The 143,734-nt window shown below is 48.0% G+C and overlaps 2 protein-coding genes across 2 annotated transcripts in view; one reads left to right on the plus strand and one right to left on the minus strand.

The window, feature by feature from the left end:
- The first annotated feature begins 3,681 nt into the window (after positions 1 to 3,681).
- ANKRD33B (ankyrin repeat domain 33B) lies at positions 3,682 to 73,346 on the plus strand. The gene is made up of 4 exons (XM_045566308.1): positions 3,682 to 4,265; positions 47,143 to 47,272; positions 63,503 to 63,643; positions 72,472 to 73,346. The coding sequence occupies exons 1-4, from the start codon at positions 3,912 to 3,914 to the stop codon at positions 73,305 to 73,307; spliced, it is 1,461 nt and encodes a 486-aa protein (XP_045422264.1). The 5' UTR covers positions 3,682 to 3,911; the 3' UTR covers positions 73,308 to 73,346.
- An 18,303-nt stretch (positions 73,347 to 91,649) lies between these two features.
- Positions 91,650 to 143,734, minus strand: part of LOC123648477 (death associated protein) — a 63,925-nt gene continuing 11,840 nt past the window's right edge. Inside the window, exons 3-4 of the mRNA XM_045566309.1 lie at positions 95,014 to 95,056; positions 91,650 to 93,582 (exon numbers count right to left, since the gene is read on the minus strand). Coding sequence (XP_045422265.1) covers positions 93,469 to 93,582; positions 95,014 to 95,056 — 157 coding nt within the window. The 3' untranslated portion in view covers positions 91,650 to 93,468. The remainder of the gene's footprint in view (positions 93,583 to 95,013; positions 95,057 to 143,734) is intronic.

Here is a 143,734-nt window from a genome sequence, read left to right on the forward strand (position 1 = left end):
GACCCAGGCTAGAGTGCAGTGGCAAGCTCATAGCCCACTGCAGCCTCGAACTCCTGGGCTCAAGTCATCCTGCTGTTTCAGCCATCCAAAGAGCTGGGATTACAGGTGTGAGCCACCAAGCCCAGCTCCGGAAAGTTGTAATCAATGACAACAAAAACAACAGCAAAGGAATTTATTAGATGGATATTATCACATGAGATCTGCTTCAGATTAGTTTTGTCATGTTCTTCCCAAGAATTTCCACTGGAATTTGGTTACGTCATTTCTACTATAGAACAGTATGAGACATGTAGGATCTTCACAGCCCTGAGTCTTCCCAACTGAGATCAAGGTGTAGATCAAAGAATAGATCGAACTTTCCCTGAGAACAGTTTTTACACATTTAAGTTTCTTTCTCGATATTCTAGGCTTTGGGTTACCATTTTGAATATAGCAATGAACAAAATATTAGAATTTAAGAAGTTCAAGCCTCTTGAAGTGACATGTTCTCTAAGGGAATACCCGGACAAGGGTGCATTTGTGTACACTACGGAAAATGCTGGAAATGCCCTAAACATCTAGAGTAGGAGACTGGTCAAATAAATATTGGCATACCCACAGTAAAAGAATAAAAACCACTTTGCATTCACTTCATGTGGGCTAGTTCTCTTGGCAAATAAGGTAACAAATTTGGAGAAGCAGCTCCTACAGAGCAATTTATATCAAGGCAAATGGATACTTTAATTTTAATACTAATGAAAGTTGATGCTTACTGTATGCTAAACTCCAGACGCTATGCAAAGGTTTAAAACTACTCTTGCATTCAATCCTCCATCTAGCTCTGGGAGGTGGTCACCAGTTATTTTACGAACCCTGGGATGGACTTGGGTTTGCTCTGCCATTAGCTTCTCCTCTCCCCCACACTCCTTCCAAACAAAGGTGGGGAGGGCACCGCAGGTTTTCTACATCTTTAAAAATAAATACACTGCTTGTAATTTTGAAAGGCCTGATACAGAAATATAACTGAGCTAGTGCTGAGTTTTTTTAGTGGTCCAAAGACAAATTATTCAATTAAATGAACAAATTGTGTAATTGTGCTGTATATATATCTTTTAAAACCATAAATTAAAATAATTCACTGAAACTTAACAGTCAGATAAAATATGATTTCCCAAAATGTTAATTCAAAAGTTATACTGAGTGAGTTGGCAGATTTGATAAGCTACTTTGTCCTTCCTACGTAGATTTTGTAAACATAATATAAATGGTGGCTTTACTAAAAACACGTGTGCCCTCATTTTGTGTTTCTTTTAGCCTGTATTCCAGAAACATTGAGAATCCATTGTTTTTGTGGTAAAAGGGGTGTATTTTAATTTTATTTATTTATTTTTTCTTCTTAGAGGAATATTTTTTAAAAATAGGAAAATGGGGCCGGGCTCAGTGGCTCACGCCTGTAATCCCAGCACTTTGGGAAGTCAAGGCAGGAGGATCACTTGAGGCCAGGAGTTCCAGACCCAGCCTGAGCAACATAGAAAGACTGTCTCTCTAAAAGGAACAAAAAACAAAACAACAATCAGCTTGCAACTGGGGTCTAACGGCTCCTAAAGGGTAGTTCTTTGGAATAGACTCATTTTATTCTAGTTTATCTTTAAAGAGAAAACCATTCAAGTACTATTTGGACTCAAATTTCTAAGAAAGGAAAGAAGGAAGTGGTAAACTCTGAAGATACAGCCTTAATTTCCTTAGTGATGTGGGCGATGAGTACAAACTGGCTGCAAGACACCAGAAAAGGGTTTGTGTTCTCCTGCAGAGGACCTGGCCCTGTCTACCTGGGACCTGTCACCTGCGGATGGAGTTCTTACTTTAAAATGACACAGTGCTCTGCCTGGCTGGCTGGACAGTGGGGTTAGCAAAACCAACCCACACTCAGGGGGCACTTGAACTCGCAAATCCCCTGAGTTCATTAACAGGCCTTTTGGAAACAACTGTCAACCTTGAAAGGGGAAATTCCAAGTGGGAATTTATGCAACTGTGGTCAGTTACCAAAAAAAGGTAGAAAGTAAACCATGATCTGGGGTACTTTTGGTTTCAGAAAGAAAACCCTGAGTACAGAAGGAAGCCAGGGAGCCTAAGTTCACTGCTAGCTCAGGGCGTGCTCAGAAGCGTCTTCACCAGAAAGCAGGACTCCCGGGCCCATCACCCTCCAGGCCCTGCGGATGCCATTCCTGCTCCTCCTGGCGACACTGGAAGACCAGGTGACCACGACAGTGGGTCCCGCCCAGGCAGTGTAACATCAGGGGCTCAAGAGGCCTCGAAGTTCAAACCTTGCTCCAGCCCACACCTCCCACAACAGTATTTTTGATACAGTTCCCCACTGTGCCCCTCGGGTTGCCCGGCCCTGCCCGAGGTCCTCAAGGCTTGTCCCCAGTGGCTGCATCCGCCCAGTTTCCTTCACCTTTGGGCCACGAGGGCCTCCCACCGGCTGGCATCTGGTGGACACACTGTCAAGATCAATGGAAAGAAAGGAAGGGAAGGAGGCTGGAGGGACAGAGAGAGGTGGTGGTCTTCGCATCCTTTGACCGTGACGCGTCCTGTCGCTGACGCAGCACGGCAGACAGAGGCTCAGCGCGCTCACCACCGCACCTCCAGGCACAGTCGTCTTTCCCACCAGTATTTGGTTCAGACGCATCCTCCTCCCGGAAATCAGAGGCTCCCCAAGGCAAATTTTCACCGCCCCCCCACTAGGACAGACGGGGGAGGCCAAGGCTGGGCCAGGCGGCGCTGGGCTTGGACCGCAGCGGTCGCCTGCATCCTGCTCTCCTCTCTTTTTGGCAGCCAGCCGCGAGGTCAGCGCCCTGTCGCGACCTTCCCAGGCTAATCCGCCACGACTTTGCAGATCCCAGCACGTGACATTGGCTAGGGGTGGGGGCGGGAGCTCCTGACCGCTGGGGCCCGGTGTCCTCCCTTCCCACCCAGACGTACCACCCCCCTCCCCGAAGTTTTCGAACACCTCCACACAACCCAGGGTCGGACCAACCTGCAAGCCACAGCTGGCCCGGGGTCCGCGTGACCTGGGGACTCTGAGGGTTCCCCTTTCCCTCCGGGTTTGGGACTCCCCCACGGGAGTCCCCAGTTCAGAGGGCACGGCCCGCAGCGCTCCCCCGGCCCCAGGCCCCTCTGGTGGACAGCTCCTCTGCCGCATCCCCTGGTCTCCGCAGCCCCGCGCGCCAGGGATCCCTGGGTCTTGGACCGGCGGTGGCGGGGTGGGGTCGGCCCCGCAGCCCAGGATCCCCGGGAGGTGAGAAAATGCGCTCGATGCCTCCAGAGCGGCGGGAGGAACTGCCCGCACCCCGGCCCCGGGGCCTGACGCCCTCCGCTGGGGCGGCCTCGCGGGCTTCGACGTTCCCGAGCTGGAAGCAGGCTCAGCCCGCGGCGTCCCCCGACCCCACCTCCGCCTCGGTCCCCACGGGCCGGAGACGGAGGGGCGGGGCCGCCTGCGACGCGGATTTCGGCGGCTTCAGTGAGCGCTTTGGGCTCTCCCGCGCGAGCTTCTCCCAGCACCGGGCCAAGCCGCAAGGCGCACGGTCCCCGCGGTCCAGAGAGGCCCCTGCCTCGCTCTGAACTCCAGCCAAGAACCAGCGGTCCAGCAGGGGACCCGGGGACGGGCGAGTCCCCAGGCGCGGCCGCCCCGCCCCCCGCCGAGCTCTGTCCCCGCCCGCGGCGCACTCGGAAAGCCCCCGCGGCTCCTCCCACCCCCTGGGGGCTTTGCTCCCGTCTCCGGTGACTTTTCTCATTGAGCGCAGCCGCCTGGCGCTCGTTTCCGCCGGGCTGGGCGCGTGGGCCACTGCTTTTCTGGGGACGTAGGGGGCGAGGAGCGGTGACCTCGGTGATCGCCCGGGTCCAGGTATCCCGGCCCGCGCCCGGCCGCCGGCATGGTGCTGCTGGCCGGGCCCGGGCCGGAGGGCGGCGGGGCAGGCTGCGTGAGCCCGCAGCCGCCGTCCCCACCCCAGGGCGCGCAGGTCGAGGAAGACCCCGATGAGTACGAGGAGTACGAGGACTTCTCGAGTCTGCCAGACACCCGCAGCATCGCTTCGGACGACTCTTTCTACCCTTTCGGAGGCGAAGAGGAGCACGGCGCCCAGAGCGCGGAGAGCGCCCCGGAGGGCGTCCCGGAGGCGGCGACCCTCCTGCGCGCCGCCTTCGCCAACGACGTGGGGCTGCTGCGGACGCTGGTGCAGCGGGGGCCGCGCGTTGAGGAGGTGCAGGAGACCGATCGCAACGGCCGGGTAAGCAGGCGTCCCCACAGGGTTTGGGTCCCCTTGGCACATCCCCACCCCCATACCCTCGCCAGCCAGATCCCGGCTCTGGACCGGTCCCTCAGTCACTCTGCCGCCCAGAGCGCCTTTTCCTCGCTGTTGGGGCGAGCGGCGCGTGGGGAGCCCCCTGCCCATCGCAGGCTGGGGGAGTGGGCTAGGGGTGGGGGCGCAGCTTGCTCTGCCCGAGGTGGCAGCGCGAGCTGGAGACGCCTCCAGTTCCGCGTCCCTACCCCATCCCCTTCTAGTTTACGGTCCCGGGTCCTCCTATCTCTGAATTCGCCCTGGGGGCACGTGCTGGAATTCAGGGTTGACGACTTTTGCGGAGTCTCTCCAGCCTGCGCCCCCATTCCGACCATTACCTTCCTTTCCCCAGGCCCCTGGCAGGCGACCATTCCTTCTCTCCTGCAGGGACAACCCCTCCTGTCCAGCGCCCTGTTTGTCCCCTCGGTCCCTCGCGCTGCCCTTGCCCTAACTTGCCTGGGCGTGAATCGGCTCCTCCAGGCTGCCAGTATTTGGAAGCGACTGTTCTCTCCCTCGCCCGAACTGCTTGGTCCCCACACCCCACAACCCCCGCTGAGCCTTGTGGCCCGCGGGGCCACTGGCCAGCACGATCTCCGACCTGTGAGTCTGCACGGTCACCGCCGCGAGCCGGCGCCAGCGGGGCCCCCCAGAGGCAGGGCCTGGGAGGACAGCCGAGCGGCAAGCAACCACCGGGTAGCGCAGGCCGGTGGAGGGAGGCGGCACTGGCTGTCCTTTAGCGATGTCAAGATTCAGAGAAAGCAAGAAACGTTTAGAAAAGGAAAGAAAAAGTTGGCTTGAGAAGACTCGAGAAGGACTGGCTCGTGGAACACAGCCCACCAAGCTCTTTGAGGAAAAAAACTGCAGATTGACCACCGTGGCGAGGTCCACATTAATCTGTGCTCTGTGGACCAATGGCCGAATTCTTACCTGAGTTTTATATTCCTCAGGGTCCCAGCACAAATCAGGAACGCAAGTGCTTTTTTGCTCCGGAGCCTGCAGATGACAGAAAATATGTGTTTTCACTTGGGGACCCTGGTGACCCTGTGCCTTGGTTTATCTTGGGGGTGGGAGACAAAGTGATTTGACCCTGACTGTGATCTGGGCTGGGCTTAGGCATTTAGGAAGCTGGCAAGTGTCACTTTCTGCTTGTACTAACTTGACACAGCATTTGAACTTGGAGGAAGGGGGTGTGCCTGAACTGTGGCAGGCAGTGAGAACTAAGGTGGGGTCTCCGTGGACAGCATGACCTGGATCCCTGCAGTTCCTGTAGCTGCTCCCCATGGCAGTGCCCATGTCCCCAGCCTAGGTGGCAGGTGCTCCAGCTGGCAGGCGAGGGAGGGCTGGGAGTCCCTCCTGAGGCCCAAGGGGCTGTTGGTGGAGCTCTACTTTCAGTTTAAGTGCAAGACTTCAGGCCCAGACATTTGGATTAGAAACCTTTCCTTCCTGAAGCAGGTATCGGGCCTGCTTTAAAGGAACCCCCTGAAAGCTTGGACGGGCACACTCGGGGTAGGTCTCTCCCTGGGGCCTGGGAAGCTGGGGGTCTCCAGTGGGCTGCAGCAGGGCCTGGCTCGCTTGGTGCCCACTCTGAGGTGATGCTAGGCTTAGCTTTTCCTTTAGGGGCAAAAAACCAAATGTTTGGCCAGTTGCGGTGGCTCACACCTATAATCCTAGCACTCTGGGAGGAGGAGGTGGGAGGATTGCTTGAGGCCAGGACTTCGAGACCAGTCTGAGCAACATGGTGAGACCCTGTCTCTACAAAAAATAGAAAAATTGGCTGAGCATTGTGGTATGCACCCATAAGGCTGAGGCAGGAGGATGGCTTGAGCCCAGGAGTTTGAGATTGCAGTGAGCTATGATGACACCACTGCACTCTAGCCCAGGTGACAGATTGAGATTCTGTCAATCAATCAATCAGTAATATATATATATATATCTATTTGAAAACAGCTGCATGGAGAAAACTGGCAACAGGTAAGCCATCCCCAGGGGGTTTGAGCTTGACAGACAGAGTGCCCAGCTGCTCTTGAAAGCCCATCCCTCAGATAGGCATGGGTGGCTAGCTGCAGCCTCCCAGCAGCTCTCTGCCTCAGTTTCCTTGTTTGTCAAATAGGATAATGACAGCTCATATCTGCTGGGGTTGTGCGTGTGAAGTGCGGCAGTGAGGGGCTGCCCTGGGGGCCTGGCTCACCCTCTTGTCCTGTGGCTCCTTCCAGTTTCTTTTGTTTTCTTCTGCCAGGCAAGGCTTTTCCTCTGTCCCGATTACAGTAGAGACAGAGACAGAGACTCGTCGTCCTTTGTGTCTCTGCTTTGAGTCAAACAGTGGTGGTGGTGGGGGGGGGGCTTGGCAGCTGGCCTGCAAACCGCAAGACCCCTGAGCTCTTCTGTCCGTGGATCGGAAGGAGCAGGGCCTGTGTTCTGTGCTTTGAGGTGTGGGTGGGGGGAGGCGGGAGCCTCCATTCTTCCCATTAGGTTCTTGAAACTGTTGATCAAACAGCTCCATAGTCCTGAAAAATGGCTGAAAGAATAAAGTGTGGCAGAGCCGCAGTGCACCTCTCCGTGGCCAATGGGGTGTGAGTCGTTGCGTAGTGTTTATTGCAGGCCCACTGTGCCCTGGCTAGGCACGTTAGGACACTTGAGGATGAGTCCAGCAGTCCCTGCCTTTGAGAGTCTCAGCCTGGTAGTGAGGAAAAGAACTTAGAGAGGAAAAGTAGCTGGTTAAGAAATAGGAAACTGGGGCTGTGAACATGCTAGTGTCCAATGTGTGCCTCCCAGGAGGTAACACGGCTCGCTCCCCCACTGCTTGCAGGTGCCTGTTTTAAGGGCACCTTCTCTGGGAGGCCTTTCTGCCTACCCCTGTCCCAGCCAGCAGCACTAGGAGCTGGGCAAGGGCAATGAAGGTGTTCAGGCACTGAGGGCTGAAATTGCAAATACGATGGGCATTTGAGAGAGCAGGTTGAGCAGTGTGGTAAAAAAGGTGTCTGGGGGAAAGAGAATTTAGGTAGAGGGAACACCAAGTGCAAAGGCCCTGGGGCAGGAACCTTGCTGGAGCCCGGTCTACAAGCTTATCATGATTAGTGACAGTGAAAAACCTCAAGAGGGCCCAAGAGCTTCGGTGAAGTCAGGGGTAATTAATGACAGAATGACAGCTCACAGGTGCCACCCACAGCCAGCTTTCTAAGAGGAAAATGTCTCTAAAGGCTTTCCAACTTTTCCAGGGTGTGTTTGTGGAGCTGTTCATCTCTGGTCGGTTGAGAAGGGAGCTCCCCGGGAGCTGGCAGGCATTCCAGTTGCTTTGGGTAACTCAGGATCAGATGTGTTTTGTTTAAGAAAACCTGTTTTTTCCTGCCTCCTGAGATCAGTAGAATATTGGATGTGGCTCAGCACACCATTTTCCTTCTCAAATATTTATTGCTCTAAAAGAACCTCGTGATTTAATGTGCAACATGTAAATATTTGTCAAATAATTCTCCAGTACCACTCAAAGTGTGCTCTCGACGTCTTCTGAATTTATGGTAGTTTTGTTCCCTCTGACTCAGGGATAGTGAAAGCTGCCATAATTCTTTTTCCTAATTCTTCTCTTCCACTTATCACCTGAGGTTCACCTTTACAGCCTTGGCGGCTCTGGAGACAGCCGTGAAAACAAAGGAAGTGTTTGTGCCGTTTGAATTGTTGAGGAAGAGGGGGTTGAATGTCAGAACAGAATAAGGCCCAAATATGCTAAATTTTATAAACTGCCCTGCTTTCGTGATGGAATTGTACTCCTGCATAGTTAAATTCCAGGCCTCTTGGTGAAATTTTCCAAAGGCCTCTCCACCCATTTGTTTTGTTAGTTCAGCAAAGCCCACACCACACCCGGTGTGGAGTGTCTCCCTTCATTCCTGAAGTGCTTGCATTTAAATTTTATAGATGTATTTATAACTGCGATTAGGACTGTATCTCGAACTAGAGAAAAATTTTTTGTTTTTGTTTGTTTTCTGAATGCTACATAAAGCTTTATAAACTCTAGAATCACCTTTCCCTAAAATGAGAATCGAGTTATTGGAACTAGTACCCATCCCTCTGCCTTACCGGGCCCTGGCATCATGGCCTGCGTGTGCCAGGAAGGGGGCTGATGTGTATAGAGAGTGAATTCCCTGGACCTTGCAAGTTACTCTAGGAAGTGAATTCTGGCCTCACGACTCCCCACCCTTGCTGAGGGCCAGCTAGCACAAGGAAGAAGTTGGCTCTGCTGATTGGGAATGTATGTTAGTGTTTTTAGTTGCATCTCCAACTTCTGAACTTTGGGAAAGGAAGTGAGAAGGGCAGATTGAGCAGAAGGGACCAGGAGCCCAAGGGGCTGGGACAGAAGGAGTCCACTGAAGTGGGCTTGGAAAACCTGGGCTGGTGGCAGGCAGGTGACAGATGTCTGCCTCTTCCTCTTCTACTGACCATGGCGGGGGCTGCTTTGGGCCCCGCAGCCTTAGAGAGGCCCATGTGTTTTTGATATAAGTGTATCAGTTATCAGTGGCCATGATAATGCTGCATGACAAACAACTATAAAGCCTCACACTTCACAGGTGTATACAACTGAAAGCATTTTGCTGAGGGTGGCCCAGCTCAGCTGCACGAGGCTAGATTTGCTGCCTCGTCAGCACTCAGCTGGTGGTCAGCTGCCAGTGGCCGGACCAGGACGGTCTTAGCTGGGATGACTCATCTCTGCTTCATGTGGTCTCTCATCCTCCTGCAGGCTGGCCTGGGCTTGCTCTCCACAGCAGGGGCAGGGTTCCAGGAGAGCAAGGTCTCTTGAGGCTTCACCTTGGCGGAGGTTCAATGTCACTTTTGCTAAAGCAAGTCACAAGGCCAAGCCTAGATTCAAGGGGTAGGAAAATAGATCCCGTCCCCTCAGTGGAGGAGCTGCAAAGTCACCTAACAAGGGGCATGGATAGAAGGGGAAGACTTGGGGCCACTTTTGGAATCAGTCGGCCAGAATAAGGAGGAGGCTTTGCTAGGGCTACCCAGATGAGCACTCTCCATGGGGTACCTCAGACTAAACACGTGGCCTGCAGTGTGCTTTTAGCCATTGAGCTCGGGGAGGGGTGTTTATTGGAGCCCCTGGAGAGGAGTTTGACGTCTGAAGAAGTCGGGTAGGTTTGCAGGAGCTTTCTGGTGATTCAGTGTGCCTGCTGCATCAGACATTGCTCCCTTATTCTTTTTAATGAGATGCTTTTAAAACATAAAGTCACACTCCCCTTTTGTCACTAAGGATTGCTATTAAGGAAGAGAAAATAAGCATTGAGTTTAAAAAAAATCCTTTGGCATAAAATGTGTTTGTGTTTATATTATTATTATTAAGGGTCATGATAACAAATAGAATAGGTGAAATAACCTGATTCGAACCTGGACTTGCAGTGTTGGTTCCGCCACAGTGGGGTTGCCTCTGATCTTTGGTCTGATGAAGGGGTCTGCTGCGTTTGGCTTCCCTGTGCATTCATTCAAGCCAACTGGTGGCCACACCCGGGACTTCCGCATGGACCCTGGAGTGTGCTTGTGTTTTCCCATCCAGATCTCCGTCCCTGACTTTTTAAAGATTGAGGAAATATCCATTGTCCCAAGGAGTTAATAGCTTCCTGAAATGATTTAAAAAACAAAGTTTGGATAAATTTAAATAGGAACAAACTTTTAGGAAAGGTAAGTCCAGATTTTTGAGGCATTTTGCAACAACCAGGTAGTCTCCCAGAGTTGGTTCCCAACTTTGGCTGCACATGAGAATCATCTGGAATGTTCCATAAAAATCCTGGTGTCCAGGCCACATCCCAGACCAATTAAATGAGAATCTGGGGTGGGACAAGACATCAGAGAGTAATTCCCTGTGCAGCCGACATCGAGAACCACTGGTGTAGAACCTTGAACCTCAAAGTGGGGTCCTCAGACTGGGAGCAGGGGACTCCCCAGTGGGGAGCTTGATAGGAATGCCAAATGGTCTGCTCTTCAGTGAGAGTCCCAGGGGCTTCTGGGCTTCTGGAGCCTTAGCACAGAGCATCTCATCTGCCCCGGGAGCCCGTGATGTGGGTGCGGTTGTCTCTGTTAGGGGATGAGGTATTAGGCTCAGGGAGGTGCGGCAGAGTTGCTCCCCTGGCTGAGCCAGGAAGGAGATCCCAGGTGGTCTGAGTCTGAAACTCACTATCCCCCCGCCACCATGGGCACCACCGTCCACGCCGCCTGTTCTCCATAGTGGACACTGGAGTATGACAAAGCCCGGGTGAGTCGGTGTCCCTGTGAAGGGAACAAGAGTGGCCTGCAAGTCCCCTGACATTCAGTGGAAGTGACTCTGGAGAGCTGTTACCGTGTCTGGGACCCGCGGGAAGATCTCTCACTTAAATATGGGATTACTGCTTTGCCACGTTTCACTTGGCCCTGAAGGACAAGAAGTCGGTTCCATTTTCCAGGCCCTACTTACTTACTTATTCATAAAGGTCAGGCCTGACTCTTCAATGGTGGCATAGAATTAGACCCAAGGTGAACAAGCAAGAAATCCAACAAAACTCTTAAGGGAGAACCGGCTTTTGTTTGTAAAGGATGTGACACACTAACCCAGAGCATTGATATATTTATTTTAACTGTATTTTTACTGCGAGAGGTTTCGACAGGAACCGAAGCAGAGGGGATAGTGTGGAAAACCTGCACATCCTCGTGGTCCAGTGTCAACAAGCACCAGCTCCCAGGGCCTGACGTGGCTTTGACGGGAAGGGTTATGTGTAACGGCCCCCGCGTGTGTTTGTGCGGGAGAAGGTTTCAGAAATGTGGACGGACTGTCGTCCCAGGATTAGAGGTGGAAGGGATTGGGGAAGTGGGGGAGCCCCATGGTTTTGTGGTTGAAGAAAGTGGAGCTCGGAGAAGAGAGGACATGGGTGCGGCAGGAGAGCTGGGCTTTGGCCTTGACTCCCAGGCTGGCATGACGCTCCTCCTGACCCCCACGGGGCCTCTGGGCCTCCCGCCGTTACCTCCCGGCCAGACTGAGAAGCAGGATCCACTAGATGTGTGGTGATTGTGAACATCCTGTACTTGTGAGGGAAGACAAAGGGGGAAGCTTATAAAAATCTGAAACAATAATAGGGCATATGATCTGCTTTGGATTATCATTTACTGGTCTAACACTCCTGTCAATGTGATATGTAAGCTAGTTTTCACACCCTCCTATTATGCCTCTAGGTCTGTCATTCTCTTTTTGTTTTTATACATTTTTTTTTTTTTAGAGATGGGGGGGGTCTCACTATGTTGCCCAGGCTGGTCTCTAACTCCTGGGCTCAAGTGATCCTCCTGCCTCAGCTGTTGCACTTGGCAAACCTGGGAGTAATTTAGAATTGTGCTTACCATTTTTAAAAAATATTTTTAAGCTTTATTTAGAAAAAATATTTTTAAACTAATTCAGAGAACATGATCTGTAAGATACCACTTTTTTGAAATTGCTTGAGGTTGGCTTGATAGCCTTCTGGGCCAGTAATTCTAAATCATGGCCATGGAACATTCTAAGATTTCTCCAAATTAAGTCCAGACAACCCCATATGTAAAACGATATGTAATTCCTTTTAATTAAAAGATATAAGAAGGATGTAGAGAGGTTGTTATAATATGTGAACAAAGAAAATATGTTTCATTCATGGAGATTGGAAAGGAACTTTTAAAAATAGCAAGGTGGAATGAGGACGCATGCGTGCGTGTGCATATGTGTGTGAAGAGCATCCAAGCGAGGAAGGATTGGCAGAAGCCACACAGACCTGAACGGTGGGAAGGACAGGATGCCACTTTGAGCTGCGATGGAGAGTGTGGGAGGACGATGGTGGCACCTATTTGTGGATCATATGAGGTCGTATTTTGAGATGAAGTAGAATGTCAGGAATCCTTGATGTCATTACGTGTGTGTGTACATAAAAGAGTTGGGAAGAGACTATTTTTAAATGGTGTTCCCGAATTTAAAGGACAGTTCGTTGAAGGTAGATTTTACTTATTTCTACTGAGTCAGAGATATGGAAATTAAGGCAGAAGTGAAATCCCGTGTGACAGTTGGCTCGGTGGCAAAATTGTATTGGGACGGTGGGATTTGAGAGCAGTTTCAAAGGGACAGAGAAACAACGTATGTTTCCAAAGGCATCTTCATGTCAGGTCTGAACAAGCGCAGATGAAAAGTGAGCGTCCGATGGGGTGGGGAGTCACACATTTTGTCTGGCCTCTGTTTCTGGGATGCTTCAGGGGCTCTTGAATTAGAGCCCGCACCTCCGGCGAGGGACATTCCAGCTGGGAGAGGCACCACGGTGTGAGGGGAAGCCCCACAAAGAGGCAGGAGGGACCATGTCGCCTGTGCTCGTGACAGGTGCCCAGACAAGGGTTTTAAATACATTTAGAGTAGCGCTTTCTCTGAGACAAGGAAAGGCAAATGAAGCTGGTTCAAAAATAAAGGCAGGCCAGGGAATTATGCTGAGTGAAAAAAGCCAATCTCAAAAGCTTATATGCTGTGTGATTCCATTTATGTAACAGTCTTGAAATAATGCAGTTGTAGAGATGGAGAAGTGATGGAGGTTGCCGGGGTTCGGGTGGGAGGGGAAGCAGTGTCACTGTAAGGGTGTAGCTGGAGGCGGCCTCTCAGGGCTGGAACAGTTCTGTACCTTGATTGTGGTGGTTCCAGGAAGCTACACGTGAGTTAAAATTGCACAGACAGGTGCACGCGCACACGCATGCTGTATGCATAGCAGGGTGCAGTCTGAGCAAGCTCTGGGGATTGCAGCAATGCCAAGTTCAAGGCTTTATTATAGTACTAGGATTGTGCCAAGTGCTAACTTTGGGGGGTGAAGGGTACAACTGCCTGTGGGTCTGTAACTATTTCAAAATAAAAAGTTTAGTCAAAGTGAAGGATGGCATGCATGACCTTTTATCTGTAGCCTTACCATCATGAATAGATCTAATTTTGGAAACACAAGCAGGGCCAGACCTAGTTAATATGTGGGAGGGAGACCAGCTGGGAATATTGGGCATCAGAACCCTTGCTGCCTAAAGTGTGGCTCATGGACCAGCAACACTGGCATCACCTGGAGCTTTTCCCAAATGCAGGATCTCAGGCCCCTCCCCAGACCTACTGAGTTAGAACCTGCAATTTAAGACAGTCTTGAGATTATTTGCTGGCACATTTAAATTTGAGGAGCTCTAGAACTCTTCCTGGAGTGGAAATCCAGTTTGGTGGTCAAGGATGTGGGCTTAGGTTGGTTACATGATGCTGGACAAGTCACATGATCCTTTGATCCTCAGTTTCTTTTAGGTCCCCATCTGGACAATGAAGATAATAACACCTCCTACAAGTTCTAGGCAGAATAAATTAGTAACGTATAGAAGTGCTTGCCCCATCATAGACAGTCAGTAAACGGAGCTATTGCTTGTATGGGCAAGTTAACCTCAAGGTAGTTTTCCAGTAGCTGCTAGCTCAATCTTAGCCAAGGGAAAAGGTGGAAGCAAAGCAAACTTTTAGCCAACAAGGGGTAATTAAGAAAATGGCACATCCACATGGCAAGGATTCTTGCAACTGTTAAAGTGGCAGCAGGTGATTTGGGGGAGAAGAGAAGGGAGCTGGTGCATCTTGGGGAAACCTTGGATTACAGAAGGGTGGACAGGAGGACGCTGCCCCAGGAAACAGAAGAGAAGCAGACTGTCGCTTGCAAGGGCCCAGACTCAAGGAAGCTGAGTAAGGAGAGTGTTTCAAGGAGGGGAAAGATGGTCCTTGTGCCAGGGGTGGTCACAAGCCTTTCTCTTTCTTCAGCATTTTCCTTGAGTACAGGTTAGTGCAGAGAGCCCTGGAGCCGGGGCCCTGGCCCAGCCCGGGTCTTGCAGGGACTGATTCTGTCCCCGGGGTGCTGCACTGTGAACAAACAGCTGCGGTGGATTCCCGGGTTCTGGCCCCTTGTGCGTCTCTTTGGCATGTCAGGCAGGCGTCCAGAGGGCCTGGCCCTCCGCACTGGCCTGTCTGTGGGAGGGCCTGTCTATATCTTTTCCTTCTAGACCTTTTGTATTGTAACACTCCAGGGACAATAGTCATCTGCTAAAAATAGCAGTGACATAGCTCCTCAGTCCGTTTTGCTAGCACTGGGAGTTAGGCTTTTTTCTCTGCTGTTAGATAATGAGCAGATTTCTAGGAAATGAATTCCACGTCCAGCAGAGCCAGGCTAAGTTGGCCGCAGTGGAGACCTTGCACCCAGCTTGCTGCCCTGTGGGGTCCTTTTGTGACCAGAGCTGCATCTCCCTACTGACTTTCTCCCTGTGGAGGGAGTAGGTCTTTGAGGTACCTGTTCAAAGGCCCTAGGGAGAGAAGAGGCACGTTTCGGAAAGCTGGCACGGCCTGTGATGGGTGCTGAGGAGCAGGAGAAGGAGCGGCATCTCGTCACCTGTTATGTCCTCTGCTCAAGGGTGGGCTGCAACAGCCGTTACTGAGGTCACTCTCCACGCGCTGTGATGGGGGGGAGGCCACTTTCAGCCGCAAGTACTGGCTCTACAGGGGGATAAACTCACCCTGATTTGCCTGGGACTTTGCTTTTTTTAGCACTGAAAGTCCTACATCCTAGGAAAACCCCTGTCCCCGGCAAACTGGGATGGTTGGTCTCCCTGCCTATGACAAAGGCCACTCCTGAAATGTAGCTGCACATGAAGTGTTACCCAAGAGAAGCTGAAGGACCCATCAACCGCAGAATTTCTGGAACCCCACTTTGGAGGAAAGCTGTCGTGTTAAGTTATATTATCTGGCCCCTGAGAAGGAAGCACTGGCCTAAACTTAGTCCCTTGGACTGGCTTCTTATATCACACGAGAGAGCTGTCACTCAGGTAGGGGCAGGGCCCGAGGAAGGACACAGGGACAGGTATATCTTTTGGGGGGCCTTTTGGGAGGCAGGAGAGCCCTTGATCAGGGAGGGCCCGTTGGGTGGCTGGGGAAGAGGGGAGGATAGAGCTGGGCATTAAGCCTCAACTGTTTGTGAAAAGTAGATTGAATACATTTCTCTAAAACATTCAGTTACTTAACACCTACTAGGGAAGCTATGGTGAATTTCTTTTTAATAGAAATAATCATTTTTAAATTTTCTCAAGTATAAACAAATCTGAATCCATTGGGTCTGTTTACAATGAGGCACAAGTGTACGGAGTTAATTAAAAGAAAACAAAACCTCTGTCATTTGTGGAGGCAGTGACTTACAGTGACTCCACTAATATTAATAATTTTTTTGGGTCCAAAAAATACTTAAAATACTCTTATTTTTTATTTCCCAATTTTAATTCAGGGGAGGGATCTTTGAAAATAATTAAAAACTCATATCAACCTTTCATTTGCATCTAGTAGTTTCCACCTTCCAGTTGCACATGGATTGGTTTTGGTAGGTGAGTGCTAACATACGTGAAGGCTTGTGTTTCCTATAAATAGCACGGAAAAAGTCTGCTAAGTAATGACTGTTTTCCAAAGGAATAGATATTCTTGAACTTTATTAAAACACAGTATCAGATACTGCAGGGCTAATTAAAAAATATGTATTTTGATATATCTTTCTGCTTGCAGAAGAGGGATGCTGTTTTTAAAATAATTTGAGTAGAACTACATGTGCTTGACTTTGGAAAAGTCATTTTCACTCAAAAAAATCTCATGGTCTCTACCTGGAAAATTGATGGGTTCACACACAAAAGATTTCCAGGTCTTAAAATATGGAATTCTCTGTGGCTTATACCTGTAATCCCAGCTACTGGGGAGGCCAAGGCAGGAGGATCATTTGAGGCCAGGAGTTCAAGACCAATCTGGGCAACATAGTGAGACCCTGTCTCTAAAAAAAAAAAAAAGTGTATGTTTTATATATATACATATATGTATATATATATATATATACACACACACATATATATGGAATTCTGATACTCTGTGATTTAAAAAATTTGAATAAGTAAAATTAAATGATTAAAATCAAATAGTCATAGAATGCCTAGGAACAGAAAAAAAATTTTTTTTTAAAGAAAGCTAATTAAAATTCCAAGTAATGGGAAATCCCCCAAAGCAGAATAGATAGGAGTAATTTGAAAGGGAAAGTGAAGAAAAAGGAATCTATTTTAAAAACAGCTGCGTTGATACAGAATTTACATACCACATAGTTCACCTGTTTAATGTCTGCAGATCAATGGTTTTCGGTACATTCACAGATACGTGCACCTGTCGCCACGGTCCCAGCCCATTTTCATCACTTCACAGAGAACGTCTTTAGATTCTCTCCTCTGTCCCCGCCCCCACCAGCCCTGAGCAGCTGCTGGTCTACTTTCTGTACCTACTTACATTTGTTATGGGAGGATTCTTTTTCATTAAGCCCCTTCCATTCTAGGATATGGGAGGATTTTTATGAAAGAAAAACTGTATCCCTGTAACTTTATGTCAGCATATCTTGAACAGGAGAGTACAGCATTCAGCCCACCACCAGCAGCGCCTGCCACACAAAAGCCATGTTGGTTCTACTTGCAGGTACCCACTGTAAATTGCCTGTACATTGCAGGGTACGGTCAGGAGCTAAGAGTGTGCAAAGCCTGAAGTTTGACCTACTCCACATGAAAGCGGGGCTGTGCTGTCTGCTCATTGCCCTCTGGTGGGTTTGCTGACCTGTGGCCGCTGAGGTCCTTAGGGTGTGGTCCCCGTGCAGCGTCACCTGGGACCTCACCCCAGGCCACTTGAATCCCACACTCTGGGCGGGTCAGCACTCTGCCGTCCACAAACCCTCCAGAGATTGTGATGCCCGCCCGCTTTTGAGAGCCACGGATGGATTGCTCTTAGGATGTCTGGTTTGATGTTCTTTCTGCTCATCTGGACAGGTTTTCTCTCCCTGCCTGGGCAGTCCTGGCTTTCTTTTCTAAAGAGAAGATTGAGGTCGGTTTCCCTCCAAATTACCCGGTCCCTCCCTCTCTTTTCTTGCCCCCACCGCCTGGGACAGCTCTGCTGAGAGCAGAGCCAGCTGGTTTTGCCCAAGGACAGTGGGCTTGGGAAGTGCTCGGTAAACATCTGCAGAGCCAGTGAGATGTCCTGCTGAGGGGGTATCTGGCCAGGGAGTTGTTTTGGTAGCCAGTGACTCGCCCTGTGACCCGCCCTGGACCGGGTGTTGTCGATGACCTGGGCTCCCTGCGCTCCCAGCTGTCCCTCTCTGCCAGAGCTTTCCCCTTTTCACAAACACATTTGGGTCCCTCCTATCATTAAAAAACAAAACAAAACAAAACCCAACCTCGTTTGCCAGTGGGTTGGGCTGTGTTCCCAAGGTCTGCCCTTGCCAGCCCTGGCTTCCACCCTCTCTGGCCGCTTCTCCGCGGCGTGCCTTGGCTTCATCAGCAGGCGTGGGGATTTTTATTAACTAATATCCTTTAAACAAACACTTTCTATGTTGCATTTCTCCCTTTAAAAAGAAATACACAAAACATAGTTTGCATTAGATACACTTCTTGATTCTGCATGAAGATGCCTTCCTTTCAGTTTAATGTATTCGTTGGTTTAGCAAATATTTACCGAATGTTTGTACCTGTGCTAGGTGCCATTCCAGGGGACATAGTACTGAACAGCAATGGAGATTGCTGCTCCACTGGAACTGACGTGCTACTGGGGGAGAGAAACAATATGAGGTGACTAAGCAAAGTGCAAAGTGTGTGTAACCCATGGCATGAGAGGGAGTGGTCAGTGCTCAGGAGATGAGATCAGGCGGCCCTTTTGCAGTGCTGGGCTGATGCTGAAATTTCCCCTTGGCGCTGAGAAAGGAACCTTTGAGTAAAGACCTGGAAGGAAGTGAAAGTCTTACTGTTCGGAAGCCTTGGAAAGAGTCTTCCAGGCTGACAGAGCAGGTGGGAGAGCCTGGAATGTTCTAGAACAGCCAGGAGGCCAAGGGGTTAGCGCAGAACACAGCAGGGAATGGGCAGGAGATGAGGTCAGAAGAGACGAGGGATTCACTGACAAACAGAAGGATGGACTTGGGTGAGGATAGTTAGAGGGGAAGACAAAAGACCCAACGCCACTCATAAGAAAAAGCTTTCATAGTGTCTTGTTGAAATTTGATGCTCTTTCAAGTGGACGGACAGACTGCTCCAGGCTGGACGTTCACAGGGACTTGCTGTGGTGAGCTTGTCTCTTACATTATGCTTGATTAGGTTAATGCCTTTTCAGTCTTCCTTTAACTGAATCAGCGAGTATTTCATGGGTGCATATAGAGCTGGAAACTAAGTCCCCCAAACATTGCCCTTCGTGTCTGAAAGTGTATTTGGGCTGCTGGTCTGTAGCCCTTTACACTTTGGCTTTTTAAGTCTGACAGCAAGTCTGAGTGGTCGTTTCCATTTAACTCAGGAAGCTGGAGAATGTAATTATGCGAGTCTGTGTCTGTGGAGCATGAGGCTTCGCTCATTTTGGTGAAGGGAGAACCCCCACTGAGAACCCCCTAGAATCAGAAAGCACTTTCTGGGTTCTTGTGGCTTCTTTCGTCAGCCACTGAGGTTCTGCCCACAGGCCGGTCTGGCTGATGGGTGTGCTGGGGGTTTCTGGGTTGCTGCCTTGCTGGGCGGCCCCATGGAAGAGGCCCGGGGCTGTGGTGTTTGATGGGTCACCGTGCTGGGTGAGGGCACCCTGCCAGCAGGCCATGCAGAAAGCAGAGCCCTAGAGTCAGATAGACGGACTCACTGTACGGCCCCTCCTGTCCAGCCTCACCTGAAGCAGATTCCTCCATCAAGCCTCCGCCCATCCAGATCTTTGCTGACGTTCTCCATGCCAGGCTCTCTGCAGGAGACTGGAGACGGAGAGATGGACAAGCCGTGGGGCTCTGTCCTCTAGGACCCAACAGATGGCCATGTGGGCCACGGTGAAGATCTTGGATTCTATGTTAACGTGGCCTTGAAAGTTTCTCTGCGTCTATGCTCATTGCCAGTTACGTAGTATTTCTTCCATCATGCAACCTGAGAAATAGTCATCCTTCGGTATCTGGGAGGGGGATTGGTTCCAGGACCCCCCCAAACCCGTGCATACTGAAGTCCACAGTCAGCCCTGCAGAACCCGCGATTAGGAAAAGTCAGGTCTCCATATACACAAGTCTCATAGCCTGTGATTCGGTTGAAAAAAATCCGCCTGTAAGTGGACCCTTGCAGTTCAAACCAGCGTGGTTCAAGGGTTAATTGTAATGCAGCCCTATACGAATATGAATGGAAGGGCTGGTGTTAGTGCCACAGCCAACAGCCCTTTACCTGGTTGGAAACCGTCGTTTGGGTCTGAGGCGCTGTGAGAATACGACGTGCGTTGCGTTTCTGTAACTGTGTGTGTGTGTGTCTGTGTGCTGCTTTCTTCTCCTTATTGTCCATACATTTTATAAGATGACGTTTGGACCAACAAACAGTTCTCATCTTCATTCTTTTAGTGCTGAACTAGTTTTTCTGTGCGGCATCTTAATGCATAATTTAGGAAGTTGCCGTTGGTCTCCTGTCGTCAGAGACAGATACAATTGGTAAAAGATCTTTCCAGTAAAAATATGGTCCTTTTCCAATACATTTCCGTGTCCCAGGGCATTACTCATTTGTTTCCTGGCTTTTAACTTAACAGCAGTGCAAAGATGGGCCTTTTCCAATACATTTACATGTACCAGGACATTATTCATGTGTTTCCTGGCTTTAAATTCAACAGCAGTGTGTGCTTGGCTAAGAAGTTGGGAGAATGTTTCGCTTGCTGAATTTCGAAAAGCAATGAAGTTTGCATCATGGGAGAATATTTCTGATTTTAGTGATTTTAAAGATCTTTCTGAGTGGGGTTACTTTATTTTTCCTGTGAATGATCACACCCACACTGTGATCCCTACTCTTTTACTATGACAACATTAAACAGTAATATTTATTAGATATTTTATTCTGCACCCAATAGAAATATTTATTGTGGAAAAATGGGAAAGAGAGAGAGAAAGAGAAGTGCAAAGAAAACAAGAACAAGTTACCTGTATTACCGGTACCTGGAGATAATGCTAGTTAACATTGTGAAAGACGTATGAACTGCCTGTCTGTTTATCTGTCTATACAGTTATCTATAAATACAGTTTTGGATCCTGCTCTTGTCACTTATAAGCAAACTCTGAGGTTATTTCTATGTATTTAGAAATACATTAGAATCTTGATTTTAAAAATCCATGTTCTACATATATCCTAGTTTATTTATTAATTTTTGGACATTTTGGTTGTTTCTGAAGTTTTGCTATATAAATAATGCTCTGATGTATGAGTGTCTTTTATTGGCTCTCTAAGCACTTTTTTTTTTTTTTTTCATAGAGACAGGGTCTCACTATGTTGCCCAGGCTGGTCTCTAACTACTGGGCTCAAGTGATCCTCCCACCTCAGCCTCTCAAAATGCTAGGATTACAGGCATGGGCCACCATGCCTGGTCTGAGCATCTCTTTTTAGATCAATTATTAGAAAGTATATTATCATTATTCCAATTTCTCCTACCAGCAGGGTATGAAATTGTCTATTTTGCTGTATCCTCATTACACCGAATGTTAATTATTAAAGAGATTGAAATGGCTTTGTTGGTCTTTGAAACATTAAAAGTCATGCATGCTTATTGTAAAAAATTAAGATAACAAAGAAAGATAAAATGCCAAAGATGAAAAAAAAAATCACTGCTAATTCATGATGTAGACATAATTACACATTTTCGGTGTAACTTTAGAGACATTTAATATAACATGATACATTTAACCTTTTTTCCTTAGTAACTTATTAAGGGCTCAACTTTCTTTGTCAGCAAATACACATCATTATTTTTAATGACTGCAGTGTATTGTTTTCTGGATATTTTCATTTGTTTAGCCTGTGACTTCCTGGTGGACATGGAAGTCATTTCTTTCTTTCTTTCTTTTTTTTTTTTTTTTAACACGAAGCTCAGGGTTGGGTTGAACGATGGAAGTCATTTCTACTGTGTAATTTAGTAACAGCAATTTGCATGTATCTTTGTACATGAAGCTACTTATTTTCTTAGGAAATTGTTAGATCTGGAATTTGGGACTGTGTGATAGGTCCTCTAATTTTTACAAGTAATTCTGCCCCTCCCTGGGTCAGGATGAGACTTCCCTCCCTGTTACATCACACTTGGCCATGTCACTTGCTCTGGCCAATTCAGTGAGAAGTGGCTTGTATAATTTTGGCTAGAAGTTTTAAAGCCCAGCATGTGGGGGATTTGCCATGTCCTCTTTCAGGAGACCCACAACTTTGTAGGTACAGTCTCCACCAGCCTGAGTCCTGCGAGGGAAAACAATGTAGAAAAGAGAGGTAGCCAATCTGCAGTGGACAGGTAGTGTGAGCAAGAAGTAGACATTTGTCATAAGCCATGGGGACTTGGGGATTGCTTGTTACTGCTGCACAACCTAGCTTATCCTGACCAACATAATGCATATTAACAAACTGTCCGCTAGAAAGAGTGAACTTACTTGCTGTCATAACTGTCATTTGTGATAATACTGTGTCAGCATCCATCTTGTTGTTCTTTCCCCAGCTGGTCACCGTTCATCAACATATTTTGAGGAAGTGTCCACTCAGTTTTCGTTTTCATGTTCTAGATAGATAAGGCCCCTTACTCTGAGCTGCTTGACCACATTACTCATGCTTGAACATGATAACGTAACCCCCTAGTTCTTGTGCTTAGCCTCAAGGTCCCTTCAAGTTAATTAATGCAGCCCTGTCTGAGGAAGCCCCCCCTGGGCAACACCCTAGACCCCAGTAAAGGCCCCAACCCACAGGTCCCTCTGTTGTCTCTTGTGCCTCGCCTACTGGTTAAGGTACATGTCCCGGTGGCTTCTCCTTCCTCTTTGGTCCTGTGATGGTCTGAGTAATCAACTTAATCATTTCATCATTCCAGTCTGCGTGTCCCTGGCTATGCTGCACCCGACAGCACCAAACTTAACTCCAATACCTCATTTAGCAAATCACAACCCTTATGCTCACTAGCAAGATAAGAGAGTACATTTCCTTCCACACTTTTGCCAACACCAATTATTTTGACTCTTTTTCATCTTTTCCAACTCATGGTCAAAAATGATACCTCACTTTAATTTGTGTGTTTTTGATGATAGGTGAGGTTGAGGCATGTTTCATATAACATGTTTCTTAGCTCTTAAAAGTTTGTTTTTTTATTAATCTGCTAGCCCTTTGTATTTCTTCCTTCTTTGCATTACTTCTTCATATCTTTTGCCAATTTTTTGATGAGTCTGTCTTTTCTTCGTGAGGTCTAAGGATTCTTTTTTTACATATGCTAAAGATATTAATTCTTTGTCTAGCATATGTTCCACATTTTTAAAAAATTTGTCATTTATGTTTTAATCCTGTTTGGGGTTTGTAGAATTTCCTGAATTTGTGGCTTTTTGACAGTTTTGAAAAATTCTCTGCCATTATCTTGTCAATTATTGTTTTGTCTCATTCTCTTCTTCTTCCCATTCTGTGACACCAAATTTGCATACATTAAACCTTTACCATCATGCTACATGTGTATTTCATGCTTTTTCCCCCTCTCTCTCTATTTTTAATCCTTTTTATCTGTCTAGGCATTTTTAGTTAACCCATCTTTCAGTTCACTAGTTCTCTCTTTAGCCTAATCTACTATTTAATTGCTTTTTACATTCATAATTTAGTTATATTTTATTTCTAAAATTTTTATCTGATTTTTTATTAATTCTGGTTCTCAATAAAATTCTCAGTTTGTCATTCTTTTCTTTTATATATTAAAAGACATTATTTTAAAGTCTGATAATTATAATATATGGATCTTCTGGAGATGTTTTCTATTATCTATTTTTCTCTTGGTCCTGTCTCCTGATACATCTGGCAATGTTTTTTTTTTTTTTGAATACTAGACATTGTATATGAAAATTAAAGCAGCTCTGGGTGGTGTTATGTTTCTCCAGAGAGTATTTAATTTGCTTCTGACAGACAGAATAGGGCAGGAGGTTGCAGACTAGGTTGCAGTCTTTGTAAGGTCTGGTCTCTTTCTGCCTTACCTATAGGGGACAGCCCTCGGTGCTTACTGGAAATAGGGCATGTTTAACAGACCTGCCATCCTTGGCAGACCATGAACTCCAGTTTTGTCTCCTTAACCCTGGAGACAGTGATAGACTCTGCTTAACTCCTCTGATGCTACTGCTTTCTGCTTGGTGTCTGGGCACCCAGCCTTAGGAATCAGCAAATGCCATGAGGGAAAAAGTGAGGAGAATGGAAGCTCGGCTCAGTACTTTTACCTTCTTTCTGGAATATAGTCAGGCCCGCAAGCCCTGGTTTTCTTAGAAGTCTGATGCCTCCAAATAGATATTTTTTATTCAGTTTTACTGGTTGTTCTCAGTGGAAGAATGGGTCTGATTGAAGCTAGTTTCTCATAGCTGAAGGTGGAAGTCCCTGTCATTTGTCTTTTTACTTTGTTTACACTGTTGTTTTGCTGAGAAGGTTTAAATTTTTGTACAGTCAGATTTATCTATCTTTTTCTTTATGGTTTCTGGCTTTGCCATCATGCTTTAAAATGCTTTTTCTAAGCCAAGTTTATAGAAATAGTCATCTAAATTGTCTTTCAGTGTTTTTATGGTTGTATATTTCATGGTTCATTTTGGCATAAATCATGAGGTAAAGATCTAACCTTATTCTTTCCCCATGTGACTAGGGCGTTTGTCCAGCACCATTAATTAAGTAATCCATCTTCTGTGAAGATCTGAAATATAATCTTTATTGTTAAGTACATGGTGTCTCATTAATATTTTAATTTATATTGTTTTGCTTACTAGAGAGGTTCTATATATTTCACATGCATTTATTGGCTCTTTGGTTTTTCTATTCTTTACCCATTTGAAAAATTGTAACTGTTGGTGTACTTATGCTGATATTTAATATAATATTTCTGTCAATATTTAAATAATCCTGTTTGTGTCATTAATTTTGGTTGGTGTTTTTCATTTTCTTTTTAATTTTACTTATGATTTTTGACATAAAGGAATTTTTTTATGTAGTTAAGTACATTTATATGTTTATTGTTATTTTATTCTTTTTTTATGGTTTCGAAGCCTTTCCTTATCTCATGATTATTAAACTATTTTAGGAAATAAGTATAATGTATGTCTTCCTAAATTTATTTTTGCCCTTTTTTTTAGTGCTTTTGTATTGTATTTTGATTTATGTATGGTGTGTGTGCTTGTGTTCTTACTGCTGATGATCAACTTTTCCAACAATGTTAGTTAAATAATATCCGCTGTCCAGATTATTCTTTTAACACATAATCACCTTTAGAGACAGGGTCTTACTGATTGCTTTATTTTTTCCCATTAATTTGGTTTTAATCTTTGTTAATATTCTACTCTTTCTTTCTCTTGTTTTTGTTAAATGCCACACATGTGCGGTAGAAAACAGAGTCCTGCAGACGGGCTTGCCATGGGAGCGGCAGTTACTCACTGGGTCTTGCCACCTGTCTGCTGCTTAGAGCAGCCACTTCCCACCACTCCTGCTTTCATTCTGCCCTCAGCCGCCTCCCTGCTGACTGCAGCCTGCCCATCACGACTGGCCATGATTTATCCATTTGGGACAACACTAATGACTCTGCAGTGGCAGATGGGTTTTGCTTCCCTACCCCACTTTTTCCCTTCCCTCTGATCAGACCCACCCATCCATAATTTTTCATATGTATTCTTCTAGTTCTTCATATAACATGTTTTATTTCAACTTCAATTTCTTTTCCATCAATCTAGTCAGTATTTCTCCACTGATCCTCTGTTGGGTAAAGACATTCCTAACCTTTTCCCACTTCCTCTCCCACATCCAGCCCTCATGTAGGTCTCACTCTGTTTCCACTGAGATTAATAACATTTTCTTGAATCTTTAATTATGCTAATTATCTCAACTTTATCTATAGTTTGATCCCAAAAGTTGGAAACAAATAACATTTATATTTTTATAACACTGTAACAAGAGTCAACCAGTGTGCTAGGACTACTTCCTTTTTTACGCAATAATACATTTTAAACTATGATAGCGTATAATATATTTTACTTTGTGTTTACTTTTATTTTTTTGTGTAAAGCTTTAGTTCATTATACTTTTTTAAGAAAAAACAAAATAAAACAAAACTGCTTTTACCTTTTATAGGTAAAAGCTCCACTGTTGAAATTGGAATTTAGCATTGGCCTGACTTTGCTCAGGACATTTTTCTCAAATATTAAAACTCTGCATGTGGATGTTTGTTTGGCACATTTGATCAATTTACATGCTTCTGATTATACAATGACCAAGAGGCACTTGTTACTCTAATAAAACCGAAGCCAGAAGGCATCAGAGGCAGCAATAGATTAGTGACGGCTGTGTGTCAGGGAGTTGCAGGCTAGGAAGTACCATGGTGCTGTGTTCTTGTGAGTAAATGATTCTTGTGAATGTGGAATTCTCTTTAATAGGGAATTAGGAAGTTGGAACAGATGAGTGGCCTGCTCAGATCTCACATTTCAGAGAATTGTAAGCTTAGTTGAGTGATGGTTCTCCCTGATACAGATGTGGGATCTCTTTAACAATGTTAGGTGCTCAGTTTCTTTCTTTTACCTTTGCGTTTAGTCATTTCAAAGGAGCAATATTTATATTGCAGGGCTTTATTTGCAGTCTTTTTCTGTTAATTTCCCTAATCAGCCATGTTTTCCTGCGTATTAAAAGTTGAGGCTACCAGTGGCTATAGGAATAAAAGCTAAGCAAATTACTAGGTATTTTGAGTGTTTGAGTGCAAGGCACAGTCGGATCTTATTTTTGCAAATGCACAAAACAAGTACCTGCTCTCACAATGGGTGCCATTGACAAGGTGCCCGCTGAGGCTGGGGACAGAATTAATCCCAAAACGGGCATTTCAAAGCACCATGTGAAGTAAACTGACAAGACTCCAGTCCGGTGGGGCAGTGACCTGGGAAGCATCTTCTTTTGTGTACACGTGAGTAAATCGCTGCCTTTGTTTCTCCTTTTGCTTCTTTTTGGTTTATTTTTCTTTAAATATAATTGCTATCTTTTTATATTTTTGAGCAGATCAATTTATGTGCATTTGAGCTTAATATATTTATTACCTATCTAAATAATGGTTTTGAATAAGAAATAACGTAGAGTAGTTTCGTTACTAATCTTATAGAAACCTATGTAAAAATTGCCAGTGGTCCAAAGTACTTTCTCACATAAGTTCTCTTAAGGTATGGACTATGAGTAGTTATCGTGGCAAAACATTCAAGGGTATTACAAATTTAGAAAAAAGAAAAATAAAAGTAATGTACTTTAAGTTGCAGCCGCTTTAGTGCAATAATATGAAATGAATGATACCTATCTGTTGTCTTGTACAGAGAGGGTGAAAGTCTAAATTAATTACTCCCTGATAATTTTAACAGGATGATATTCGATATAGTCAGACGGACAGCTAAATCACTTTTAAAAAGCATATGTAAAGCTGGTCGTGGTGGTGTGCACCTGTAGTCCCAGATACTCTGGAGGCTGAGCTGGGAGGATCGCTTAAGGCCAGGAGTTTGAGTCCAGATGAGGGAACGTAGTGAGAGCCTTGTCTCTTAAAAAAGAAAAAAAAATATGTATCCAGACTGTACAAAATAATTAACATTATTGACAGAATTATGTTTACAGACACAATTTCCATATGCTACTTTGGGGAATGTATGTACACACATATATATTAATATATAGGGATATAGTCTCAATTATATTATGTAAGTAGATGGTGAAGTTTTGTATATACATTTATTTCTACAGTCAATTTTTTTTTTTTAGCTGGCCAGCCACTACCCTCTGCCCCGCCAAAGGCGGCACAGAGAGCCTACAGTCAATTTTTAATATTGTATTTTGTTCATGAAATTCTACCTATCTGTATATGTTTTACAAAATTAAATTATTTGTATCATAAATAAAATACATATTCTATATATCATATTTTTCTCACTTATATGTTTCCACAAAATAATTTTTGCTGCAATCATATTACCTGCCACAACGTGGGTGGGATTGGGCATCAGGGAGCCTTGTTGGGGGGTTTGGGGCAAATTGGATGTGGCTGCAGATGGGGGGTGGGAAGGTGCCCTGCAGGTACAGGGGGCAGAGCTGGTCAGTGGAGGACAGGAAGAACCACAGCTGGGGTTGGAGGAGCTGGGCTGGGGAGACGGAATTTCACTCCGTGGGGAATCGGGGCAGGAGGTACAGCATGGGAGGGTCCCGGGCAGGAGCACGCTCTGGGCCACCTGCCTCCCTTTATGCAGACCTTGGTGACAGCCCTCCTGGGCCTGAAGAATCTGTAGAGAGGGAGGTGTCTGGGCTGTGCTTGCCTGGGGAGGGGACAGTCTCCCCACTGTCACCAAGCAGATCTGTGCCCACTGGGGACATGGGAGCAGCAGCAGAGGTCTCGTGCTGGCAGGCAGAGCAGCCATAGGACCAGCATCGGGGCCCTGGGGGTGCTGCTGCTGTCACACTGTGTCCCTGCGGAGCCTGGCTGTGAAGGAGGACGGGGGTCTCCCAGGCAGCAGGAGGGCAGGAAGGGCTCCCCTTAGGAGAGGAACCCAACCGAATCTCCAGAGGCCAGTCACTGCTTGCGATGCCGTCCTTATGGATGCAGTACTCATCGCAGTGCCCGACCTCGGGCACGCTCTCCGGTCCTTTCCGGCTGCCGCCCCCTGGGTGGTTCTGCCTCTGGGAATCCCAGCCCATCGTCCATCATTTGCCCCCTCCTCGAGGGAGCAGGTGTGATGGTCTGAAACCGCAGGGCGAGGGGGTCGAGTGCACCAGGGCAGGAGAAGCACTTCCTGGAATTATGTTATTCAGGACAAAAGTGAAACTGCCTTTGCTGACTCATGGAAGAGTTTGCAAAGATCATGTCTCACATGCGCCTGGCGGACCTTTTGTTTGTGACGTAAGCCGGACAGACTGTTCCAGGCCAGAAAAAAACAAACCAAACCAAAACAACAAAATGACTTAATCATGTACTGGCACCCTTTTAAAATTAATTATACTTTCTAATATGAACCTTTAGTTCAAGTTGAATATTTCTTGTATGTACGCATGATTTTTCTTTTAGTTGGTTTTGGATTTCTGGACCTTGATATGTTCACCAAGAGCCCTGGATTTTCTTGCTGTGCCCCTTTTCTTGGCACGTGACTTTGATGTCTTCGTAGGGGCCCGAATCGCCTCTACTTTCTCCTCCCGTGTCCCCCTGTCCCCATCCAGGTGTCTGTTCTGCACCTTCATGCTTCTGGCTTTGCTTTCCTGTCAGCTGCCAGATGCTGTCACCCCAATCAGTGGCGATAGCTCTACCTGGTGACTCCTAGGAGCCTTCCTGTTGGTTTCCCACTTCTAGCTCTGCCCTTCCCAGCACTATCAATGTTTTGTTGCTTTTAAACCATATTTTATGTTAATAGTACTTCATCGAGGTGTAGTTTATACATGGTAAAGTGCACAAATTATAAATGAACAGCTGGAGGATTTTTGACAAATATATGCGCCTATGCAGTCATCCCCCACTCAAGATACAGAGCATTGCCGTCACCACAGTGGCTCCCTCTTACCCCTCTCTGTTCAGTCCCTGCCATCAGAGGCAACCATGTTTTGTTTTTATTTTTTAGAGATGGGGTCTTTCTATGTTGCCCAGGCCAGTCTTGAACTCTTGGCCTTAAGCAATACTTCCACCTCAGCCTCTGAGTAGCTGGGATTACAGGCGTGAGCCACCACGTCCAGCTTCACCACTCAGATTCCTATTACCATGGATTAGTTTAGCCAGTGCTGGACCTTCAGTGGAATCACACAGCGTGTGCTCTGGTGCCTGGCTTCTTTCATTCAGCATGACGGTTTGAGATTTAGTCATGTTGTGTGTACCACTAAGTTGCTTTATTCCCTCCATTTACAATAGATTTATAGAGATATAATTTGCATACCATATAATTCACCCATTTAAAGCATACAATTTAATAGGTTTTGGCATATTCCTTTTTTTTGAGACAGGGTCTTGCTCTGTCTCCTGGGATAGAGTGCAGTGGCGTCATCATAGCTTACTGTAACCTCACACTGCTAGGCTCAAGCAGTCCTCCTGCCTCAGCCTCACAAGTAGCTAGGACTACAGGTGTGTGTCACTGTGCCCAGCTAATTTTTTTCTGTGTTTTGTAAAGATGAGGTCTTGCTCTTGCTGAGGCTGGTCTCAAACTCCTGACCTCAAGGGATCCTCCCACCTTGGCCTCCCAAAGTGCTAGGATTACAGGTGTGAGCCATAGCAACTGGCCCGATTATTAATTTTTTAAAAGAAATTATGGTAAAATATATATAACATAAAATTGGCCATTTAAACCATTGTAACCAGTGTACAATTCAGTGGCATTAACTACATTCACATTAATTACATTGTACAATCATCACCACTATTTCCAAAACTTTATCATCCCAAACAGAAACCCATAACCATTAAACAATAAGTAACTCCTCCTTCCCTCCTCCCCAGTGCCTGATAACCTTTAATCTACTTTCTGTCTTTATGAATTTACCCAGTCTAGATATTTCACATAAAATAGAATCATACAACATTTATATTTTTGTGTCTGGCTTGTATCACTTAGCATAATGTTTTCAAGGTTCATCTATGTTGTAGCATGTGTCAGAATTTCCTTCCTTTTTAAGGCTGAATAATATTTCATCATATTATATACCACATTTTGCTTACCCATTCACGTGTTGATGGATGCAATGCTGCTATGAACATGGGAGTACAAATATCTGTTTGAGTTCTTGCTTTAAACTCTTTTGGGCATATACCTAGAAGTGGGATTGTTGGATCATATGGCAATTCTATGTTTAGCTTTTTGAGAAACCACCAAACTTCTTTCCACAGTGGCTGCACCATATTAGATTCTTACCAGCAATGCACAAGGGTTTCAATTTCTCCACATCCTTGCCAATACTTGATAGTTTCTATGTGTGCATGTTTTAAATTATAGCCATCCTAATAGGTGTGAAGTGGTATCTCATTGTGGTTTAGTTTGTTTTGTTTTCTTTGAGGCAGAGTCCTGCTCTGTCACCCTGGCTAGAGTGCCGTGGCGTCAGCCCAGCTCGCAGCAACTTCAAACTCCTGGGCTCAAGCAATCCTTCTGCCTCAGCCTCCCAAGTAGCTAGGACTATAGGCACGTGTCACCATGCCCGGCTAATTTTTTCTGTATATATTTTTAGTTGTCCAGCTAATTTCTTTCTATTTTTCAGTAGAGATGGGGTCTTGCTCTTGCTCAGGCTGGTTTCCAACTCCTGAGCTCAAACGATCCACCTGCCTCGGCCTCCCAGAGTGTTAAGATTACAGGCGTGAGCCACCATGCCTGGCCCTCATTGTGGTTTGGATTTGCATTTCCCTAATGACTAATGAAGTTGAACATCTTTTCAAGTGCCTTTTGGCCATTTGTATATCTTCACAGGCTGCTTTTTATGCTATCATTAATTCATTGAGATGTCACTTTTTAAATACAGTAAAATGCACAAAATGCAAATGGCTAGAGGAATTTTCACAAATGAGTATGGCCATGTAAATATCACCCAGCTCAAGATATGATGATTGCATTACCCCAGAAGTTCTCTCATAACATTTTCCAATAATCCCGTTCAGTATTTTTATCACCATGTTCGATATTAGTCTTGCTTGTGCTTGGATTTCATTAAATAGAATCAAACAGTGCACACTTTTTGGTGTCTGGCCTATTTTGTTCTGTGTAATGTGCTTGAGATGCATCGATATTGTTGCATGCGTCAGGATTTTGTTCTTTTGTTGCTGAGCAGTATTCCTAAGTTTGAGTACCGAGAGTTTGCTTATCCAGTCTTTTTGTGATGAATATTTGGGTTGTTTGCAATTTTGGGCTGTTATGAATAAAGCTGCCCTAAACATTTTTGTGGATATAGACTTTCATTTCTCTTGAGAGCGTATCTGTGAATGGAATTGTTGGATTATAAGGTAGGCATGTGTTAAACTTTAATAGAAACTGCTAGTTTTTCAATGTGGTTCTTCCATTTTACACTCCCACCTGCTGGGAACATGAGAGTTCCACACCCTCACCAACATTTGGTATTGTCAGTCTTTTTAATTTTAGCCATTCTAGTGGGTGTATGGTGGTATCTCATTTTGGGTTTAATTTGCATTTCCCTGATGACTAATGATACCGAGCCCCTTCACATTTGGAAAAGGTTATAATTTAAGTTTTGAACACTAAAAAAAAAATCAAATTAGAAGACATTAATGAGCACCTGCAGGACAGACACCCCGAAGCCCAGAATGTCGTGTTGAAGCCACCCGCCCTGGCAGCTATGAGTCAGACAGACAGATGTCAGTTTCAGTTACATCTTAAATCACAAATGAGTTGCCAACTCAGTGAAAAAAAAAAGGAGGATGGGGGGACATGTGTTTAAAGCATATTTTGAAAATAGATTAAAATGGCAAAGTTCCCCTCCCATCCCTGTTCCCACCCAAAAACCATGATTTTAGAGGGAAAATCTGAGGACAACACATCCTGTTAAGACCCTGCAGTGGTTCTCCACTAGCTTCCGATACGATTCAGGCTCCTTAGCTGTTCAAGTAGACCTGTCCTGACCACGGAATTCCCCGTGCGTTTTCAGCTCTAACCCTTGCACAGGCTTGTCTGTTGCTTGGAACATGGTCCCCATCCTTCCTGGCACCACTGGGCCTCATGTCGTTGCTTGGCTAACAGGGCTTAGCCTGGGTCGATGCTGTCCCTTCCCCAGCCTGGACCAGTTTCCAGTCATCTGTGCTCCCACAGTCCCCTGGGCCAAGCCCAGTGTCATCCTGGTTTACTTCTGTGTCTCCTCCCCCAGACTGGATTTCCTGAGGGGAGCGCCTCTCTCATCTCAGCCTTCTTTGTGTTTGCAACACTCAGCCAGGTACCAGTAGGCAGCCAGCATCTGTCAGATGGTGAACAGATGCTCACGGGTTGGTGAAGAGAGCATGCTGCAGGCAGCGTGACCCTCCTCCTTGCGGGACATGCTTTCTGTAGATTTGTTCACTTAGGCACACACATTTTAAGTCATGCTGCCGTTTGCCCCCACGGGACTGGGTGACTCTCAGGTGGAGGACCAAGGAGCTGGTGGCAAGACCAGTTAGGTGGCATTCGAGGGGGTGCTGTATGTAGGCACCTAAGCCAGGCTAGGTAAGGATTTATTTGGATATACGTAGGACAGAGATTGGGCATGACCAGAAAGTGGGTATACTTCCCCATTAAAAGAAAGCCAGTCAAAATAAAAATCCACAAGAGCAGCGAGTGGAGCTGTGTGTCTGGCATCCTGGCAGGGGCGCCCAGGTGCAGAGCTGGACATCCTCACTGTCCCTCTGAGAGCCTCGCGGGTGCACCAGCCCTGCATCCTCACACGTTAGGTGCTGCCGACCACCTGGGGGCTTGTTCAAGTAAGCGTAGGCTCTGGTTCAGGAGCCCCGGGCCGGGGCCGGAGAGTCTGCATTTCTAACGTGCTCCCAGGTGAGGCTGGTGCTCCTGCTCCAGGGACCCCACTTGGAGTGGCCGGAGCCAAACCTGAACCCAACAGAAAACAGTAAATAGATTGTTTAGGAGAATAATTAGCTAGGTTATTCATCTCCAATCACTGGGTTGGGTTTTATTAAATTATGCCACATTTTATGTGATATAAACCAGTATTTGTGCATTACAGGCCCAATATTTGTGAAAACATTGATTGGGAAAAAGTTCCAGAGTTTTCTTTATCACGAGTAGAACGTGCTGTAGTCTGAGCGCCGGCAGTGGACCAGCTGGGTGGGAGCTCCCGGAGTGCGAAGCGCTTGGCAGACGAGGCTGAATATCCAAAAAGGGGCTCCATTCTTTGAGTTCATGTTAGTGGACGATTCAGAATCCTTTCTTGAAATTTTTGTGGAGCATTTTTGCAAGAAATTCATAAAGCCAGTCATAACCAGTAGACCCTGAAAGGTCCACCTCATTTCCACATATCGATTGGTTGCTTGTAAATCTATTGATAGATAGCCTCCCAATGCTCTCCAGATAGGGACGGACGAGAAGTGGCTTTCTCTTTTCTGAACTGGTTTCTCACAGCCTGTGAACTCTGGGAAGCTTTATCAGAATTTTTTCTTCCTTATAAATTTGGTATTTTCTGATTATTAAATAAAAATAAGTGTTCATTTATTTTGAGACTTTTTACTATAGAAAAGTATAAAGAACAGGAAATCAATGTCTATAACCTCATCATCCAGAATCAACTACTACTAAAATCCTGGTGTTTTTCTTTCTTGTTTTTTTAGTGTATTGTTGGTAGATAATTTTATAGAATTGTTATAAATATATATTTATTTTCATTTTATATGGTAATATAAGCCTTTTTTCATGACTAAAATTCTTCATATATCTCACTTTTACTAATGTTTGATAACACATAAGATTATACCACAGAAAAAAATGTTCTTAAAATTTTTTTGGTAACTTCAAAGGAACATTTTTGAAAAAAAAAAAGAGGAAAAAATAGCATTGTCCTCATGTCTTCTAGGAAGATAGTGAGTCCTGGTTGAAGCCCACAGGGGAAATTTTCTTAGCTGATGTGTGGCATTAATTATATCCAGCTAGACCAAGCATAACATCTAGTAGATATCAGTGTTTATTAATAAAATACTAATACATTTTATTTAATTAGGTATTTTCTTACATAAACTTACATTCAACCTTAATGCAATGATCCAGTTCTCAAGACAGAAACATAAAATGTTCTGTTAATACGTACAGGGTTTAGAATATCGCAAATGGATTTTGTCATTAGTGTATGATGATTTGTGGATGTTTGTATTATCTAATGCTGCATAACATCACCTCAAAACATAGTGGCTTAAAGGAACAATGATCATTATTTTCTCTCGCAGTGTCTGTGGCTCAGGAACTCGGGAGTAGCGAGGCTAGGCAGTGTTTGGGGGTTTGCTGTGAGTTACAGGAGGATGTTGGCTGTGGCTCTGATTGTCTGAAGCCTGGCTCCCTCCCATGGCTGGCAGGCTAGAGTTGGCAGTTGGCTGGGACCTCACTTCCTCTCCCTGGGATCTCTCTGCAGGGCCGCTTGAGTGTCCACAGGGCTTGGGGACTGGCTTCCACCAGAGCCAGCAATCCAAGAGACCAAAGTGAAAGCCGCAAGACGTTTTAGGACCTGGCCTTGGAAGGCATATGCCATTACTCCTGCCATAGTCTGTTGGTCACGTGGTGCCAGCCCTGGTTCAGCATGGGAGGTGGTTACCAAGGGTGTGAATTCCAGGAGGCACAGGTCACTGGGGCCATCTCGGCCACCACGATTGTCATTGTGAATATTAGAAGTATGTGGTGTGGAATAAATAAGACAGGTATATTCATGTCAGACGTACATGGTAAGAGGACAGAATCCAAACTCCTTGCGGTTGTAATTCATCCCCTGCATGAGCTCTTTCTCATTGAGTAGGCTGGTTTCCATTCCATCCAGTTTTCTACAATTGGCTCTTCTAGCCATTCTATTTCCTTGAAGTTCTCTGTTGAACTTTGTACATCCATTGTAAAAATTCCAAGCTTAATTTCAAAATGAGTGAGTGCATAAATGGTCAGAAGAACATGTAATTGTTATTGGCAGTCACTGCCTTCAGCTCAACTGTTAGTTAACGGGTGTGGCTTTCTGTCATCGCTGAATGCTTGTAAGGTAACGGTGAACACCACTCCCAGTGCTGGGGAAATCAGACAAGCCTCTGAGATAGAAATCGATTTCCTGTGTGTGTGTGTGTGTGTGTGTGTGTGTGTGTGTGTGTGTGTGTGTGTCTGTATATGTGTGTGGCTGATCTTGTAAAGAGAATACGGTGTAACAAAACAGTAGTTTCATAAATTACTAGTAATCTAAAATTGTAAACCCAAACAAGAATTTTGCAGTGATAATAAAATTTACATTTTATGAAAAATTTATTCTAAAGGGAAGTTGTTTGAATTGCTGACAACCTTGAATTTATCAAATCCTAATTCCAGGGCTACCAGGTGAGTACTCCCTCAGAAAGAATTCTCTTGATATATTTTACACATTTATTTATTTTTAGTCATGTTTATCTGATTTCTTTATTTAACATGGTTTATCAGGCAACTCTTTATTTGAAACAGAAAAGCATGAATAAAAATACAAATGTCACCTATAGCACTGCTGCCAGTATAATTTTACATAACTAAAAAAATGTGTACACCTACAAAGTACATTGAAACAGATTCAAAATATATACTAAAATCCCAAAAGGCTCCTGTATCACAGGATGTGCCTTGAAGGTGGCCAGTTAAATTTTTTCCATCTCCTTTCAGAAAAATAAAAGATCTTTTATGAACATGCAAGAACCATGCACACATTTTAGAAATGCACACAAGAAGAGATCACACCACATCCATTCTTCTAACCTGTGGTTGTTACCATTTTTTCACTTAATGCATACCATAAGATCTTCCCACATCAGCACCTGCGTTGTGACCTCATTCCTGCCTCGGGTAACACGTTGCCCCATAGCATAGGCTTAATTAGCCACCAGTCAATTCTTGATGTATATTTGGGTTGTTTTAGGCTTTTTTAATTACAGGTCTTTATGCAGATGTCGTGACACACTTTTGATGTCTCTAAAGTGAATCCTCAGCGCGCAGTTCCTGGCCACTTTCGTTTTCTCTGAGTCTGGCTCCTACTTTCACATCTTTATTATTCGTTTCCAGATCTGGGGGCACCAGCCGGGGTGATACTTACCACGTAGTCTTTTCTGAGGTTTCTTGGAACCTCAAGTCATTTCCTTTCCTGGCTGTGGAAGACAGATAAAAAGCCCGCGTCACCGTGTGTCAGCCCTCGGTTGACGGTCAGTTGGGTACTGTGCGAGGCAGGAGGTGCGCACACGTTCCGGGGCGTGCGCGTTCATTCGAGCGCTTCTCGAGGGTCTTACAGGTCCCAGGCCTTCGGAAACAAAGTTAAAAACACAAGATCCTTCCGCACTTGGAGCTCGGTGCCCAGTGAGGACCGATGCGTGCGAGGCAGCCCATGAGAGCATCAGGAAATGAGCGTAAAGGGCCGGGACTCGCAGGAGGCTCGGACACGCGGCCGACTGGGAGGTGGGGCCGCGCGGGCAGGAAGGGCGCTGCGAGCGGAGGCCTGAAAAGTGCAGCCTGGTACTAGGGAGAACGCAAACCACGGGGACCTGGCGTGGCCATGGGGGAGTTCAGAAGCCGTGGGCGCGGCACGCTCGGGCACTGAGTGGTACTGCATAGAATGTAGATCCCAGGCTGCCGGATTCACCATGTGTAAAATGTTTTGGGGATGTGTGACATGACATACTTGCCAGATTTTCATTTTGCAAGCTAAGAAAGAAATTAAAAAGTCATAAACTCCTAACCCCATCATTTTATAATTGTAAGTACATTTTATGCCCAATCAAGTAGCAAAGATACAACCTTACAATAAAGGACAGATCTTCCCAAGGGAAAAAATAGTAGGTAACCATTGACACACTGACACATCTATAAATGTATACTACTGTAATATGTACATGTATGTATTCCGCATGGGCTATGTCTACTGTGATAACAAATAACCCCACATCTCAGTGGCTTAAAATAACAAGATTTTTGCTTCTTGCTCATTCATGTGCACCGGCTGGAGGTGGGGGTGGGGCTCTGCACCTCCTGCCCCGACCCAGGGCCGAGGTCTGAGCGCCACTCCATCTCTGAGCCTCGAGGACAGTCAAGGCAGAGAGAAGGGAAAGGGTAGAAAGTGTACCTCCTACACTGCCTCTTAAAACGTCCACCTGGAAGGGACACACGCCATTTCACTTACATTTCAGCACCTAAAGCACATCAGACAGTCAAGTCAGAATTCAAAAAGGGTAGGGAAATGCAATTTTACAGAGAGGCAGGAAGAACTAGATAATGTGGGAATGGCTCTGGTGACTACCACAATTCAATTATCTTGTTTTTGTTTTTGCTTTTGTTTTATACTTTTGGTTGTCTACCTTGGCCAGTTCCTCATGGCCATGGACCATCCTTGGGTGAGCATGTATCCTACAGGTGCTAACATATGGCATAAGTGAAGAGAATGGACAAGGTTGATAGGGATATTTTTGAGGAATACTGAGGGCGAGTTGGCACAGTGAAACACACTGCAGGGTGAGCTTCCAACTACTTGTTTTCCTGCTAGACACTCTGTGAGTTCATCTTATTATTTATAGCTCCACGTTACTGAGTCAACCACTCTCAACAGCAGTTTCCTTTGTCCCTCTCTAGGAGGTGCAGGAAATGCCTGTTTCTGATAGCTTGAGCCTGTCTTCTTAGGGCGTCCTCTCATGACCTGTGGTCTGGTGTTTTGCACAGTTTTCTTTTTCTGCCCCTTCCAGTAGTGTTGATAACTGAATTTGATTTTTTAAATGATGCTTGGTAATCAAGCATAGTCAAGGCAATTTTGGAGGGGAGGAACAAGGAGTTTTTCTTCCCTACAAACACAAGACCACAGCATTAAATCAGTATTGTCCTGGGGCCAAGGTGGATTGCTAGACTAATGGAACCCCAAAATGCTTCATGCCTAAACTGGAATATGCCTGAGCATGATGTTGCTACTTAAACAGTCAATGGAAAAAGATGGAATTTATCCACACATCATGCTAGGGAAGCTGACTCGTCATACAGAAAAAAGCAAAATTAGATTTCTACACTATATCATCAATGGAAGTAAAGACCATGGTGGATTAAAGACCTAACTATGAAAAAATAAACTTTGAAACTTTTGGAATTAAATATAGAGGAAAATCTTTATGGGCTTTGAATAGGAAGTATTTCTTAAACAAATTATGAAAAGCATTACCATAAAGAAAACGATTAATAATTCAATTGCATCGAAATGTAAAATTCGATGGTGAGTTCAAAAGCAAATAGCAGACGTAGAGAAAGCAATCTCAACACCCTTGACAGAGCTCTAGGGTCTGGGAGCAACGTTCACAGAGGCACCAGCTCTCCGTGGGGCCTGAGAGGGACAGCCTCTTCACACTTTGTGCCCCAGGTGTTCCTTCGCCACATTCTAGTGCCAGCCGTGGGGAGGTTCAGTGTCTAGGGTTGAGCTGCCCAGTGGTGTAGCCGTTAGCCCCAAGTGGCTGTTGAGCCCAGCGCAAATGAAATGTGCTGTATGTGTAAACTACACACTAGAACAGTAAAAAAAAAAAAAAAAATTAAACTGTCTCATTAATTTTTTTTTATTGCTTACATGCTGAAATGGTAGTATTTTGGATATGCTGGGTTAAATGAAACACATTGTTAGAATTCATTTCTTTTTGCTTTTATTAATGTGGCCACTAGAAAACTAAAATTACATTTGTGGCTGCCATTATGTTTCTATTGGGCAGTGCTGACCTCGAGGATGTAAAGAGCTCAGACTAATCAATAAGGAGAAGACCAAGAAGCCTTAGGAAATGGGCAAAGGCCATAAATAAGCCATTCCCTGAAGAGGAAATTGAGGCAGCCAGTAGGTGTGCTGAAAGATGTTCCATCTTACTGGCCATCAGGGGAATGAACGTTAAAACACAGTAACAATTTATACAGATCAGATTGGTAAACATTAAAGGGTATTGGATATTGGTGAGAATGAAGAGAATTTATAACTTTCATCCTCCGATGGTGGAGTTAAAGTTGCTGCAAGCACTTTGGAGAGCATTTTGGCTCACTCACAGCAATGGTTTTCTCCTGGGGCAGTTTTGCTCCCCAGGGGACATTTGGCAAGATCTGGAGACATTCTTGGTTGTCATAAACGAGGTAGAGGATGCCATGGCATCTAGAGGGGAGAGGCCAGGGATGCATCTAAACATCCCACAATGCAGGGGACAGCCCTCCAGAATAAAGAGTTATCCGCCCCAATGTCAACAGTGCCCTGGCCGAGGAACCGACACAGATGCGGTTTCTTAGTAATTTCCAGCTCGGGTGCCTCGGGGGTCCAGATCAGGGCTTTCATTTCAGTGCTCTGTATTTGCAATTGTGGAGCTTTGGAAACACTTAGTGCCTGTCAGTTTGGGGAAATGGATGAAAATGCAGAGACACTTAGTAGTCACAAGCAGTGGCCAGTTATTTGGATAGATCCCAGGTCCAGCTGAGTGAATACACCAAGTTTCAGGCCCACATGTACACAGAAATAGCATTTTGTGTAAATATTTGCAATACACAATAATGTTCTATGTTGAATGTATTGTTTATGGATACGTATGTAATATGCATATGTAATAAAAATTCAGATGCAAAATCAGGGAGAATACACATCCGCACCTAACAGTGGTTGCCTCTGGAGAGGGAGGGAGGGAGGGAGGAAGAGGAAGGTACAGAAAGAGATTTCAACTCCTTTGGCAATGTTGATTTCTTCAGAAAGTTTGAAGCAACTATGACAAAATATTTGCTTTTGTTACTGTAATCAATGAAGACATGGGTGTTTGTTATATTACTTACTTTTTTACTTTTCTCTATATTTGAAATTTTTTTCCATAATAAACACTCACACACACATACCGAAGAGCACTTGGGAACAGGGGCTGCCTGAGTGAGAGCAGTTCATCAGTAGGGTTTTCCTTGTTTCTGTGTAGTTCACCTGCCCTTCCCCAGCACCGACCCTTCGTAAGTGTTTTTTGCATGGAATGTTCCGTGTGGCCTTGGTTACTGTGAGCTGGCTTTGGACAGGCAGGGTGCCGAGGGGGCTGTGTCTGACCTGCGGTGGTGCTGGGGCCACACCCTGCAGTGGGTGGCACTTGGGACCTGCCTCCTGGCCAGGTGGGCCCCTCCCCCTGCCCCCTGACACTGCTCTGCATCAGACCTGGATGTGACCTTCACTGCCAAAGTTCTAACAACACATCCCAGAAAGTAACCTGGCTCGAGATACTACAAATCACACTGAGGGAGTGTATTGAAAGGAAAATATTAATAGATGTCATATCATATGAATTGCATGCAAATTTGAATTTCTGGGGAGACCCTGCAGAGAGGAAGTTTGCTACCTGGGCTTGGAGGTTGAGTTCATTCGACACCCCTGAGACTTGATTGGGAAGGGTTTGCCTTGCACGACCCAATGCACAGCTTAATGCAGGATTTAAGACAAGCAGTGGTGGTTGATACGCATGCCTTGTCTTCGCTGGAAGCTGCACATGTTGAAGATTCCCTGCCTTACACGGGGCTCTCTCATGCTCTTTCATTCCAGGTTAGGCCCATGGAAAGGGTTCCTGTCTGTGGAGAGCTGGCTTATAGCTGCAGTTCTCACCATGTTTCCATAATGTGTTTAAGTAATGAGCGAGTGTTACGGGCTCTTAGAATTTTTAAGACTTTTATAAAATATCCTTTTCTTTGGAATCTCATTTGAGGAACAGCTTAATTAGATAGTGTCTTAGTCCATTCCAGCTGCCATAACAAAATACAATAAACTGGGTGCCTTATAAACAACAGAAATTTATTTCTCACAGTTCTGGAGACTGGGAAGTCCAAGATCTAGGGCCTGCTTTCTGGTTCATAGATAGCAGCTTCTCACTGTGTCCTCACATGTTGGAAGAGACAAGGCAGCTCTTCTGGCCTCTTTTATAAGGACACTAATCCCATTCATGAGGGCTCCGCCCTCGTGACTTAATCACCCCAAAGGCCCCAACTCCTACCATCACTTTGCGGGTTAGGATTTCAGCGTATGAATTTCGAGGGATCAGAGAAGCATTCAGTCCACTGCAGATGATAAGGATGTGTCTCTGGAAGATATCTGGAATGGAGAATTTGAGTGGGTCTTTCTACACGTTGTCTGTGTGTACCTGCATCCTCCTTGTGAGCTGAACTGGGAAGTCGGTCCCTCAGGGAGTTCATCTCTCTTTTGCCATTGCATTTGCTGTGATTGAATGGTATAATTTATTTTTATCCCCGATGCCCACCCCCATCTCCAGTGCAATATTTTCTTAGAACCCCTAATGATTTTTTTTTTTTTTTTGAGACAGGGTGTTGCTCTGTTGCCAGGGATAGAATGAAGTGGCATCATCATAGCTCACTGCAACCTCACACTCCTGGGCTGAAGTGATCCTCCTGCCTCAGCCTCCAGAGTAGCTGGGACTACAGGCTCATGCCACCACCATGCCCAGCTAATTTTTCTATCTTTTGTAGAGACGGGGGTCTCTCTCTTCCTCAGGCTGGTCTCGAATGCCGGGCCCCAAGCAGTGGGCCCCCCAGAGTGCTAGGAGTGCTAGGGTTACAGGTGTGAGCCACCAGGCCCGGCCCCCGATGATTTTAATTCACATTAAAACATCCTGAGATTTTCGAAACTACTCCTAAAACACTTTACCCAACAAATTACACACACTCTAGCCATAACGCATGGCTGCCTTTTAGAAATATAGTATTTTATATCTTTAGAGGATCAAGAATTCTTAAACTCTTTCATAAAGCCACATAAACATTCCCCCCCTCCTGTCAATGGTATTATTATAGTGTTTAACAGAAATGGATTTTCAAGGACCTGAAATTTACTCTCTTGGTTCTAAATTTAAAAAAAATTATATTACAGATAATGGAATTTTTTCTCACATTGGAACATGGATAAGGTCCTTTTCCTTCTGGATGATCAGGAGAATGGCGCTATCTGTCATTTGCCACACGTGCCATGTGGCTGTGGGGCTCGTCTGTGTGTTTTTGTGGGTTTGTCTCCTCCCCTGGCTGTGTCAGCTCTTTCCCCTCCTGCCGACAGCCGGGCCCAATGCGGCATCTGCCCCTCCTCCTCTCTTCACAGACAGTTCTTTCTGTCAGCTGTTTGCAATGGTTATTGTAAAACTGTTTCCTAATGAGAACGTTATTAATGTAAACATTGTGCTTGTTTACTTTTTTCCACTGTTAATTAAAATGATATGAGTTTCTCACACATACAGCTTTGTTTTAAAGAGTTCTAACTGTAAGAAACATCTAGGGCAAAAAGTGAAAGTAAGCTGGATGTTGTGGTGTGTGGTCCCAGCTCCAAGGCGGGATGCAGCAGGAGGATCGCTTGAGCCACGAGTTCAAGGCTGCCATGAGCTATGATCGAGCCACTGCACTCCAGCCTGGGTGACAGAGTGACACCCTGTCTCTAAAAAAAAAAAATTAAAGAAAAAAGTGAAAGTACTTCTTCCAAAGTGTTTCTTCTCCACCCACTCTGTGTTAGTCAAGAGATCTCCAGAGAAATAGGTGTGGGTGTGTGTGTACCTACTTAGAGAGATTTGCCTTGAGGAATTAGCTCACATTATTGTGGGGGCTGGTGAGTCCACAATCTGGAGACCCGGGAGAGAATTGCAGTTTGAGTTTCGAAGTCAAATTCCTTCTTCTGGGATGGAGGGAGGGTCAGCCTGTTTTTCTCTGAAGATCTTCAGTGGAATAGATGAGGCCCACCCACACTGTGGAGAGTAACCTGCTTCACTCAAAGTCCACTGATTTAAATGTCAGTCTCTTCTAAATTCATACCTTCACAGAAACTTCTAGAATAGTGGTATCTGGGTATTGTGGCCTAGGCAAGTTGACACATGAAATTAATCATCACGCACCTCCTAGCCTCCTTCCTTCTATTCTTAACATTTTGCTGTGATCCTTCTAGATGTTTTCTATGCAATTTCCAATTGCGTGTGTGTGTGTGTGTGTGTGTGTGTGTGTGTGTTGAGAGCTTTAACCCACTTAAATGATTATCTCTCTCTCCTGCCTTTAATTTGTTAACATAATAATGATGTTATTAGATTCCAGAGTGTTAAATCATCCTTTCTTCCTGCAGGGAATTGGGTTCTGGTTTGTTTGTTTTTGTTTTTTGATGTAGAACCCTTACAATTTTTAAGTAGAAATATCTCAACTTATTTTTTTCATTGTTCCAACTGTTCTACTGTGTGTAGGCTTTGAAAATTAGGATTGTGTTTTGAGGGCCTGGAATTTCTAGCTGACATCCAAATGGCTTCCACTCATAGGTAGCTTACTTTTTTCTTAACGATGTTATTATTTTAGTCTCATAAATGCTCTGTTTTTAATATAAAAAGTAACTTATTGGGGGCTTCAGGGAGCCACCTGCAAGTGGGTGTCTGTCGATGGAGCAAGTGGACGGTCTTTACCTGTGCTTCACGCTTTAGTGACAGTCGTCTCAGCAGACGGTGGTCAGGTGTCGCCAAAGATTGTCCCTCCCCTTCCACTCTCTTTGGGGACACCAAAGAGTCTTCAGCTGAAAAGAGAATGTAAACTACTGTTAAATACCAATTTTAAACTTGGAAATGTCAGTCTTTTGGAACAGAGCCCAGGAGGTAGAGGACAAAGGTGAAGCTTTTCAATAGTAATGTGAGTCAGTGTGAGGACTAGAGTCACTGCTCATGTGTCTGGTGCCTTTTTATCCAGAACCCTCAAGTTTAGTTGTCTATTTCTTTTTCTTGGTAATCATCATTTCTGACCAAAGAATATGCTGAAAATGTCCGAGGCTGCTCTCAGCAGAGGCTGCTGCACATTTTGGGCAGCCTTAGCTTAGGGGGCTGGAGGAGCATGAGAGAGGAGGAGAGGAAGGGGCTGTGTTTCCAGAACAGATGCCCTCCCTGGTCGGGGGAAGAGGACGTGGAGGTGAGGTTGGTCCTGAAAGGCCTAATTTAAGAACCAGGTACTTCCGGAGCCCTGGAGAGCCCCCCTCTCTTACGCCCCGACCAAGAGTCCTCCTTCTCACCCGAGTCCTCGAGTAAAGGTTGGATGTTGAGGTTGGCAGTGGCAGAAGCCACTTGAGACCTTTCCTACAGGGCAGGTTTGCAGTATATGTTAAAAGGTATCAAAATATCTATTTCCTTTAATCCAGAAATACTGCTAAGAATGTCTCCCGAGAAAACAAGGAATGATATGCACAAAGCCTTAGCTCTAGAGATTTTTATTGCAGGGTTTACTTATAAAAGAGAAAAATGAGAAACAGATAATCTAACTGTCCAAAAGTAGGCATTTGTTAAATGACTATGATTCTCCCACATGTAGAATATAATTCTTTATATCTATTAGAAATTTTGACACAGGTATTTTTATTGATGTGAAAAGATGTTGCTGATATATTCCTGACTGAAACTAAAATAATATGATTTTAGTTTAAATAAAAAGTGTGCGTGTGTGTGAGAGATAGTGTGTCTAGCCTATAATTTTTTTTCTTTATGATTTTTGGATTTTTTTTCTGCAATAAATATGAGCTACTTGTATAGTTATATGAAAAGAAAGAGGTTACATTGTGCTCACTATGCCTTATTTATAAGTGAAGAAAGTGTGGAATACTAGAGACCTACTTTAATCCAAAGAATTTTGGCATGATTTTTCGGTGCTCGCTGGGTGGAATTGCGAGTTTTCTGCCTCATTCCTGCAACGGCGAGCTGACAAGTTAGGTGGGAGAATGAAGGCGTTGGTGTCAGTGAACTCTTGAGTTGTCAGAAAAACTGAAAACCTCAGCAGCTTCGAAGTGGAGTCTGTTTGCAGCTCCCTCCGTGCTCTTTTCTCTTTAAAATTAAATCATTGTGAAACATTTCACTCTCCAGATGGAATGACTGTTTCAAAGAAGGCTTGAGCTAGCTCGAGTATATCAAATAGCCTTCGCTGTAGTCACAAAATGATTGACTTGACTATGCTGCAGTATGGATGTCAGGGTTAAAAAAAAAAATCAGTGCTTTCTTTGGAACTTTAAAAACGTTAATATTTATGAGTGAATATTCTTTTTGGAAGGGCAGCTCGGACCCATATTGAGATAAGCTGGCAGCTGCTCCTGCCTTCTCCTTGTTCCATGAAAAATTACATTCTTATTAAAAATCTCGTAAAAACAGGGCTGGACCACTATGGGGTCCAGACTGGGTCTTGCTGTGTCACCCAGGCTGGAGGGCAGTGGAGTCGTCATAGCTCACTGCAACCTCAGACTCCGGGGCTCAAGCCATCCTCCTGCCTCAGCCTCCTGAGTAGCTGGGACTACAGGCACCAGCCACCATGCCTGGCTAACTGGCTTGAATTTTAATATCTCAATGTGTCCACGTGTATAGGGGGAGAACCTGAGTCTTAGGCTGTTTCCTTTGTTACATGGCATCTTAGTCAGCTTGGGCTGCTGTGACAAAACATCAGAGACTGGTGGCTAATAAACAACAGAGGTCTATTTCTCACACTTCTGGAGGCTGGACGTCCAGGGTGCCTGCATGGTCGGGTCCGGCTGGACCCTCTTCTGGATTGCAGACTGTCAACTTATTGTGTTGTCACAAGATGGACAGGGGGGCAAGAGCGCTCTCTGAGGTCCCTTTCATAAGGGTACATGGGGGCTCCACCCTCATGACCTCGTCACCTCACAAAAGCCCCACCTCCTAGTACCGTCGCCTTGGGGGTTAGGATTTTAGCATTTGGTAAATATTTAATTAATAGATCTTCAAAATTATGATCAACTTGTTTATCTCTTCAGCTTGGACCTCTCTCTCTGCAACTCCATGCTGAGGTCCACCTGTCTGCCCAACGTCTTGCCCTGGCTGTCCCATGACCGTCTCGGACGCAGCGCTGAAGTCCCCGTGCCCTTTCCCGCCCTGCTCTGCCTGTGTCTTCCCCACCTCATTTGAGGGCAACTGTGTTCACCCTGTTGCTGCAGCTAAAACTCTGGGGGCTCCCTGGACCCTTCTCTTTCTCTCAACACTCACCTCCATTCCAACAGCAAATCTACCTTCCCGAGATTCCAGAACCCAAACTCATCTCCCACCCACTGCCCGTCCCCTGATGTCCTCGCCTGCCTGGCCCTGCAGTGGCCTCCTGACTGGTGGCCCTGCTCCCACCTTGGCCTCCTGGAGCCTCTTTTCCACCTAGCAGCAGAGTGGCTGCAGGTGATTGACAGCAACTGCTCAGGACACTCCGCGCACTCAGAGTGAACCCCAGGGTCCTGGCCATGGCCTCCCAGCTCTCTCTGGCTTCTTGGACCCCTGTCCTCCCTGCCCCCGCTCACTCTGCTCTGAGCCTGCTGGTGCTGGCTGCTCCCTGGATGGTCCCGGACCCATCATGACTCGGGGCCTTTGCTTGAGCTGTTTGCTCTGCTGGGGGCGTTTCCCCCTCTTCACGGTCCCTCGCCATCGCCTCACCTATTGCACACTGGGCCCCCACTCACCTCCTGAGCCCACCTGGACCACCAGGTCCTGCCCTGCCCTCACGGCCTCCCTTGCCCCCTCTGCTGTCTACATACTCTGATATTTATTTAATGTGTGAGCTCCAGCTGGGCGAGGTGGCTCACAGCTGTAATCCCAGCACTTTGGGAGGCTGAGGCGGGAGGAGCGCTTGAGCCCAAAAGGTTGAGACCATCCTGGGCAACATAGCAAGACTTCATCTCTACAAAAATGAAAATAAAAATAATTAGCCGGGCATGGTGGCCTGTGCCTGTGGTCCCAGCCACTCGGGAGGCTGAGGCAGGAGGATTGCTTGAGCCCAGGAGTGCAAGGCTGCAGAGGGCTATGATTGCACCATTGCACTCCAGCCTGGGTGGCGGAGCGAGATCGTGTCTCTAAAAGGAAATCTCTGTATGTGAGCTCTGTGGTTACGTTTCCCTCCCTTAGGGAGGCTCACCCATGGGGGCCCCGGCTGTTCAGTTCCCTGTGCCTTGGGCCCCGGTCAATGCTCAGTGGACATCTGAGAGTGCACAAGTGGCCTGCTCTAAATTGTGGTGAGACCCAGGACTCGGGGTCCTTACCACTGCTTATCCGGCTACCTGGGACGCAGTGGGTGCCCTTCGGGGTGATGCCGGTGATGCCCCAGGTTTGCCCCTCTGACCCACTTCCCCTCTTTGTTTCTAGACTGGCCTCATTGTCGCCTGCTACCACGGCTTTGTGGATACTGTAGTGGCCTTAGCAGAGTGCCCCCACGTTGACGTCAACTGGCAGGACAGCGAGGGGAACACGGCCCTCATCACAGCTGCACAGGCAGGTAAGAGCTGGCCTCCCCCACCTCCCGGTGCTGCGATTGCTCCATTGCACTCGTGGCGCCGCGGCCAGAGCTGCGGGCAGCTCACGGTGTGATGCCGCAAGGGTGGGAATGACCCGAAACCACGTCCTGCTCCTGAGGGGGCCAGGGAAGGGCCGATCATGTGAGCGCACATTCTCCTTGTGCACTCAGGACGGAGCCTGCCCACTCGTGCAGAATTTGGTGCGGGGCAGCCCGAGCTCTGATACTGGCCAAAGCCCTTGAGTATGAAGCTGCCCCAGAAACCCACCGTACAGGATCATGTCTTAGTCAACTGTGAAAGCAGACACATTTAGAAGGTGACCTTGCACTTCACCTGTAGACTTGTCTTTTCTTTTTAATCCCTACTGCAATAGTGTGCCTGTAGGTTTAAAGCAACACCAGGAACTACTTCCTGAGAGCTGTTCGGTGTCAGTGTAACAGGTGAGACTGAATCAGCGACAGCGTCTGTAACCGTGTGTCCAAGTGCGTGGCCTCAGCCCTTCCTGGCCATCTTGGGAGGCCGGCAATGGTGTGCACACCGCCAAGTGCACTGGGGCTCCCCTCTGTCACAGCTGCATTCAGACAGTTCTTGAGACAAACATGAAAGCGTCGCTTGTCTCTTCATAATCACACTTTATTTGCAACTGTGGTTTTGACCGGGTTTACAACTGACCCCTTTCAAAATTCTTGGCCTCTAAGGATTCTATCTGTTTCATCAGTCAGGTTCTCAGTTGCAAGCAAGGAAATTGCCTCTGGCTGAGCCAGGAAGGGCAGGTTTGCCAGTGAAGGGAGGCGAGGCAGCCCCAGGCTGTCAGGAGTTGCTGAGAATCCCACTCAGGGCCGGTGCTGGAGGAAATCCCCAAACCACACGGAGTGTTGGTTCTGGGAGGGAAATGTCTGCTGCTGCTGCCACAGAGAGGCCTCAGGGTCCCTTTGAGCTTTACTAGCTCCTGTGTCAAAGCCAGCCTGGGTGGATCTGATGGGGGCAGGGGCAGGGAGGCTGGAGAAGCCAAGTGTCTGGCGATTTCACCCCCATAGCAGGAGGTGGTCTGTGCATCCCACTTTTCAATCAAGATGCACACAGCAGAGAGCCCCCCAAACTTAGAAGGGGCCAGGGGCTGTGTTAACATGCATTCCCCTCATCAGGGTTCGGCCCCGAAGCTTTGCGCAGTTGAGGGTCCAGGCTTTGAAAGCCCAGGCCACCCCTCCTGTGCAGCAAGAGTGTGAAAGGATGTTGTGAAGCATTTGGTGATCATGGGCTTGTCCTTTGTTTCCCCATGGGCCTGGACCATGTCAGGGACCGGGGCTGCAGAAGCGAAGGGCAGTTCTGTCCGTGAGTGATTCTGCAGCTTCTGGGACAGAGGAATATACATGAAGCCCCATGCTGTCTGCTCCGATGGAGGGCTGTGCCCAGGGCCATGGGACGAGAGCACTCCATCTAGCCTGGTACTTCAGGAAGCTCGGAAGAGGGAAGTCCGAGGCAGGCTACTTTAGCCAATGCATCGAAAGCCCTAGGGCCAAGAGGGAGATGGGCAGGTCTAAGGAATGGTGTATCTTAGGGACGGCACAGGCCGGCGTGGCTGTAGGATGCACGTATCTTGGAGAAATGAGAGGAGGGCAGGGGCCAGATCATTAGGGGTGTAGACACAGTGCCGGGGAATGCATGTCAGAGGCATGAAGCTGCCTGTGTGGTGACAGGGGCGGGAGGAGGGTTCAGAGCGCAGGGAAGGGCCAGGAGCTTGCTGTTGGGCAGGAAGCACAGTGGTGGTGGTGGTGACGTGGGCCATGGAGGAGAGGTGGGGTCTAGGATGGCTTTCGGGCTTCAGGACAGGGAATAAAACCAACCTCGAAGGGCGTGTAAGTAAAAGAATCGGGAGTAGGAGAAACGTGGGGTTGGTTTTTGGTCAGCATGACTGTGAAATGCTGAGAGACACCTAAGCAAAGAGGTCTCCATGGCAGGTGGAGAGAACGGAAACTCCAAATCCCGGTCCCTGCCGGAAGCGCAGAGGGGGTTATCAGGAGCTGTTGGATTATCATGCTGACGCTGATTACCATGCGTGAGAGCCAGGACATGGTTTAGATCCTGAACAGTATGAGAATGAACAGTTAAAAGAGATTTCTTTTCTTACTGATTTGCGAGAGCTCTTTGTGTGTCCGGGATGTTAGCTGCGGTTCAATACCCGTGATGTACTTTGCGAATTCTTGCCTATTTGAAAGTGGTTTTATTCTGTGTTCACACATGAATAACAACTCGTCTGGGTATAATGATATTGGGCACCGTATTTCGGCCTCCCCTCTCCTCCCCTTTTCTGGAATAGTCTGAGTCCAGCCTGCTTTTCTGCATCTTGTTGATTGTTGAGATTATCTCCCGCCCTTGCCCTTAACATCGGAAGAAAACAAAAAAAATCTCACTATGATATATCCCCATTCCTTTTGTTTGTGTTTGTTTTGACTTATATTAGGTATATATCTTTACTTTAGGCATCATTTTTCTGTTGTCACTGAGTGCTGTGCCTGCCTTGCTCACTCTCCTTCTGGTGTTTATCTCCCTACAGACGAGGTCACCTCGTCCTGTCACTTTTTTCCTCTGTCCTTTTACTCCGAGACCTGGGAAAACCCTCATATGTAACCTTATGAATTTGTTTCTATGCCATTGCTCAGGACTTTGCTTAGAGATTCTAAGTTGGCAAGTGAATTTTCCCCTAAAACATTATTTTGAGAAATTTAGAAAAGTTGAAAGAAAAGTGTAAGGAACCCTGCATGAAGTTCAACGGTAGTTAGTTTTGCCAGTTTGCTCTCTCTCTGCTAACCAACTTGGAAGTAAGTTGTGGATGCCCACCCCTAAATATATCAGCACGTATCTCCTAAAAACAAGGATATTCTCTTATGTAGCACAGTATCATTACCATACCCAAGAAATTTAACACTGTTGCAATAAAATTTACTCTAGAGCCTATATTCATATTTCCCCCAATATCCTTTATAGTGTTTGCTGTTGCTTAAATAGGGGATAACGTCAAGTATCAGGTATTTCATTTCGTTGTCATGACCCTTTCATCCTCGGACCTGAACGGAGCCATGCCCTTTTTGTCCACGTGAACAGGGCGGATTTCACGGGCCATGATCTGTGCACACACACAGACCCTGCGCTTATGTGGCCCTGGGTGTCGTGTGGTGCCTCCTTTGCTGTCTTGAAATCCTAATAATTTCTGAAGAAGGAGGCTTGTGTTTTCATCTTGCCCTTGGGTCCGGTCAGGAAATGGACATTTTTGAAGAGCCGAGGCAAGTTCATTCGTAGAACATCCCACAGTCTGGATTTGTCTGATTGTTTCTTCAGAGCTAGACTCGGGTTTCACACTGTCAGTAAGAAGATGGCCTTGGCCATGATGTGTCCACAGTGTTTTCCTTCAGGAGCACACACTGCCAGTCTGTCCCAGTGTCGGTGATAAATTTGATTAATTGGTCACAGTGATATCCATCATATCTCTCCATATTAAAGCTAGATATTTCTCCCTTGTAATTAACAAGTAATCTGCAAGGTGATGCTTGGGGACTGTGTGAACATCCTGCTTCCCCACCAACTTCACCACCTTTTCCCTAATGGTTTGCATTGCTAACCTTGCCCGTGTCATTTATTGTATGAGTGGCTGCAAAACAGTGATTTTTCTAAATCTTTATTTCCTCTATGTTTATTATCTGGTATTTTTCCATAAATAAGAGCTTGTCTTTAACCCTGTCCCTTTTTTGATTATCTTTAAATACTGATTTTAAAAAATTCAGCATGTTCTACTTCAGTAATGCCATTATTCTTTCAGTACTTAACTTATCCCAAACCTGGCCAGTGGGAAACCCCTAAGTCAGTCCCAGTGTCCTTTCGACACATTCCCGTCAGTGTTTGAGTGCGTTCTTGATTTACGGCGTATCAAAGTAGTCCAGACTCTCCCTGGCCTTTCCCAGAGAAACGCATTTCAGAGGCATGAAGCTGCGTGTGTGGTGACAGGGGCGAGAGGATCTGGGGACCCAGAGGAGGGTTCAGAGCACAGAGAAGAGCCAGGATCCATTTGGCAGGAAGCACGGGGTGGGGTGGGGGCACCACATCTGCAACCAGCCATTTCTTCAAGGAACACTGGTTCTTTTTAGTGGGGAGTGGTATTTAGAAACCGAATTCTGGGCTCTGGATGTGCTCATTGGTACTAGATGTTCCTGCTTTCAGGCCTTGCAATGAGTAGAGTTAGAAAAAATATACTGACCAAAGGGGGGTCCCTCCAGTTCAGCACCGTGGCGTCCCCTCCCCTTTCCCTGTGCTTATCCTCGTTCTTCCTCTGTGGGAAGCCCAGTTCCCAATCATCTCCACATACTCACTCTTCTCTGTCCTACAAGAAATATGCACAAAGCAGTGATACTAATGGATAATTTTCAAAAGCTTAAAAAGTGATTCTTATGCAAATATAAAGTGAACACTCGTTGACTAATGAAGGACCAGTAAGATGTAAAGTCCAGGTCAAAGGATATTTGAAGAACAGACGCTTAGAGGCAGTCACAAATGCGGAAATACGTTCGTTTGCTAATAGATGCAAAACCGGTATCCTGTAAGGCAGTAAAATATAGTGTTGGAGGCTATCCTTTCTATAACATGATGTTACGGATCCCTAACCCCCACGGTGGTGGCATTAGGAGGTGGGGCTTTGGGGAGCTAATTCGGTTTAGATGAGGTCCTGAAGGTACTGCCTCCTTGATGGGGTTGATGTCCTTGTAAAAAGAGGAAGAGAAGAGAGCCTCCTCTCTCTCCATCCTGTGAGGACACAGTGGAAAAAGCAATCTATTTCAGATGAAAACATTGCCCTGATCCTATAGCCTGGACCCCTTCTTTTTGAACCTCACTGTCTTTATGTGGATCTGGGTTTTTTTTTTTTTCCGGCTTGCTCATCTTTACATAGGGACTGTGCTTGCCCTGCACTGGTTTAAGTCAGAGATGATGCAGGTCCTCTTGGAAATTGGAGGGGGACTGGCAGAGGGAGGAAGGGACGCTCCAGTCACTTCCCCGGCTCAGGGCCCAGCAGCCTGGGGTGTGGCGGGAAGAATCCAGGGCTGGGTGCAGCACCAGCACCCCGGGCTGCATAGTTTCACTTCCAGGTTGAGTTCAGTAGGGCAGCCTGTGATTGCCAGGGTTGAGCCCCAACCCTTGAGTGTGTCACCTCTGGGAGAAAGTGGCCTCGTGGGCTTACTGCCCTGCCTGGCCTCATTGCCTGGGGTGTTGAAAATTGGCATCAGGAGGCCTTAGTGCATCCCGATAGACCACCTCTCCTCATCCTTGCCCTTCTCATGTGCGGGGTGTTGCTGGGCTTTTGCCAAGGTGCAATACCCTGCCCTCTCCCTCGGCGTGGGCCTGTCTCTGCTGTCCTACTTAAGGAACAGAAGAAATTCCTTACGTGTCTGGCAAGTGGATGGCGTCCCTTCATGGTTTCTAGCCACACTACTGGCTTCTCCCTATTCCTTTGGTCACAGAAAGTGTCCTAGTTTGTTCAGGCTGCTGAAACAAAATACCATAAACTGGGTGGCTTATAAACAGCAGACTTTTATTTCTCCCAGTTCTGTAGGCGGGGAAGTCCGTGGACTGATGCTTCTCACTGCATCCTCCTGGGGCAGCAGGGGGGTGGAGCTCTCCGGGGCCTCCTTCATGAGGGCACTAATCCTACTCACCAGGGCTCCATCCTCATGACCTAATCGCCCCCCAAAGGCCCCACCTCCCATACCATTGCCTTGTGGGTAGGATTTCAACACATGAGTTTTGGGGGACACGAACATTGAGACTGCAGTGGGTGGGAAGTTGGGACAGGAGACCGCAGCCCTGTGTTCTGGCCCCCGGGGAGAGCCGCCCTTCCAGATGGAGTGCGGGTCTGTGTCAGGCAGCGGGACGGGGTGACGGGTGTGTTGAAGGATCTGGGCTGTCTTGGGGGAGGTGTCAGGGCTGTGCCCCTGCCTGGGTCCAGCAGGAGGAGGCCAGCAATCGCCATGGCTGTATTCTGCTTCCTTCTGGCCCTGCTGATGTCTTGGAGGCCAATTTTAACACATAATGCACAATGTTTAGGGGAAGAAGCACCCAAATAAGCAATTAAAGTTGAGAGTGAAGGTCTCTTCCCCCTCAGTCCAAGCGCCCTCCAGTTCTGCTCTGTAGGGGCAACCATTGCTAACGGTGTGATGCCTGCATGGGTTTTCTTCTTTTTTAAAAAAAGACATTATTATAATTTATGTTTTCTTCTCTTCTTGATTGTAAGTTTTTTCACTTTCACTGGCTTCCATTATCCCTCCCCTGATACTGGTTTGCTCGAGCTCCATGTGCAGCTGTCCCTGTCCCTGCCCCCTCTGGGCTGCACCTGGCCCTGAGCCCCGGACACCCACCCCGGCCCTGCCTGCCTGGCCTATGGGGGCTTTGGGACTGGATTGTTGACGATGCTGTAGGAAGGGGGGAGAGGAGGGATTTTAAATTACCCAGAAATAAAAACAAACATGGATTCAAAAGCGTTTCCTTGTTTGTCTTAATTGCCACAATGTGAGGAAGAGATTTTCCCCTAATTTGTTTCTGAACCTCCAGGGGCTGCCCTTTCCCCAGGGGCTTGGTTACCTTAGAGCCTGGCTCTCTACCTCGAGCCGATCAGCCTCACCTGCTGGTTAACCTGGGCTTCAACACACACCTGGCTGAAACACAGACTGCCGGGCCCTGTCCCTGGAGCTTTTCTTTGAACGCCCCTGGGGCAGGGCCCCCAGTGTGCAGGTTGAAGGTTCCGGTAGCTCTGCCGCTGGTCCGGGAAGCCCGTTTGGAAGACTGAGGCCTTTGGGGCTCTCATACCTGATGACAGCCGAGGATGCCCGTAGTGGACATTAAGGGCCTGCAGAGGCACAGACCCCAAGTGAGATGTTGTCAGCGGGACACAAAGTCATCATGGAATTAAAGGGAAAATAAGGGACAGCATCTGAGATCTGTCCGTGACTTTCCTGTGCTGTTTCACCAAAGACAGGCTCTTTGGGCTCCATCAGTGATGTCCCATTTGAGCCCATAACCAGTTTTATTTATTCGGTGAGTTTTTAATTCCAAAAGTTGTCTGGTAATATATGCTGACACTGACAAACCACTACAGAAGTATTATTAGAAAGAGAGACAGAGGGGTCCCGTCTCATGCTTGTGATCACTCCCACATCAACACTCAGTGGTCCCCAGCGGTGACCACAGCCCTAACAGGCCTTGCTCAGCGCTTCCCAACATGCACGTTTTAGTTACACGACTAGGAGAATTCTGTAGAGATTGCAATTTTAATTTTTTTTCATTTAACATGTCTAGGAGCTCTTTCCGTGTGGATATCCACGAGCCCTGCCTGATTCTCGCAGCCCTGCCCCTGCGTGTGACATGCAGCTCCTGCCTCTGCGTGTGACATGCAGCTCCTGCCTGTTGCCTGGACTCTGAGTGGGGGGTGGGATCATGGGCACTTTGCTCTTTGTGGTTGACTCTGCTCTTAGCCCAGCCCTTGGACATGAAGTACTTGCTTAATAAATCTTTGTTGGAAAGAGGATTTTTTTTTTTTTAAAGAGATAGGGTTCCCTCTGTCACCCAGGCTGGAGTGCAATGGCACAATCAGCTCACTCTAGCCTTGAACTCCTGGGCTCAAGCAGTCCTCCCACCTCAGCCTCCCGAGTAGCTGGGACTACAGGCATGCACCACCACATCTGGCTAATTTTTCTATTTCCTGTAGAGATGGGGGTCTCCCTCTGTCGCCCAGGCTGGAGTGCAGTGGAGCAGTCATAGCTCACTGTAGCCTCAAACTCCTGGCCTCAAGCAATCCTCCTACCTTGGCCTCCCAAAGTGCTGGGATTGCAGGCATGAGCCACAGGGCCCGGCTGAAAAGAGGATATTGTATAGAATAGATGAACCACAGTTTGCTTAACTGTCCCAGTTGTTGGACAGGTGGGTTTTTGAATTAACCTGTTACACACAAGGCTGTGGTGAAGTCCTCTGTGTCTGGGCTGCACTTCTGAGGACAGTATTAGTGAGGGCCCTGGCAGGAAACAAGTTGAGCAGCAGGTGTGCTCGGAGGGCTAAAGGGAGGAATTGATGAGGGACCATCAATTAAAGGGGTGGGGGGCAGAGTTAAGGGAACCCACATTTAAAGAGTTAAAGGGAAAGCCGGGCAGGATGGCTTATACCTATAGCCCCAGCTACTTGGGAAACTGAGGCAGGAAGATCACTTGAGCCCAGAAGTTCGAGGCTGCAGTGAGCTGTGATGGTGCCACTGCACTCCAGCCTGGACGACAGAGCGAGGCCCTGTCTTTCTTAAAAAAGAAAAAAAGCAAAGAAAAAAGTTAAGGGGAGGAGCCTGAACCCCAGCCAGGAGCGGGTGGGAGGTGGGGTGGGAGGCAGGGCTGAATCCTCCCTCTCTCTCCTTCCACCTGGCCCCCTGCTGAGCCAAACCAGAAACTTCAGGGGTAGGAAACCAGGCAGGTGCAGTTGGCGCAGCTCAGCCTCTGGGGCCAAAAGCAGGGCAAGGGAAAGAGAAGAAATGCGCAGATGCAGTCGGTGAACAGAATTGCTTCATCAGAGGGCGTGCACATGTTAAATACACAGCTGCCAAGTGGCCTTTAGAAAGAGCCGCGCCAAGTGTCCAAGAGCCTTCTTGCCAACTCTGGCTAGGATCAGTCCTTTCAGTGTTTGCCAGCGCAGAATGGACGTTTCTTGTTTTCAGCTGTATTTCCCTAATTCTCACTGGAGCCCAGTACCTGCGACAATGCATTTGGCTCGGCAGTGAGGACGCTGCCTTCTCTTGCAACACAACACCTCTGAAGGCGACAGCTGGAGGGTCGCTTCTCCGAGTGAAGTCAGGACCTGGGGCCGCTTCTCAGAAATTCTCTTGCCTTTTCCCTCCTGGTCCCAAGGTGGCCCCAGCAGCTCTAAGCACCCTGGCTTTATGTTGTTCCACTCAGGGGCTTCAGAGAAGAGGTGCAAATCCTGTGTCCCTTTTTAAAAGACAGGAAAACATTCCCAGAAGCCTCCAGCCGTGTTTTGTTGACATCTCACCAGCCAGGGTTGTGTCTCAAGCCGATACCAAAACAATGTCCAGGATTGACTTGGTCTAATGAACAACCCTGGGCAGAATTAGTGTTGTGAAGCAAAATTTTTAAGCAACCGTATGTTTATAGTATTTGCTGTGGCAACTGGCTTGGCCGTCTGAGCCCGGGGAGTTCTGGCTTCCTCCAGGACTCGGCATGTGTGAGTATAAATTAGGATGCAAATGCCTTGATCTGCCTTTTGCGTGTTCTCTAAAAAGTCTAATCTCCTTGGATATTTAATGCATAATAAAAATGCAACCAAATGTATTAGGCCTTTACAATGGAGTCAATGTATGAAAATAAATCCTCATGTAATCCCTAAATTTCGCTTAGCCAGTAATTTCAACTCCCACTACCTCTCCCCTAACAAAAATAAAATGAGATAACCAAAGAAATGAGTAAGAAGTTCCACGGATGGAGTTTTGGGTTTATTTTCTCTGTTTCTTTGTTCCCTTTTAACAGAACATAATGAATGTGGTGAGGTGACAAACTGCCAGGGGTCTCTTTGAACTGGCAGTAGATAACATTAGAGTCAGTGGGGCCTGTTTTGGGTATAAGTAACCTCTGATGTGTCCTTGCAACTTGTTATTCCCTGAACTGATTTTTAAAATTCTGAAGAAGATGTGCTGAGAGCCAGCCTGGCATTATTCATGCTGCCCAGGGACAGAGTGGCGGTGAGACTCCGAGGGGTGGCCGTGGGCCCAGGCTGCGGGGGGAGGCTGGCTCCCGAGCTGGACTGGGGAGATACCAGTGCAGAGGAGAATTTAAGACTTGGTCGGGACCCAGAAATAAATGCCTCTTCATTTTATTTATCTTATTTTATTATCACTACACAAAGCCGTAATCTTAATCTGACCGCATTTTGATTCCTTTATGCTTCCTTGAAGTGCTTTCTTTTTTTCTCGGTTTCTACTGTTTCCAATAAGAGGTTAGAAGTTGGCAAGTCTCTGGTTTCCTCGCATGCCGTGCCTTTTCCTGCGAGCTCCGGTGTTCCGAGCTGTGCTGAGCTGCTCTGACCGGCCCCGGCAGGCGGGAGGGCGCCTGGGCCAGCTCAAGGTCCTCCCTCAGACACCTGCCTGCCACGCAGAGCAAGGACCGTGACACTGCCCTCCCCCGGCTAACCCTGTGCTCCGTCTGCATCTTCCCCCTTTCCGGGTAAGAATTCCTCTGCTGTGTGGCCGGTGTGATGCCATACTTGATATTTCCAAAGTCGACAGCTCCCTCTGCTGGCCTGACTCGGGAACCACATTTTGATACCTGGAGTTAAACCAGTTAAGTTTTTAGGCAACCCGGTTCTGCGACATTTTCCCATCTTCAGAGCAGCTTCCATTTATCACCTGTTTCCTTCACTTGGATAACGGAATATGCATTTCACTTGTTCCCGTGTTTCAGTGACAGAAACATATTTAGCCCATAACTGGCACTCAAGAAACCTCCGAACAAGAAGTTTCGGGCTTGTGAGCCGGCTAACGAGGGAGGGCTGTGGCGGCTGTGGAAATCCACGTGGAGACGCCACAGGTCGGGGGGACCGGGGACGAGCTTGCACCGGAAGGGTCAGCCCGTCAGGTGGCCAGGCGAGAAGGGGAGGCAGAATATTCCAGGTAGGGGGAGTCCATGAGCAGAGCCACCAGATGAGAGACAACGTGGCTCGTGGGTGACTTACGTGGACGGCAGTGTGACCACACCGTGGAGTAGGAGCGCGTTGGTGGCGAGAGCTGAGGCTGCAAAGGTAAGAAGCTTGTTAAACAGCGGAGACTTCGTCTAAAGAGCGGCAGCCACGACGGGTTTGAAGCAGGCGGTGGCGATGGTCAGAGAGCTCCTCCTTGGCGTTATCCTGTTGCTGTGCGGGGGCTGGATGGGGACGGGGTGGGACCGAGGAGGCCACTTGGGAGCAGAGCTGTAGCCCAGTGGGATGTGGTGGCCGGATCAGAGATGGAGAAACGTGGACGGGCTTGGGAGGTATTTCAGAGGTGGGGTTGGCAGGCTCGGTGACAGACTGGGTGGGGGAGGAGGCGGGAGGGTCTGAGACCAAGCCCAGCTGTCTGGCTTGGGCCGCTGGGAGACTGGTGGTGTTTCACTGGTGGTGAAATACCCAGTAGACAGATAATACGCTTAGGCAAAAAAACTCGAGACAAGAGACAACTAGAGAGAGTTGATCTGGAGTTTTAGAGCTGATGACGGGCTCCAGGGGAGCGTGTGGGACGAGGAGGGGGCTTGCAGGCGTCCGAGGGACAGGGCATTGCAGGAAGGGGAGAGCAAGGAGCTCATGAAGACAGGTGAGACGGAGCAGAATCGGAAGGTGAGCGTCCATGGAGAGAGAGTGTTTCAAAAAGGATGGAAGAGAAATGGTGGATGCTGTGGAGACGTCACATGACGTGAGAACTGATGAGAAACCGTTGGATTTCGCTACAAGACGGTCACTGGGGGCTGTTGGGAGGCGGCTGCAGCGGAATCAGAGAGTGTCCATAGCAAGAGTGAGAGTAGATGTCTCCAGAAGTCAGACGAGGAGTCTATGATGGCTGGAGGGTGGCTGGCATATGAAGACAGGGATTATCGTGGGTCCTATAGTTTTCTAAGATGTGAGCATCCGTGGATGGGCCGGGATCGGGGGAGCCAGGCTGCTGGAGACGGCCGAGATCCACGCAGGAGCGAGGGGCTCTGAGTGGGAACATTTCAGGCCTGCAGACACCCACTGGGCCAGAGTTCCTCCATAATGAAGGACGGGACGGGGAGGGGGGACCCCACGTGTGAGCGGGGCCCCTCCCTGTGCGTTGGGCAGGAGAGGGAGGGGAGATGCCTGTGAGTGTGGGGAAGTGTGTGGGGTGAGGGGGAACGTTGAGGGGGTTCCCTTCTTGTGGTTTCTGTGAAGTAGGAGGTGACTCATCTGGGAGAGGGCTTTGCTGTGAGGTTGTGACTTGAAAGTGTAAAAAGTTAAAAATTTTCCACATGGGGCTTGGGGGAGTGGCAAGCGGGAAACAGGCCCGTGGCTGGGCTGGGCAGGGCTGAGCATCAGGTGAGGCCGGGACGCCACGTACTTCTGCCTGCGTGTGCTGTCTGGAGGACACGCTGCTGCCATCCGCAGGGAGACAGAAGCCTGGGGCGGTGGTGCCGGCCGTCAGCGTGGGCCTTCCTCTTCCTGTGCACCCCGGCCCATCGTTCTCCTCTGTAGGAGCCTCTGAACCAGCCACTCCGCCCCGCTGGGGGTCGGCGGGCACCACCTTGTGTGCATTGGCTGCCACCGGCTGCCACCGGCTGTCCCCTGGTGAGTTGCCGCCACTGGCACAGCTGGGGCACAGTGTGCAGATGACCCCCACCAGGCATCGTCCCTGCCTTGCGCTCTCTGAATGGCTCTATGCTAGATTCCCTCTTTTAAAAAATAAACTTTAGGTTTTAGAATAGATTAGGCTTAAAGCAAAACCGCAAAGCTTATAGTAATACACAGAATTCCCATGTAGCTCTCACCCTGTTGTTAAGATCTTACGTTAGTGTGATGCGTTTGATGTGTATTGATGCGTTATTATTACTAACTAAAGTCTGTTCTGTATTCAGATTACCTCAGTGTTTCCCTAATGTCCTTTTTCTGTCCCAGGATCCCACGTTGCATTTAGTCATCGTGTCTATTTAGTCTCCTGTTGCTTTAACAGTTTCTCAGACTGTTCTTGTTTCTGGCAACCTTGGCAGTTTTGAGGGGGACGGCTTTGGTGTATCATAGAATGTCCCTCAGTTCAGGTGTGCTTGATGCTGTCCCGTGGTCGGACTGCAGTCAGGAGCTCTTCGGAGGGGACCACAGAGTGAAGGGCCGTTCTCATCACGCCTCATCAAGGGTCTGTGCTGCCAACGTGACTCATTGCTGCTGCTGGTGGCCTTGGTGGCTCGGCCGAGGTTGTGTTAGTCAGGTTTCCACTGAGAAGTTCCTCCCTCCCCTGCCTTTCCCTGCTGACTCTCTGGGGGGAAGTCACTGTGCACAGCCACAGGCTAAGGAGTGGGGAGTTATGTTCTACCTCCTGGAGAGCCGAGTGCCTGCGTGGATTATTTGCAATTTTTCTTCCAGGTTTGTCTAGTCTGCTGGGCACCTTTTACACACATTATCTCCTATAACTTTCACAGTTGTGAGGCTGGTATCATCTCTCACTTTACAGATGTGGAAACGTTGACTCACCTTCCCAAGGTCACCCGGATTTGGAGTGGCAGGCCTGGGACTTGAACCTGAGTGTCCTGCGAGCCAGCTCTCTTCAGTGCCACACTGTCCCACTGGAGCGACTTCATCCTAATCCACTTACTCCCTGGGCCGTCTGTGCCCTGCTCTTAGGCAGCGTACGGCTCTCTGGGGGAGGTGGGGTGTTCTTGGGGTCTCTGTGGTGAGCCCACCCTCTAAAAGGGCTTCCCTGGGGACTTCAGGAGCTAAGTCTGTTGCACAGTATGTCTAGGTTGGACTGGGTTCCAGCTGGGTTTCGGGATGCTGTGGGCTTGTGTTCCCTCGTGCGAGAAAGATTTGTGTCTCTCGTATGTGTCTGTATATAATATATAGGAAAATATACACATAAATACACACACATGCTAAAGAAAAGGGAAGCTCCCTGCGGTTACTTGTCATGGTGTTTAAGAAGAATGGTTAGTATTTATACATATTTAGACGCATTGAGTCCGCCTTGATTTCTATCAGACGAGGTCCTCTTCATGATCAGAGGTATCATTCTGCCATCCTGGAACACCACTGGGAAGCAGGGTGTGATTTCTGCAGACGTCGAAGTTGGCTGCATGTTGGTTTTCTAAACGCAACATAATATGCAGAACAGATCTGTATATTGGGCAGTTTGCTTTGTGGATTTCCAGTTCCCCTCCCCACCTGTTTAAAGTATTTAGGATATATCAGTGCAAGGGACATCTAGCTGAGGATTGTGACCAGGACATGGGATTTCACAGTTTTAAAGAAATGGCTCTAAATAAATCGCAATTTGTTTCACTATGACTCTGGCTAAGTCTAATGACAGGTGCTGCCAAGCGTTTAACTGGAGTATAAACCAAACTGAGCTCAAAGGGTCCCCCTTCCCTCGCCAGTGGAGAGCCATTCAGCAGCCTTGGGTACCTGACAGTAGCCTTGTCCCCTCCCCACACCCAGTAAATGGCAGCGGAGGGCAACGCGGTGTAGTGAGTCGAGTCAGCATCAGGTGCCGGCTGCAGCCCGTGCACACGTGGGGACCACACCCCTTTGTTCATCCTGCTTGTTACCATCCTAACACTATTGCATTCATCAGGGCTTCTCCCTCAGAAAGATCCGTGGCTCACCTTCTAGTATTTGTGCTGAGCCAGGAGACGGGCTGCAGTCCACAGTGAGCTGCAGCCGTGCTTTGTGCTCTAATTTTTGTTGCTTGTTGTTCTTGCCTTAGGAGTTGGCGGAAAAGCTAATCCACAGGGTTTAATATTGGTGGCAGCCGCCTGGAGTGGCCATGTGTCCCTCAAAAGAGGACCCTGTGTTCCACCCTGGACAGCTGTGTCCCTCTGAGTGTGGTGGGAGACAGAAGCCGCTCCATGCATCGGGAGGGTTTCAGGTTGGGTTTGCAGGACACTGAGGCTGCTGCAGGGTCTGAGGGCAAAGCGGATGAGTCTAGGGAAGCACCTCAGGTCTCATGGCTGCCCGAAGGCCTCAAGAGAATAATGGCCTCGCCGCCTCTCCTGTGTCCCAAACCTCATGCAGTGCCACCTGTTGGAAATCTCCGCCCTGAAATCAGCCGGCCATGGGCATTCTGCCCCACAGGTCCCGGCTTCTCCACGGGGCAGAGGCTCCTGGGGGGAGGGTGATGCTGAGTTAGGGAGAGTGCATGGAAACGTCCCAGGGCCCCAACATGGGGGTCGAGGAACATGCATGGGCTGGGATGAGTGGGGTATTTCCAGGAGCTGGGTCGTAGCATGTAAGGATGGGGACTGGGCACCTGGCACCTCCACCGGGGCTAGAAGAGGGACGTCTGCAGATGTTTCACATCCCCAAGGGTGCCTTAGCCATCAGCTGCAGGGGCCAGGATGGGGGTGGCAGCCAGGGGACGGGAGGGTTGGTCAGGAAAGTGAAGTCCGAGCCTCTAGGACAGCGGTTTTCAGTTGGGGTGATTTTGCACCCCCAGTGGTGATTTGGCGGTGTCTGCACACATTTTTGGTTGTCACAACCTGGGCAGGAGTTGGGGGTGGTTGCTGGCTCCTGGTGGGTGGGGACCAGAGACGCTGCTAACCATCCCGCGGTGCACAGGCAACCCCACGACAGAGCTGTGCGGCCCCAAATGCCAGCAGTGCTGAGGGTGGGACCCGGCTCTAGGGGCTGAAGTGGAGGAGGGTGGGGTGTAGGACGGGCTAGCTGGCCTTGGGTGGCATGGACAACTGACCCGAGAGCCGCTTTCTGTGGCCGAGGTAGTTCCATTTGAGGACACTCTCCCTCTCGGGTTTGGTTTTCTGCGGGTGAATCCTGGAAATACTGCTTTTTATACCATATTCTCCTTACCTCTAACTGAGAGCTCCTCGGGCTTTTTGGGAACCCCTGTGGGATCCTTTCTGGAGACGCCAGGTGAGAAAGGAGAGAGATTCGTATTCTCAAGCGAACACTCGTACCTGCGTGGGTTTGTGGCTGGGGTCTGGGCTGCAGCACTCCCTGAGACTCGCGCTTCCGCGTGGTGACAGAGGGTGCCAGCGTGAATTGGCAGCATCCGATTGCTGTGAGGATGACTTTTTCCTCCCCGAAGCTCAGAGCACTTGGAAATGGTTGCGAAGCTCATTTGAAGCTCATTTGCAGCTTCGCGTCAGTTTGCTCTGGCGGCTCCTGCTGGGAGCTGTGCATCCGGCCCGCGTCTGCCCAGGCCACTTCCCTCCTCGCCTGTGAGGGACAGCTCGGCCCCCAGGGCTGCCGAAGGGACGGGAGAGACCCCAAACAGCACCGCAGTGGCCGGGGCAGGTCCCCCGCCTTCCTCCACTTCCCGGGCTCCCGGAGCTTCTGTCCTGGGGTGAGAGGAGGACTCAGGGCAGACCCGGCCCAGGCATGACTCGGCGCTTCCGTCTCTCTCCAGGAAGGCCTCGCTGGACTAGGCACTCTTTGCGGGAGCTCGAATCTACACACGTGTACAATTCTCTCCACAGGGCACGCCACCATCACCAACTACTTGTTGAACTATTTCCCTGGCCTTGACCTTGAAAGGAGGAACGTGTTCGGGTTCACAGCTCTGATGAAGGCCGCCATGCAGGGCCGCACCGACTGCATCCGGGCCCTGATGCTAGCAGGTAGGTCCCACCATCCTGTGCAGCCCCTTAAAGAGGATGTTTTGGGAGGAATCGCTCCGGTAGAAACAAAGCCAAGTAGCTGCAACAAAGAATAGTTTCTTTGTGGAGGCGTATGGCTGTCATCTCAGTTTAAAAAAAAAAGCCAAAAGGAAATGCCTTCAGGGTCTCCGAGGGAAAACACAGCACTGGGCCACACCTTGCCCCCTGCTGAGCTGGGGCGGGGCTGGCATCTTCCCCCACTCGTTAGCTTCCTCCTGCCCACCGTCCTGCTTCCCCAGCCCTGTCCCTGTCTGTCCCCTTCAGAAATGGGTGTCCCCGTGTTGGCTCTGCACAGCCAGACTGTCCTATTGAAGGTGGGCGCAGGAGGGACAGCCCGGGCCATCCCAGCTCCCTGCGTGCTGGTGGTTGGCGTTGCTGGTGACGTGGTGTGTGGCAGTTTACTTTTCCCATGGTGTGTTATAGACTGGAAAGTTCTCAGCCCGGATCTTCAGATAAACTGGGCAAACCCCTTTGGCTTTTTTGACTTCCTGGGGCAAGCACTTCCCTGTCCCCATCTGTGAAATGGGAGTAATGACCGCTTTCTCTCCCATCTCCCCAAGGATAAATTATGATAATTTGTAAACTCTCAAAGGCTATACAAATTTAATGAACTACTGAGCTAAATTCCACACAACTAATCTCTCTAATCCCTTTCCTCACTCTAAAATGGAATCCACAATCATCTTTAGCCCAACCTCCTGGGGTTATTTTGAGAATCCAGTGAGGAAGCGTGTGTCAAGCTGGTGTTGGAAACAGGGGGCAGCTGACATCTCAGTCAGTGCCTGATGCTGCTGTCATTATTTAATTTTGTCATTTTAATTTCTCTGTATTTTTGTTCTTGGCACTTGGTTCAGCTAATCCCACTTGGCACTGTGAGTTCCTGAAGGGGTAGCATTTCCCCTGTGTCTTTATTGTTCCTGCTGCTATAACAAAATACCTAAGACTGGGTAGTTTATAAACTATAGAAAGTTGTTGCTCACAGCTGGGAGGCTGGGAAGCCAAGCTCGAGGTGCTGGCTGATTGGATGTCTGGTGAGGGCTCGTTCACAGTTGCTGTGTCCTCTCACGGCCGAACGGGCAAAGAGGGTCCTGTGAGCCTCTTTTTAGGGCACCAATCCCACTCGTGAGGACAGAGCCCTCATCCCTAATCACCTTTCAATACCATCCCAGTGGGTGTGAATTTTGGGGGCAACACCAACATAGTGTCCCCCTATCTCGGTCATCCCAAGGACAGCATCAGAGCTCTCCTAGGCATGAATTCTTCCATCAGTGTCCCTTTTCTGTTCCAGGACTGCAGCCAGGCTCCCCCACTTAGCTGTCACCTGTCCCCAGTGCCCTCTGGTCTGAGAAGTGTCTCGGTCTTAACCTGCTGTCCCTGCTGCGACAGTCGTGATACTGGCCAGTGTACAACCTGAGCCTGTCTGTTGTTTTTCTCGTAATTAGTCTGGGGTCATAGGGTTCACAATTGGTCTTGGATTTTTTTCCCCCTACTGCTTTAACCTGAGTGTCTTAGGGGACGCTATTAGAAAAATAATTCAGTGAATGAAGATAGAGGCTTTGAAGATAGAAACCTTCTTGGAAATAAAAAACAATCACAATTCAAATGAATCCATTGATTGTGCTTTTGATTCAGTGACAGTTTCATTTCTTTAAAAATGAGAGATCAGTTTCAACAGTTAGGCCTGTATCAACGAGAGGCGGTTCCTGCTAATGAAGTGATGATTATGTGATGCTTATGTGTTTGGCGGAAGCTTCTTCTGATTTTACTACTTCTGGATCTAGTCATAATTGAGTGTAGATCTTCAGTAATTTACTTTTCAACTGAAAAGTTATAGTGTCAGTCACATCAGTGCATTTTTCCTGGTAAATTAGAGCTACAAACTCTTTTTTTTTTTTTTTTTTAGGTCATTTGCCCTCTAGTCACTGCGGACAATGTGTGGGGCTGTGTTTTGCTGTTGTGCTTTCTTCTCTGGGTCTCTTAGAGGTTCCAGACCCTTGCCCAGCATTTGCAGGACTCTAGCAACACCTTCCACATCACTCGGAGTGATGGGCCTGCTGGAGGGCAGTGGGTTCGGTGTTCACATTGTGTGTCCCCCCCAATCCCCTGACCAGCTGAATTTGATGCTTGCTTTTCTATAGTTTCCCTTGCCTGTTCCCCACTTCGTGAGCCCCTCCCCCATTGAAGTTTAGAACAATCCGCATGAGTGATGGCCCTTGTGTGCTGTATCCTCTAGTGCATCCCCCCCCTGTACCGTGCGTGGTGTGGTGCAGAGAGGTCAATGCCAGCAATCCCAAGGCCAGAACAGCTGGACCCTGGTCTCACCTCCAGCTCCTCCACTTACCATGTCTACACCCGCACCAGTCACTAAACTCTCTGGGCCTCAGTTTCCTCTCCTATAAAAACGGAGGCTAATGACAGGCAGGCAGGCATGATGGGATTGAGAGAGTTCACACAGGGACAGCCTCAGACGCGTGCCTGGCACGGACAAAGCCTGCAGTAAATGTTGGTTATGATTACTGTTATTGTTTTCACGGTTGGTGAGTTCATGTGCTCAATAGTTATTCGTGAAATGAATTAAAAAATATGGTATATCTTACTCCTTTGAAAAATATCGTTGTGATGAGATACTTAAACTTTCTTATTGAGAGTAGTAAGCATGTAACTCAGAGGTTTTTTATTCTCGGAACTACTGACATCGGGGGCCAGAGAATTCTTTGTTGGGGGGAGGGCTGTCCTTCAAATTGTAGGACTTTAGCAGCATTCCTGGCCTCCACCCCCTAGCTGACTGTACCACCTCCCCAGCTGTGACAATCAAAAATGTCCCCAGACATTGCCAAATGTCCCCAGAGGGGAAAATTGGTTTCCGTAGAGAACCACTGATGTAACTAATTTAAGTAGGAAAAGATGGCCAGTGAGAAGAGACTCTTTCTCCTCTTGCCTGTCTTCTCCCTTTCCAGCTCGTTCTGTATTCCTGCCTACAGTCAAAACACGGCATCCTTTTCAGGGAGATTTTGAGCTGCCCTCTTAGGCTTTGGTTGTAGTGTCTAACTTCTATTAATAGAATAGTTTTGCTTTCTACTGTTACTACTAAGTTAGCTTATGGTTCTTTTCCCCAGAATAGTGGGTTCCATTTTCCTTTTAGAGTAGATGTGTGAATATGTTTTAAAAGAAGCAAGTATGTGTTGAGTGGCTTCCCTGGGTTTGGTAGACAGAAATAAGGATGCTTGTTGATAGATTTTAAAAATTTGTGCAAATATTTTTGTCTTGTTTCCATTTATTATAAATATTTGGAGATTAAGAAAACTCAAAGCATTTAAAGACACTAATTGCTTGAGCATTTTTATTAGATTGACACTTTAACATAAAGTGTGTTTATGTATAGCTGAGGAAGGTAGCTCCATAGCTATTTGCAGAATGGTCATCCTGTGGTAATTTTAAAAGCAAAAAACATAAGCATAACTACATATTAATGGTAAAAAATATATATATCTAATTGTAATTTTTTCAGGTGCAGCATATTTCTGAACCTGAGTGTTTTTCTGCACCTGAGTTGCAATTTCATTATATTCAGTAGGAACCATTTCCTTTCAGAAATGATGAATTGTTGAATTCAACACACCCCTAAACTGTTCAGATTTGCCTGTAGTTCATAACATATAAGCACAGATCAGCTCTTATCTGCCTTGTCAGGTAGAAGAAAATAATGTTAGAATTATGGAAACTTTGGATTTTAATAAAAAATATAACCAGGTTCTGAAAAGCTGACTGATTGGATCTTCGGCTTTTGGCTTCCTAAGGAATAGTGTTGGCTCTGCTCATAAGCAGAATCTTGTTAATGCCGTGAAATATTAATGCCCCAGAGTGACAGGTCTGTTTAAATACCCGGCTCTGAGAAGCAGAGCGAGGATGATTTTTCTTCTAAAGAGGGGCAGAACTGGTGGAGGTTGGTGGGTTCCAGACTTGCTTAAGAGAGCTCAGGCTTCTACCTGACTGTGGTGTGATTGCCGCCGCCTTCGGGAAGCAAAAACAAGCAAACAAAACGCGTGACTATTCCTGTGATTCCAGGGAACAGAAACCTGGAATCTTCCTGTGATTCTAGATATTGAGGAAGGTGAGGAACAGCAGGGATACTCCCGTTGTAAGCCCTGTGGTCATTCTTGGCTTAAGCAAGCCCTGTGCTTCTGGGAGTTCAGAGGATTTATATCAAGACACAGGTTTCTTTCTGTTTATAAGGAAAATATGAATTTCCTGCGAACTTGTCCCGTGGAATTGTTTCACGTTATTAGCCAGAGGAAGGACTAAAAGTCAAGCATTCCATATGTCCCCCAAAGCAAACCTCGAGACAGGGACTTGGGGGCAGGTAGTTTTCTGGAAGGTGACTCCAGGAGGTGGAGTGAGGGGGAGGGAGTGAGATGGGAACAGGATGGAAGATAATAACTGTGCACAAATGAGCGGGTTATCTTGTGCACAGCCGGGACTCAGGCCTCCTGGACTCTCTAACACGAGTAAATTACATCACAGAGATGCCCCACTGAGGGTGGCTGGGGACTTGACCCCCAACTCTGGTGCCTGGTTGCCACTTGCCATGCCTTAGAGGTGGCCTGTCATCACTGCTGGGCTGGAGCATGAGCTCTTTCCTGTTACCCTGCATCCAGATTGGGTGTATAGTGCCCAAGATATAGGCCAGATGTGTCCCAGAAGGAGACTGTCAAGGCTGCTCCACAGTGGTCCCCTGTGACCAGGAAAGGCCCCTGAGCTGGGCTTTGTAGGGTGGATAACGCAGGGTTGGGGACTGGAGGAGAAACAGGAAAGAAAGTGGCACATTTGGGCTTCACGCAGCATCTACCTCCTGCTGGTGCCATGGGCCTGGCCGTGACTCCCGGTAAAAGCGTTCCTGAGAATGAGTGGTGGAAAGTAGATTTTCCTCCCTTTAGCACCTTTTTGCTGCAAGTAACAGAAATCCTGACTAGACAGTGGCTTAAAGAAAACAGGCGTCTATATTTCTCACCTCTCTGGACATCCTGAGGTTGGCAGTCACCGTCCAGAGCTGGCCTGGGACTCCCTGAAGACACCACGGACCCAGGTTCTTTTCTCCTGGCCATCTGGCTCCCCTTAGCTTACTGACTTGTCACCTCCCGATTTCCTGAGAGTCCCCAGCCCCCCAGGGCTCAGAGCTGTGTTTAGACAGGAAGCGGCAGCCTCAGCCACACTGACCCCTCTGTCGGGAAGCGAACCCCTCTCTAGGGCTCAGTGACCAGCCCTGGGTTGCTTGGCCACTTTTAACTGTCAGGGAGGCTGGAGAAATGGGGAATAGGATTGCAGTCAGTAAGTTAGATGTGACTCTCAACTGGAGGTGATGTTGCCCCCGGGACATTTGCCCACATCTGGAGATATTTTCGGTTGTCACAACTGATGGGTGCTACTGGCATCGAGAGGGTAGAGAACAGGGATGCTGCTAAAAGTCCTACACTGCACAAACCAGGCCCCACAACAAATAGTTACCTGGCCCAAAATGTCAACAGTGCCAAGGTTCAGAAACCCTGGGTGAGACTGATCATGATGCATTGTCTAGAAATGAGCATGTTGCTGCCTGAATAAAATACAGGATTTTGCATAGACAACTCGCAGCACGCAACAAGGCAGCAGATGGACCCATTGGCAGGAGCCCAACTCTTGTCTGCATGTTTGCAGCCCTGGGCGAAACAACACTGGGTGGGAGGTGAGGAGGCTGGTGGTCTACAGGGGAGAAGATGGAAACAGGCATTCGCAAGTCCTCTATATTCTCTGAAAAGTATTCATATAAAATGTTAATCATCAGTACTTGTCTTTCGTAATTTACTTACTGTGTTCAGGCCATTAATATTACCTTTAATAGTAATTTCCTAAGAAAGAGGATCCCTAATTTATAGCATGACATGGATTCCAGGGCTGTTTCTGCCTTTGTTCCTTAGAGTGTTTGTATTTCCTGAGATCATTTTGAAAAGGGAGGAGAACAACAGGAAGAAGAGTGCAAAGCTTGGGACAGCTCTGTCTCTGGCTTTCCACTAGCATTTGAAAAATGTCTCTTTCAAGCAGTGTTCATTAAGATTTTAATTTTGCAGTTTGTTCTTTTTTTAAGTGACATGCAATTAATTAAGGTTTAATGTGTCATCTATTTTTTGCAATGACATTTTTACTGCCCCCTTTTCATTTCAGTCAGTTTATAAATTGTGCTCTAGCTAATGAGTTCCATCCCAATTTCCAGTTCCAAATAATTGCCACTCATCTAATACGGCTATTCTTTAATGTGTCATAGAATTAAGACCATTACCGGGCGAACTCAGGTGAGTGGGGTCCGCCTGGGCCGCGAGGCCACCGTGGGCTGGCCGGGCAGGGAAGCGCTGGGCCCGCCGCCCTCAGTTCAGCACATATTGCTCAGCCGCCCCCTGTCAGACACCTGGGTCTGCGTGGGATATAAATGAAGAAGCCGCTGCCGGCTGGGTCCCCGAGGAGCTCACAGACTAGATAATTGCCCTACTTCTCCACGTTGCCTTGCCAGCAGAGTCATGACTAATGGGACTTGAAATCCTGAATGATTTTTAACTGTATGTGGGGCTGAGAGTGCACCGAGATTAATAGAACAGCAATTCCATATTAATGTCTATACCACCCAGTTAAAATCTGTGCAGATTTCGTCACGTTGAGTTGAAGTTCGACTTTGTGATATTTGGGGGCAATGGGCGGTCTGGGGATATTCATTAAGGAAACGACTGGTGTAAGGGAGACTGCGGGATGTTTCAGTCAAAGTTCTCCCAAGAAACAGAACCAATAGGATGTAAAAAGGAAGAGATTTATTTTAAAGAATCGGCTCACATGATTACGGGGGTTGCTAAGTCTAAACAAAGGCTGGAAACTCAGGCAGGTGTTGACGCTGCAGTCTTAAGGCAGAGTTTCTGCTCCAGGAACTCAGGCTTTGCTTTGAAGGCCTTCAACTAACTGGATGAGGCCCACCCACATGAGGAAGGGTAATCTCCTTAATTAAGGCTGATTAGGGTCAACTGATTAAGGCTGAGCACAATGGTGCACACCTGTAATCCCAGCACTTTGGGAGGCCAAGGTGGGAAGATTGCTTGAGGCAGGAGTTTGAAACCAGCCTGGGCAACACAACCAGACCCCATCTCTATTAAAAAAAAAAATTAGGGCCGGGCGCGGTGGCTCACGCCTGTAATCCTAGCTCTGGGAGGCCGAGGCGGGTGGATCGCTCGAGGTCAGGAGTTCGAGACCAGCCTGAGCAAGAGTGAGACCCCGTCTCTACTAAAAATAGAAAGAAATTATCTGGCCAACTAAAAATATATATACAAAAAAAATTAGCCGGGCATGGTGGCTCATGCCTGTAGTCCCAGCTACTCGGGAGGCTGAGGCAGTAGGATCGCTTAAGCCCAGGAGTCTGAGGTTGCTGTGAGCTAGGCTGATGCCACGGCACTCACTCTAGCCCAGGCAACAAAGTGAGACTCTGTCTCAAAAAAAAAAAATAAAAATAAAAAAAAAAAAATAAAAAAAAAAAATAAAAAAAAAAATTAGATGGGAGTGGTGGCAGATGCCTGTAGTCCTAGCTGCTCAGGGGCTGAGCCAGGAGGATGGCTGGAGCCTGGGAGTTGGAAGTGCAGTGAGCTATGATCACTGGGTGACAGGGAGAGGCCCTATTTCTCTCTCTTTCTCTCAATTTCTCTTTCTCTCTCACACACACATAAACTCAACTGATTACAGATGTTAACCACTGCTACAAAATACCTCCAAGGCAACACCTAGATTAATGTTTGATTAAATCACTGGGTACTTTAGCCTAGCCAAATTGACACAGAAAACTAAAACTAAAACTCACCATCACACCTGCCCTGCTGGACGGTAGGAAGTGCACTGGGCTCTCCGGTCAGGAGACCCAAGTCTGAGAACCTCTCTCTGTGACCAGCTTTGTGCCTCAGGCAGGTCCCTCAGCCACTGTGACTGCCATTCATTGTGTAACAAACCTTTGTTAAATGGGTGCCTCCTACCCACCAGGCCTAGGTGTGTTGAGGAAATAAAAATAAGTAAGACTTGGCCTCTGTCCTGAAGAAGCCCCCCATCTGGTAAAGGTGACAGACCGATGGCCAGCTAAGCACCCAGTGGGAGAAGTGAAGGACCACCCATCTCCCACAGTAAGGACCCACAGCAATCCTCAAAGTGAGATGACATTAGCCGGGCGTGGTGGCACGTGCCTGTAGTCCCAGCTAGCTACTCCGGAGGCTGAGGCAGGAGGATCACTTGATGACGCCACTATACTCTATCCTGGGTGACAGAGCGAGACCCTGTCTCAAAACAGAAAACAAAAACAAAAGTGAGACCACAGATGCAGCTCCGAGTGCTTTTCAAGTTACTGTTAGTATTTTTAGAACATTCTAGTTGGATCATTCAAGTGTTCACAAGGCACCTTTATTGTCTAGTCACATCTCTCCATTGACGGAAAGCCACGGAATCTGATTTCTTTAAAACATTCTGTGATTTAGGTGCTGAATCCAGGCTTTTGTTTTGTTTTGGTTTTTGTTTTTAAGGAAAGATAAACTGTCAGATGGAGCACATCCGAGGTGGGTTGTGGTATTAATGTAACAGTAAACACAGGTGTTGGCCAGATGCCGGCGTTAGCTTCATCTGAGCCACAGTTCTGGGGTGGAGTCTGTTACTAGGTTTGGGCATTTTGCCTTTGCTCGGTTCTCTGCCTTGGGAGGGAGAAGTTCTTGTTGCAGCCCCCCACTCCTGTTCGTGTTTTTTCCCAGGGGCAGATGTCCACGCGAGGGATCCCCGCCGCGGGATGTCGTCCCAGGAGTGGGCCACGTACACGGGCCGGGTGGAGGCCGTCCGCCTCATGCAGAGGCTGCTGGAGCGGCCCTGCCCGGAGCAGTTCGGGGAGAAGTACAAGCCGGAGCTGCCGCTGCCCCCCGAGATGGCTGTGAAGCCCGCGGGCTCCAAAAACTGCTTGCAGAGGCTCACGGAGTTCGTGCGGTCCGCGCTGACCTCCCGCTCCAGCCAGGGCCTGGAGGATGGCGGTGTCCTTGACCACATGGTCCGCGTGACCACGAGCCTCTACAGCCCCGCCGTGGCCATCGTCTGCCAGACCGTGTGCCCCGAGAGCCCCCCCTGCGTGGGGAAAAGGCGACTGGCGGTGCAGGAAATCCTGGCGGCTCGCGGGCAGCAGGACACCCACGCCCGGGAGAGGGACAAGGCGGAGGGCACCGAGCAGGAGTTCCGGACCTCGCAGGGAGTGGCGGCCCCCGGCGCGGGGGTCCCGAGAGCCAGCCTGCCCGGGGCCCGGGGGGCCGCCCCCGCCTCGCGGAAGGCCAGCCTCCTGCCCCTGCAGCTGCTGAGGCGGAGCAGCGTGCGGCCGGGCGTCGTGGTCCCCAGGGTCCGCATCACCAAGGCGCCCGCGCCCACCTTCCAGCCCGAGCGGCCGGCCCGGAAGGCCAGCACCAAGGACAGCGCCCACCTGCAGATCCCCAAGTGGCGGTACAAGGAGGCCAAGGAGGAGAAGAGGAAGGCGGAGGAGGCGGAGAAGAAGCGCCTGGCCGAGGCGCAGAAGGAAAGGCGCGCTCCGCCCTGGAGGAAGAGGACGTGAGGGTCCGGCGGGCGGGGACGAGCAGCTGGGGGCGCAGAGCCCGGGCGGCGCGGGGCGGGCGGGGATGGCGGGGATGGCGGGGGCGCGGCCCGCGCGGGCTCGGTGGGGAGGGGGGCGCCACCGCCTACCGTGGGCCGCGCTGTGACAGTCCCCTGCCGCTGTGACAGTCCCCTGCCGCGAGCCACACCGCGGCCCGGGTCTCCGTGTTGTCTGTTCAGGCTGTCCCCATGCGGGGACTGGGCATGGCGCAAATCCGTTGGCCTAAGACCAGCTCAGTTCTAGCAATCAGTACACCCAGAGGGCAACTGGCCTAAAAGTCTCCCTTCAGAGAATCAATTAAGAATTGTTTTTAAACCAATTTATCAAAGGGCGTTTTCTGCATAATTTTGAATTTCTAATCATTATCAAATTTGCAGCATTTTACGAGTGATGAGTCTCTTTGTATTTAAGGCAGTTTTAATTCATTTGTCTGAGACCCTTTGTTTAAAATACTGTTTCTAGCAATAAGTATTTGTGATATCTGTATGAGTTCACACAGAAATAGGGGGATTTCCCTCTTTTTTGCTGTTTTGGTCTTTCCTTTTCTTACTGTGGGTACATGTGTGCCCCGAATGTTCTTATTAACTAGATAAAGTGATGACAGATTCTTGTATTTGATGGAGGCGTTGACCTGCACAGCAAAATGATCTGATTTCATTGTCTCTTTTTTTTTTTTTTTTTTATTTCAGCTCATCATGGGATTACATAAGTTCAGGTTATATACATTGTCCATGTCCTGCCCATCCCCCTGAGTCAGAGCCTCAAGCGTGTCCATTCTCCAGACAGTGCGCCTGGCACTCACCATGTAGTCATACCTCCATCCCCTCCCCCCACCCCCACCTCCCCAAGTCAGCACGTCTCTTGTTTTTTAAACTCTCTTTTCCATACAGTAAAATATAATGAAGAAAAACTTACATTGTGAAATTACAACACAGTGCAGAGACAAACATGTAGTTATTGCTGGAACTAAACTCATTTTAAGCAAAGGGTTTTAGATAAACTGGATATAATATCTTAAACATATTAAAAATAGATATGACAAAAAACTATCACTTAATAAAATGGGGGCAAATTTAATAAATAATTACCAGAATTACAAAATTAAGTCATATGTGCTCTTAAATCAAATTCAGATATCCTTAAAATGTAAAAAAGAGGCAAAAAGAATAAGGAACCCAGAATAATGCACACTCCTGACATGGGGCTGAGGGTGGTTTTCAGAACAGGTAACTAGGCTGGAATTTCAAGCAAACTTGTTTCAGCCAGATTCTCCTGGAGCCGACAGGGCAGCCCTCTCCTCCAGACTCAGGTGCAAAGAGTTCCTTGTGTGGACGTTACTTTATTTTCCTGTGATGACCGCCCTGATGTTTAGTTCATCCTCATGCCGACTTCATAGTGTTTCCAAGATGTGATTTGCCTGTCCTGCACCCCAAGCTCTCAGTGAGGGTTTTCTGTCCATACTTTTATCTCCAAAGCACTTTGAAATTCTGATTCTCATGAGTCTCTGGCCACATAGGTTGTAGAGTGGCTGTGGTGTGTGCACTTTATTTAAATATTTAATTTAAATACCCGGGAGCCATAGATTTAGAATATTATGGACTGGTCCCTCTCTCCAGACTGGAGTCGTAGCCGTGGCCTGCCTGCAGGCAGCCCTGCCCTTGCTCTCATGAAGTGGAGTCCAGCAGCTTCTGCAGTGCTGCTTGCCACCAGCTGGCCTATCACATCTCCCTTTTGCCATGTGGAAGTAGATTTGCTACTAGAGGAAATTTCCTAGTCCAGGAGAGTGTGGCCAAGTCTCTTCCTTGCTCTGCAGGGAGGCTTTTGCTCTTGTTCTCTTTGGAGTGGGCGGCAGGGGGGCAGGGAGGGAAATCCAGATGCTTCTCCCCGGGGCAGCATTGGGAGTTCTTCCTCCCTGGGGCTGAGGGCTCTGCAGGAGCACGTGGACAGATGGACAGAGGTCCCCACAGGGACAGAGGTTTGTGCAAGCTGGACCCTTCTGCCCATGTATTTACTCACTGAGGGGTCACCGTCCTGTACCCCCATGTCATCCATGCAGGAAGGGGACTGGTGGGCACTGACCCCCTTTCCCCTTTCCTATTGGGCCACCACAGTGTCCCCTCTGGCTTTGTCACCACATTCATTCCCTGCCACCCCCTTTGTGTCCTCTCTTCTTCCTCATTTACCTTTTCTTCCTTTGCCTGTTTTCTTCTCCCAGTTTGGCTAATTTTCCTGGTCATCCTGGTGCCACCTCCCCCGAGGTCTCCCAAGGGCAGAACGGGGAGGGGCTCATGTGAGGCAATACGGCGTCCCTGCCAGGTCGTCCAGTAGCCTCCAAATCTCCCAGAGTGACGAGCGGCAGCCCTCGCTGGCTTCTGTGCTGGTGGTTTGGAATTTTGCACAGCTGTCCACCCACTTTTTGTTGGGAAGGGAAACCTGGTTTGCTCTCCTGACATGCGACAGCGCAGTCCCTGCCGTACAGAGGGAGGAGGCTCCGGGGTTTATTAACTGTAAATAGTGAATTTCAAGTTGACAGGTACCTTCTCAGGGATTTATATATAAATATAGTTAGAGGAAAAGTTGAAGTATGTTTTAATACTTTTTAGTGTTTGAGTAAATTATGCTTAAACTGGACAGAAGAAATGTTTCTGAGACAATGTTGATGCTGCTGATTATGCGTGAGATGCCCAGGACCCCCGTTCCGGTGACATTTCCTTGGTTTTTGGAGATCAGGGACTCTGGCAGCTGGAATGGCTTTGGGGTGGATGGGAAGTCACTCACAGTGCCTCTGAGCTGCCCCCTGTGGTTGTGACCTTGTATTAACAACGAAATCCACCTCCAAGTGAGTGGAGACGGCTGTTGGAGAAGACAGATGGGCTGTCCCTCCAGAGCTGTCTCCGCACGCGCCCCTGTCTGATACGGAGCATGTGGAGTAAGAATGACAGTGTTTTCTACTTCTGTGAATTAAGTGTCCCAGAGTCAGCCCTGTGCTAAACTCACCAGGAAGGAGGCGGGAACGGCGTGGAACAGTTCGTCTGGAACTACCTGGGTGTGCAGAGGCCGTCCCTGCACTAGAAAATGGACCTTTTATTTCTTCTCAAGCTGTTCCCGACAGGCTCGTGGCCACACTGAGGCTACCTCAGGAATGCGAAGATCAGAACTGCAGCGCCTTCCTCAGCTCAGCCGTGGGCCCTTCTGGGCAGGAGGACAGAGGGGTTCGTGATGGGACTGTGGACACGGAAGGGCAGAGTCAGGTGGCCTGGCGGCCTCTGCCCTCCCTGCAGTCAGGGTGGCCGGGTCCCTGGAGTAGAGATGAGGCGGTTGTCGGTGAAGCAAGCCCATGGGGAGAGCAAAGCCCACTGTCCCCAGGCTACCAGGAAGAACTGTGGGCACCAAGCTATTATGAAGGAACAGTTCTCAGAGAGCAAATAAATAAGCCCAAACTAGGACTGTCCCTGGTGACCTGCTGGCAAGAGCACTGTAATCCCCGCTGTCCACACTACGTACAGTGACAAGACCCAGTTTTCATAATCTGCCTTGGCACCTGAGTTTGCTGTGTGTGGGGGGGGTGACGACAGCCCTGCTGTGGGCGCGCTGTGCTGCCCCAGCTGCGCCCGGAGCTTCTCGCCTGCCGGTGTGCCACCCCGACACTATCGGCCGCCCCCTGGGCGGGCAGTTAACGTGCCGGTGGAAATTCCTAGCCTCAACTGGTCTTTTAAGTGATAAAGTACAAGCACTTTCTCTTTTTACAATATTTAGGGAAATTCTAATATGTTCCCTGAGCGTTTGCTCAGGACCCAGGCCCTCCCACCGTGGGTAACTGTTTGGATCTGCACCCGGGTGGGTGCCCCTCAGAGCTGCCCGTGGCCCTGTTCCTGAGCGCCTGGCCTTGGTTTCCGCCCCAGCCGGGCAACTGTCTGGAGGGCCATGGGCTTCTGGGGAGGGACAGGTGGAACCCTGATCACAGTAGGTCCCTACAAAACAAAGTCACGTTGATGACGGCCACTGCGATTGGGTGTAGACCCATTGCAGCGGGCATGCTGTTCACCACTGAGAACTCCAGCAAAACTGCTCTTCCCCAGTGCCGATTGCCGTCCTCGGTTTCACACCTCTCGATGCATTTAGAACTCGTTTTATGCGTCTGTGTAACTCTTGAGTCAGCTGCTCATTTCTGTGCCCTTGAATTCACATGTTTCTTCATTAACATTTTAAGTAAGTGGCTAAAAAAACTTCTCTGGAGGTTGTTTTTGAAAGAAAGGGAAAAAAGAAAAACACTACCTGGATTGATGTGACTAATTTTCGAGTGACTCAGTTGAATGCCGGTCGGTGCCGCATACACAGTTTCCTCTGTGACCCAGCCTGAGATGTGACTTGATAAAAGGCCCAGCCCTGCTGGGCTCGACAGCCCTCAGCAGCAGGCTCTGCCAACGCGCACCGTGTGTGACAAGGTGTGGGTCTGGGTCATCTCTGCCGCTGACACGCATCGGCTGCACAGAGGGGCCCAGACCCCAGAGGATTCTCTCCTGGAAGAGCCACACCAGGCATCGGCCTGTGGCCGCAGGGTGGGGGCTGAGTCCCTCAACATTTGGCACCAGGGTAACCGTAGAGGCAACATCTTACCATGAGGACGCTCTGGGATTTCCCCAAGTCTGCCTAAGTATTAGGTGCTCTAAGCACGGCTAACGCAATTTGTTTTTTGAGAAAAATAGTTTCATCGTAATACTACATCCTTCTGTTTTTAAAGAAACTCTAAGAGGAAAACAAATATGAAGCTGGCTATCCCAGGCAGGGCAGTGTTCTGTGTGGACCTGAGGCTTTGTGAAGTTTTGGGACATTGTCATTGAGGTACCTTTACACCGGTTTTTGAGCAAAAGTTCTAGAAGTTGGTTTAGAGTAACTGGAGAGCTGTGGATACGCTGGATGGAAACTGTAACAGGCTGCTACAGACCCCGACAGGAAACCAGCAACCCTGGGAGTGGGCCTGGGGGCATTCTAAGGAATTTGAATATTACACCTCATTCAACTGAATAGGAAAAGCTAATCTCACTGCGATTTCTTTGTGCAAATGGTTGTTCTGCCTGGTATTTACTGGGTGTCCGAGGACCTGTGTGTTTAACAACAAGGACTTTATGATGGTGCAGAGTTGAACAGACGCCTGCACAGGTTTCAAGCAACGTCATCTTGGCATAAGCTCTGTTTTACGAATGTGACCTATTTTCACTGTCATTTCTAAGAGTCCAGTAGGGCTCTGGGTATTGTAAAAATGTTGAATATAGACATAATTATGTATATTTCGTAGTGTTTTCTTTTGAGGTGAGAGTTTTGTTACAGTTTATAAAAGATATTTTCCTATTCAGACCTCAGGGCTATTTTGGGACCCCCAGCAGCTTCAATTTTTGATATTCAAAAGATTAATAATCTTTAAGTTAAATATAATATGATATTCAGCGGAAAGAATGTGCTTTTCCCTTTTAACTTTTTACAAAATCTGTATCTAATGTTTAAAAAGTATAAAAAGAAGATATGGTAGTGTAAAAACATGGGGAAATTGTAGCTAAAGAATTAACAATCACTTGCAAAATAAACATGGTACAAAAGTGTGACATTTGAATAAACTTAATTTGTATAGAGAATGATACAATGAAATATATCAGTGTTTTCCATGTCACTGCCTTGTTTTAATTGAAATAGATGTGTACTTGCTTATTTACACACACTTGGACTTTATTTTTCAAAGGTAAAATTTTTAAATTTGAGAGTTATCCAGGAATAGTTTCATGTGTTAAAACGATCTCCCTACAATCCTCCTCTTCTCAGAAGTTCCCACTGGCAGGCAGGCGTCTTGCCGGGTTCAAAGGCTCTGCTCTGAGCCACCAGCAGGGGGCGAGAGAGCCCTTTCCCACCTGCAGGACCACGTGCTATTTCTCAGACTTGCCTGTTTGTCTAATGGTTAAAAAGTCGCATCCCCTTGTTTAAATTTTCATTTTCCCAATTAATGGTGAGACTGAGCATCTTTTCATGTGTTTTCCAACCATTTTAATTTCCCATTTTTATAAATTTCTTCTTTTTTTAAATTTCACTTTTTGGTGTCATTTTTGCTGATTTGTAGGAGTTTGCTACGTATTTGGGATCATACTTCTTTCGCACATTGTGTGCATTTTCTCTTGTTTTATTGCTTATTCCTAAGATATCTCGTATAAAATATTTAAATTATGATTTAGTCAAACTTGTCAGACTTTGTTTTTTTAGTATTTGAATTTTGTGTTTCTTTAAGAAGGCCTTTCCTACCCCAAATGGACAATTCTTTTTCTTCTGTTTTCTTCTAATGATTTATAGGTACTTTGTTTTTTCTTTTTAGCTCAAAAACATTTACACTGGTACACAATTCATCATTTATATTACTGTGGGACTGAAAACAACTACCTCCTATTTGGAAGTTCTGTTTTGAACTTTAGAAATCTGAAGTCTAATTCATTAACAATCCTAGTTGTACATGACTATTAAGGAAGGACCTTAATAGGGAATAAAATTTTAAATAAAACTTTGTTCTAGGACAAGATCGTTATTGGAGGTTATTTGTACTCATTTGTGAAAGAGCAAATGGTGTGTGTATGTTTTGGGTAGAAATGCTATGAAATAGCAAGTGAGCCCACCATGGTTGGTCCCCATTAAAAAGCCTGAGCACTGGGACATGAAAAGCACAGTTGGGAGGTGGGGGTGGGGAGGGTGGTCTCATCTCCTTCGTCTTCCCGCCTGGAAATACCTGGGGCACAGCGAGCACCAGCGTGGCCTCCCGCAGGAGGCAGGAGCCCTGCAGGGAGTCACCCAGCCCCGTGGCCTCAGGGGCAGTGTCTGTCCACCCCGGGCTGAAGTGGTGGTCAAGAAGGTTTGCACATAGACACTGGTGCCCCTTGGTCACCAGGGTCCTTCGCATGGTCAGCGGCTCCCAGCAGGTCCCACCTGCCATTTTCCTTGACGATGACCCGGCTGGTTTCCAGCCGGGGACGTGAAAGGTGGCCTGGAGCCTCCAGTGTGCTGACAGCTTTGAAGTGCAGGTTGCTGGCCGGCAGCAGCTTCCTAGTCCTGGGTGGGGGGATCACTCAGGGTCCCTCAGTCCCTGGGCAGGTGTGGAGAGGGGGGAGGGGCAGCCACCACTGCCACCCATCCCACCTCACGCTTCCCAGCTTTACCTCTTCCCTTAAAAAAAAAACAACAAAAACGGAGCAAACTGTTAATACGTCCTCCTGGCAAAAAATAATTAAAATATATAAATCCAACTCAAATCGACCTTGATATTCCAAAAGCCTTATTTAAAAAACAAGGAAATGCAGAAACTGGTGAGATACAAGGAGCTGATGTCACCTTTTTGTTAGCTTTTGTTTACAAAAGAAGCCTTTGCTGGCAGCCCCGGTGAGAAGCTGATCAGGGACGCCCCTCTCTGGGCCGAGGGAGGTAGGAGGGTTCAGGGACTGGGCTGCAGGGGGAGTCGGTGCAACATGCCCTCACTCCCTGGGCAAAGGAGGGCCCTGCGGAAGCTGCCCTGCAGCCTGGGCTCAGGACGGCCGGTCGGCGTCCTACAAAGGGGGCCTGCCCTGGAGGCAGCCCGGGTACCCTGCTGCCCCTTCACCCCGGCCCTGGGCCCCAAGCTACACCCCAAGCTATGCCCAGTCCCGTGTGACCACGCAGAGGAGCCGGGGAGCAGTCCTGCCTCCCCAGGCCCATCTGGACAGGCCTCCCAGGCACACAGCCTCTTCTCCCCTGACTTCAGGTGCTGAGCCCTAGCCCCGGGCTGTTTCTCTAACTCCTCACACTTGTCCTAGTCTGGACTCAGGGCCAGGTGGCCCTTGAGACATTGGGCAACTCTTCTGTTCTCCCTGATTAGGTAACTCCAGGTACCTAAACCAGCGGTTCTCAGTGGGGGGTCCCCAGCCCAGTAACATCAGCACCACCTGGAAAATGGTCAGAAATGTGTTTTTGGCCCCACCTGTATTAGTTTCTTCGAGGAGCGTTAGCAAATCACACAAGCTTGCATGGCTCAAAGCTCACAGCTCTGGAGGCCAGAAGTTCAAACTCGCGGCGTTGGCAGGGTCAGGCTCCCTCTGAAGGCTCTAGGGGAGAAGTCTCCCGTGCTTCTCCCAGCCCCTGATGCCTGCTGGCAGTCCTCGGCATTCCTTGGCTTGTGGCACAGCACTCCAATGTCTGTCTCTGTCACCACACGACCATCTTCTCTCTGTGTGTGACTGTGTCCAAATGTTCCTCTCCGTATAGGGCCACCCTGATCCAGTATGGCCTCATCTTAACTCGATTACATGTGCAAAGATCCTATTCCAAGTAAAGTCACATTCACAGGTACATACGTGGGGTTAGAACTTGGATGTATCTTTTTGGGGACACAATTCAATCCACACTCTCACCCCAGACTGCCGATCAGGGGCGCGAGGGGCCTGGGAGGGGCCTGGGCCACCACGCCCACCGGCTGCAGGTCTGACTGCCTCCTCTCCACCCAACACCCGACACTGGGCAGATGACCTCCATGGCAGGCCATTAATGGCACATGCAGCCTGGGGAGGGGGACAGTGCTTGCCACACGGGGCCACCTGGGGACACAGTGAGCAAGCAGAGCCTGTGAGAGGCAGGCCTCGTGGTGTCGAGAGGGTACGTGCGCCCTGGTTTGCACAAGAGGGTGTGGCTGGCTTGTTGGAAAGACCGCAGGGCTGGCGGGAAACTTGCTGTCACTCACGGGTAGCAGCTGTGCCTGGTCCTATGATAGGGAGGGCAGTTTGGCCAGCCGGCCTTATCCCCGCGAGCAGAGTGGGGGGAGGAGCCTGTGGTTAGACCGTTCAGTTCCCCCTGGTGTTACCGAGTGTCAGGGCAGCACCAAATACTGAATTTTAACTTCAGTCAGGCCTTGCACTGTGTTTATTTATAAAGTATTCATTGAATCTTTTATCGATTCTCTGCTACCAGCCTGGTCTGAGCTACCATCACACTCATCTGGCCTCGGCCTCATTCCACTCCCGCTCCTCTCTGATCCGTTCTCCCCATGTGCGGAAGGATCTGTTGAAGTGTGATGAGTCCTGCCAGTCTCCTGCTCAAACCCTTCCTGCAGTCTGCCGCTGCACCTAGGAAAAAATACCTCCTCCCATGGCCCTGGGGGCCCGCGGGGTCTGGCCCCAGCCTACTCTCCTCATGTCCGTGATGCCCATGGGTGAGATGAGCTCGTTCTCGCCTTGCTTTTCCTCTGCCTGCCGCGCTCAGACCACTCCAAAGTCTCCTCTCCTCTCAGCCCTCAGCCCAGAGTGGCCCCTCGGGTCCTGCCTGGCACCCCAGCTAAAGCTCCACTCGGGTCTTTCTGCACCACGTTCCCCTCTCTTGTCTCCTTTGAAGCATTTCCCATGTTGTGGGGGTGCCTGGCGCCCACCGAGCACAGAGGCCTGACCTTTGTCTCCCCAGCATTTGGAACAGGGCTCGGCCCACAGGTGTGGCTCCCCGAGTACCTGTGGGCTTTCTGCCGTGGGCCTTCCCGCTGAGGGAGGCCGAGAAGCACCTGGCTCCTGGCCCCAGGTGGCTGCCAGCCCACGGATCACGACAGAGTGAGGGGGGCATGGGCTGTGGGTCAGCTCTGTCCCCACTGGCTGTGGGCCCAGGCATGTTGTTTAACCTGGATGCTCAGCATCTATCTATCTATCTATCTATCTATCTATCTATCTATCTATCTATCTATCTATCTAGAGACAGAGCCTCGACTTGTCTCCACAGGTAGAGTGCAGTGGCGTCATCGTAGCTCACTGCCGCCTCCAACTCCTGGGCTCAACCCATCCTCCTGCCTCAGCCTCCTGAGAGGCTGGGACTACAGGTGTGCACCACCACACCCAGGTACTTTTTCTATTTTTTCAGTAGAGATGGAGGCTGGTCAGGGAGGTCTCAAACTACTGAGCTCAAGTGACCCTCCCGCCTCGGCCTCCCCGAGTGCTAGGACTACAGGCCTGGGCCGCTGCACCCAGCCCACATCCTCATTTTTAAAACGGGGCTGTTCCTAGTTGGTAGCATTTTCATAAAGATTTAATTAAGTGACATAGAAATTGTGCTAAGATCTTTAACAAGGCTAACACAGAGTTGGCAGCCACTAGAAACCTGTTCCCTACCTTCCTCTGCCATGGTGCAGACTCAATAATAGGCCACTCTAAAGCCCGGGGCTGCCTCCTGAGTGTAGGCCAGCGAGGTTCCAGGCGAGGGTGCACCGCCGTCTCCCACACCCCCTCACCCGCTCACCTCCACCAGCTCTGAAAGCTCCTCACCTGGACAGCGGCCGCATGTGTGGCCGCCTGGGGCATTTTGTTCCTGAGACTAAAGGAGGGACCACAGCTGGTGTCCGCACCCAACCCACTCAGCGTCACCCCACAAAAGCCCCCTGAGCCCCGCAGAGGGGCAGGAGCAAGGAGAGAGGGCCTCAGGTCACTCTGTGCTCTAGGGCCCCAGGGCCACCTCGGGGGCCAGGCCAGGGGTGTGTGGCCGCCTCCCGTCTGGACGGCACAGTTTCTGAGCTGGGGGGGGTGCGAGGCTCTAGCTGCGTCATTCTTAGGGCTGGAGACACGGGCAGAGGCTCGAGTGAGGGAGCTGGAAGCCAGGCTCAGGGCAGCTGTCAACCTCCTCGTCTCATCTGCCAGGGGTCAGGAAAATGACCTGCTCCCAGCTGCCACCGACTGGTGTGGGGGGGTGGCTGTCCTGCCAGTGCCCCTCAGGACAGTGCGATCAGGCCACGCCGACATGGGCGTTGTTTGACTGGGAGGGTATTAAACGACAACAGGAACCAGCGAAATGAGCGCGGAAGACGACAGCAGTGTGGGAAAGCACCTGCTTTGTTAGGCTCAGCCTGGCCCTTCTCCCAGAAAAGCACACCGGGAGAAGGGCTGGGCCTGCTTGACGGAACCGAACGACAGTGCGCGCATGGTAAGCGGAGTGAGGAAAGGTCTCTGGGGCAGACGGACAGGGCCATCCCGGCTGCACCCTTTCTTTGTGAGCCCAGAAGGGTTCATCGTATCCTCAGAGAAGGGCAAATCCTGGACGAACACGGCACACCCTGCCCGTGCGGTCCTGGGCAGAGCTGCTGGGGGCGCATGGAGCTCGACTCTGTGCCCATTACCGCGACGACAGTCCTCAGGGCTTCTCCCTCTCTTCCCCGCCCCCACGGTCTCCAGGTGATCTGGACAGATCTCAAGACCCCCAGGTGATTCCTGATGGAGGGTTGGTCCCATAACACGGCCTGCAGTGAGGTGAGGAGAGCCGTGTTTTAGGGGCACTCTGAGTTCTGACGTGCTCCGTTAGAAGGTCTCCCCCAGGGAGAACCGGGCCACAGCTGTTTGGGCCCAGGTCCCGTGTGATCCGCGGTTCTGGTGAGCCGCCTTGGACCGTGCACGGTCATCCTTGGCACCTTGCCCTAGGGCCATGCTGCAGTACTCGAGGTCTAGAGGCTCCATGATTGGCGCACAGTGCGTCTGCTGCAGCACTTCAGGGTCCCTGTTGCCCCTTTGAAAGTGGCCTCTGATCTTCTGACCTCATGGTTTCACAGAAAAGCTGGTGAAAGGGATTACTGAGGAGTATGTCTCATCCTTCATTCAAGAGAGAAAACCCACTTCTGCTCGGCCATTGTGAGCCTACGTACCAGGGTAGGTTTAACCACTCATAACAGAAAACTCCATAATGAGCATTGTCACCATCATCATCATCATCATCATCATCACAGCTTATACTTATGAAGCACCTGCTATGCATACTACGTGCCAGGCACGTAACAACACTGTAACATGGGGATCGTTATTATTCTCATTTTACAGACAGGGAAACTGAGGTACAGAGAGGCCAAGTAACTATCCAAGGTCTTGGTGCCAGTGAGCGAAGGGGCTGAGATATAACGCAGGGTGCTCAGCTCCAAAGTCTGTGCTCCGAACTTTTCTGTTACTTAAATACTTAAGAGTGTGTATCTCTCTTAGCAAAGTCCAGAGAGGCGGACTGGGGCCATCATGGTGGTAACACTGTCACCAGGGACCCAGGCTCCTCCTCTCCTTCTGCTCTGTCAGCCTGGGAAGGGGCTGCCATTCCCTTAGTTGCCTCATGATCCAAACTGGCTGCTAGAGGGCAAGCCATCACACCTGTTTTCCAGGCAGGAGGAAGGAGCGAGGGGAAGAAACATGCAGGTCTTCTGGGTGAGTCGGCTCTCTTTCAGACACCATCCGCTGGTATAGCCCACTCACCGGAACTCAGCCATGCGGCCACCTTAACTGTCAGATTGGAAAATGAAGTTGTAGAACTGAGCCAATTGCCTGCCTGTATATGATGGGGCTCCATTCCAAAGAAGGGGAGAATGGATGCTGGGAAGCCACTGGCATCCCTGCAGCCAAGTGAAGAAAGTCAGTGTCTTAATTGCGTTTTCTGCCCTCTAACATCTCCTGAAGGGCAAGAGCGAGAGCACCCTCTTCTGCGTCAGACTTTCGGAGACCTTCGCCATTGTGACCTGCTCGGCCCACAGGGCCTTCCCTGACAGCTCCCTGCTCCGGCCCCACTGAAGGTGAGCACCTGCTACGTGTGCATGGGGGGTCCTCTTTGGTGCTGACCGAGACAGGGTCTACGGCTCCAAGCTGGATTTCCACACAGCGAATGCAGGACGTTAGTCTTCAGAGATTTCCTCCTTCTCGTGCTCTGGCCCACTGAGGACCTCCAAGAGGAACAGTTTCACACTTCTCCTAGGGCTGCCCATCCTGGGAACAAGACCTAAGGCTCCAGTTGGTGATCTAGCTGTTTGACAACTGGAGGACCTAGCTGTTGTAATTTTGAGGCCCTACTTGCTTCCACCTGGAATGACTTCTGCCGGTTGACGTGAGCCCTGGGGACAGAGGAACATCTAAGCTCTTCTGTGGGGCAAGAGAGGACACCAGAGATGGCCTGGGTGGTCAGAGGCTGCGTATAGAAATGAGACCAGTGGGGTATCACGTGTGAAAATGACTGTGTAGTGCCCTGCTCTTTAAAGATTGGCAGTGGAAAGCAAAGAACATAGCAACAGATCAATCTTAGCCACCTACTGGGTATGTGAATTAAGTTATTTTACCACACTAAGCCTTAGTTTCCTCATCTGAAAAATAGCAATAATGACAACACCTACCAGGTAAGATTGCTGGCAGTGCCTGGCACATAGTACACGTTCAGTAAATGGTGGTGGTGATGGTGATGGTGGTGGTGATTTAGAACCAGAACACATGTCCCTCCAGTGGGACATCTGTCTACTTTGATACCTTTGTGATTAATGAAAGATAGTATAACTCTGGCTAACTTTATATGGTTTAAACAAGGTTTTAATTAATACATACCCATTTATCATTGTCTTATTATGCTCAGGTTATCTAATTGTCCTTGAAGAAAATACTTGTTTATTGAACTAATGCCAGTTCTCTTTCTTAGCCACTGTGCCTGCAAAGTAATAATCTTTTGGTTTTGTTGTTGTTTCCTAGGATCACTTTTTTGGGGATTCTTTTGATTTGCTAAGAACATATATGAGGATAGTTAAATAACTTATTAAGTTGAAAAAATTAGTATTAAGGCAGGAAAAATACTTTAGCTATGAAACCAGACAAATACATAAGGGATGTCATCAGTTGTCTTAACTGGCTAGATTGGCTTAGCGCCATCCTGGGGCTGTTGGACATGTACAATGTGACGTAACAAAGTAATTTCAGGTGATTGCCTTAGTATGCATTAGGGAAATGTAATTTTTGGTTACCCCTCAATTTTTTTTAGGGTTTGTCTTTATTTATTAATTTATGGCTATGGTTTTTGTTTGTTTTTTGAGACAGAGTTTTTGCTCTGTTGCCCCGGATAGAGTGCCATGGCATCATCATAGCTCACTGCAACCTCAAACTCCTAGGCTCAAATGATCCTCCTGCCTCAGCCTCCTGAGTAGCTGGGACTGCAGGTGCGCACCACGATGCCCTGCTAATTTGTCTATTTTTAGTAGAGACAGGGTCTCGGTTTTGCTCAGGCTGGTCTCGAACTCCTGAGCTCAAGCAGTACTCCCCCCTCGGCCTCCCAGAGTGCTAGGATTACAGGCGTGAGCCACCACGCCCGGCCTCTGTGGTTGTTTGTGTTTAGAGATCCTCTCTACCCCTCAAGCCTGTCTTCTTAGGCATGGTTTACACTTGTCCGTCCAGAGCCACGTCTCAGGATATGGGTTTCTCGCATTGGCCACTGGTCCTATTAGGTCAGGATGGAGGCTGCGTTGGTACAGAAGGTAGAGGGTTGTGATAAAACAATGACCTTTGCAAAGTTTTGTTTTGTCTAATGCTCTGAAATTTGTTATTTATGTACTGTATGAAGTAATCTAGTTGCACACGTTGCCGCTAACAGTGGAACCGACTAACTGAACATCTTCAGAGTCTGAGGGATATGTCGATGCCAGTATTCCGAGTCACCGCCCAGTGGTTTGGAGGTACGAGGAAGTGCCAGGGGTAAGAAATGACCACTTTCCCCAAGAGCTCACACCCAGTCTTCACTCCTTCTGTGACAGAGCAAGGGTCTGCTGAGGGGCTCCGACAGGTGAGCACTGTGCTAGGAGACAGGGCCAAGTCAAAGTCACAGCCCTGAAGGAGACTGTTACCTACCCGAGGTTCTGTGCAAGCCGCTTGTTCAGGGAGGCGCTCGTTCTCCTCCGTAGCTCTGCACCCCTTTGCCGTGTGTGCTGATAACTCTCAGGCTAATCAGCTCGAGGCACACACGGTCCATTTTGGAAAACAGGCTGCAATTGTTTGGCAAGAGGTTTCTAGACCTCTCTTTGAGCATATTTAAACAGCTGAGCCAAAAGCCAGTGTGACTGTCCTTCCCGCCCTAGGTGAGTGTGCGGGGAAGCCACCAAGGACATTATCTTGGCTCTTCTTTGTATCAGTGACTGAGAAAACAACCATAATGCTGTAGAGCCAACGCACGCTCTCCCCGAAGGAGATTTGCTTTATCTAAAATTGTCCGTTGCGTCCAGGAGCAAATCTGCATCATAGCAATTCACCATTTCCTGCTCCGGGGACTGGAAAACATGCACAAGCTTGAGCCACTTTAGCTGCTTCCACTAAATGTGCCGTCATCTCCAAAACAAATGTATTCCCCCCCTCCCAAGATTCCAGGTAGAGGGAAATTTGCTTTTGATTGTTTAATTGCATTATTATAGATTTTTAGTAGATCCCAGGCTTCTTCCTCTAGATGTCACCCACAAGCACCCTCCAACTCCCCAGTGTGGAAACCAAAAATGTCTCCAGACATTGCCAAATGTTCCCTGGGGGACAACATCATCCCTGGGTGAAAACCCTTGCCCTAGAGATAGCGAAGCTCATTACTAGTTCTCTAAGCACATTCCACATCCTCAATCCATCCCTACTTAAAGAATAACACAAGTGGGTTTCTGGTAATTTGCACAGGAAACTGAGCCCTTATGCTACGAAAGGCTGGACTCTCTCTTTTACGCGACCCTCTGTAGTGCGGAATGGCTGTGTTGAAATGTAATCAAAAAGCTCGTCCAGGGCTTCTGGGTAGAGTCCCAAATCCTTTAGATTATATTAGTTCATTATCTCAGACCATGTTGGGTCTTTTCCAGTTGATAAATTGGATTTTTTTTGGAAAGCATGGCAGTTGGGTTTATAATAATATTTAGGATTAAAGGGGAGGATGAGGGAAAATAATTTTCTCCTGTCATGAATGCCCTTCATTGAATTTTAGAAACTCAGTTTGGAAGAGCAAGGTGGGTGTTAGACAGAATGCTGTGAAGACAGGCAGACACGTCTGTAGGGTCAGAGTGAAAACAGATCCAAGATGCTTTGAGGACTCAGAGACGAATGAGCTGCGATGAGCTGTTATGTTGGTTAATTTTATGCATTAACTTGGCTGGGTCACAGTGCCTAGATATTTGGGCACCATGACATAATCGTGGATGTTTCTTGTGAGGGTGTTTTTGCATGAGATTTATATTTAAATCAGTGGACTCTGAGCAAAGCAGGTGCCCTGCATAATGCGGGTGGACCTCGTCCAATCAGTTGAAGGCCTGAATGGAACAAAGACTGACCTCCCCTGAGCAAGAGGGAACTGGGCCGGCCAGACGGCCTTCGGACTTAACTGCAATGTCAGCTCTCCCTGGGCCTCCCGCCTGCCGGCCACCCTGCACATGTTGGACTTGCCAGTCCCCATAATCTTGTAGCCAATTCCTTAAAATAAGTCTCTGTGTGTGTGTGTGTACACATATATACATATACATGCACACACACACACACACACACACACACAGCCGTCGGTTCTGTTTCTCTGGAGCTCTCTGGCTAATGCAACTTTTATGAGGCTATTTCAAGCGCGGAGAGTTCCACGGTCCCCCATCGCCACCTACTCTCGCTCTCTGTTCCTGAAGAGCATATGGCTGCAGATACCTCCCGGGAGGGTTACAAAACGCCTGTTTTTTTGTTTTGTTTTAGTTTTTATACCGCAGAGGCCAGCAGGATGCCAAGTCTTAGGGAAAAAAAGTTTACTTTTGGGTTTGTAAAAAGAAGCACTTCACTAGCACAGCAGCTGCGAAGACAGGAAAAGCTGCAGAACAGCAGAACACTGCGGACTGCCGAGGCGGGAGACAGATGCTTTCAAAATAATTAATGAATTACCAACCTGCTGGGCCTGGCCATACCCGGCCTGTCCTCTCCAAGTCCCTGCCCTTTCTTAGGGTGCCTGAGCTTGGGCTCATCCGGGCTGGCTGTGCCCTCCCCTTGGCTGGTGGTCACTCCATGGTCTCCTTGCCCAGGTCTCGTCCAAACCACTGGCACGTCACACCCTGTGGCCTCGATCCCTGGTGCACACAGGAGGGCTCACCCCGAACCTAGCAGGTGGAACGTGGACCCGAGACCCGCCCTGAGCTTCTGGGCCTGCTGTCCACGGCATGGGGGCTGGTTCTGGTTTGAAGAACAGAGCCGAGGAGCTTCTCTGAGATGGGTGGGCGTGAACCCAGCAGAAGCCCAGAAAGCATTTTAGTATGGCCCCTGTTCTCGCCGTGGATCCAAGGAGATGTCACAGGACTTTTCACCCCTCCAGGAGGGACCGGCCGAGGGAGGGGGCAGTCCCAGGGATCTGGCCTCCCAGTCAGGGCAGGGCAGCAGGGGCGTCCCAGGGGCACACTGGGCCTTGGGGAGGGGCTGCCAGGCTCTCGGGCGGTCCCAGGGGAGAGCAGAGGACCCTTGTTCCTGGGAGCGGCCGCTGGATGAGACAGAGGCACAGGAGACGACAGATGGCAGAGTCAAAGACTGCATTTATGCTGCCACAAGCCCGAAACACCGAGATTGCCAGCCACCTCCGGAAGCTGGGAGAGGCCAGGACGGGTCCTCCCCTAGAGGCTTCAGAGGGAGTGTGGCCCTGCTGACACATTGATTTCAAGCTTCTAGAGCCCAGAACTGTGAGAAAATACGTTTCTGTCGCTTTAAGCCACTCAGTTTGTGGTACTGCACTGTGGACACTGACACAGTTGACAGTGATGTTTATTAATGATGCAGCAAGCCCTTGGGGGTGGTCCTGTTCCATCTTTGCTGTGTGCTTGGCGTTTCTGCCCACCACCATCTATTCCCTGAGGACAGACTCTGCCAGTGAGACAAAACGAGTCAGATCCTGGTGCGTGTCCTCAGTTTAGCCCGAGAGGCAGGAGGCACGAGTACAAGTAGCAGCGTCAGAGGCAACAGGCAGAGCAAGGCCAGGGCTGCTGGAGGTGCGGATTCTGGCCAGGACTGCCACAGCCGGGGGGGCTGAGTGTGGCCCCTGGTCCTTCCTGACAAATGTGCTCAGGGAGAAAATCTCCGGGCCCCTCCCAGGTCACATTCCATCATCTGATTCTGGCTCTCTAGGTTGAATAGTTGTGATTACTTTCTCATCTTACTCGGAAGGGTTACAGGAGACCTTCTGATTAAAGCAAATGTCTTGTACATCAAAGCTGCTCACCATTACCCCTGGGCTTCCTATTAATCATCATCTCTTAAATCTGTTCCCAAAGAGCCTCCCTAGCACAGGGCCAGCTGCCGGGCCCACGCGATACGTTTTAATCAACTGTATTAAGCTTTTCCATTTTATGACATTTTAAGTAGATGATTAGACTCCAGTCGCCAGGTGTCCAATAGTTTGACTTTGTGACTGGGAAATCATTTTTGAAAATATCCATCATGTACACATGTTTGTATTTCTACTGAAACCATCTGGCAACTCTGGTAAAATGCAAAAAGGAATCTCTGAAATAGAGGAAAAAAAAACAAACCATGAGAAGAAATGCAGAAGCTTTATTATAATCATTATTATTCTTGACGTTAACAATTAATAAACTCATTTAGGAAAGCATTTCATATTCAATGATGTAGAGCCCACAGACGCATGCCAGGCCTAGGCACAAGCACATGAAAACTGCACCTCTGGGAATAACGGCCCCTCCAGCTGCAGACTGGAAAGCACTAAGGACGCCTCTGAGTGTCTGGGGCAGAGGGCGCGACGGTCTCACGCCCGGCCTGGCGCTCCGGGCCCCTCCCAGGCGCCGGCTGCAGCAGGTACACGGGTGGAGGCTGCTTGCTCAGTGTTTCATGGCAGGGCTGCCGGGCTTCCTGGGTCTCCACAAGCCGCCTTCAGTTTATACCAACTGAAGCGACTAAGAAATTCAAGATGTGACCACACCGTGCCTTGAGGGTTACACACTGGTGTCCTGCAGGTCACATGGATGGGAAACCAGACACTGCCTTTAAACGTGAGGCCGAGCCGTGCCTCTCCCTCTGGGTCTGGCCGCGTCTGCTGCTGCTCTACCAGCTGGCCGACGCGGGCTGCAGAGTGGCATCCGCAAGGCTGGCGCCACGGACGCTGCTCACGGCACACGCCGACCTGCAGCCAGCCCACTGCGGGCGGGCGGGACAGTGGGGCTGGGAGACTTGCACACCTGGCTGAACGAGCCCTTTGGCTTTTCGGAAAAGCCGGGCACCCTCTAGCCGTGAGCCCCGGAGCAGTCAGTCTAGGACAGCTCCGGGCAGGAGACCCTCAGCAATCAGAGGACAGTCTGATGCGCCCGAGTGAGGATGGGCCCAGGCAGACACGTCCAGGGCTCCTGGACAGTTACACTGGTCAACAGGCTTTTCCAGCTCAAATGGAATGTGGTGTTTGCGTCCCTAGGTTTTTTTTTTTTATCTGGTCCTTCCTTGCTTTCAACTCTCTTGCTCAGGTGTTCCTGAATTAGCTGAGTCTATTCCTCCACTCTGGTCACTTCCAGAACTCAAAAGCAGCTCTAGAGGTGATTACCAAAAAACAGGTAATCACTAGGCTTGCCTCAATTTCCCCAGAGGAGCCTGTCTGGCTTGAGGCCATGCCGTTCTTGCCATGCTGAGATCTCACTGCAGAGGAACGGCCTCTGAGCAAAGCGCCTGCATCCTCATTTTCTGGCACATTGACTCCTGGAATAAAAGAGCCATTTCAAAAAATACCTGTTTTGTTTTGTTTTTCCTGTGAGCGCTTGGTCACCCCGTACAGCGATCCCTCGGTGCACAGTGGGAGGGACGTTCAACCCCGCTGCTGCCTGTTTCTAGGGCTTTCCCGTTCTGCCTCCCTGAAACCCGCATCTTAGTTGACTCCCTTATTTCTTACTCTCCCGTAGGTGTGAAGACTTCATCGTCCTATTACTAAAAGGCATGTAATGATTGAGCTTTCCCCTAATCTTAATCTAATCCTCCCAAATTTGCACCCTCTTGTTTTTAAGACCACAGATAGGGACTTCAGGCAACTGCTGGAACAGAACTAAAGCTAAAGTTCAAATGACTTCATTTTACTCATATCTTGGGAAATTCTACTAATGGCACTTCTAGGGGGACAAAATGATCCTCAAATGACATCCAACCAGAGATCCCTGTGAAGAAAGTTTGGGGTGTGAGCCATTCCTAGTCTCAAGTATGGAAATCTAAGGCAAAGGAAGGAGCACTTTGCTTTGTCTTAGATTTCCCAGCGGACAGTGTTTGGAAGAAAGTGCCAGTTCTCTCTGTCGGGGGAACAGCAACGCAGGACAGCCGGGGCGCTGCTGCTGGTGACGGGGCCGGGGTCTGGGCGCCGCTCACTTGCGAGGCTGCTGGATGTGCTGGGTCCTTGGGGAAGGATGCTTGTCCATGGAGGCGTGGGGCTTCTGGTGAGCCACCTGCGCGGCTGCCGGGGGGAAGTCCTTGTCACCCTGTCAGGAGACACAGAATGCAGGGGCTGATCAACAGTAAACACCCCGGTCAGTGTATAAGGACCCCCCACCCCCCACGAGGCCCAGTGTGTCTACCCAGCGTCCCTGCGGGGTGAGTACAGGAACGGTGAACGTGTCAGCAGGTAGCAGCCTGTCTCCTGTGGCTGGCGGGGGTCCTGAGGCTCTTGGGGGGGCCCAGGCCATCAGACCCAGGCAGGGGAGGTGGCGCGGAGGCCACACACCATTAGGATGGTGACAACGCTTGCTGGCTCTGCCCGTGCTGAGAGATATAGGAACCACACAACTCACTTGGCTCTGAGTTGGGTGTTGGTGGCTTTCTTCTGTTGGATCTGTTTTTGTGATCACTTAAATTGGGGACAAGACAGGACCAATACAGAGTCCTAAATTCATATTTGCTGCTACCCTTGTGAGCCAGGCCTGGGGCGCTGGCTGGGAAGGAGACACACAGGGCGGCTGTGGGATAGAGCTAGATTCAACCTGCCCAGCCTGGGAGAAGGAGCCACTGTTTTTCCAGAGAGGGATCCGATGGCTTCTATTGCCAACAGTGGGTGCGTGACCAGGGCTGATGCCTGGCCCACCATGGGCGGGCTGGAGCCACGGCACGCTCTGGCTGGGCCAACTGGCTGAGGTGTTGGCATTTGATTTTCTCTCATGTGGTACACATGCCACCTATCTGTGCCCAGGTCTTTGGAGGGCCATGGTCACAGCTCTGCCAACAGTGAGTAGTCCTCAACAATGGCATTTTCTCCGGGCATCTTACAAGGACTGGGGAATGTCCTGAGAGCAACAGAGCCCCAGACGGCATTGCTGTGGGAGCTGGTGGGACGTCAGCAGTTAGGACAGAATGTCGGGTCTCACCAGAGGGGGACTCCTGAAAGGTGAAGGGTGTGACCCAAACCACAAGTCTCGGCTGGGATCTGCAAACCGGAACAGCCACAGATCCGCCGTGGCCGCGTGCCACTAAAGCCTTGTCCCCGCATGCTCCATTTGCATGTCACGTAATTCTCACGTGGTGCCACACATAATTATTTTGATCTTTTCCGTCATCTAAGAATGTAAAGTCATTCTGAGCTCACAGGTCACTTACAAACACCTGGCCTGGCCGCAGGCTGGCGACCCCTGGCTCAGCCTGAGGGGGCGGGAGGTGGGTTGGGGGGCAGAGGAAGGTGGCTCTGTGGCACCGCAGATCCGCTCCGCTGTGTGCTCTGTGCTCCGGGTTCCTTCACACGTTCCTAACCACAAAGCCAAGCTCCGTGGAAGTGTGACAGAGGAGACAGCCACTGGCCCCAGACTTGAGGACCAGTGTGGTCTGGCTACTCCAGGCAGAGTCTAACAAGACCGGGAGGAGCTGGGAGGCCACGTGCTGACACACAAAGGCTTCGCATCCCCCGCAGGTGCCCCGGGACTTACCCGTGCGATGACCCCGGAGATGAACACGGTGGGTTTGGGGGGGCTGGAAAACAAGAAGGGAAACGGCGACTTAACACAACGATTCCTAAGGGGGCCCGACGGCGGGCAAGGAGGGCCTGGCGAGACTGCTCCAGGGAGCGGAGCACACGAGGCCATCTCGGCAACTCGGAGGGGGAGGACAGCCGGGCAGCGCCCAGGCCCTCCTTTTCCTGAGCTTACTTCAGGCAGTGAGCGAGAGAGGAAAAAAGATGACAGAAACGAGCAGCCGAATTGCCCAAAGTACTTTCTTTTGGGCGTTGTCGGTTAGTCATGGCGTAACTGCGGGCAAGCCCGGCCGTTTGGGTCGCGGGAGACCACGGCGCGTCCCTGAAGCAGGCAGGAGCCTCGCACGGACGAACCCAGAGACCTCCTGCCTCAGACACCGGGGCTTCCCCTCCAGAGCCTCAGGTGGGACCCCAGGGCTGACGCCGGCCTCCTGGCCCCGGGGAGCCCCAAGTATCGTAAATGCAAGGTCCTCAGGAAGCTGTCGTCACTTCTTAGCATTTTAACTCAAATTGGCTCTAAAATTGCCGAGTGCTGAGGGCAGACAGCGGTACCAAAGCCATACACTTTCAGGGCTGAGGAGCAGACAGACCCAAATGGGCTAAAATCGCCTGTGACTCTGCCCCTGGCGATAGGGACACGCAGGGTGTCCACCCACCCCTTCCACAAATAGATGCACATGCTTGTTTTCTTATTCAGCTCTTTCTTACAAAAGTGGCCGTACTGTTTTGTCATCATCTGCTGTCTGAACGAGAATACATGAGCGTCCTTCCACGTTACTGTGCACTCTGTGCATTTATGTTGGACAGCTCCATGTACCGTAGTTTAAAAACATTAGGCCACAGTGAGGTAGTGCACAAGGTGTGTGCACCTCCGCCAAGAGGTAAGGAGACCCGAGAGCAGGAGGTGGATACAAGGACAGCCCAGCGGGGACGCGAAGGGGGTTGTTCCCGGAGGTGGGCGGAGAGGAGGGGCCTCACTCGTGGACGGTCCTGCTTCAGGCGGGTCCTGCTGGGCAGAGGGGCAGAATTCAAGTCCTGAGCTCCAGGCCTGCCTCTTCCCACTTCTGCCTCTCTGCTCTGCAGCTGCTGGTCCTTCTAAGGAATCCACTTGCCTGAGCTGTGTTTTGCTGCAGGCAAAAGTCCCAGCATTCAGGAAGCTCACTGTTTACTTCCCCCAAACACCCCAAATTCCCCTAAGTAATTTCTGTTACTTCATGAGATGAAGACACTTCAAGTTTTACTAAGCAGCATAGAAATGCCCATATATTACCTTGCTTTTATTTAGTGTTTGTTGTGTGGTTAACTGGGTCAGATTTTTTCCCCCTTTACATATGTAATTTAGCTATAGGATTACTAGCCAGCCAGAGATGGATAAGTTCACCTCAAGTTTAAGCCCCCGAGCAGCATGTTTGAATTCATTTGGATTCTTAAAGCTCATCCTGCCCCAACGGCTTGATACCACCCACAGGCGAGGCCCACCACCTCCAGCGGGCTCCGGGCTCAGGGGTTTGCTTCCAAAGCTCAGGAACTGTGTCTGGATTCTAACATTTTATAAACACTTTGGAAAGGAATATGGAATTGGTAGCACACAGGTTTCCTAAAATCATTTTGAATGTTCTTTTAAACACCTAGGAACAGCCTGAAGCAGGGATGGCCCCGCTCTGATAAAGAGTCACACAGTGTCACCTTCCACAGCCCTCTCTCAGCACCAAGGGCGCACGATCGTTCTAGTCATCTCCACTTTTAGTTCATTTTTTAACCTATGTCAAAGCTCTGAAAGGCACAAATACAGGAGGCCCCCCATCTCAAGACCTTGGCAAGAATGTCATCCACAGAGAGTAAATCTAGTAAGAATAAATACATAATGAAGGGGATTAGCTGCCCCACACAAAGTGAGCCCTGAAAGGTGGCTGAGGTGGCTTGGGCAATTGCATACACACACAAACATTCCCTCTCTCTCGTACACACACACACACACACCTCGTTGTATCTCCTTTCATTCAGCTTCACGTTGCTGCACTTCACAGACATTGCATTTTTTACAAATTGAAGGTTTGTGGCAACTCTGTTGAGCAAGTCTATGGGTGCCGTTTTTCCACCAGCACGTGCTCACTTCATGCCTGCGTCACATTTCAGTGATTATCACAATGTTTCACACTTTTTCTTTATTATTATATCTGCCATGGTGATCTGTGATCGGTGATCTTTGATGTTACTATTGCAATTGCTTTGGGTGCCAAGAACCACACACATATAAGACAGTGAACTTAATAAATGTCATGTGGGTTCTGACTGCTCCACCAACCAGCCACTCCCCATCTCCCTCCTCCTCAGCCCTCCCTATTCCTCAGACACAACAATATTGAAATTAGGCCAATTAATAAGCCCACAGTGGTGTCTCAGTGCTCAAGTGAAAGGGAGAGTCCCAAGTCTCTACCTTTAGACCAAAAGCGAGAATTGATTAACCTTCGTGAGGAGGCATGTCGAACGCTCAGACAGGCTGAAAGTTGGGCCTCTTGTGTCAAACAGCCAAGTTGTGAATGCAAAGGAAGAGTTCTTGAAGGACTTTAAAAGTGCTACTCCAGTGAACACACGAATGATAAGAAAACAAAACAGATTTATTGCTGAGATGGAGAGAGTTTGAGTGGCCTGGACAGAAGATCAAACCAGCCACAACATTCCCTTAAGCCAAAGCCTAACCCAGAGCAAGGCCCTAACTCACTTCAATTCTGTGTAGTCTGAGAGAAACGAGGAAGCTGCAGAAGAAAAGTTTGAAGCTAGCAAAGGTTGGTCCATGAGATTTAAGGAAAGAAGCCGTCTCTAGAACATAAAGGTGCACGGTGAAGCAGCGAGTGCTGATGGAGAAGCTGCCGCAGGTTATCCAGAAGATCTAGCTAAGATCACTGATGAGGGCGACTCCACTAAACAGCAGATTTTCATGTAGACAAAACAGCCTTCTATTGGAAGAAGATGCCATCTGGGGCTTTTGTAGCTAAAGAGGAGAAGTCAATGCCTGGCTTCAAATCTTGAAAGGACTGACTCTCTAGTTGGGGGTTAATGCAGCTGGTGATTTTAAGTTGAAGTCAATGTTCTCGTACCATTCCAAAAATTCCAGGGCCCTTAAGAATTATGCTAAATCTACCCTGCCTGTGCTCTACAAATGGAACAACAAAGCTCGCATGAGAGCACATCTATTCACAGCATGGCTTACTGAATATTTTAAGCCCACTGTTAAGACTTAGTGCTCAGAAAAAAATGATTGCTTTCAAAATATTACTGCTCACTGACAATGAACATGGTTACCCAAGATTCCTCTGATGGAGATGTACAAGGAGATTAATGTTGTTCTCATACCTGCTACCACAGCATCCATTCTGTAGCCCATGGATCAAGGAGTAAATTTGACTTTAAAGATGTATCATTTAAGAAATTTCATAAGAAATTTAAAAAAATTTGTAAGGCTATAGCTGCCATAGATTGTGACTCCTCTGGTGAATTTGAGCAAAGTAAATGGAAAACCTTCTGGAAAGGATTCGCCAGTCTAGATGCTATTAAGAACATTCATGATTCATGGGAGGAGGTCAAAATATCAACTTAACAGGAGTTTGGAAGAAATTAATTCCAACCCTCATGGATGACTTCGAGGGGTTCAGGACACCAGTGGAGGCATAACTGCAGATGTGGTGGAAATAACAAGAGAATTAGAAGTGGAGCCTGAAGGCGGGACTACATTGCTACAATCTCAAGATAGAACTTGAATGGATGGAGTTGCTTCTCATGGATGAGCAAAGCGACTGGTTTCTTGAGATAAAACCTACTCCTGGTGAAGATGCTGTAGACATTGTTGAAATGACAACAAGGGATTTAAAATAGCCCATAAATTTAGTTGAAAAAGTAATGGCAGGGTTGGAAAGGATTGACTCCAATTTTGAAAGTTCTACCACGACTAAAATACCATCAGACAGCATCTCATGCTATAGAGAAATCTTTCATGAAAGAATCAATTGATGTAGCAAACTTCATTGTTGTCTTATTTCCAGAAATTGCCACAGCCGCCCCAGCCTTCAGCAACCTCTACTCTGATCAGTCAGCACCACCAACATTGATGCAAAACCCTCCACCAGCAAAAAGATTACAACCGAAGGCTCTGATGGTTGTTAGCACTTTTTAGCAATAAAGTATTTTTAAATTAAGGAGTGTGTATGTGTGTGTGTGTGTAGACATAATGCTATCACACACTGAAAAGACTACAGTATAGTGTAAACATAACTTTTATATGCACTTGGGAAACCAAAAATTTGTGTGATTCACTTTCCCACGGTATTAGCTTTACAGCTGTGGTCTGGAACTGAACCCACGGTATCTCCAAGGTATTCCTGTACGTATGTATACATTCATTGTGGAAAAGCAGACAAGCCAAAAAAAAAAAAGTTAAAATTGCTTATAATTCTATATTACTGTGTATGTTTGTATTTATAACATAGACACACAGAGAACTAAACCATTAATATAAGCAAGCTGCCTGTCAAAAGATGGCAAAAGGAAGCTCTTCCATAATACCTAACAGTGATACGTAATTTTCACATAGCTCTTCCTTTGGCAGAGCATATGTTGTGTTCCAGGTTTTCATCAAGTTTGACCAAAAGGCCTCCGAGCTCAATATCTTTTTTCTGTCTGTAATTAATCGCATCTTAAATTGGTAAACAATTATTACATTTACATAGTAAAAACACTTTCTAAACTCTTCGCGATGTGGTGGCTTAAACAAAAATTCACAAAAAAAAAACCCCGGTAAAGAGTCCGGGTGCAAAGCTGCGCTTGCAGAAACACACGTCTTTTAAATTCCATTAGGGTTCCACACAAAGTATAACCTACATTTCTGAGATTCCATAAGCTCTGATAGCTGCTTTGAGGATTTATTTAATCTGATGAAAATCATTCTGACAGATGCTGTTTTGAAGATGCAACATTATTTTCTCTCAGGAAACAGAGACAGTGAAACTATCATCCCTGCCTTCCCCATATCCTGGGGCCTTTCCAGGCTTTAAAAACCACACTTATTGAAATGTAAAGGAAGTGCAAGCCAGGCAGAATTAGCCAGGATTACCGCCTGGTAGCACTTCCTCAGACATCAGCAGAAACTGCAGCTTTGTCACACCTGGACTCCACAGCCACGAATGTTTGTGCTCACAGGTCCCTATTGTTCACAGTCTCTATTGTTCACCGTTAAGGACCACGTCAAACTCTTAATAGCATCACTTGTCCTTAACAAAAGTTCCCTATTATTTATTTTCTAAATTTTCTTAATAAATAAAACTTATACCTTATTGCCATTTCATAGAAAATACAGGCAGGCAGGATAGAATGCCAGAAATGTTCAGTGAACAAATGACCCTGTGGAATGCAAATGTCATACAACTGAGTTTGATGGTCTCAGCTTTAACGGAAAGTCTTGAGGGCTGAGAAACTGGAACTCATATTTTTAAGACTCCCAAACGCCCAATTTCAATATATTTTATTTAACTCAATATATCCAAAATGTGATCATCCCAACACGTAATCAACATAAAAACTGAGATGACTTGATATTCTTTTGTTTCTGTTCTAAGACTTCACGACCTTCCTTTGTCAATGTAGGTCCCAGACGATGTGCCATTTCTGCCTCAGTTCTGAAAGGTCTAAAGCCACATTCTCCATGCGTTAGAGCTGGACAGAAACCCTAATGGTGACCTGATCCTATGCCTTCATACTCCTGCAGACAAGGGCTCCTTGGAGGATGGCCTGCGATGTCTCCCAGGTGACCTGAATTCTGGCTCCCTGCACTTCACCCAGTGGCCCCATCCTGAGTCTACAGCCTCTTCTGTAAGAGAGCCCTTCTAGATCTGAAGAAGGCTACCATGGGCTCTGGGTATCCCTTTCCCAGACGCAAGGGCGTGATTTCAAATTCCTTCACTCTCTCGGGCCCTCCCCCTAGCTGCATGCTGGTGTGGTTCTAGAGTTTTACCCAGAACTGCACATAACACCCCACCGTACCCTGCCGGTGCCGCAGGACACCTGTGTTCCCGCAGTACTTCCCCCTGGGCTACCGAGAGCAGGGCAGGCTGGGGAGATGGTTCTGGGCCCCCCAAAAGCAGCTGAGATGGCAGCAAAGGCATTGCTGAAGAGCTGCAGTTCACAGAATCGATTTCATGTTAGCAGTTTTGCTCTGGGTTCAAGGAAGTCCACTCAAATTATCCTCTGCAAATGCTTTCTCCTCTTCATGTAAATACGCTCTAAAAATATCACTGGGGAAGTGTTTGTACAGAAGATGAGAACACACAGGTTTTAATGCATTGTTTATTATTTTTTCTAAAGGATGGGAATGATCTTAGGTGATAAATAGCTACTATTTACCTATTGCTTGCTATGGGCCAGGCATTAAGTGCTTTACTTAGAATTGCTGTATCTAACCCTCTCAATCCTGTGAGGGAGGAACTGTTATCTGCATTTCACAGATGAGAATGGTAAAGCACTGGGGGACAGACTTGGAACAAGAGCTACCTAGGGCATGCGATCTTGGCCACCAGCCCCACCCCCTCATTTTAGGGGGCCTAGGGGCCTCAGGGTTTAGCTTCTGTCTTCTGCATATGATTTAGAGATGCAGACTTTTAAGGTAAGCAATTTAAATGTAATCTAAGAGTCCTTTATTCAACCAGCCAGTATAATATATTCAAATCTATCCAAACATTTACTTTCTGACTTGATAATGGATTTTTTCCCCTAAAAACTATCATTTATGTCTACGGCACTTAACTAGCGTACAGAGCACGTCCACATAAATTATTAACTCATCTGATTCTCTGCAGCAGGTGTTATTTCTATTTTATGGAGGAAGAAGTGGTGCCTCAGAGAGGCTGAACCCTGGGGGCAGATGCCGGGGGGAGTGTTCGGGCCAGTGCCCTTGGCTGGGTCACCTGCACCCCCCCCAGCTCAGACATCGAGGTTCTCGAGTGTCAGGAACAAGGTGCAGTGAAGGCTTCCAGCTGTCCACCAGATCAAGATGCAGTCAGTGAGGTCCAAGGGGGAGGACGGAGGGGAAGGTACAAGTGGATCAGTGGGCTGACTCCAGGTGGTCTGTGTCTGAGTCCTGGATCAGGTGCTGGGCTGGTGTTGGACCCTTCTGAGGCTTGGTTTCATCTGTAAAATGGGATGGCAACGCTCCCCATCTCACCTTGTGCTGGCGAAAGCTAGTCATGGGGCGCACTGGGCATGCGGGCTGCAGAGGGAAGGCCCGACGCTGGAGCGCTGCAGCAGAAGGGCTACGTGCGACTAGCTCCCGTCACACAAAGGGAATGAGGCCTCAGGGTCCTCTTCCTGCACACTGACGGAGAGGTGACTTGGGGTGCAGCCCAGCTTGCCACCTTCCCGCCCACCCTCCTCGTGAAAGCACAGAGCCCATAAGGCAACCTCAAAACAAATTCTGAAACTCTGTTTCGACTTTGCTCAGAATCTGTGGCTTTGTGCTTTTACAGAGTTTATGGGAAAATATATTCCCACCTGGGGTGATTTTATTTCCTAGTAAGTAGATGGAAAACAAATCCCTTCCTGCCATTTTTAGTTCTTGAAGTATCTTCCTGGCTTGGTCTTAATTTATTTGGGTTATTAATTTTCTGGACACCAAAATAATAATTAGCGTGGCTGGTGAGCAGAGGGAGATTTCCCACTCGACTGCACCCAGACATTTCTTGGTACTGTCATCCTTCAAAGTTTGACAGTCACGGCTGTTTCCCTCCTTTGGCCTGGAGCTACGGATTTTCCCACAAGGTGGCACTGCCGGTCCTTGCAGCAGCGGCTCTAGGGGCCCGGGGAGGCTGTGGCCAGCTCGGCCGGCTTAGGATAACTGGAAGCCAGGCGTCCACCGCGGGGCCACTGGCACCTTGGGACAAGTGCGCGACTCTCCCTGAGGAGTCGGTAATAGTGCAGTGAGTCTGACTAAAGGTAAATGAAACACAAAAGTGCTGTAAGTACAATTCTGAACCTGAGAGAAAAGAACCTAGAACTGAATTCCTTGTAGATTTGGTACATGGCATTTATAATAATTCTCAAAAGGGCACGACCAAAGGTGCTCTTCTGCGGAGAACGTTCCCACTGGCCGAATGGCCCCTGACTTCTGTGCGGAGGTTGCGTTTGCAAAACACTGGGAAGCCCTCGCTGAAGATCTGCCCTCTTCAGATCTGCCGATCCAAGGGCACTGCGATTTCAGGACAAGACTGTGCCCCCAAACCATGTCCCGGCCTTTCTTCAGAGCCTGGCCCAGGTCTCCTGTGGGAGGGATGCTCGTTTGGGGGTTCAGAGATACCTCTCTGCAGGTAACATTCCATTCACGAATATCTGGCTCGTTGCTGATCCAGGTGTCAAACTCACCCACCCACTCAGTCAGAAAAGGCTGCAGCCACGTACTGGGTGTGCATCACCCATAGCTGGTGTGTTCCACAGACACTCAGAACGTACAGTGAAGCCACCAACCACTTTAAAAGGGGCCGGACAGCCCAGAAAGCTGCTCTAAGCTCAGTACTTGCCGCATCCCAGAGGAGCTCGTCATTTGACTTAGGGCATTTCCCTTCTCCTTCCTCCTGCTCTTACCTCACTCTCCCTCCGTCCGTGGATGCAAAGAAGAGAAAAGAAACATGGTAAGCATTCTAATTTCTTATCTTGCATCTCACGGATTTAGCAGACAGTGATCTCCCCGGGCCACTCCGAGTCTTTACCAGGGAGGGGGGGAGTTGGTCCTCGGCTGGGTGTGAGAATCCCCGCTGTGCTGCAGCTGTCCCTAGAGCTCAGAAGATTCAGACGCACAGAGGACAGACCAGTACTGGTGCATGTGAGGGCCTGGGCTTTGGAGACAGCTCTGCATTCGGATCTCAGTTCAGACAAGTGGCCTCCCAGAGCCTCCGTGTCCATCTGTAAAATGGGAACAATAACCTATTTCACAGAACAGTTGGGGCTTTAAATAAAATGATGTATGCACTGTTCTTGGATTCACCTCCACGGACTTATTTAGTGGCAATAAGTACTGAATTTCTTGTATAAAGACAGTCCAGAAGTTGCTGTTTTGTCTTCTAAATCATAATGTAAGAATTGCTACCTTCCTCCCTCCCTCTCTCTTTCAAGACTAGAGGATTTCAGGGTTTCTTAGAGCTTCTTTGAAGAACGCCAGGGTGCCCGCCTGGAGTCTTCCTGCTCCTCTGTTGGAAGCACTGTGCCCTACCAGGGGCAGGACTTGAGAGCCTCGCAGTGGGAAAAGGTCCCCGGTGCCGGAGCCTGACCCCTGGGCACCCCCACCCCCGGCATACCCTGAACCACGCAGACGGTTTAGCGCGACAGAAACAGCTGCCTCCTTCACTTCGCTACCTGCTCCAGAGAAGGTAACTTTTAGGAAGAATGTAGGTTATCATTAAAGGCAAGGGACACGTTTTAAATTAAAAAAAAAAAAACAAAAAACCCATGTGTGTGCTTTACCACGGGGCAGTGCAGAAGATGCCAGGGGAAAGCCTGCCTGTTGGCTGTCTCCACAGCTACACAGGTGGGCCGCTGCTGAATACGCTAAATCAGGCACGGGATGCCCCTTTGCGATATTCGGAAAGGCTCCCAGGCTCTGTCCTGGGAAGTGGTTGCAACAGGCGCACGCTGTTACCCGGCACAGCTGAGAACAACCTGCGTGACTATCAGTCCGTAAGACTAGCACCTGTGTGTACAGACCTCACAGGTTACTTGATTTCAGTAACATGCTTAAAACTATTCCACCTCTGAGTCTGAACACATCTTTAGAGTCATTCTGTGGAATTTCAATTATGGGGAAATGACAGTGGGTGGTTAATGCTGATTAAATAGGTGCTAAAAAATCACAGTATTTATTTCTACATGGTGAAATAAGAGCTTAAGGTTCAAGAGTCATGTTTTTAAATGGTACGATTTTTGGGAGGAGAATGTCCATGGCTCAAAGTACAAAGCATGCATTTTATATAGGATAGCTATTACAGCCTTAAAATGGAAAATGATCATGTAAGTAAAAAAATCCAACAAAACAAACTGCTAATAAAATTGCTATTACAAAGAAGTACACATTAATCAAACATACACACCAAAAAAAAAAAAACCCTCATTTGATCTGAATCTGTTTCCATCTTCGCGCGTGCACGTGGCTGACCTTAAGTGGGACCAGCTGTCGCTAGGATGTGTTTGTGGAGAACCCAGCAACAGAGGAAGACAGACGCCAGACTTAACTTGCTCTCAGGGCACTTTCAGCCGGGCCTTTCTCAGTCCTAGGAGTTACGCACCTAGCAAGAATCAAAACACCACCTGGGAGGACTACGCACAGCTCAGGCTCAAGTCAGGTCACCGCATGAGGGACAGGAGCTCCTGACTGCCCTGTTGTTGGACTCACCAGTAATTATAGCCTTAACCCACCTTCACCCACATTTACAGCAAGTACTCGAGAGTATTCTAATAGCTCGGGTGCACAGCTGGGTAGACTATGGTACAGACTGGTGTCCAAGTTATCTAAAGTTCGGGTTTTGAGAAATTCGCATGGAGCTGCTGATTGAAGTCCTCACACGCTCCGTGGTGTGGACTAGTCATGACGCTTGGATCTTCTCCAGTGATCATTCCGGGGTAAGTTAACGTGCAGGGCCCTAAGGTTTATTTGTTAATTAGTTGGTTTCATTTATTTGTATACTACAGTATGTGTGTGATTAACTAAGCACCAAGCATGCCTCAAAACCTCTGGAGCCCTCCTCCTTCTTCCTGCCTGTTCGGTAGCTCGAGGGACACAGGGACTTGTCCCCACTTCTCATCACCGTCATCTTCTTCCTCCTCTCCACCAACAAGCATTTGGTGTTCACCCACAATGTGGGGTGCTGGGTTAGCAGCTGGGGTGAAGACCAAAGACAGGGCCCCTCAAATATCATCCAGAGGCCAAAGGTGCACTAACGTGGAAAACAAGTTATCATGGTTTTCCGGAAACGAGGGTTGTCTCTGTTTTGATGTGGCCAGTCTGTGGCAACCACCAGAAATCTAAGCACATCCTTGTCTAAGGGAAGGACGTCCACAAGGCTGATCCTCTGTCAGCATGCCTTTGAACTTGGCAGATGAGGCTTCCCACTGAAGAAGGAAACGGCCGGAGCAGGAAGCGAAGCAAACCTCCAAACGCGTGTGGCACCGGACCCCGGCCCGAAGCTCTCACTGCCACCTCCTTACCCCGAGATGTTCCTCTGGAGGCTTTCCTGGAGGCCCTGTCCTTTGCCTTCCATGGGGACAGCCAGATAACAAGCTTTACCACCAACAAATTAACATGCCTTGTTACTTGCAAAGGGAGGAGGCGGATGCCAGGATGCCCAGGTGGTCTCACAGGACTGACGAGACCAGGGTGAGCACACAATGGTCATGAGTTCTACCTGAGCCAGGTGGCTCCCACTTCAACTCTTTGAAAGTATGTTGTATCTGAAATAAGGAGCTAAGTGTCCCTTCCGGAGCTCCCGGGAGATTTGGGGAAGATGGAGTGAGCTCCCGTGTGTTAGGCACGCAGCACATGCTCCGCGTGGCTCAGGGAGAAAACTGCTATGACGTTAGTGTACAGATCAAAGCAGATTTCTAAGTCCAAATGACAGCAGGGAGAAGGGGAGCACAAAATGACGGTTATAAAAATCAGAGCAGAGAAGCACCATCCTTGCACATGGAGGAGGCCCCAAATCCATGGCTCGAGACCCAAAGCACGGACTTCCTGGTCCTTTGCAGAAAGGACTGGACAAGAAGTGACCTAGAGAGCGCCTCACTTGGAGAGACAGTGGCCCAAGGCCACACGCACAAAGAGGGTAAGGATGGAACTCTGGGTTGACCCCTCCGCAGGCTGGTCCTGATATGCTTCTAGGGAACATTAGGGCTCAATGTAAACATCCTATTTAAAAGATCAGAGGAGAATTTATGGTTTATACTCTTCACTTTGAGACGGCACGCTGAGCAGACCCCCACCCATGGCCGGGCAAGCCACCCACCTTCCTCCTGAGGCCCATCTATGCGGAGGGACACAAAGCGCGAGAGCAGCCCCGCTGCGTTTCTGAGGAGGGTAAGGCCTGCCAGGCCACCTCTAATCACAGCTGCGACCACCACAAACCACTGCATGGGTTAGAGTGCAAACTAATTTTGGTGGGACAAAAGGAGGAATCAGAGGCTCTTTTGCTCCCCTTTTAGCACCGGTTGGGCCCTGCAGGAAGGGGCGCATCCTCTGGTTGTGGTGGGAGCTCTGCCTGGCACCTGGGGCCCCAGCAGCAGGCCGCATGCTGGGTCTGTGTGTGCCCAACCCTGACCCCTGCCCATCCCTCGGGTGAACATTCACCAAGCAACCACCGCGCTGGGTGCTGGAGACCGACAGACGGGCTGGCCCTGATGGGGCCCAATTGCACGAGGGTGCTGGGCTCACAGGACCCAAGGGTGACTTGGCCTGCTTTGCACACTAACCCAGGGCCCTTGTTTCTCTGGGCCAGAGAAACAAGGTATAGGTAAGGAAGCCCTACTGTTTTACACTTCGTTATCCAAAACTGGAACACACTGCCTGACCAATGCAAGTCCTTGGCCAACAATGGAAGAGAATGTGTGAAGCCAGAGCTATCCCAGAAGATCTGGGCCGTGTGGCCCCTGCTCCGGAGCAGCAGGGTGGCAACTGCCTGCACCTGCACTGTTCCAGGCATCTGAGGAATGACCGGTAACCTTGGAAACCAGAGGGAAGAACCCCACGGAGAGGTGACACCCAGGAGGAAAACCACAGAGTCTGGCTGGGGCACATGTGGATACATGATCAAGACCTGAAGCACCCGTTAGCTATGAGGATTTGTTTCACAAGGAAACAGAGTGCAGTGTTCAAAATGGCACGCACGAACGAAGCACCCAGGTAAAATCATTTGCATGGAGGGTGCTTGTTTTGCAAGGCAGGTGAGGATGCACGGGAGCAGTAGCTCAGACACCGTTTTAAAAGAAGTCAGTTCTAGCATGTACAAAGAACTCGCGTCGAAGAGGAATTCTTTTCAAGCTCAAGATGTAATTTGTGGCTTTTCCTCAGCATTTGCCTCCATAAGGTACCAATTTGCACATAAAGAAAAAACCAGCATCTTTATGGTTCAGTAAGAGGGCTGAGAGAGACAGCTCTAACACGGTTATTGGGGATCTAAGTGCAAACAGTTTCTGCACTGTAGTTTCTAAAAATGATTGCAATGGCAGATGACATGGTATTTGTCTTCTATCCTTTCTTTAAAAAAAGTGGGGGGTGGGGAGAGCAACTAATCCCACTGTCTCTTCTCTGCCCGGTAGAGGGAGAACGCACTTTACCCAGTGGACAGAGTCGGGCCTCGAGCTATCCCTGGGATGGTGATTATGTCCCTGACTCCCTGGGACAGTCTGGGTTTAGGCATCTGCCCTGGTGTGATTGTAAATAGCTCCTTCTTTCACTCTCAAAAGCACACCAGACTGAACATGACGTAGGGTCACTCCAAGCTGAGACACAGAATTATAGAATGGTCCCCAACTTTGCTGGGACTCTCAAGAATTTCCTTTTCCACAGAAGAAATGCTCAGATATCCTCTGCTTGGTACGACCTTCAATGTGAGCCGTCTGGGAAACACCACTTGCAAGGCTGCCTCACACGTTAGCTTCCCACTGCTCTCGCTCAGCCTCCAAGGGCAGAACTTACACTTTCCCAGCTGCGTTCCCACAGGAACTTCCCGCTTCCTTGTGTGCCTGGCTCCCCTGCCAGGTTAAGGACGATGGGGGGATTTGTCCTATTTCCAGCACCTAGTATGTGGCCTGGGGCACACAGATCCTGGACAAATGCGTCAGCACCTGAATAACTTCACTGGTCGAAGAACTTCACTGGTCCGTGTTCCTCTGCACAAGTTTGCAGTGGCAGCCAGGGCGTGAATCAACCAGGGTGCTTAATGAACTGGGGCTGTTTTTTGCTCCCTTCTGAGGAATGTACGTAACTCCTCATGCACTGCTAGCCTGCAAAGCTTGCAAAGGAGTGATCAGAGAGATTTAATTTTGTTATCTAACAATCTGGCCAAGCCGATTGGCTGACAACGGACCATACCCTAGAGTCCTCAAGCAAACAGGCTCTTCCTCCAGCTCTTGCTAGACTGAACTTGATGATTAGTTTTTCTCCCTCTTAAGAGGGATCTCAGGCTGAGAGGCACTTCTTCAGATCAAGTCAAACTTGAGCATGGAGACAGAACCATGAGTTGAAACCTAAATGATAAGGAGAGTTTGCGAGGGGCAGAAACGAAGAGAGGGAGGGATGTGTGGTTATTGAAGACCATTTTCAAGAGTCTGAATTAACAAATTTAATAGGAAAAACTCCATTTACCGTTCATATGGCAACTGGCAGCTGCCAACAAGGGCTGGATTTCTTTGCGGGACTCCAACCTAAAAGTCTGGAACAGTCCACAAAGCACAGGTGACCTGGGTGAGACTCAGGCTCAAAGGTAGCTCATCTTGTAAAGAAAATGATGTCTTCTTCTATAAAGTGTGGTGCCACTATGGCTAAAACACCCACGTAAAAGGGACCCTAACATCCAGGCATTTTCTCAGGAGCTATGGGGAAGGCAGCAGTGTGCAGCCATTGCTCTTGCCCTCAGCATGGACAATCTAACATGCTTTTCCTCTTCACCTACATTCTCAAATACCTGGAGGACCCAGGTCTTAGTTTTGAAACCTTCTTCTCCTTACCTAGGACCACCCACGATTACCGGGTTTAGTCATCTGCAAGTAAGTATTAGGAAACTGCCCATTTCTGTCGATTTCCATTTACCACCAAGCACCTAAAAGCAGAAGGGAGGTACAGGGCTCTGTGAGGAATGGCTCACTTTGGGTGGTGGGTAACACCTTACAAAGGAGGGGCCCCCCAAACAGGCTGTTTACCTGCTGGGACATGAAAGGATTTTTTCCCCCTTAGAAACAATATTGATGATGCGTGGATTCCTCCACTGTCCCATAAGACGTGTAATGCAAGTGTAGGATAATAAACGCTAGTGTCCCGAGTGGGGCCGAGAGCTGGGACTGGCTTGCCACTGGTTTTGGCAGCGCGGTGGCAGCCCTGGCTGGGGTGGTGGCGACTGCCGACCCCCGTGTGGGCAGGTGCCTCAGGTGCGTTCCACTGGGGGGCAGTTGTGTGGGATTCTATTTTAGAATTCTGGAGGCATCACTGAGGACGTAGTCTGGTGAAGTTAGCTCTAAAAAGACTCTTTTTCCTAACAATTAAAAGAAATATACCAAAGGACCCATAAGGGATGAATAAATTATTAAACTATTAAGAAGTTGCTATAAATATGCTGTGTTAATTTAATAATTCATAATGGACTGGTACAACAAGATTTTTAAGGTTCATAAATACTGCTGGCGGTAGCCAGCATCCCGGGGCACGTGCCAGCTGCTTCTTTACCCAGCAGCCTGGGCGCGGGAGGACCAGCAAGCCTTCACCGGGCTGGGGATGTCTCTGCACCAGCTCACCAGCCTGGCTCGGGCCAGGCCCTGGCTTGCCTCTGCGGCTTCAAGGGGGACGCAGCCGGAAGGAGGAGGGAGGGGGCCCACAGCACCGTGCCATGGCAGTGAGGACAACTCACCTCTCGCCTGGACTGGGGAACAGAGCATCCTGCCCCTCGAGTCCCCAGGCCAGCCCGGGTGGCCTTCATCCTCACAGGTGCCTCTGCGCCTCCATTACAGCCCCTGGTCTCTTTCACCTGGAGCCCTCGGGGCAAGACAGGTTTCAGAATGCAGAGTTTCAAATTTTATAAAGGTAACGTTACCTAAATCGTATATAGTAAACAACCCTAGAGGGGCGTGGGACAGCACCCCGCACCCAAACCCATTCATTTTTCTACAGCAATATGTATGGATGTTATGCTAAGTAGGATATATAAGGACTATACATAGCCTCACATCAGTTCAATTTTTGCCACCATGTGAGTTTTAGTGGGAAAATATGAAAATTTTGCAGTTTTCCGAGTCCCCCAGTCTGTGTATTTGCTTGTCCTGACGACACGAGCGCGTTCTGCTCACTGCTTCCCGTGCACCTCTGCGCTGTCACCCCCCTACCTCCGAGACAGGGAAATGGATTCAGAATAGACAAGACAGTAAAACTGTCCAGACGTAAGAGATCACTCCTGGATTGCAGGAAGCAGCTCTGGTCGGCTCTACACATTTATCTGTGAAGAGTAAAATTGGATTCATTCAATTAAGTGAAGCCTTGGCAAGGTGGAATGAAGCAAGAGCCATCAGGGGATTTCTTCCAAATTGTCAGCCCCGTCTCAGCCTTTTCTGGGATGACGGCACTGAGCACCGACAATCCCGCGCTAGGTTTGGGTGGCCTTTCCCTGATTTCAGAGCCCGTTTTCCCGTGGTCCCTTGGTCTTCTCTGTGCAGTGTGCAGGAAGGGGGTACCCAGCCAGCACGGGCTCCCTTCTATACAGACGAGGAAGCAGCTCAGAGACAAAGAAGTGCCTCTTCTGTGGTCATGGGACTGGAAGGAGTGGAGCCGGGATAAGAACCTCAAAGTCCCTCCCTACACTTGTTGCACACACACTGTCAGGACTGTGGCCCAAAATACGTTCTGCCAGGCTCTAATCACAGTGTGACTTGAGTAACCTATGGTCAACTAAGTTCTGGAAACAATACTTCCTGCATCCTTCTCTCAGCGATGTAAATGCCACTTAGGGTATTAGGGCTCTGAGCCATCCTAGGGAAACCTGATTAACTTCGCTTAACCCATGTTACCTCAATGCATTGGGATAAGGAAGCTTTTGGGCAGCACTCGCACCGGCATCGCCCACTCTGGCACACACTGCTGAGGACCCCGAGGCGTGTGCTAAAGGCAGAGTTTCAACTGCGTTCCATATTTTACATAGAGGTGAAAGCCAAAGAGTTCTACCTCGAAGGCTAAAGAGAAAGCACAGTGGTCTGCTGGGAGGCCTCGGTCTGGGGGTCCATTTCTCCATCTTCGTCTTTTTCGCCACCACTGCCAGTTGTCACTGGGCCGTGTGCTGTTGGGTCACTGGTCACAGCCCTGTGTAGAGACAGCCTGGCCTCACTCCACTGCTGTCTGGGGGCAAGGCTGAGCAGTTGGCCCCCAGCATTTTAGCTGCTTTGCCATTCATGGTGAAACAAAAGCATCCCTGCCTAGGGCCGAGTGCCCTCGTGCTATGCACTCCCTGGGCAAAACCCGCAGACAAGGGGCACTTTTAATGGAGAAAGGGAAACTCTGCTTTGGTCTCAGATGCTCTCTGCCCTCTTGCGATCGTCCTGCCCTACTCAGAATCACTTTTCATGGGAGGGGAGGATCAGATTTAAAAGTACAGATAAACCTTTGAGCTCTGACTTTTCTTTGAAATTATTTGATATATCTGCTTGTTAGAAAATTCCAGAAATTATGAAATCCTTGATGGAGTGCTGGACCAAGTGGGCCTTAGTTCCATGAGCCATGACGAAGTGGCACTCATTTGGGGAATTACTGTCCCTGCGATCGTGTGAGATGCCTAGAAACAAAGCATTTCTCAAACATGCATTTTATTAGGGCGACGGAAAAGGAGGCACGGTCGCCAAACTGGACGGGGAGAGCGAAGCTCGATGTCGGCAGTGACATCACATAACACCACAGGAGAGATCAATTAAAAAACATCAGTCAGGGAGTGAGCCGGGCCAGCACCACCGCCTCCTGCTAGAACGCGCCTGTCCATGTGGAATGAGTTCCAGAAGGAAAACAGGCAAAAGTGTCTTCCCAAACACATATTGCCTTAAATATTCTGTAAAAACTAGAGCCATCCACTTACAGTGTCAGGATGACTTCTAGTTCCAGGTTTTGACTGTTCAATGATGGCAATAAGGAGTAGCCATGAGCCTGCTACTAGTAATAGCTAATGTTTCCCTCTCACTCTGGGCCCAGAAAGATTCTGAGCACTGCAGACACATTAACTCATGTGATCTTCACATCGGCTCAATTAGGTAATTACTATTATTAATCCCAATTTATAGATGAGGACTCTGAGGCACAGAGAGGTTGAGCAACCTGCCTAAGGCTACACAGCTAGTAAGAGGGGGAGGCAGGATCCAAACTCACAAGCCTAACACCAAAGCCCGGGCTCCCAACCACAGTGGATGCTTTTCAAAGTCCAGACCTCCAAATGCATTAAGGCCCTATGTGGCTTGGGCATGATTTTATGAATTTACTCAAATGTTACTTGATTTATAAGAAAATCAGAAATAGACTTGTTAAGACAAACTCACTTCACTAATCAATGACCAGGAGGCTGAGAAACGTTTTATCCTGGAGGAATTTCTTGTAACAGTTTATGAGACAAAAATGATGATGGGATTTGATCAAGGACACACTTCTGCTAACCTAAAAATGGTATCCAAAGTTAATGGCACATTAAATTGCACGTAACGAGGAGGCCGACGGGTGTGTGCATGTAAAGTCCGTGCTGCAGGTCAGAGCACTGGCTGGAGACAAGCGGGACAGGTCTGCCCGCTAACACTTGGTGCTCCAGGGGTCCCCCGTGCACAGTGCGTGCTTCTAGTCCACCTTCACAAACAGTGCAAACCTCCATGGCCCCCCACCCCACAACCATACCACCTGCCCAAGGGCTTTCTCATTCCTTGATGTGAACTCCTCCCTGCTGTAAGGGGAAAGGGTGGCAGGTCAAGTCTAAACCCACGTGGAGCAGTCAGAGGGGATCAGCCTTAAGGAGAAGCCTGGGTCTGTCCCCACGTCAGCGGGCTACAAGCTGCAGTGTGGACAGCACGGTTACTCTGAGGAAACACATTACCCGGGAACAGCTTCCTGAGCTTTCCCTTTTCTCCATCATCATAAACAATTAGTCTGAGTCACTGTGCCTGCAGTTATGCAGGCAAACTCCTACACACAGGTCCCCTACCAGAGCGGGGTTTGGGGACAGCAGGCGAGGCTCTGACCGTGGTCAGATATTCTCAGGAGCTCTAACAGATGCAGGGAGTACAGGGAGAGGGTTGTGCTTGTTATCGGGTGAGTGATCTTGCAGAGGAAAGCCTTATCTGGCTGGATTTCACTAATTTGAAGCTTATATTCACTGGGTAAAAGGTTATAGGCCACATGAACAAGGTGGTGGGAAGAATATTAGAACTCCTTAAGAAAATGAGGTTTGGGGAAGAAACTCCAAACAGTCTACGATGAAAGTTTACACACGAAGAATTGATATGTTTATTACAAATAACTTGCTTGTGCATTAAATCCTGTCTGCTATGAGGAATTTACTGGGCACCCCTCTCCTGGCCGTTAGACAGGTCTGCACTACTGTGTGACATGAAAGCAACACCACGTTTCTTTATAAATATTTCATAATTCGGATTTTTAAAAAGCATTTCAGACTACCCTTCACTGCAGTTAATACAAAGAGTTGAAGTTCTACTCCATGTGGGTATACTTTATAAATGTTTTTAGTTTGCTATTCAGAACATGTATACACATTCCTGTAAAAACCCAGACAAATAACTCGGGCTGGAATAGAAACCAAAGTCCGGCTCTGTGCCACATTGCAGCTGTCTCGTTTTCACAGTGTGTCTGGGGCTTGGTGTACAAGACGCACACACGCCTCACTCCCAGAGGGGACCCAGGCCAATAAGGCAGCACGCCGAATAAATCCCACCGCTGGGGAAGGTTTGTGAAAGGTTCTCACAGCCCACCCACGCCTGGGTGTGCTCCAACCTCCCACCACACTGCCTGGAGGGCTGTTTCCTGGTTGAACAGGCTGTGTGTGTGGCTTTCTCTGAGGCAGCTAAGGTGCACCGTGAACTTCCTGGAGGGACTCCTCGGGGACATGGGGACACGCGCCTCTGCCCACAGGACTCTGATCAGGGTGCTCTGCAGGGCTGGCAGCCTGGGATGCTGCACAGGGGTGTGACAATGTGGCTAATGTGAAAGAAGCTGACAGTTACCTACTTGTAACGTCCCAGGTGATGCTCCCAAGGGGTGGTCACTGCACCCCAAATTTATCAGTGTTTCTCTCGTATTCTTTAGGGCAGCGGGTTCACGTGGTGTCCTGAGATCCGGGCACCGGCGCGGATCCCCACGGGAACTGGTCAGAAATGCACACCCCGGCCCCACCTGATAGCCTCCCTCAGGAATGATGATGCCGCTCCAGGCTCGGGGCCATGCTGTGCCGGAGGGAACAGTGCCCTGTGAAAGGGGCAGCCAGAGGTTAAGTCACCTCTACCTTCAGAACCAAATTAGGAAAAAATTGATTCCTCACTTGAGGCAGTAAAGACAAACAAGGAAACGCCTTTCACGACCCGTCCCCTCCCACTCTCTGCAGAACAGCCTGGAACAGTTCAGCCCAAAGCCTCAGGCCGAGGTGGGCCAGGCCCTTCTGAGCCCCTATTCTTGGCCAGGTGCCACATGGAGGCCTCAGCCAGCCTTGATCACATCAAATCCTCCGGAAAATCTATGAACAGACATCACTGGCCCATCTTCCACATGGGAACCGGGCTCAGAGGGTCACAGTCATCTGGCCAAAGCCATGGAGAGGCCGTGGCAGAAGCGGGTATAGCCCCCACTCTCACCTGCGGGCACCTTGGTGCACGGAGATGCCTCCCCGCAAAGGTGTCCACAGCCATGACACCAGACACAACTTTGACGCAGTCAGAGAAGACTCTAGGAGGGCTCAGAGGCGACAGAGGGCTCTGGGAGAGATCAGAGGGCTCTGACAGCGTGTCTGAAACCCCAGAAGGGTGGTGGGTGTGCTCTGGAGGGGCAGCACCCAGGGATAAGCCAGCAGGAAAGCACAGCACGTGGGAGGGTGGCCAGGGAAGGCGCTGTGACCGAGGAGCCTGCACTGTCTTCCGTGTGGACGACGAGAATGATCTTCAGCCCTGCGCCTGCGCCTGCTGGAAGGGGACTTCAAGGGTCCCCGATCACGATCACCAGGCGTTAAGGGACAGGGTGGGGCCAGTGAGCAGCAGGTATGAAGGGGAGGAGGGGCAGCACCAAGCGGAAGCGGGGGAAGCGATGAGGGCTGGAGATACAGACACGGCTTTTCCGCAGATGCACATGTGAGAAACTGTGGCTGAAGTGAGGCTACCTGGAGTGTGTTGTGTGAGGACAGAAGGGACAGAGAGAAAATACAATGTAGCCACTAAGTAAGAATTGCGGGCTTTAATTAAACATCAGTGAATTTAAGACCTGACCTCTTGAAATACTTGAAATTGTCAAACATGAAGTAAATCTTGCCCTGGGGTACACACTTCCAGGTTTTGAAATGAGGGGAGAGAAAGGGTTTTGCTCTTCTGCACACTGCAGGGAAAAGTGAAGGGCAAGAACCAGGGATCAGCATGGCCAAGCATGACTTGCAGCTCTTAGCTGGCTGGGCAGGCCTCCCGCAGGTATAGGCCAGAGCTTTTACCGTCATTAGAATTTCATTCGAATTTCACCCCAAAGCCAAGAGCTCCACAACTCCATTCACCTGTGACTGAAGGGAGGGACTGGGCAGAGGTCTGACTGGAGGCGTAATTATCTCGCTTTGAGAAAGGAGCAGTGTTTGCAGGACTCTCTTAATGAATACCCCCACCCCCGCCCCACTGGCACTTTGGGGACACACTTGGCCTGCTTGAGTGTTGACACTCCGTGAGAACTATGATTTCCACACTTTCTCACGCTTTGGCATAAAATCCTCTGAACTCCCACGGGGCTTCCTCTGCTGTTTCGCTTGGTTGGCGCTTCTCCCACTGTCCTGCCCTACAAGAGTGTGCCCGTCTTCCTGATTGGACTCAACCACCTCACCTGGGGCGAGGTATCTGTTTACTTCCTCCTCCCACAGTCCTCTGAATAGGTGCTCAGGGATTAGTCTGATTAAGCACAACTTTGGGATTTAAGACTTGGTTAGTTTTTCAACTAAAAATGACTTGAGTGTCCTGCATTTGTAAGCGCTGCAGGGGTATGAAGTAATACGGTGCAAAATCCTTCCTCTAACACAGGCCCAGGCAGGGCAGGAAGGACAGGTGCTGAGTGAGAGGCTGTTCTGGCTGAACTGCCCTCCCCCACCCCAATTCACGCATTGAAGTCCTAACTCCCAGAACCTCAGAGCTTGACTGTATTTGGTGACAGGGCCTTTAAGGAGGTGATTATGTTAAAATGAGGTCATTAGAGTGAGCCCTGATCCAACATAACTGGCGTCCATATAAGAAGAGGGGATCAGGACACAGACACCTGCAGAGGGACAGCCAGGTGAAGACACAGGAAGGGGACAGCCATCTGCAAGCCAAGGAGAGAGCCCTCAGGAGGAACCAAACCTGTCGACACTTTGAACTTGGACTTCCAGCCTCTAGAACTGTGAGACCGTGAACTTCCGTTGCTTCAGCCGCCCGGTCTGCGGTGCTGCGTGAAGGCAGCCCTGGCAAGCTATCGCAGAGGCACGTACGGGATGTGGGGGAGAATCCAGCAGCTGCAGTCACCGGGGAACACTTTGTGACAACGCAGCGTCTGTGGGGCCAGGAAAGACTGGTGCAGTTCGGGGGAGTGGGGAGACCCTTCCAGATGGAGAGGCAGCAGTGCAGAGGTGCAGAGGAGAGATGGGCATTGTGTATTCTGCCAGTTGAGTAGACACTGGCCTGCTCAGGTCCTGCTGCCCAGGAAAAGGCAGGTAGTGAGGTCTGCAGGGAAGGCTGAGCGGGGGATGACTGGGCAGGGCCCTAAACGCCAGGTTACAAGGAGCAGGAGCCCAGAGACGAACACGGTACCAGGTAGAGAGTTCTGGACCAGGGCAAGGCAAGTCCTGTGGTTTGAGAAACTAGCTTGAAGTCTAAGGGAAAGCCCTTAGCTTCTCTGGGCTTCTGAGGTTTATTCAATTCCAGAATGAAGATATTGAATGTCATTGGTGGTTATCAATTTTTTCCCCAGTAACAGTAAGCTCCCTTTTAAAACATCAAATCTGAATGGAACCCCAAGACAGCAAATGGATCTCGGTGGGGCTGCTCTTGCTGAAGTGGGGGAGGGAGGAACCCACGGTGGACCCCGGGCATCTGCTGGTCAGCACAGGCCACTGTGGGACACACGCTCCCTCCGCAACCTTCCCAAGCCAAAGGCTCCATAACTGAGTCCCAGGGAGTAGTGGCCATGGAGTGGGGAAACTGGAATCCCAGCAGATACCCCAACACTGGAATCTCAGATATACACAGGATTGGGAAGGATTGAGACAGGGAGACCAGGGAGAGGTTACTGCGGCAAACCGAGTCTAGGGTCTGCAGCAGTCAGAGCATTTCCTTCTGGAATTAAAGAAATGGCAGCAGAATTGGGCTGGGCAGCAGAGGAAGAGGATCAAGACCAGATCGCTAGTCTTCAAACCCAGGAGGAGCAGAAAATGAGGGAAACTGAGGACCGACACAGAGCCACCACCACCACTATCCATTAAGTGCTTTACCTTGCACAAAATTGGTGTCTACACATCTGAGAGGGGTTATTATTTCACCCCCATTTAAACCCAAGGAGTCCAGGCCCTAAGAGGTTCAGAGTTTTTCTGATCACACAGGCAACAGGTCACAAGGCTGGGACTAGAACTCAGGTCTTCTGTGCCAAGCCCTGTGCACTCTGCCCTCCGTCCCACTGCAGAGCTGAGGGTGAGCCGCGGCTCCAGCCAGCAGGTGCACGTGGTGTGCTCTGGACAGGCAGCAGAGTGGGGATGCTGCAGCGGGTACCCCTCACTTGGCAATGACGGAGGCAGGAACACTCGCAAGTTCTCTGACGGATGGTGAATAGAAAAAAGGACAAAGAGGTCTGAGGGCTGAACCTCAGGCGCATTCATCACACCAGGAAAAATTCCATCAGCCTCCCCACGTATTTTCTCTTAATAGTTGAAAATGAAAAGGGCAATTAGGGCCGACAGCAATGCAGACCTGCAACTGAGTCACCTAAACTAAGCCGTGGGTTCTTCCACATTGCAGGTACAGATGGGGTTTAGAACTGTGAGAGTCATGCTGGAATCAGATCCTTGGAAAGTCTGACGCGACAGAAAATCAGAGTGAACTTGACATACAAGTTTAGACCTATGTTTTGACAGGACACAGATCTAAGGGGCACAGGATGAAGGTTCCGAACCCAGCGGGTCCAGAGATAGAATTCAGGGCCTCCATGAACTAGGTTGGCGGAAACCAAACCAACAAACCAACTAACTCTGCATCTTTGTTTATAACAACATCTAACTAATAGCATTCGTGCTCATTACAAATGCAGGCAACATGCCACAGTATTATCAGCAGTACCTGCAACTTTTTCAAGAACAGAAATCACCTACATTTTTATACCATATTCCAGCTGCAGATATCTCAAATCTTAGTTACGTTCATCACTACTGCAAAGTGACAGCAGTGATTAGACTTGTCATGTGATCTTGTTATTAAATCCTTAAAGAAATAAATCTATCATAATTTAAAGTACTATTTTCATAACTTATTTCATACTTCTTAAGGCACAAAAACCTGTAGCACGAGTAATCAAAAACAAAATCAGGAAAAGTAGAAAGGAAAAAATTCAAAATGATTTGAAAAGGAGAAAACACAGATATATGGATCTACAGATACGCGGACCATTGAGACGGATTTCCCAGAGTTGTATCAAATGTGACTTAAACTTGCTTGTGCCCAGGTGTGGGGAGTTACGTGGACAGTTGCTGAGTTCCTGTTTTTAAAGAAGAGGGAAGGGAGGCTCCGAACATAAAATGCAGGCGAGATTACAGACACCATAGCCTGATGTCTTTTGGGTTTGGTCGGGTGGTGCTGCTGCACCTCACACTGTGGAGTATTCGCAAAGTAACAGGAACTGCAGCCAAATTACAGGGCTCGGATGGCGGTGGGAGCGGCTCCCCAACCATCCACCACTAATGCCCCAGCCACCTGCAGGCAGCCGAGGCTGCACCCTGCTCCGCTCCACCCTCGGGACATGGAGTAGAAGCCTGACCCATCTGTGGGTTCCCACAGCAACATCTTCTGACCTGGAGAAACTGAGGCAAACTGGCTATGTCTCGTGGGTCAGTTAACAGGCAGTTCCTCCGGACCCGGCAAATGTCCTTGTGAAATAGCTGCTGGGTCACTTCTAGGTAAATAGCATCGCTTGAAAGCAATAGAAAAATGCTAAGAAGAACGAACACACTTGTTGGGGAGGGAGTGAGTGAGTGAACGAAGGTCTGGAAGAAAACAAGGCTGGTTTCGAGAGGGCGGAAAGGTCAGGGCAGGCTGCTGCGGGCAGGAGGCTGTCAGCCTCGTCCATCATCCGCCCCCGGCCTGGAACTCCAAATGGAATCTCAACAAGGAACGGCACTGGGGCATTTATAACTTCCCTTGCATGTCAGCTTGTCACATGTAACAATTAACTTGATGATCCCAAATTGGACCTGACAGGAGGCCTCTGGATGATACACCAGGCCTGGGTTTAGCAGAGACAAACACCGCTGTTAATTTCTCCAGCAGAGGACGCGAGGATCAACCCGGGCTGCTTTCATTAATTTCCATCTCACTCGACACGCGCCCGCCTCCTATTGACACTGCCTCCTCTAACTGCTGGCTGCGGCCAATTTTAGGAAGTGTGGTGTCCGGGGTTGCCTACAGATCATTTGCCGTTTCCAGAGGTGAAGAGGATGTGAGGGGGGAACCGTGCTGTTCGTGGGCAAAACGAGGCTGAATAAGCTCTGAAACTGTCAGTAAGAAAATAAAATGTGATTAACAGAAACTGATGGACAATGAACTCTTCAGGAACACATCCATTATGCAGAGTAAACTCCCTTTGAAGCCTAGACATCTGTGGGTAGCAAGAAAAAATAATCTTTTTTATCTACCCCTCTAACCTTGTTCACTGCTGCATGTGGTCTGCTGCCGTACCCTACCCAGTCCCAGATGCCATAAGAATGTCACCTTAAGGAAAACTATCTGGGGGAAAATGATGACATTTTAGCCGCCAATAGCAATACCCTTCTCACACCCACCACCCAACTGACACTCATGCCAAACCTTGCTTAAATTACTATTCCCCACCATCCTGTAAGGACTGCCATTAGGAAGGAGCCCACAGAACCCAACATCAGTCACACAAGCTGCATAGCAAGACAGTCAGTGTTCGATGTACCGAAAAATCCTCCTGACACGTCTTTATGCTTCTGGCCACTGCAGCTGCAAAGTCCGGGCCATTAGAAGGGACAGCCATCTCTCAGAGCCGTGTCCCTTGATGAAATGCCAGTGCCAAGGAACACAGACAGATGTGCCTTACACGTCTGCCACCTCTCCTCCCTCTCGTCTTCACAGTCTCCTCTAAAAGAGCTGGCAATTAAAACATAGAAAAGCTAAGCGTTTTGTTCCTCTAAAACAGCATTTAGGATAATAAACTCTTATGCTTATAGAAGAGGGAAGATACTGTATTAATAGCCTATCAGATTAAAAGAATTAGAAGATAAAAATGATAAAAACCATGGAAACTAATTCATTTCTCTGTGTGTGTGTGTGTGTGTGTGTGAGTGTGTGTGTGTACATTCTGTCCTCGAAATAGAATTAGATTTGCACAAGGCCACTCAGCTAGCTACTAGTACAGATGGCCAACTCAGGTCTTCTAACTGGGTTCCTGCGTTTCACCATGACACCTTGTAAGAACAATTCACTGGCTACAGAACCTCGGAAACGATACTTAGCTTCTTTGGGTGGACCCAGCAAGAAGACTACTACAGTTAGGCATTGAGCTCATTTCCCTGGGACACCTGGGAAAGATAAAACAGATGAGGGATGGAGGCACACATAGGGACAATCATTAAGAAGACCCAGGCAAGAGATAAAACAAAACAGTTCTTTAGCATTTTTAGTAAAGAAAAGGACAGTATGCTACAGCCACTAATTAACACATAGCATTTTCCAAGGAGAGATTATATCGCAGGCTCCAGGCCAGATACTAAAGCAAAAGAATGTGTGAAAACAAGCTCCCGCCTCATTAAAAATCTCTGGTCTGAGTCGACTATACATTTTACTATATGTCATTATCTTCATGCTCATTATAATGCTGAGCTGTGACACCTTCGATGTTGACAGAGCTCCTAAGGATGCAGGAGAAGGAGACTCACGCATCTTACTCTGCATCTTCCGGGACTGTTTGTCATCTGAGTGCATTTGCCAGGTATCTAGTGAAGATTACTGAAACAAATGCTAAAATACAAGTGGTGCATTGTTTGAGTGCAGGAAAAAACAGCAAAAAAGCAAACCGGTGAGATTTGTTCAATGCTCCATAGAGCACAGGCATTGCATATCCTTATATTGTCCTAAAAATGCTATGCAATAATTTCTGGTAAAAACTCTAAATTAAAAAAGATTTAAAAGCACAGCACCTCCAATCCCGTTTAAGCCTGAAATGATTTATAAACACCGACCCAGGATTTCTGCTACCACCAAAGGGATGCAGACGGCCTCAGTGGGGACTAATCGATCTCCGAAGTGTCTCGAGGACTGATTTATATTTTCTTATCTCCTCAAGAGTCTAGCGAGGTTCCAGCTTTGTAGTAAGAACCCCATAAATATGGGACTGTCATTAATCCACGCTGTGCTTTTACTTCTTTTCAAAGCTTACAGATATTCATTTTTTCCCCTCATTTTGTTTTCACCATCAAAGTCCCACAAGAGAAACAGACACATGTACAAATCTTGTCCTGTAGATGAGGAAACAGGTGCCAAAGGTCAGTGATTCACCTGGAGCCACCCGAAAGCAACGGCCCAGGACCCTGAGGTTGCTCCCCTTAGCTCAGGACTTGGCTAGACACATTGCTTTGCGCATATTTCAGGCACAGAAGGTCTGCTCTTGGGGACTATGTGTACCTACATTGCTTTAGTAGTCATAAATGTGGCCTAAGATAAACAGAGAAAAGTTATAAAGACCAACAGATGAACTAACAGATAAAAGGCCCAACCTGGGTTGAGTCAAACTCAAGCCACAAGGGGAAACATTTCACATTTCTGGTTGTGTCCCCAAGGGACACCGCCTCCAATGACTCCAAGGGAGGAGGCCTGGTGTCCCCCCGAGGCTGGGTTTTCAACATCTCTCATCCAGGACATCAAGCTCTGAAATACCCAAAGGACGCATAAGGGTGTGTCCAGGAGGAGGTGGTGGGGCCCAGAGACGCTCGCTGGCCTGACCTTCTCACTGCCTCCCCAGCCCCTCACGCTCCCCTCTGACCCCACACCCCTGGGCTCAGCCTTGCCAAAGCTGGAAAAGGTTTGCATTTGCTTCTATCTATAATCACATTTGGAACCTCTGGCAAAATGAAAACAACTCTTCTATTCTTAAGCAGTACTTGTTTGGGGCCCATGAGGCACCACCCTTCCCATTTAAGGCTTGTGTTTTTTCCACTTAAAGTCACAACGAATTTAGTAGAGGTGACTCATAGGTTTTCAGCCTGGCTCCAACTTCCTCCTATTTGTACTTTTCTGGTCTGATTTCCTTTCTTTGATGCTGCCTTTGAGAATCTCCAACCTCTGGCCTCTGAAATCGAGTTCTACCCAGTCCTGTGTTGGAGCCCTGTGTCTGCAGTCTTGAGGTGCTTGGGCTCCCATGTGTTGGGCCGGGTGGTTCCTAAGTGGAGGGTTGTTTTTCCAGCTCTGGGGCTCCGGCCCTGGAGGTCTGACTCGCCAGAGCAGCAGCTGACATTTAGCCCGGGGAGGGGATGCCTGCACAGAGCTCCTCCGAGGCTCCCTGTGCCTGGCAAAACCACAAAGCTTGAGTCGATGATGGAGGTAGAAGGACAATCACTGAAATGCCTCCATCCTAAATGAGCTTGGATGGAAACCAGTAGCTGGTCCAATCCAATCCTGGGGTTGAAAAGATGTCTCCGAATTCAAAAATTTGAAGTAGGATTTCAGGCTTTCTTCTCAATAATTTCCCCTCAGTTCTTTGGGGAAAGATGACTACTTGCCAGAATGGAACAGAAAGGATGGTGAGTCTGTGGAATCAGACACATTTGGATTCAAACCCAATTTCCTGTCAATTGCTGCTGGAACGACCTTGGGGGTGTCAGTAGCCATTTTCAGCAGATCTTCTTGACTGTAAAATAGGGTCCCCCACCTACCTCGCAGGACTCAAAGACAAGACTAAGTATACAAAGCACCTGGTCTAAAGGTCGCTTGTATTTGCCATTATTTTGCTGTTAGACTTTCTGAAAGATGCTGAATTACTTGTTTAATATCAGGGACAATCTTCTAAACTTTTCATTCCCCAAGTCTCTTAAAATGAGACATAGTCATAAACTCAACAAGCTGAATGACAGGTACTTTCAAAAGACATTAAGTCTCAGGGAAACAGTGTTCACTTCTGCCCTGTGGACAGTTCTCATTTACATTGTCTCTGTTTTCCCCTCTGGAGTACTAATAAATGTGGTGGTCTATTGGGAAGTTATAATTACTTACAACTAAAAAATAAATTATGCACATAACATTGTCCTTCTTTTACAGAGTGTTGATACATTTCTAAAAGCGTGTAGGCTTCACTTGCATTACAGAGCCTGGGCTGGTGCACGTGCCTTAGGTCCTTGCTGCTGCGAGTAAGCTGGGAACGGCCGCCCGTGCCCTGGCAGCCTGCGGGAAGAGCAATCTCAGGCCCACCCCAGCCCTGCTGATGCAGAACCTGCACTTTGCCCAGATTCCCCGGTGAGGTGCAAGCGCACTGAGGTTTGGGAGGGGGAAGGTGCTGGCCCAGGACTCAGGAGACCAGGATCCTGACTGCTGCTCAGCCCTGATGCTTGGGCTTAGCGGAGTGCCTCTGGGCAAGTCCTGTCACCTCCCGAGCTTCCCCCTGTTAAATCAAGAACTGTGAAGAGCCCAGTTTATCCCACGTGTCAGCTAACAAGCTAGCCTGCCGCGGTGTGAGCATGTGTGTGCACACAGCAGGTACAGACGCTGGGGCAGAGGAAGCAGTCAGAGCGATACTCAGCACCACTTCCCAATCCTACCGTGGTAACGGTGACAGTAAGTGTCACCTGTGCACGCAGTGGAATCATCATAGGAGACAAAGTCTGATATTAGGGAGCATGATCTTATGCAGGCTGCTGGTGACCCGCCCTTCCTCTTCTCTGGAGAGCGCGACACAGACGCTTGACTCTGAGATGTAAGCAGTGTCTAAGGAGCGGGAAGAGAAGTCTTTTCTTTGTTGTTCTGGACCATCTTTGGAGAGGCAGACTTGCCTAAGCCTTATCGTCCTGGAATGTCTCTTCGTATAAACACTAACTTGGCTGTAAGTGTCTCTGCTCAGCAGATCGGAACTGCACAGAAACACGAGATGTCCATGCAGATTGTCTCTCGATGTGCCCATGTGTCAGGGTAACAGGTGGCCGGAACACAGGGCAACAGCACCTGGCACTGCCCCGGTGGAGCCTGCAGTCTGGGACGCAGCCACAATCAAGTCAGAGTGCTGTGAGAAGGGAAGTCCCAGGTGCCTACGGGAACACACAGGGATCACCACAGCCTGACCCCTACCCGCCCCCCCCAGCCCAGGGGGGTGGGAGGGAAGGGCTGCTGCCCTCCAAGCAGAGACCCGGTGTTCAGGATGGCTGGCCTCTGAGCGCAAGGCAGAGCTGCAGCGGATGGGGGAGAGAGGGACGTAGGGATGGGGTCTGCAGCCTTGCTCCTATGCCAAAGGGCACGGCTTTGTTCTGAGGGCGGGGGACTGGGGACAGGGAGAAATAAATGATGAGCCCCTGGTTCTGGCTTGGATAACTCTGGACTAAGAGCCTAATAATGAGACAGGAAAGCCAGAGGGTGAAGCAAAGTTCGAGGGAAGAAAAGGGGATGCCCAGTTTGTAGGCAAGTGGATACATTTCCGGGAATACAGACTGAGATACCCAATCTATGCAGTCGTCCCCTGGTATCTGTGGGGATTGGGGTTACGACCCCCACAGACATCAAAATCCACGATGCTTAAGCCCTAATATAAAATGCATAGTATTTGCTTGTAACCTACGCACATTCTCCTGTATACTTTAAATCATCTCCAGATTACTACCAATACCTAATATAATGTAAGTGCTATGGAAACAGCTATTATACTGCATCATTTAGGGATTAATACCAAGAAAAAAAGCCTGCACATGTTCAATACAGAGCACCCTCCATTTTTTTTTCAAATATTTTCGATCTGTGGTTGGTGGAATCTGCAGATGTGGAATCCGCAGCTGTGAAGGCTGACTGCGCACAATTAACAAAGATAGAACATCAAGGCAGTTGTAGTGACTTTTTTTGGATACCTGAAAGGAAACTTTTATTTTCTGCATTTATTTACTAATATTTGTTTACTAATATTTATCCTTTTGTGAATTGTTTGTTCATGTTCTTTTGAATCCATTGGGAGTTTGATGTTGTTATCATTGGTTTGCATGAGCTCTCCACTCATTTTTATAGTCTGGATTAGGTTTTTAATTATCACTGCTGCTTTTTTTTTAAAAAAAAGCTTAAGTGCAGAGTTACTCAAAATGCTGGAGAAAAGATTTAGCCTTAGCCCAAGGGTTAGGCACAAAAGACAACAAAGACCTTTGAGGGACTAGGACTACATTTCTTCTGCCCTCTTTTCAGAGCTTCGGGGAAATCAAGTCTAATTAGATGTGCAGAGCAGCAGATTCTGGGTCTAACAAATTAAAACAGTGCTACTGAGAATTTTCACCGACTTGAGATATAATCACCAAACTCCTATTTTTCAAATCAATGGCAAACCAGGAGACACTCTCTTGCCTGAAGATACGACTTTTGCTCACACCCCACAGCGCTGGGCGGAGGGGCCCGCGGAGAGGAACGGGGGAGCCAGCCTGCTAGCCAGCACCAGCGACGTCCTTTATTCTGCCTTTTCCAGAGTCACCACTGACACCATTCCCCCAACAGTACAGATGCCCCACATTTCTGCCTATCAGAAATCTATTAATATATGTGCTTTCAGGTTCAAACTTTTCCCAGGCAATTAAACGGTATGTTAATTAAAAATATTCATGTTGCTAATTGTCCTAGCTTTTCTCTCAACCCACAGAACTTATTTAATATTGCAGGATAGCTAGAACCTGACCTCCACAAAGAGTGTAGGTTTCAAAAATGTCAAAATGGTTCCCTCATGTCCACTTTCTACTGAATCCACGGGTAGCTGAAAGCTAACCTGAGCTACAGAGGTCACGCGGTGCTGTTCTCTAGGTAGGAATGTTAGATAAATGGAATGAATTAGCGCCCTTAGAATCAAACTTAAACTTCACTCTCCCCACCACCATCTTCGAAAATAGGCACCCACATCAAGAACTGGCATATTTCTACTCTATCATCTTAGCATTCTTTCCCTTCATTTCCTACCTCCCACGATGCCCCCTAAAAGAATAAACAGCAATTACTTCTCTCAATTTAGTTATATTGGCCAAAGTTGCCCTAAATTTCATTATCATCCCACTGAGAGGAACTGCTACAAAGGAACACTTAACAGATATCACTTATAATCTTTTTTATTCCTGACATATAAATTCGAAGTTATCTAACTAGTGGAGGCAGTCCAACGTTTTTGCCAAATTCTTGGAATACCAAAGACACACTCCCTTCTCCATGGCTGTCTCACCAGGGCTCTGCTTTGTAGAATGCCAGGGAGGCTGCAGACAACCACATTTTGACCAGCACGCCAAATGACTCATAATGATCGTGTCTTATTTGCAAAATCCTCAGCTTCAGGCTTGTGTGTAAATCTTGAAGTCATGTCCATAAAGCTCCTATTCTGGCTTTATCTTAGCAGAAAACTCATTTTTCCAGCAACCCCAAGTCAACAGTGCAGCATAAGTGCTTGGTCACCCTGGCGCTCAGCAGAGCATGGCTGAGCGAGTGCAAACACACGCCTGCAGGCTCACGACAACACTGCCTGCACAGCTGTGTCCTCGGACAGCTGCCCCACCATCCAGCTTCACTTCCTCTTTCCACACACACTCTGCAGAGGGCCTTGGCTGCCGTTAATGGTGGTTAAGAAAATTTCTATTTCATCTTCTATTGTCTGTTGTCATCTGCCGCCCCCACTGGAATGTAAGCTCTGTGAGAAGAGGGATTTTGTTTTGTTCACTGATGTGTCCCGACTGCGTGGAAGAGTGCCCAGCACACAGGAGGTGCTTATAGACATCAGGGGAGTAAATCAATGGCCATGGGTCGGGGTGGAATACTCAGATGTGTGTGCACCAGGAAGCAGCTAAGGGCTACTGTTTAAAAAAATCACTGGGGAAATAAAAATTCTGTCCCATTCGAGTCTACTAGAAGAAATGGGGACAGTGCTATAGTTCCAGGTTCTGACGTCTGGCTCAGCTGCCCTCCCAGCACTTCACAGTTTTTCTGTACAGACCTGGGCCACCTGCCCATCCCTCCTGCTCCAGCACCGGTTCCTGGACTAGCTCGTGCCCGGCCATGCTGCCTGCAGTACTGGTCTTCGTGCCTGACTTCCCAACATCCACTCCACTTGACACTGCATATCTAAGACAATCCTAGTGATGTTTGACTTAAGTGATGATCGGGATAGTCAAGTCACCCAATTCCGGCCAATGAGTTTGCCAGGGAGCTTCTGGCAAAGCTTCTGTGCTCCTAAAAAGAGATGCAAGAAGAGATGGCAGTTTCTTCCTCTGGGTACCACCTGTCTGGACACGAAGCCTAGACTGCTAGCCAGCCTCTGCTAGCCTGTGGAGGGGCTGCTCCAGGAGGAGGGCAGAGCTTCAGGAGGTAGAGAGAGGTGGACCTGGAAGAGCTCACGGGACCCCCCTGCAACCAACCCACCCTGGGACTTCAAGGAGCTGGTCTGTGTCTTTGCCACCCGCACATCCAACCTTGCTGCATGAGCACGATCTCTTCCTGCCTCCCCTAGAAGTGTCCCGGTGTCCCTGAGGATTGCAGTCACAGCCCTCCAGAAAGTCCTTTCCCCACAGTGAGCCTCCACTTTGTCAGCTGAGAAGAGAATGTGGAGGCTGAACTATAGCCACGGTTCCTACTTTTCATGGTCAAGGACTTATTAAAAATTGAGGTAACATTCATAGAACATAAAATTTACCATTTTAACCACCTTAAATTGTACAATTCAGTGGCTTTCCATACATTCACTATGTTATGCAACTATCACCACTCTCTAATTTCAGGACTTTCACCATCCTCAAAAGCAACCCACACCCATTAAGCAACCACTGCACAACCCCCGCAATCTTCCCCACCCCTGGCAGCCAGCAATCTGCTTTCTGTCACTGAGTACTTGCTTATTCTGGATGTTTCATATAAATGGAATCATTTATGTGGCATTTTGTGTCTGGTTTCTTTTACTTAGCATAATGTTTTCAAAGTTCATCCAATGTTGTACCACCAATCAGCACTTTATGCCTTTTTATAGCTGAGTAATATTCCACTGTACGAATGAACATACCACATTTTCTTTCTCCATGTATCACAATAGATATTGATGAACATTTGGGCTGTTTCCATGTTGGGCTATTGTGAAGAATGATGTGATGAACATTCACGTATTAAGCTTCTGTTTGAACACCTATTTTCAATTCTCTTGAGTACATACCTAAGAGTGGAATTGCTGGCTCATATGGGAATGCCGTTTTAGTTTTTTGAGGGTTCACTAAACTGCTTACCATAGCAGCAAGGGCTTCTTTGTTGCTTTTTCTTTAAAAAATATTTTTATTGTGGTAGAAACATATAAAATTTGCCATTTTTAAGTGCACAGTTTGGTAGTGTTAAATATATTTACATTGTTGTGAAACAGATTGCCCACAACTTTTGCATCTTGCAAATCTGAAACTCTGCATATATTAACACTAACTCTGCATTCCCCTCCCCCCAGGTCCTGGTAACTATCATTCTACATCCTACATCCATAAATTTGACTACTGGAAATACCAGATACAAATGGAATCGTGCAGTATTTGTCCTCTGGTGGCTAGCTTCTTTCCCTTAGCACATGTCCTCAGGTTTCACCCGAGCTGTAGCCTGTAACAGGATTTCCTTTTTAAGGCTGAATAATATTCCATGGTATGCATACCACATTTGACATCTGAATTATCTCCATCTCTTGGCTACTCTGAATAATGCTGCTATGAATTTGGGAATACAACTATCTCTCAGAGACCCTGCTTTCAATTTTCTTCTTTTCACCCAGAAAACAGTGAGGGCTTCTTTTTAACATAAAAGAACTTTGTGGATCCCCACACAATAGATATTTTCCTTTTGGTCCCTAGATTGTTCTGGATCTTGAGCAAAATCTGACATCTTACCTCTCAAGGGCTCCCACTAGAAGTGCCTAGATTAGGTGACTTCCCAGGTTGTATCCAGCTCTAGATCTGATGATTCTATGAGAATTTCTTGAGTGTCACACCACCCTCGATGCTCTAGTCCGCACTAATTCTTCATTACTGACTACGGCCCTGCTGCTGGGGAGGTACACAAGTGAAAATCAAAGCAACAGCCTGCCTGGAGAGAGCTGAGGGCCCAACAGGACACGCCTATGAGAATAAAGAACTTTTCCCCTAACACCGACACTACCCCATTCGCTTCTTTTCACCAGCTGGAAAATAAGACATAATCAAGTTAATAATCAATTATTTTACCTCTAAAGAGTCAAAGCCTAAGCTAATTATTACTGATTCACCAAGTATTTTCTGAGTGTTGTGCATACCAAGACCACTGAAGTCAAGAGGCTTAAACTTTAGGCACAGTGATTTCAGTGTAATAAACTCAGGAAAGGGCTCCTGTTTCTATGTAGTTATTTTTACATATTTCATTCTATAAAATCCAACCACTGGAGAGCTGATTTAAATTCAGTTCATATGTTGATGTAATAAGAAAACACTTCTGATAAATAGTGCAACCCTTTGAGTCACACCATAAAAACAAGAGTCATCCATTCCAAGAGGCTGGCTCTGGTGCAGATGCACGGAGCAGTGTCTGGAAGGGAGAACTGATGGCTCCATTGCCTTCCTTCCCTCCTTCCATCTGATAACAGAGCTCTCCGGGTGCAGATGGGAGTGAGATGGTCTTGCAGGGAGGCTGGGGGCCTGCGGAGGGAGAGGGAGCAGGAAGGGGGCTGCTTAGAAGCTAATAAATCACACCTGGTTTCCACATCCATTATGGAACCAGATGTCGTACAAACACTGTCTCAAAGCCTATTACCAGCAGCAGCAGGCCCTGGAGGGAAGCCGGGCCTTCCGCTCTTTCTTTCTCAGCCCCAGATCCAAAGAGTTCAGCCAGGATCTGGTGACATATGGATACCCATATGCTCCATCCCTTTGCGGAGAGGCTGATTCACTACCTGCCAGACTCGAGCCTCCCTCTGGTGTCCATCTACATGACAGGAGAAATCAGGCTGGACTCGGCAAGAATCCTGACAATGCTGGTGCCCATGCGTACTTGTAGGGCACGAAGTGGCCACATCACACACACCACGCTCTGTGTTCCTAGGGCGATTCTGGGCAAAACTTCTAAAAATGCACATAGTCGTGTTCCTATTGATCATGCTAAAATGCACATATCCATAGGTGTTAGAAGAAATGCTTAATTTGCACTACACCCAGCAACAAAACTGGTATTGGACCACCACGAATCAATGACTAAGGCAGTTCCTTGTGCTTAAGAAGATGATAATTTGGTTGGGAAAATGAGATAAACATGAAAATCTACTCTATTTACATCTATACTTTATCTAAAGAAACAAAACAAAATGAACTAAGCTTTGCCACCTTTACTGCGTGGACTGCAGGTGGCTGTTCCTCACCTCATGGTCCCGAGGGCCGTGAGGAAGCAGAGGGGCCACCACCCACACCTCTGGGCCCCTCCACTTGCTTTTGGTGTCTTGCAACATACTCATGATTCTGTCTGATTAATGGATAATGAATTCAATTCTCTCATTTCATCCTTGATATATCCCAAGTGCCTGAAACTGTGTTCAAATGTCATATTATAAACTAACCTTTACAAAATGGACAAGTGGCTCAAAGATATTACTGAAAGGAAAAAACAAAAGAACAACAACAAAAATACCTCTGGCGGTGAAAGTTAATCCAAATACAAGCACATGTGAACAATAAGAAAAGGGAAGAGCTCACACTCGAACTCATTAGTAACCACATTACAAATACCAAAGAATGATCTAATGAGATTCGACAAGAAGCAGCCCTCCCCCACAGAACCTGAAATTACCCGGAAGGCCATTAGAAATTCAGATTTACATCCTGAATATTTAACAAGAAATCTCATCTCATGGGTATTTGCACCTTGAAATAGTAGCTAATAATTGTACAAAGTCACAATGATTAGCAAGACATTTAAAATATTGCTTACTTCATCTTTAATATGTTATCCATTTTGTATACATTTCATAATTTATATGATGGTAGCATAGCACACATGTATAATTTAAAAATGAATATACATATAGTGGGGGTGCACATAGACAACATTTTTCTTAATTGATAGGACGAGTGATCAAAGTTTGGGGCCACACCCCTGGTACAGAGCATCCCCCTGGTCAGGAAGGCAGGCTGCTGCAGTGCTCAACCTGAGCAACGGTACAACGCTGGCATGCAGGAAGAGAGAATCATTTGCCACGTAAGCCTTGCAGTTAATAAATTATTGTGCTGCCACTGCTGTTGGGATGTCAGTGGACATGGGCACTGCCAACTGATGGCTAGTGGCAGGAGGTGCTGCTTACTTATTGTGGGTTGAATTGTGCTCCCTCAAAACACATGTTGAAATCCTAGCCCCCAGTACTTAAGAAGATGACCTGATTTGGACATACGGTTGTTACAGATATAATTAGTTAAGATGAGGTCATACTGAAGAAGGGTGGGCCCTAATCTAACATGACTGATGTCCTTATAAAAAGGGGAAATTTGGACACACACACGGGGAGAACGCCACGGTGAGACTGGAGTTATGCTGCCACCTGGTAATGAACTGCCAGGAGCTAGGGAGAGGCCAGAAACAGATGCTTCCCTAGTGCTGCAGCGGGAGCGTGGCCCTGCTGACTTGATCTCAAACTTCTGCCTTGTAGAACTGTGAGACAGCATATTTCTGTTGTTTAAGCCACCCAGTTTGTGGTTCTTTGTTACGGCATCCCTAGGAAACTAATACCCTGCTGCCCAGAGGGGAGGCAGCCAGCCTGCTGGGACGTCCTGGAGAGGGGGCTTGTGAGCCTTTGCAGAGCCATCTAGAGAGGGCTGCTGCAAAGGCAGCAGCCACCAAGCCTCCTTGGCCGCCTCTCGAGGATTCACCGCACGTGGCATTTGCGTGCAGTTGATGCTACCAACTGACGCGGCTGCCCACAAGGGATCTGCGGGCCTGCACTAGCTCTGCCAACTGTTTGCTGCCCCAATTGCCACAGGCAAAATGATTACTGTCACCACCCCCTTGCTGGTACACAAACTGTAACACTTTGTCAATGCCCCGTTTTGCCTACACACTTAGATCGTTGCTCTCTGGGCCTCACTTACGCAAACCTGACAGGACGTGCTGCCTAACAGCAGCTCCTCCCCCAATTTCCTTACCAGGGCAGACGGCGCCGTTGGCTACTATGTTATGCTGCCACAAATGCTTTTTATTCTGAGGATCTCACTGTGCTTTCCATAAGCTTTTCCCTGGAAGAGGCATGTCAGCCCATAAGCAGGTGACAACCAGCTAGCCCCTTCATAAGGATGTTCCATGTCACTGGAGACCCCCACCACACCGAGACTCTGCCCTTGGCCCAGGGCAGGGCTCTGCAGCGCACTGCACTCCAGCACCTGGCTCAGCTGTTGCTGCATGTCACGGGCCCTGCTGCATGTCACAGGCCCTGCCTGCCAGCACGGGGTACTCAAAACAACACGGGAGTTGGTAGCTGGCCAGCACTCAGCATCCCTGGTCCACTGCATCTCACACACATCATGGAAAAAGCATATTTCTCTTTCAAAAGGCAGCTGACAACGAGCCTGGACATAAAAGATGACACTAGAACTTGACATTGGTTCACCACATGGTTTAATTCAAGTTCAAACACACAGATCACAGATAAAAATTCCCAGGCATATAGGCCATGAGATCTATGCTGGCACATGGCTGTGCTCTCTCTTAAGTTTTAAATTTTCTATTTCTTATTTTAACAATTAACTTCACTGAGAGAACCATCAAAAATTGCCATCAATCATTATTTGGCATCTGTCATAGGTTGACAAAAAGGATATGTTGAAGTTCTAACCACCAGGACTTCAGAATGTGACCTTATTTGGAAGCAGGGTCTTTAGACCCTTTAGACCCAGTTAAAATGAGGGCTTCAGGGTGGGCCCTAATCCAATACGACCAGTGTCCTTATGAAAAGGGGAAATTTGGACATAAAGACAGACATGCACAGAGCAGAGGTGATACAAAGAGACACAGGGAGATGACCAGGTAAAGGCAGGAGATTTGAGTGATCCATCTACAAGTCAAGGAACACCAGAAGTTGCCAGAAAACCACCAGAAGCTAGGGAAGAGGCATGGAGTAGACTCTTCCTCATAGCTCTTGGATGGAATCAACCCTGCCAACACCTTGATGTCAGACTTCTAGCCTCCAGAACTGTGAGACAAAACATCTGTTATTTTAAGCCTCCCAGTTTGTGGTAGGTCATTAAAGCAGCCCTAGGAAACAGATACAGTATCCCTATAGTAGTAACTGTTTCAGGCAGGAATCATCAGTGAAGGCTAAAAGTAGCAAGTGAATGTTTGATGAGAAACAGGATATTCACAAAGCCTCAAAGTATTTCCCCACAAGATACTTATTTAGTGCTGTAACAAAAAAGACAAACAAGAAAAGAAAAAAAAGATACTTATTAATTACAAAGGGTGAAATAGTAGCTTTATAATGGAGAAACTTGGCAGATGCCATCTTAACCAAGTGATCAGAGTTGGCGTCACCCAGCATGGAGCACCAGGTACTCCAGATCTGATGCACCTGGGAGGACCACACACCACTCCTGTGGCACCCCTGCCCCCAAAGCAGGGCCTCAATCCAATCATAGAGAAACACTTTCATTGATTTCAAATCAAACTGAGGGGATTTCTACAAAACAAATGACCCATACTCTTCAAACTCGGAAAGATTTAAAAAAAAAAAAAAAGGCTGGACAACTGTTCTAGATTAAAGAAGACTAAAGAGATATACCTAAATGAAAGTGTTATTGAGGGGCTGAAATCTGAGGCAGTGGCGGGACAACTGGCCAAATCTGAACAGAGTCTGTGGATTAGATAACAGCATTGTTTCAGTGTTAATTTCCTGATTTTGATCATTGTTGATACAGTCCTGGTTTTTAGTAAACACACAGTAAAGTATTCAAGAGTACAAGGGTCTTACAAAAGAGAATTGGTACAGACAGACGTAGATTTGGAGATATGTGAGGGTCAGCAATGCGGGGAGCAGGCGGGGTGAAGTTTTATCATATGTGGAATATGGTGAAGGGTAGCTGGGATTGTCTGGATAACTTTTCTGTATGTCTGAAATTATTCCAAAATAAAAAGTTAAAAAAAATTCACCACAGATGTAATAACAGCCATCACTCACTGAGTGCCTGAAATTATCTGAGGGATTTATATGTATTGTCTTATGGACCAAGTAATCATAATTGTGTGAAGCAAATAGTATGATTCCTGCCGGCACCCCAGGCTCACCCAGAGCACCAAGCAGATGCCCACCTTGGTTGGGGAGGGATGGGAGACTTGGGAACCTCCCATGCACAAGACTTCACACAAGACTTGGGCACATACCACACACAAAGCCTGCTGCAGTCTGAGGGCAGCACAGGAAAACAGAGACAAACCTTCCAGGAACCCATATCCTAAGCCACTAGAAGTGGCAAGGTTATGATGCCACTTTCAATTAATTTGATGTTTGTGAAGACTTGAAGCTAACTAAAGCAACAACACAGCCCAGGCCTGGCTCAACTATAAATGCTAGACACACACACACACACAAACACACACACAATTGTGATGGGTTTGACGAGAAAAAGCATGCCATTTTGCCATTTCCTGGACTGGCATAAATATTATTTACTTCAATCTCTAGTGTTCTTACTTCTGTCTCTGCTGTTCTTTGACACGAGGTCTTACTTTAATTAAAAATTATGAGACACATGAAGAAGTGATGTGACCCATTATAAAGAAAGACACCATTCACAGAGCCAGGAACCAGACCCAGATGGCCCAGATGCTGGAATCATCAGATACGGATGTAAAAATAACTATGATAAATATGTGTGAAAAAAAGAAATTTCAGCAGAGAAATGGAAACTATATATTTTTAAAAGCCAAATGGAAGTGCTAGCAGTGAAAAATAGGATATCAGAGATGAAGGAGTCTTTCAATGGGCTTATTACCAGACTGGGCACAACAGGGAAAGGTATCAGGTTGAAAAGAAATATCTAAGCTAAAAAATAAAGAGGAAAAAAGCATCAGGGCAGGGCAAGGGGTAGAGAAGAACAGAGCATCCAAGACCTGTGAATATATCAAATGGTTTAATACAGGTATAATTAAAGTCTCAGAAAAGAAGAGAGAATGAAGCAGAAGAAAATATTCGAGAGATAATGGCCAACAATTTTTTTAAACTGATGATACCAAACCATAGATCAAAGAAGCTCAGTGAATCCCAAGTAAGGTAAATACAAAGAAAACCACACTTGGTCCATCACAAAGAAACTGTTGAAAAACGAAGAGAAAATCTCTAAAGCAAACAGAAGCAAACAGAAACATTATCTACAGGGAATAATGACAAGAATTATGGCGGACTTCTCATGTACACAATGGAGACCAGGAGACGATGGAATGCCATCTTTAAGGTGTCGGAAAAAAAAACTTTTAACTAGAAATTCAATATACAGTGAAAACATCTTTCAAAAATAAAAGCAAAACAAAGACACTTTCAGACAGACATAAGCTGAACTAATTCATCCACAGCAGACCTTCATTATGAGTATTTTTAGAAAAAGAATAAAACAGATAGAAATCCAGTCTTATGAGAAGAAATAAGAACATCAGATAGAATAAATATGTAGATACACATAATGGACCTTTAAAAAATACTTCATACCTATCTTTCCTTAAACCTCTTTAAAGGACTACAGACTTAAAAGTAAAAATTCAGGCCAGGCGCTGTGGCTCATGCCTATAATCCTAGCACTCTAGGAGGTGTAGGTGGGAGAATCGCTGGAGGTCAGGAGTTCGAACCCGGCCTGAGCAAGAGCGAGAGACCCCATCTCTACTAAAAATAGAAAAATAAGCCAGACATGGTGGCGCGTGCCTGTAGTCCCAGCTACTCGGGAGGCTGAGGCAGGAGGATTACTTGAACCCAGGAGTTTGAGGTTGCTGTGAGCTAGGCTGACACTACGGCACTCTAGCCTGGGCAACAGAGTGAGACTCTGTCTCTAAATAAATAAATAAACAAACAAAAATCTAAAAATCCACCACAATGTGAGCGGGGGTTGTAGCCAGTGGTGTGCTGGCGCTGGCTCGAATGGCCATGTGAGAGCCTACTGCTGGCTTCTCTCCACAAGTCTATACTCAGTGATGCCACGTTGCTAGCTTAAAGCTGGCTATGGTGGGAGTATTTACACCATAAAAATAGCAAATGCTACAAATCAGGGCTTTTTATTCCTAGAGAGCCAGTAGTTAAGTGGTCCCAGCACGTTATTTTTTGTAGTATAGGTAGGAGTGAAGTATGTGCCAGCAGCATACAGTGGGGAGTGTGGTGATTAGCATGCACTGTGATAAGGGTCTTAAATTATTCATGAAGTAGTAGAGTATTTTTTGAAGGTAGACTAACTTAAAATAAGGGTTGGCAAAGCTTTTCAATGAAGGGCCAGAAAATACATTCAGTCAATATTTACTATTTGTGCGTTCCATTTTTGTGAACTCGCCTACTTGCTAAAATTTATTTGTAACCTCAAAGTCAGACTCAGGGTGCTTCCATGGTCACTCACAGACACGCCCAGAGCAGTGAAAATTTAGAGCCATCCAACTTGCATTTTCCTAGCTAATGTCAAACAGGGTGACAATGTCTTCTTGTTTCCCTTTTCATACTGTAAACAAGTGTCTTTTTCATGGTTTCCATGGTTTATTTTTGTTCTGTGATTAATAAATGTATTAGGGGAAATAGTTTGAGACCATGCAAATATTCTGCTTTTCTTCAAACTTTCACCCCCTAGTCCTAACATCCCTTGGTGGATCTTGTCTGCAACTGGTGTGCTGTTTGCCTCCTGGTAATATTCTATTTCCCTCCTTCCTTACATATTAATTGGAATTCTTCTAGAAAAATAAGCTGTCCCTTCTCCCCCATTTATTTACTCCATAATTTATATCAGTATGGACTCATGGATGTTTATTTTACCATATGGGTTAAAATTCAATACTATCATTATTTATTTTGTTGCAAATTGTTCCAGCTTTGGCCGTAGGGAGATCCTTCGGGTGGGCCTCTGTGTCATTCTGCCATGCCCCAGCCCTTTTGGAGCCCTTATTACGTTCTGGCACTACAGTGTGTTCCAGGCTCATGTAGTATTTTTCCTGCCCTGGCCTTGCAGTCAACCACTTCTCCAAGGAACCCTGGTTCCCCTGATTGGGGAACGGTGTTTAGACATTAACATCTGGGCCCCAGGGATGCTCACGGCTATGAGGGTGTCAGTGTTTTAGGCCCACTCAGTGAACACAGCTAGGAAAATAGGTACGTACACTAACCCCCTTCTCTGTATTTATTTCTGTACGTATGTGTGTGTATGTTTGTATCTGCTACCCATCCACCCATCCATCCATCCATCCATCCATCCATCCATCCATCCATCCATCTAAAACCATGAGCTCATACCGAGCCCTCCAATTCCCACCCAACAGCAGAGTTCAATTCCATCTCCCCGTTTCCTATCTGCAGCCTCTTTCTGACAGCGGAGAGCTTGGCTCTCGTAATCCACAGTACATTTACTTCTGCGTTCAATCCTAGTATACACATAAGGCAATTTCAGCATTGGTAACCCGTACGCCCATAAGAAACCTATTTACTAACGGAAGTACACCATTTATTTCTTTCTTATCTTTACCCTTATAGCATCCGGTCAAAATGTTGTTTTCCAAAGTTACTTGGGTAACTCCCTGCTCCCTTCCACGTGGTCATATTAATCAACTGCATTCCCACTCCCGTCAATCCGTTAGCATTTGTATATTTTGCATCCCTCCCACATCCTGGCTGATGTGAACTATTTGCTTATTTTCCAGGTATTGAAACAGTAGCATGGCTCTAAGTCAGAGCTACACAAAAGCCAAGCTCAGAGGAGGGCTGCTGCCTCCTTAGCCTTATTACCACACCCTCTGGTCACCCACGCCCTTTTAGTATCTTGTACCAAGCCTGCTGCATGGTGTGGCCTCAGTCAACACCCGACAGTAAGCTGTATCTCAGTGAGTCCTGACTCCTGAAGTGCATTCTACGTTTCCAATTCCTCCTTTACATCGTGAAACTGGGTACTTCATCTTATCACACTCATCAAAAAGCTTTGAGGAAAATCACTGCTTTCCTTAATTAGGTTGGTTCTGAGAAGGAATTTAGCAGCCACTCAGGGAAGTGTTAGCCAATAATAACGAAGCCTATTGCTCTTCTCGGACATGCAGAGTCTCTGGTGACTAGAACTCAGCTTGATGGAAATTCTCGGGCCACATTTTCACATTTCAGCTTTTTTTTTTTTTTTAAACATAATATCTCAAAACAACTTGGCAGCAGAAGAAATTATTTTTAAATCTCTGGAAAAGTACAAGATTAAAGGGAGTTAACAGTTGCATAAACATTTCTAAGAAAAATAATTACTAGTAAAAGTTGCAGGCTTTTTTTTTCTTAAATCACATAATAACCTCTTTTAATGCTCCAGTTGTCCCATTTCTCTGTACTTGATTTTCCAATTAATGGGGAAGGAAACCACCAGAGATGAGTTAGTAAACTTAAAACCAGTCTTAAATATATGGGAAGAAAAAAAAGAGTTTTGCAAATGTAGATCTATAGCTAAGGAGGAAATTGGCATCTGACACTATGCCCTTATTTTCCTATCTGGAGAACACTTGGATCAAAACATGAAAAATATAAAACTTCAGGATTAGGGTAATGTGGATGGTAAAGTCATATGCCATAAGACATTTCCAAAAGGAAATTAAATGTTTTATAAATTCTGCAAATAAATAGGCCTTCCTATATGTAAAGTAAAACCAGGCCAGTCCTCTGAAACCTTGCTGTAAACTGACAATTAGACCATCTACTGATGGTCAGGCTGCAGATGGGTAGGATTATGGGTTTGAGGAGGGTGGATAGGTTACAGGCAACCCCAGAATCAGTTAGTTTCACTTATAGAGAGATCTGGATTGCAGTCTATGTAGATCCACGGGCTTCTATAACATACGAGGGGCATGGGAGATCTGGATTGCAGTCTATGTAGATCCACGTGTTTCTATAACATATGAGGGGCATGGGCTTCCATGTCAAGACAGACTCAGGGCTGAATCCTGGCCAGGCCACTGACTTGCTACATATCACTGGGCTGGAGAACACCCCTAAGCCTTGCTTTCTCCATCTATACAATAGGCCCAGGAATGCCAACTGACAAGTGATGTGACTTAAACTTGATGTGAAGCATTTGGTAAGTGCCCAGCATGGAACAGGAGCTCAATGGGTAAGCACAGCCTCCTGGTGGAGAATGAGGAACCTGGAACAGCCACTAGCTGGAATGTTGGCTCTGCCCCTTAGTCATTGCGTGGCCTTGGGAAAGCCACTTAACTCTCTGAGCTATTGAAGAGGGAGTAGCAATTTAGAATGGGGATAATAACCAATAGCCAACTCTGAGACAGGGATGGTAACAAATAGAGTAGTGGCAAGGATCAAATGAATTCATACGGACAGAGCACTTAGAACAGGGCCAGGCTCACTGAACTCTCATAAGAAAGAAATTTAATTTTTAAATTAATTAATTATTATTATTATTTTCTTTTGTAGAGACAGGGTCTCACTATGTTGCCCAGGCTGGACTTAAACTTCTGGCCTCAAGAGATCCTCCTGCCTTGGCGTCCCAAAGTGCTGGAATTACAGGCGTGAGCCACCACACCTGGACTGATGGTTATTATTAACTATTCAGTCAGCCCACCAGAAAAATGGGGAGTGCCTGGTGGTGGAAGTAAATCAGTACACAGGGCACCAGACCTGATGCAGGGTTTCAGAAGGAGTTGTGTTAGCAACTTGCATTGATAGATTCAGACTGTACACAGACTTGCCCCGTTTGGCAAATGCTGTGTCCAGTGGCTTAACCCCCACCAGTAAAGAGCCAAGCCGGAGTCAAGAGGACAAGAGCCTATACACTCGTCGGGAACATATTATAGCAATTTGGCTGCAGAGAACAAGAGCAACAGCAAAACTTTGCTCGTGTGTTTTGCAAACTATACCCTGTAGTCAGCCTGCTTCAAAAAATTGGTTCTATAGAGACAGAGAACAAATCTTTAAGGTGAATAAGATGCTAAAATCTAAATTGCTGGAGTGCTCGATCTTTTCTCTTGCAACTGTTTATCCTCTGGCATATTTATTTAAATTGCTCATCTTCTATAGATGCTGCCTTTCACCTCATGGAAAAAAATCAATAGAAATAAAACTAGTGGGCTGTTCTGTCCTTATTTCTAAGCATGCTAATAAAACGCTTTCTCTCAATGTATTGACACTGCGTTAGGCAGGGAAATAGCTATTCATACCTTTTAAACTCATACAGAAAGGCATGCATTCCATTAACTTTCCAGGATTTTTTTTTCCCAGGTAAGGCTTTCTCTCTAGTCTTCTTTCTTCCTTCTTTAGAAAACAGCTGGCTGTGAATAAACGCAGTGACACCCCAGGTTTCCTAGAGGAAAATTACTACAGGTCCACATGCTCTTACCTCAATTCCAAATTCAAGAATGTTCTGAAAACTGAAAGTTTCCTTAAAACTGAACCTGAACTGACACAAGTCTCTAAACTTAAAAAATTTATTTCACTTGGTTTCAACATCATATACAGATTACAAAATGCTGCCTAAGACCCCACTGGGGTGCTATACAGTATGTGCACCGTTATTCTTCTAAAATCTGCATTCTCCCCCTAAAACTCTAAAATTTCTGAATTCCAAAATAAACTGGGCCCCAAGGCTTTGAAATATAGGATTGTGGACCTGTAAGAAAGTGACTGATACTGTTATGTTCCAAACACAGCTTTGTGAATATAGTCAGTGAGAAAGATAATTCTAGAATTTTCTTTAAACCACCCTCTTTTAAAACCAGAACTTAGACCGAACCTTCACATTGCTGATTTCATGATTAAAGATGGAGAATAATCACTCAGAAATTTCACCCAAAATGTTGTCCTCCCTCAAGCGGCTGCACCGTAACCCATACCACATGAGATTTTTATGGAAAATTCCCAATGGTGGGGGACATATATGAGCAAATGTGTGGGGTTGCCAAGAACAAGGACTCCTCCTCATATGGACGTATGCTCTTGGGAGCAACTCTTCTGGAAGCCTGGCCTCCTCGGGACTCCATTAGACCCGGGTTTTAAATTCCTGCTCCATTAACTAGCAAGTTTATATCCTCTGTGGGGTTCCATTTCCTCGTGTAAGTCAGGGAAAATACCACCCACTACTCAGGACTACTGGAATGAAACAAAATCAAATCATTGGCCTAATACACAGAAACAGGGTTTAGCTTCTTTCCACCTCCTCTGTCCCTTTCCACACTTTCTTTCCTCCTCTTATTAAGGCATCATTTGGAGAACAGTTATAAGTAGAAGGCTTAGAACTCACTTTCTTCTATGTGGACAAATTTAGGTGCATGCATTTGTGGTCCCCGTTTGTGTATTACACAAGGTGAACGGAAAAGGATTTGGACTGAGGTCCTTGAAACAAACTCAAATTCAGAAACTTCAAGGAAAATAGGTGTTGAACAGAGAGGGGTAGACTGCAGGGAGACCCCTGTCTAGGACCCAGGAGGCTGGGGACAGAGATATCATTTAAGGACCCCTGGTCACTCATAAGGGTTTGGCCTCACTGACTCTAGATTTGACTGACGAACTGAACCAGGGAAGCCCAGATGCTTGTGATGCTTGCACACGGTTCTTAAATCAAAAGTTCTCCACCCCCGCTGCACAGACGGTCAAGCCCACCCCTGAGATTCGGCTAGTGTGGCTGTTCTCAGGAGTCCAGGTGATTTCAGTATTGAAGTCCAAGTTCCGAAGTACCGCCCACAGATGGTTAGTGGATGGTTAGTGTGTGCTTCTCAGGAATGACAGTGGAAACCTGGAGCGCAAAAGACCAGCAGTTGCAAGAATTCATCTGTTTCTTCCACTCTGGAAGACTGGCTTAGGGGAGAGGGTTGGTGGCGGCTGTGTGCACCATCAGAAAACCAAGGAGCCACAGGAAGCTGCTCCAACGTGTGCCTGATCTGCTCCTGCTCCGCATGGCCCCTGGCTTCCAGGAAGGGAGTAGCACCGGCTAAACCATGGCACGGGGCCAGGCGGGGCAGCCTCTACCTGCCAGGCTGGATGTCACTCCCCTGCACTGCAGCGTCAGACGGACGGGGCACTGGCCCCGGGCACAGGGTCTGGGTAA

This window comes from Lemur catta, chromosome 12 (genome assembly GCF_020740605.2).
Source record: "Lemur catta isolate mLemCat1 chromosome 12, mLemCat1.pri, whole genome shotgun sequence".
NCBI lineage: Eukaryota > Metazoa > Chordata > Mammalia > Primates > Lemuridae > Lemur > Lemur catta.

Excerpts from the sequence above, each read along its gene's own strand:
- ANKRD33B (XM_045566308.1), top strand. The coding sequence starts at position 3,912 with ATGGTGCTGCTGGCCGGGCCCGGGCCGGAGGGCGGCGGGGCAGGCTGC. Across the intron at positions 4,266-47,142 it reads AGACCGATCGCAACGGCCGG|ACTGGCCTCATTGTCGCCTG; the intron begins GTAAGCAGGCGT and ends CTTTGTTTCTAG. Across the intron at positions 63,644-72,471 it reads CCGGGCCCTGATGCTAGCAG|GGGCAGATGTCCACGCGAGG; the intron begins GTAGGTCCCACC and ends GTTTTTTCCCAG.